Here is a 144,179-nt window from a genome sequence, read left to right as displayed (position 1 = left end):
CATCCAACTATAATTGACGTAATAATAATCTTGATGAACTCAATGACTTGAATGCAACGTCTTTCAAAATATGCCATGAATGACTTCAAGTAATATCCTTAAAATGAGCTAATGCATACCGAAAAATTTCTTTAATACCTGAGAATAAACATGCTTTAAAGTATCAACCAAAAGGTTGGTGAGTTCATAGGTTTATCATAACAATCATTTCAATATATTAATAGACCACAAGATTTCCGTTTATAAATATATGTACACTCGCAAGTGTATAAAAGTATTCTATAAGTTGTAGGCACCTGGTAACAAGCCTTAACGTTCATGTTTTACCCTCTGAAGTACACCAGATCAGGTGTGTTTAAAATAACCTCGAAGTACTAAAGCATCCCATAGTCAGGATGGGGTTTGTCAGGCCTAATAGATCTATCTTTAGGATTCGCGCCTACCGTACATAGACAAGTAGTTTAATGTTACCAAGCTAAGGGTATATTTCTGGTTTAAACCCACGTAGAATTAGTTTTAGTACTTGTGCCTATTTCGTAAAACATTTATAAAAACAGTGCATGTATTCTCAGTCCCAAAAATATATATATAAGGGAGCAAATGAAACTCACCATACTGTATTTCATAGTAAAAAGACATATAACGTTATTTAACAAGTGCAAGGTTGGCCTCGGATTCACGAACCTATATTAATTATATATATTTATATGTTGGTCAATATTTGTCTAACAATTTTTGGTCAAGTCATAGTGTACCACAATCCTAATGCTCGAGACTAATATGCAAACGTCAACAAAAGTCAACTTGACCCAAAATGACTTCTAATCCGTTCATCGAAACCATTCGATATCTAAATGAAAAGTTCTTAATTTTTCGCTAGCTTTCCAATGACATGCATATCATATACCCTATCTCAGTAGCATATGTATCTAATTCAGGATTCAACAAACCTATCTAAGGACAATATCGAATGTACAAGCATGCATAATCCTATATACTCGAGCACTAGTCAGGGATACACTATTGATATATAAAAGTTAAGTTATGAGTGCTCACGTATCAATATTGAGATTCAATATTGCAGGAAAGTACGTAGATGCAACGGAGATGACAAACACTAGATTGACTTCACGAGCATACCCATCACCTCCATAGCTATAACCCATAATTTCCTTAGCTTCGACTCATTCAAAAAACTATTTTGAAATCACTCGGACATCACTCCGTCGTAATATTTTATGTATACTAATAATATCTTGAAATAATACAGAGCAAATATATATATATATATATATATATATATATATATATATATATATATATATATATATATATATATATATATATATATATATAAATCGATTGAGAGAGTTTAGAGAAATATATTTTCGAGTTTCTATGAAATAATGAAACCTATTGAATTCTATTTATAATAGATTTTTAAATTATTAAAGTGAATTATTAAAGTATGAATTATTAAAGTGAATTATTAAAGTATGAATTATTAAAGTGAATTATTAAAATATGAATTATTAAAGTGAATTATTAAAGTATGAATTATTAAAGTGAATTATTAAAGTTTGAATTATTAAAGTGAATTATTAAAGTATGAATTATTAAAGTGAATTATTAAAGTTAAAGTAAAGTAAAAGTAAAGTAAATGTAAAGTTAAAGTATAGTAAAAGTATAAAAACTATGTATGTATAATACGCGTATAAATATATATAATATTAATTTAAATCGTTATATATATTTAATGAAATAAAATATAAATATCGTTATATTTATTATACTGGTTAAGTAATGACTTGTCAAAAGTGATTCTAGATATTTATAAAAGTTATATACGTTTTAATAATAAAGTTCTTTTTAAACTGAAAACGTTTTTGTACGTTTGAAAATAGATTAATAGAATATTATGGAAACCAATTTTCCACTAGCTTTTGTCTAACTTTCGTAAATGACACTTTTTATTTTTATTTATAAATAGCTTTACAAATTATTCCGAATATCGTTAAGAGGAATAGATTTTCTCAAATCATAGTGGACCTCTCAACAGAGACTTGTAATCATAATTCAATATTTCTGATAATTCAATCATTTAATATACATTTTTTAATTTCATCGATAATCATATTGAAACAAATACGTTCATATAAAGTATTATACGTTTAAATACTTTGTTGACATTTTCAATTTATAACATATACACATATACATACATATTCATATATGTTCATTTAATGGTTCGTGAATCATTGGAATTTGGTCGAGGTTTAAATGAATGTATAAACATAGTTTAAAATCCTTGAGATTTAACTTAACAAACATTGCTTATCGTGTCAGAATAATATAAAGATAAAGTTTAAATTTAGTCGAAAATTTCCGGGTCGTCACACATATAAACTTCGTACGTGCATGCTGAAGCACAGCGGTTGTTGTAAGCTGTACCTCTGCTAAGTAAGACCATGGAACCCGGTCAGTGTTGATTAGTACACTGCACCATAACGTAGTCTCAAGCATTTCACCCCGCTTGAGGGATTCTTAGTTAATTAAGGAACTGTTTGTTTAGACACATAAATGATTGGATAGTTAAGATAACCGAACATGTTCATGGAAGTCAACCTGACTTGGCCATGGTGTTCTTTATGGTTGAACTCTTTTTAAGGGCCTAACTATCTTTTAAAACTAATCATTAACAAAAGAATTGAAGCACATCACGTGTCCCTAATATGGTAAACCATGTACTCTATTATGCTTAAGAACGTTTATACCTTTGTGGAATGTTAATACGTCACCCAACCGAGTCGCTCAATTGGATGAGCCGTCTGAACGTGTATGTCTGTAGTCAGACTGCACGAGCGTCGGGGGTAAGGGACATTGCTGTCTATTCAGAATCTTCAAGCCTATCGCATTACCCAGTGACATGTCTTACGACAGGGGAATTTAGGAACAGTGTAATAAATACATGGCCTCTGCCTATTCATGAGCCAGCATTCCATAATCTCGGCAGAATAACTGATGAAATCATAGTATGCACTTGTTTTAACCTTATCTGAATTACGAATTTTATTGCATTTACTTTATCTATCTTATAAACTAGAAAAACCCAAAATTAGGTAACCACTACTCCTTCACAACTATCTTAAGCTTTAATATAGGTTCGATTCTACTGATATCTTAAAAATATGACTCTAGGTCATACTTCCCTTACTCATAATAAGGAGTAGTATGATTTAGGCCCCACTAAATATAAATTTAAAACAGTACCCACTCTTGGTGGCTGATTCTGACGTGTTGCGACCTAACGATGCCGCACAAATAAAACCGTCCATTTTGACCATATTAAGAGGGAAGCTAGTTTTTGGCGCCGCTGCCGGGGACTTGGTATCAGATAATAACTGCTCTCTATCAAACTTTTTCACAAGAATTTAGTGGTGTCTAAGAAAGATAATTATACACGAACTTGGTTGTTGGATTTTCCGAACAGTCTCCAATTATATTGGGACCAAAAGGATCCTGCCTCTCCGTAGTCGGCCTGGCCACTTGGTTTGTTGAATAGTTTGTGCGAAGCTCTGTTATCGAAATACCAGGGAATCAGTAGCCAAAACCAAAAACATATTCAAACTTAGGATAGTTAGCTTATCTTAGACTAAATTAGATTACTTTAAATTAGATTACTACCTTAGATTAAGATTACCTTAGATTACATTAGAATTACTTAGATTACCTTAGAAATTTAGTTATCTGCTTAAAATTAAAAACAAAAAAGCATACCCAGTGTATGACCCAAACCCAATCTAGACCAGGACCGTTGTTATTCGTACCTGATCAAGACGCAATAATCTCTAAAGCACGCAAGGAAGCACGAATCGGAAAACAAATGGCGTTAAGCGTTACTTTAGCAGAAAATACCAAACCCTCGATTGAAGGTCGAGGAGGACCAATCAGATTTCCAGATATTCAAGGGAACTCGTTCGAGTTAAAACATCACATCATCCAGCTCATCCAAAATAGCTGTCAGTTTCATGGATTACCGAATGACAATCCTAATTCTCTCCTTGATAAATTCATATCTCTTTCGAACTCCTACAAACAGCCAGGGATAGGATAGGATATAGTTCGGCTATAATTGTTTCCCTATTCTCTCACTCATCATGCTCAAACATGGTTCGAAGGACCGTAGAAAGATTCCATCACATCATGGACGGAGTTGGCTACTGAAGCGACCCGTCCTAATCCACCTGGACGAACGCTTCAACATTTGGTCTCATTGTGAGGTACTGACCTAAATATGCCATGAATGACTCCAAGTAATATCTTTAAAATGAGCAAATGCACAGCAAAAGATTTCTTTCATACATGAGAATAAACAAGCTTAAAAGTGTCAACCAAAAGGTTGGTGAGTTCATAGGTTTATCATAAACAATAATTTCAATATTTTAATAGACCACCAGATTTCATTTATCCATTTCACATAACCTGTGTATAAAAATCATTCATATGGATTGAACACCTGGTAACCGACCTTAACAAAATGCATCTAGAATATCCCCATCATTCCGGGACTCTCATCGGATATGATAAATCGAAGTACTAAAGCATCCGTAACCCGGATAGGGCTTGTTGGACCCGATAGATCTATCTTTAGGATTCACATCAATTAGGGTGTCTTTTCCCTAATTCTTAGATTACCAGACTAAAAAGGGCGATATTCGGTTTAATAATCCAACCATAGAATGTAGTTTTAAGTACTTGTGTCTATTTCGTCAAACATTTATAAAATCAGCGCATGTATTCTCGGTCCCAAAAATATATATTGCAAAAACATTTAAAAATGGAGCAAATGAAACTCACGATACGATATTTGGTAGTAAAAATATGCATACGACAGAACTGAACAATGCAGGGTTGGCCTCGAATTCACGAACCTATATCAGTTATATATATTAATACATATAATAACAATTAAATAAGTTATATATATATATATATATATATATATATATATATATATATATATATATATATATATATATATATATATATATATATATATATATATATATATATTGTAATGTAGTAAGGTTAATATCCTTGTATATAATAATATTAATGCTTATAATATGTTATAATACTTATTTGATATATAATTTAATTAATGTTATATTATATTAGTTAATATATTAAAAGCATAATATTATATATTATTAGTATACTTATGATATATGTAATAGATATATTTTTATATAAACGTCTTTTGTTTGTAAAAAAATAATAATTATAATAATACCAAAATAATAATAATAATAATAATAATAATAATTAAATTTAATAATGATATTGAGAATAATAATAATAATAATAATAATAATAATAATAATAATTACAATAATAATAATAATCCTATTAATATCAATAAAAATAATAATAATCATATTAATAAAATTAATAATAATAATAATAATAATAATAATAATAATAATAATAATAATAATAATAATAATAATAATAATAATAATAATAATAATAATAAAAATAATAATAATAATAAAAGAGTACAACCTTTGAAGAAAGGGGCTTTAAAACATAAAACACCACTGTCCGGGCTCGAACTCATGACCTCTCGTCTCACAAAGGCCCATCAAACCAATGAACCGTTAATCTGTTCTGGTAATAGCCCGCTCAAATATTTACTTAGTAAGTTTTACTCGGCCCAACTGAAAGCATAAAGTGATTCTCGACCTAACAACACAAAAGGGGATTCGGCCCGAACGGAAATCAGAAACACAGCAGCTTAATAAAATAGCCCAGTTAGCAGCAATTCTTGGCAATGGTTTATACAGTAGCGGATAACAATTTTTAATAAGTAGGGTTTCATTAGTTGAGTTTTTATCCGAACAATAAACAGAAACAACACACGATTATACCCGTTCATCATCATAATTGTATCATAACATTAATCATCATCTTCGTGAGTGTCATCTTCATTCTTACCCGTAACCATAATCAACATCATCATCATCATTTATATATATATCATCATCTTCTCTATCATTATTATCATTAGCACGACATCACCACATTATCAATATCATTATCATAATCAGTTTTCCTCATATTAATACATCTCTATAATCATCATCCTAACCCTCATCATCGTTGCCATCCTATTCTAAATATATATACCGTCATTCACTATTGCAGCGAAACAGAAAAGAATCATAACAGCAAGGAGTACGCGGATCGTGTACATATTTAAGTGGAACCTGTAAAGTTTTAATACTAATTATGCAAAACGTGTAGAGAGTTACATGATTTACGTATTGTTTTGCCAAAGTTACTGTAGCATTATCGTCACTTTCATTTATTATCATTGTAGTTGCAGGTTTTTGAATAAAAACAAGGGTTTCTAGTTTCTGGGTTTGAGGTATTCGTTCGGAATAGGTAACAAACAATAACTTTTGGTGATCGAATGGTAGTAGCATTTTTATTGATTTCCGGTTTGAAACTAAAACATTCGTAGTAGCAGTTACAGGAAGTGAGTGTTGGTGTGTGCTCGATTTAAAACAGGAAAAACGTAAGTAGCAGCAAGATTGCATTGTTTGATAGTGGTGTTTAATGGTGGTCGATGGTTAAGGGTGAAGGTGAAGGATAGTGGCGGGTGTAGTGGTAGAGAGGTGGTTATTCATGGGTTTCAATTTTAGTTCCTTGATGGGGTTAATTAAACAAGAACAAGTTGGTGTGTTCGATTGTGATTACAGCAGAAAAAAAAATAAACGACCAGGTGGTTTCTTGATGGTGGCAGTTGGTTTGAGGGTGAAGAAGAGGGTGTAAGGTTTGATCAAAGATAAAAGAGAATGATAGATTTGAGTTTGATTCATTGAGCATGTGTTAATGTATGTGTTATATAACTATATAATACTTAGACGATGAATCAAATAAAAATAGTAGATTATGATTTGTTTGCTTTCTATAACAATCAGAGAGGACAAGTTGGGTTGGGGGTGGGGTTACGGTAAAACAAAGAAACAAAAGAATTAAAGTAAGAAACAGTACATGATTGATTAATTCAAATTCACGGATTAATTAACTGTTACTCTACCGACACTATAACGCGGACTGGATTTCGTGCTCCATTGTTAATCAGTCACGGATTAATTTAATTCAGAAAAATTCTATATTTTAAAATTAAATCCATTTATTTATTCTGGTCCTTAACTGATTGAAACCTGATGAAAAAGGTTCGTCTAATATTTATTTTTAGTTCCAAGTAATAAGTATGGAGTATTAAAAATTAAACTAATAAGGTAAAAATACTTTTGTCAAACCTATAATCTTCTTAATCGATTTACAGTTCAACTTTTATTTTAAATCTTCATAAACTCGTTTTAGATCTATATGAACACTAACAAAATGGCAACCGAGTATTACAATCATTTACTATTTAAGCTCGAAATCATTTATTTTCAATATACTATATGTATATATAAATACATTTTAATATCAGGTTTTATTATATAAGTAAATATATATTAAATATATATTTTCAAATAAATAAATTTAATATTTAATCTTTTATATTTACGATTAATATTCATATATATATATATATATATATATATAATATTTCTCATTACATCATATATTATTTTATTTTACATATGTATTTCCAACAATTAAATGATATATTAATCTAAATAATATATATATATATATATATATATATATATATATATATATATATATATATATATTTAAATATATATGTATCTATTTACAATTAGTTGTTCGTGAATCGTCGAGAACAGTCGAAGGTCAATTGAATATCTAAAACAGTTCAAAATTTTTGAGACTCAACCTAACAGACTTTGCTTATCGTGTCAAAAATATTAAATCGTATCGAGAGTTTGATTTAAATTTAGTCAAAATTTTCCGGGTCGTCACAGTACCTACCCATTAAAGTAATTTCGTCCCGAAATTTGATCGAGGTGGTTGTGGATAACAATAAGAATGTTTTCATGACGAATATGAGTTGATAAGTAGAGTTTTATCATCATTGAGTAATATGGATAAAACAATTCGATTATTCGAAGAGTATGAATGAAGCTATCACAAAAGAGTGAGATGAAGAAATAAAGATTCGTCTTAACTTTTGATGTAGTCATGGTTATTCTTCCGGGATTCAAGGAATTTTAAAGATAATCCTCAAAATCTATATAAGATCTGGTTCTTCGATAAATAAGTAAATTATGATCTCTTTAATTAAATGGGGTAATCTGCATTGATTGCTTCGTCTGATATTTCACTATAAATTTTACCTCTTCCATTCCATTTTCTTCACCACTTCTATACTTTTCTTCCTCAATTCATACTTTTAAAAATTTAGGAAATGCTCTATCATGTTCTTATTCTTGATATTTTTCTGACTATCGTATCTGTCATTCTTCTTTTTTATCTACCACCAGAGGAATCCGTTTGCTTCTACTATTACCTTGGGGTTATAGTATTCCTAATTCTTCGTTATCTTTATATTGCTATACGCATTGATATACACGGTTTGTAATTTCTGTGCTGTTATCGAGATTTATATTTTCCATAATATTTCGGAGTTCCATGCTTTTGTTTCCTCTTCCGGACTTTAAGTAAAGCGAATAATGATCCAGAATTCGTATGTATGGAGTTTCAATTTATTATAATATATTAAGCAGAAAGGAAAGGTAATAGCATGATTTGATTTATCAAATAGCCAGAATGAATCACTAAGCATAGAACTATTAAGAATATATTTTCTTGATATGTTCGGAGGTTAAGTAGAATGAAAGAGTTATGTAACATGGTACATGATGAGGGTATGATCTGTGAACCATCATCACGTTCCATTAGAAATTTTAGCATGACTTACTGTAATATAATCACGTTGGCCAAGCGCCATTATATTATACTAACTCATGCTTTCCATTCCCAACACTACTCCAGGAATTCATTCATAATTTAAACTCAAATATTGCAGAGGGATGGAAACTAAAACAGTTTCTTTTATGATGTAACATAGATAACACGAGGAGATAGATAATTTCGGACAGGAATAGTTATGAAGATATCCTCAGAAATATCGAGGATATTTATGATGATGTCTTAGAATTTAAAATATCAAGAATCAAAGAATGAAGAATATTTTCCGCAAGAATTTAGAATAAATAAGGAATAAGGTATTCGTTAGAGATTTCATCAGAAACAGAATCATCTGAATTCTTTGGGTATAGGTTTAATCCTTGTGATTTGTCCACAGTCTCCTTCATAGTTTGCTCAATCCATTTTTCAGTTCCAAATCTTAGCTTTTTCAACACACCATTCTTTATTTATTAAGCTTCTGGCCATTAGGACCATCTATAGCTTTTGCTGCTTCATCAGCTAAATCATTGGTTATCAAACCGAGGTGTTTCAAGAGTTTTGAAGGGTTTAAACGCAGATTGTATTCGTCAAGATACAAATGATGTTTAAGATAAAATCAAGTGGCAAACTTGAAGAAATGTTTAACTGTAGAAGATGTAATTTATTAACGATATTTTAAATTAAAATGTGTTATAATTAATATTTCCTACTCTTTTAATACTTTTTAATTGTTCAAGGTTAGTAGTCCAATGTTAGTAGTCCAATAGTCCAATAGTTCAATATATAATCTAGTTAATCAAGGTTTTATTATATTGTCTCGGGATTAACCAAGACTAGTATATTATGACAGTATTTAAATGACGATATTTAAAATTGCAAGTATTAAAATTGCGATAATTAAAATGACAATAAATAAAATGTAATAAGGAAATAGTCATAACGGGTATAAGAACGGTTAGCTAGGATTTGGTTAGTATAGATTTATAATTTTACGTATTTAATTCATTGGTTACTAATCAATTTTTATTTTGTCCATTATTTTCTTCATTATGCCACTTGTCAAATCTTGACTTAGATTCTGATTGGTAAAAATTCATATGTGAAATTGATTTGACTGAAGATGGTTGTTCTTCGGTGAACGAATACATATATCTGTGGATGTAGGTAGGATAGTTCAATGACTGTTGAATCAGATTTGAAGAATGTACAGGATAGCATATGTGAATTTAATTATGATAAAAGCCTTTTAAAGCTTATCTTTCTCGGGTGTTACCTACCCGTTAAAAAAATTCAAACGTCATAGCTGATATGAAAGGAATTTTATTACGATTTTGAGATATACATATATATATATATATATATATATATATATATATATATATATATATATATATATATATATATATATATATATATATATATATATATATATATATATATATATATATATATCTTTAAATTGTTAACTGAAAGTAATGAATTAATATTTCATAATTCATCATTCTCGGTACTCTTCAGTGTCTGTGGTGCTTACGGGGCTTGTGGTGATGGGAATGATGCTGGTGCTGGTGGTGTTGCTGATGCTGTTGGTATTGATGGTGGTACTTGCATAGTAGGTGCGAGCCTAGCTTCCAAAACGAACATCGTCACCTACAGGGTTTCTACTTTACGCTCGAGTCCATGAATTAGTTCTTCCCATTCTTCCGTATGGTTTGTCAATTCTTGATATTTAGTTAGAAGTCTTCTAACTTCTTCTAGTAATACTATCTGATTAGAATTCGGGAGTAAAGGACGAATCCTATCTTTAACTACGTCGAGTCATCCTTCGAGGTGGAAAATCCTTGCGAAAAGAGTGAAAACGGTGTTGCGAACAGGTTCGCCGGTGAGCGTATCGAGTACTCCGATGTTAGGTGGTAAGTTTGGCTCGTGATATGGAGTACCTTCTTCATTTCTCCATAGGGTAAGTATTTCGCTAACCCATCTCCACTTTCTAAAGAAATCATGGTAGCTGATCGGTTGGTGCGCTCCTGTCACGTTGTCTTCGGAGCTGGAGGAACTTGGTCTATTCGAAGAGGCCATCTTACGCGATCATAGAAAGTTATGAAATGATTCGTGATATGAATTGAGGGCTAAATACTGGATGATATCTCCATCTTCTCGAATACATATATATTGCAAAAAGATTCCGTAATTTACGGAGGAAATTTCAGAAAGTGCAAAAATAAGATCCACGGTAATAGATATGATAGCATATGATTCATTTATACACCGTGTATGGAATAAATGCAAAAACACGTGTCAAGACTTAGGAATGATAAGCAGGTAATTTTTCACTAGGAATGATAAACAAAACTTATAATATGCAGCTAAGGTCGAAGTCCAGAATCGCTAATGCATCCTAACGACTATCAGTTAGACACACTAATGCAAGGCTTGGTTTGCTAAGACCACCGCTCTGATACCAACTCAAGCGACCCGTCCTAATCCACCTGGATAAACACTTAAACATTTGGTCCCATTGCGAGGTACTGACCTAAATATGCCATGAACGACTCCAAGTAATATCTTTAAAATGAGCAAATGCACAGCGGAAGATTTCTTTTGTAACATCCCGCGTTTTTCCGTTAAATTTATTTTTAACACCGTCTTTTTTTTAGATAATATCTTTCATTATCTAAATAAGTATCTTTCGTTAACTAACGTTCTTAATATTTCCTTTATTTGATTTAACATCTCTCGTCTACTTTAGCGTTTTTAAAATATTCGTTCGGTTAATTCACGCACCCGCTTTGAAACTTGAGGGACCAAAGTTGCAAAGGGGCCAAACTAGTTGAATAGGTCAACTCGTCAAGCCCCACCACCACCACTCATTCACTTCTTCTTCTACTTCTCTCTTTTCTCTCTAGTTACCAAAACACCATTTTTGACATCATCAAAGAATCATCATCTAAACAATTCAAGCGAGCAAACATCAAAACAAATTACATATTCGTGATCCTCTCATCATCATCTTCATTTTGGTACCAATTTCACTACTTGGGGTAAGGTTTCTAAAAACTCTAGATTTCTCAAATTCGTTTTATAGACTTGAAATGGTGTTAGTTAGTATCTATGGCTCAAGTCTAACATGAATATGTGTTTCATTTGCTCGATTTGTTGTTTTGAGTAACTAGCTTGAATATAAAAAATGGGTGTGCTTAATCTTGAGTTTTGGTTGATTAAATGTTGTTTAAATGTTAAAGTTCGTGTATTAAAAGTGTTACTAGCATCATTAGCTTCGTTTTGGTATGTTGGATGAAATGAAAATCCCACATTAACATGATATTTGATTTTGTGATTCTTGGTTAGGGTTTGATAGATTTAAAAACGAACTTTCGATGCATCAAATGCTTTGCAATGTTGTTGGTAAGTGTTTAGTTGTATTGTATGCGTAATTACCTTCGAAACGGCATATTATATGTGTGTAATAAGTTCCCGAATCATGAAATGCGTTTTACGAACTTGAAACTCTAATGATGAACTTTTAACGAGCATTCAACTTGGATTTGATTATTGTAAATGATATTTTTGGATTATGAAAGGTGTTTAGTTGTATTCCTCATTAAATTACCTTTCCAACGATATAAGATACGTGTTGTAAGTGTTTTCGGTTCGTTATTTTTGCTTAAATGAAGTTGGTTGAGACTTGAACAATTAAAACAGCCCAGGCACCAGGCCACGCCCTTTGTCACGGCGCGGCCACCATATGTCGCGGCGCGACAATTGCCTTGTTCATGGGCTGATCAACTTTGCACTTTTTTGTTTAATTCCAACTATGCTACGCACCTCCGATTAACCTGTAACTTGTTCTAACATGCTCATATATGATTAATTAGCTCAGAAAAATTGTCCAAGACCCGACCCGAACATGTTGACTTTTTCATTGACTTTGACCAAAGTTTGACTTTTAGTCAAACTTAACCAAATACTTATGCAATCGTTCTAATCTTCTTTTATACTTGATTCCTGCATGAAACTTGACAACGTGACTCACATGCTATTTAATCGAGTCGTAACGAGCCATATGACTAATTGAACACATTTCGCCCGACCTTGTGTCGTAATCGGTAATTGATACAACTTACTTGTTTAGGTTAAGGCTAAGCAACTTTTATGCACACGTTTACTTTGTGAAGTACTTTTATACTCGTGCACCCGAGGTGAGATCATAGTCCCACCTTTTCAACAACTTTTATTCTTTTAAATCGTGGGCTGAGAAACATATACTTTGTTATATCTTGTACTACTTACTTTTATGATTTGAACACAAGTACGAAGAAACAAACATTCCACAGCGAGTTTGAACAAAAATCCTCAATTCGATTATCATTAGTTACACTTGCAAGGTGTAAGCGAGAACTTATGTTGTATGGCCATACGGGTTTGACAAATCCTCATTCGGACGGTTCGCTACCGTTGTGCGGATGAAATATATTTTCGAGAAACAGTGTATGTTCTAACACTATTGTGATGGGGTTCTATGGAAGAAAAGTTAAGTCTTGATAATTGGGTGCTCACGAACATACTTTTGGAATGCAAACGATTTGGATAATCAACGTTATGGAAATACAATATCTTGTGTTTCAAAAACAACGTTTACAAATACACCTATGATTTCACCAATGTTTTTCGTTGACAGTTTTCTATATGTTTCTTAGGTTCATATTTGGCTACTTGATACATGCTTCCGCACGCTCTGATTACTTGCTTGGAGTCAAGCATACATGCATACGCTAGCGATAGCACTTTTGGATTCAAACTTAAAGCATACATGCTTACGCTATTTATAGCAACTGTGATTTTCAACTTATATTATGTCGCAAGTTATTTCATTTACACTTTATAACTTTTGTAAACTTAAACTTGTTGTCGAACCGTTTGGTAAACTAAACTTTGCAAGTCTTACACGTTTCAAATGAATGCGACATAATTTTGGTCAAACGCGTCTCATTTAGGGACTATGACCATGTAACGGGACCTAAGTTAACGGCATCGGCAATGACGATTTGGTCGGGTTGTTACAGATGGTATCAGAGCGTTGGTTGTAGGGATCTAGGATGTACATTAGTGTGTCTAACAGAGTCGTTAGGACGCATTAGTGAATCTAAACTACAATCAGAAAGTTAATCATTGCATTCTGACTTGCATTTACTATAGATAGCACTTACTTGACTACTTGTGCATTTATACTTGAATCATTCTTAGGCAAACTTCTTAATGGTGCCAAGCTTTCATCATACGAATCCGTATTCTGCCACTTTCTGGTAACACACATAAATTCAAGATTCATACGCGTAAGGATGACGACAACTTCATTAGTCACCCTAGTTCGGGAACTCTGTCTCCTCGGTTGTTATTCGCACCGTCCTGGCTTACTATCCACAAGTGTTGTAAAGTTACCACCACTACTTTAGATGAGTATCATCATCACTACTTATCACTATGGTTACGTACTACTCATTATCATAATTTGTTACTCTTTTCGTGCCTAAAGATGTTATTGTTTGACTTGAACCGCATTGACGTGAACAATCATTTATACACTTCCCTCGGGAAACGCTTCTTCTGAATTGCACAAATTCTTTTGATTAAATACGAGTCACGTTAGTGATGTCGCTATACTTTGTTCATTTTAAATTTTCACGATTTCACGAACTTGAATTTATGGAGTGATGTGAGAATGGAGGTATGAGTTGGTATAATATAACGACACTCGATCAACGTGGTTATATTATAGTAAGTCATACCAAAGTTCTAATGACTCGTGATGGTGATTCGACTCGATCAACCTAATCACCACCATGTGCCATGTACATGACTGCATTTTTCTTGTTGGATATCCGAAAACTCCGAGAATGTTGATGAAAACCATACCAAGGACACACCTTTGATTATTGCCGAATCATATTTATACTTCCGAATGGATGAAAAATTCCTTCAACTTCAAATATATGTTACACGTGTATACTATCTTATTTTCGCACAGTTTTATCGACAAACTACAATATGCTTGTTATGCTCACATCGAGGCGGTAACTTCTCTCGCATCACACTCGTACTTCCGTTTAAGGAAATCTTTTATCTAAATTCTCAATGGAGATAGAGACTCTTCACATTATACTAGTATTCGCCACGAGGGGGAATAGTCCTAACGAACGTTTTCAGAAACCGATAAGAAACTTGCTCTAACAAACGTTTCCGAAAACCGATAAATCTTCCGCGGCTTAAAATTCTTGAGAAATGAAAACTTGTTTAAATTTATCTTAAAGAAATGTACCTCGTCTCGAATCGATATTCTCGTTTCACTTCTAGATTTTTGGAGTGCCTTACAAAAAGCCTCGGGACCACGTTTAGGCATGAGTACCGCACATCAACCACAACCCGACGGACCGAGCAAACAGACGATTCAAACCTTGGAAACCGTAATACGAATTTGTGTTATCAACTTCAAATTTACTTGAGAAAAGTATTTGCCTTTAGCCGAATTCTAGTACTACAATAATTTTCATTCGAGTATTAACGCCACACCTTTCGAGAACTCATATAGCCCCAATTGACGTTTTCTAAATTGTTGAACCGAAGTAGGTGACATGCAAATCACCGGACTCGAACTCATTCATGAAGTAGCCGTTAAGATCATTCAAATCCAAGAAAGGCTCAAGACGGCCCGTAGTCGCCAAAGGAGCTATGCCGATATTAGACGTAAACCTCTCAAATTCCAAGCGGGTGACCGCATAACGTTAGAAGTCGCACCTTAGAAAGGTGTAATCCATTTCGGGAAATGTAGAAAGGTAAATTCGTGATATTTTGATTCTTTTAAAATTTTGGGGCGTATTGTACCCGTTGCTTACCGTTTCGATCTTCCGACTCAATTGAGCTCCGTTCATCCTACATTCCGTGTATCAAACTTGAAGAAGTGTCTTTCGAAACAAGAACTTGTTATCCTCTTCGACAAGCTTACTATCGATGATAAACTTCACTTCCTAGGAGAACCGATTGAAACTATGAATCGTGAAACCAAACTCTGAAACAACGTAAAACCCCGACTGTCAAAGTTCGTTGAAATGCCCAAGGGAGTACCTTCACTTATTCGTAGAATTTGCAACGCAAAGGTTTCGATGAAGAAACAACAACTACTACTTCCAACTAAATTTCGGGACGAAATTTCTTTTAAGGTATGGGTAATGTAACATACCGCGTTTTTCCTTTAAATTTATTTTTAACACCGTCTTTTTTTTAGATAATATCTTTCGTTATCTAAATTCGTATCTTTCGTTAACTAAAATTCTTAATATTTCCGTTATTTGATTTAACATCTCTCATCTACTCTAGCGTTTTTAAAATATTCGTTCCGTTAATTCACGCACCCGCTTTAAAACTTGAGGGACCAAAGTTGCAAAGGGGCCAAACTAGTTGACTAGGTCAACTAGTCAAACCCCACCACCACCACTCATTCACTTCTTCTTCTACTTCTCTCTTTTCTCTCTAGTTACCAAAACACCATTTTTGACATCATCAAAGAATCATCATCTAAATCAATTCAAGCGAGCAAATATCAAAACAAATTACATATTCGTGATCCTCTCATCATCCTCTTCATTTTGGTACCAATTTCACTACTTGGGGTAACGTTTCTAAAAACTTTAGATTTCTCAAATTCGTTTTATAGACTTGAAATGGTGTTAGTTAGTGTCTATGGCTCAAGTCTAACATGAATATGTGTTTGGTTTGCTTGATTTGTTATTTTGAGTAACTAGCTTGAATATGAAAAATGGGTGTGATTAATCTTGAGTTTTGGTTGATTAAATGTTGTTTAAATGTTAAAGTTCATGTATTAAAAGTGTTACTAGCATCATTAGCTTCGTTTTGGTATGTTGGATGACATGAAAATCCCACATTAACATGATATTTGATTTTATGATTCTTGGTTAGGGTTTGATAGATTTTAAAACGAACTTTCGATGCATCAAATGCTTTATAATGTTGTTGGTAAGTGTTTAGTTGTATTGTATGCATAACTACCTTTGAAACGGCATATTATATGTGTGTAGTAAGTTCCCGAATCATGAAATGCGTTTTACGAACTTGAAACTCTAATGATGAACTTTTAACGAGCATTCAACTTGGATTTGATTATTGTAAATGATGTTTTTGGATTATGAAAGTGTTTAGTTGTATTCCTCGTTAAATTACCTTTCCAACGATATAAGATACGTGTTGTAAGTGTTTTCGGTTCGTTATTTGTGCTTAAATGAAGTTGGTTGAGACTTGAATAATTGAAACAACCCAGGCACCAGGCCACGCCCATTGTCGCGGCGCGGCCACCATATGTCTCGGCGCGACATTTGCCTTGTTCAGGGGCTGATCAACTTTGCACTTTTTCGTTTAATTCCAACTATGCTACGCCTCTCCGATTAACCTGTAACTTGTTCTAACATGCTCATATATGATTAATTAGCTCAGAAAAATTGTCCGAGACCCGACCCGAACATGTTAACTTTTTTGTTGACTTTGACCAAAGTTTGACTTTTAGTCAAACTTAACCAAATACTTATGCAATCGTTCTAATCTTCTTTTATACTTGATTCTTGCATGAAAATTGACAACGTGACTCACATGCTATTTAATCGAGTCATAACGGGTCATAGGACTAATTGAACACATTTCGCCCGACCTTGTATCATAACCGGTAATTGATACAACTTACTTTTTTAGGTCGAGGCTAAGCAACTTTCATGCACACGTTTACTTTGTAAAGTACTTTTATACTCGTGCACCCGAGGTGAGATCATAGTCCCACCTTTTCAACAACTTTTATTATTTTAAATCGTGGGCTGAGAAACATATACTTTGTTATATCTTGTACTACTTACTTTTATGATTTGAACACAAGTACGAAGAAACAAACATTCCACAGCGAGTTTGAACAAAAATCCTCAATTCGATTATCATTAGTTACACTTGCAGGGGGTAAGCGAGAACTTATGTTGTATGGCAATACGGGTTTGACAAACCCTCATTCGGACGGTTCGCTACCGTTGTGCGAATGAAATATATTTTCGAGAAACAGTGTATGTTCTAACACTATTGTGATGGGGTTCTATAGAAGGAAAGTTAAGTCTTGATAATTGGGTGCTCGCGAACATACTTTTGGTTTGCAAACGATTTGGATAATCAACGTTATGGAATTAAAAAACTTGTGGTTCAAAAATAACGTTTTCAAATACACCTATGATTTCACCAATGTTTTTGGTTGACAGTTTTCTATATGTTTCTCAGGGTCATATTTGGCTACTTGATACATGATTCCGTACACTCTGATTACTTACATGGAGTCAAGCATACATACATACGCTAGCGATAGCACTTTTGGATTTAAACTTAAAGCATACATACTTACGCTATTTATAGCAACTGTCATTTTCAACTTATATTATGTCGGAAGTTATTTCATTTACACTTTATAACTTTTGTAAACTAAACTTTGCAATCTTACACGTTTCAAATGAATGCGACATAATTTTGGTCAAACGCGTCTCATTTAGGGACTATGACCACGTAACGAGACCTAAGTTAACGACGCCGACAATGACGATTTAGCCGGGTCATTACATCTTTCATACCTGAGAATAAACATGCTTAAAAGTGTCAGCCAAAAGGTTGGTGAGTTCATAGGTTTATCATAAACAATCATTTCAATATTTTAATAGTCCACAAGATTTCATTTATCCATTTCACATAACCTCTGTATAAAAATCATTCATATGGATTGAACACCTGATAACCGACCTTAACAAAATGCATCTAGAATATCCCCATCATTCTTTGACTCTCATCGGATATGATAAATCGAAGCACTAAACCATCCGTAACCCGGATGGGGCTTTTGGGCCCGATAGATCTATCTTTAGGATTCGCGTCAATTAGGGTGTCTGTTCCCTAATTCTTAGATTACCAGACTAAAAAGGGAGATATTCGGTTTAATAATCCAACCATAGAATGTAGTTTTAAGTGCCTGTGTCTATTTCGTCAAACATTTATAAAATCAGCGCATTTATTCTCAGTCCCAATAATATATATTGCAAAAACATTTAAAAAGGGAGCAAATGAAACTCACGATACGATATTTGGTAGTAAAAATATGCATACGACGGAACTGAACAATGCAGGGTTGGCCTCGGATTCACGAACCTATATCAGTTATATATATTAATACATATAATAACAATTAAATAAGTTTTATATATATATATATATATATATATATATATATATATATATATATATATATATATATATATATATATATATATATATATTTGTAATGTATTAAGGTTAATATCCTTGTATATAATAATATTAATGCTTATAATATGTTATAATACTTATTTGATATATAATTTAATTAATGTTATATTATATTGGTTAATATATTAAAAACATAATATTAAATAATATTAGTATACTTATGATATATGTAATATATATATTTTTATATAAACGTCTTTTGTTTATAAAAAAATAATAATTATAATAATACTAAAATAATGATAATAATAATAATTAAATTTAATAATGATATTGATAATAATAATAATAATACTTATATAATAATAATAATAATAATAATAATAATAATAATAATAATAATAATAATAATAATCATCCTAATAATATCAATAATAATAATAATCATATTAATAAAAGTAATAATAATAATAATAATAATAATAATAATAATAATAATAATAATAATAATAATAATAATAATAATAATAATAATAATAATAATAAAAGAGTACAACCTTTGAAGAAAGGAGCTTTAAAAAATAAAACGCCACTGTCCGGGCTCGAACTCATGACCTCTCGTCTCACAAAGGCCCATCAAACCAATGAACCGTTAATCTGTTTTGGTAATAACCCGCTCATATATTTACTTAGTAAGTTTCATTCGGCCCAACTGAAAACATAAAGTGATTTTCGACCCAACAACACAAAAGGGGATTCGGCCCGAACGGAAATCAGAAATACAGCATCCCAATAAAATAGCCCAGTTAGCAGCAATTCTTGGCAACGGTTTATACAGTAGCGGATAACAATTTTTAATAAGTAGGATTTTTTTAGTTGAGTTTTTATCCGAACATTAAACAGAAACAACACACGATTATACCCGTTCATCATCATAATTGTATCATAAAAGTAATCATCATCTTCATGAGTGTCATCTTCATTCTTACCCGTAACCATAATCAACATCATCATCATTTATATATATCATCATCTTCTCTATCATTATTATCATTAGCACGACATCACCACATTATCAATATCATTATCATAATCGGTTTTCCTCATATTAATACATCTCCATAATCATCATCCTAACCCTCATCTGTAGGTATTTCGTATGCCCGAGAGACATATTAAATTAACGTGGCCACTATGTTATGATCCAAGTCGGGTCATACCCAATAACAAGCTTATCAACACTTTATATGTATTTATTTTAACGATTGGATTGTTAAATGAATACGCGACACTTGAACTTTAGAAAATCGGTTTTCTAAATTATGATCACTTGAGATAAATTATTTGGATAATTTATATATGTTGTGGATTTAATTATTTATAGGTTTAAATAATTATGTTGTATTTTATAAAATGGTTTATGAAATAATTACAAATAACAAATACATGCTTATTTTATACAAGTTTTATAAAATAAATATAAGTTTTATAAAATAAAACTTGTTATAAAATGCACATGTGGTGTGCAGAATTTTGGTCTCCAAGATGCCACACCCATGCTTGTTTTGTTTATTTTAAGACCACACAAGTGCCAAGGGACATGCCTATTAGTTTACCAAGGGCCTTGACTCAAAGTGCACATGTAATACACATAAAAACACCAAGAAAAAACTGCAATTTTGGCTCCTGCTTTGCTGTTTCTGTCGTGATCTTTCAGCAGCAAAAGGGGTTCAATATTTTGGTCTTTCAAGTGGTAATCAAGTGTCATTAAAATCCTAACTATTGTACTAGGTGTTGGTTACAAGTTTGGGGTATAATCTCTTGAGGTTTCATAGTTTTGAGACTCAATACATCATCATCTTTTGATAAGTTGCTGTCCAGAATTTTGAGTGCAATCAAAAGGGTTTCAAGCTTGGTTAATTAGTTAGTTAAGTGTTTAAATCTTAACTAACTCAAAGGGTGGTGTTAGTGCTTCAAAGGATTGGGTTTTACACACTTGATCATCACCTTCTTCATCATACAAAACAGCCCTCAATTTACTTGAGGAGGTATTAATCTTACTTCCTTTGTTCTTGTATGTAAGCATATGTTTCAAGACTTGATAACAATATGGAATTCATTAAAATGGTTTAACATATAAACTTGTTTCTATAAACAAAATGCTTCCGCTTTCTTTAACTATCATAAAATGGCTTTGTGATTAAGTTGACATTAAGAATTTGTTGTTATGTTGAATTCCTTCATTGGTATCTAGAGCCGAAGTCTATGAAATATGCTTCTTATATATGGTCTTTAAAACCCATCAACTTTGCATTCTACTAACATGCATGAAAGTAAAATGCAAAATAAATGGATTTGGGAGGGTTGTATAAGGTTGGCCGAATTTTAAGGGTTCCAAAAGTAGGTTTGGAACTTGAAAATTGGTCATTTTGTTGTATGTTGAAGTTCACAATCAAGCCTTGGCCTTTTGTTTGAATGGTTGCATGTTTGGTTGAATTAATTCATTCATTTGGTATGTAATATTAATTCATTCATGTGGTTGTAATATTCATGCAATTTGGTTTGTAATATTAATACTTTGGTTATGTAATTTATTTTATATTTGGTATGTAAAATAGATTAGGATGTATTTTCATTTTCTAGACAAAATGTATTAGGATATATTTTGTAAAATGATGAAGATGATGAAGACTTGAAGAACATTTGAAGAAGCATTTGGATGCAAGATTAAGTGGGAGTTTTAAAATCTCCTACTTTGTGTTATTACCCTTACCCGGTGGCATTTTGTTTTCGGCTAAACAAAATGCTTACCAAAAATGGCTTGATTGTGAACATATGTTTTGCATGCTTGGTTGTTATTGTATGATTGTGGATTGTATGTTTGTATGCTACAAGTTAATCACACATGTAAATAACAAACAAAACTAAAATTTAATTGGTTAAATTAGACATTATTAACAACATGCAAAACGACAATTTAAATGGTTAAATTGAAATGGTAAAAGGACATAAATAAACGGTTATTAAAAACATGATAAGGATCATACATATAAAATGGTTTATATCATGTAATTAGCTCAATTACAAAACATGAAAAATGGATTTTCAAATAAACCATACACTAAATGCATGTTAGTATATGGTGCAAAAGTTTTCTCAAACTAGAATTAATGAAAACTTAAAATCCCTTATTAACAAGGCAAACAAGTTAAACGCCATCCTATTGTGTGACACTTAAAAGTATTAGGGAACTAATGATGGGATAAAGGTCACCTAACCATTATGAGCAAACTAATATGATTAAGGTAAATTTCGCATGCTTGTGGGATAAAGGTCACCTAACCACATGTATGTTAAATATACAAGTCTATACAAGTAGGACGACTTGATTTGGGAATCATGAACTTAGGGTCACCGAAGCATGAGGAACAAATAGGCGTTGATGGGATAAATATGCCATGCAAAAGGATTGCATGATCCCATACTCTAGAAGTTGCAAATGGATTGCAATTGTCATTTATTGACTACCTAGCTAAATCAAATTGCGGGATAAAGGTCACCTAACCGAAATTTGGCTTACCATTGGATTCTAGAATTTAATAATTCAGTTTGATTTAAAGGGCATTGAATGTTAAATTAAAATCGATACTTAAACGAACTTTGTTAATTTTGTAGATGGCCGCCAATAACAACAACAACATTCCAAACGCACCACTTAACCTAAACCACCTATCATTAAGGTCTCTCTTAGAGAAAGACAAACTCAACCATACCAACTTTATGGATTGGTTCCGCAATCTTCGGATTGTCCTCAAACAAGAGGATAAAGCGTATGTACTTGAGGACCCCATTCCCGATCAACCGGATGAGGATGATGAGGCAATGGCCTTTTACGATAAGTATTGCCGCGACTCCCTTCAAGTCTCATGCCTAATGTAACGACCCGCACTTTTTCGATCATACTATACTTATAAGATTAATATTTACATAAATTAAACCTTGCCAACATGATAAGCAATCCAAATTGTCGAGACTTATATTTCCGAAAAGAGTTTTACACAACGTTTGACCGTCTAGTTTGACCGATGATATCACGAACTATACAATATATGATAATTATACGTTTGTGTATATAAATGTATATATACATATTTAACATGATTAAAAAATGTTTTAATATCTCATTTTATATTAATAACAACAAGTTATATGTGTATTTTGAAACTACTAACTTAAGTTTTCAAAACGATAACTATACTTAACGTTATTTGACATAAATACTTAAGACATATAATGTTTATACATATATTGTATAAGTAATGTATTTAATTACTTTTAAAGACTTAAATACATAAAACCATATAAGTGTATTCACAAAAGATAGCTATATTTGAATCCTCATTCCATTTTTCACAAAATTTCTATACGTATACCTAGAGTATTTATACTCGTATCATACCTAGCTTTTATACGTATTTACTAATAGTAAATACACATCAAATCACCACCAAACCTACTCTTGTTACTGCCCTTAGAGCTAGGTAATTGAACTTGGATGCAAATAAGACTAGATACATAAAATGATAGCTTGAATTTTTGTCTCCATACCCCCCATTCACGTTTTTTTTGGTGTATATATACATGCTCATTTTGATCCATTTTTACTACCATTTTCTTATCAAAAACACACACTCTTTCTTACTCTCTAAACTCCATAACAATCCAGCAAATAACCAAGAAGATCTAGCCATAAAAACCATACTAAAACACCATAAGAAAACTCTTACAACAACACTTCAAGAAAACCCTCCAAGAACACCAACTTACTTCCAAACTTTCATCCACTTCTATCACCCTTTTGATTCTAGCTTCTTACTCCTCTTTTACAGCAAACTTATCCAAGGAACTTGAGGTAGAATCTATGTTCATAACCTTATTCAATTCATATATATATAGCTATCTTATTTTGTGGTACAAAAGTTTAACAACAAGAACATAGTTTGAATGTTTTCAAACTTGTTTGCAAACTAAATAGATCCTTCTAATTTAACTTTTAAAATACTTCAAGACATGTAACATAACTTATTTATATGTTAATTTAACAAGGTAAAACTTGGTTTTTCAAAGTATAAGTATTTTTGGAAAAATGGTCATTAAATGATTTTGTTGTAACAAAAATGTTTAACTTCATATGTTTCACTAAACTTTCACCTATGCCGTATGATTTTGAATACAAACCAAGGTATTTACAGTTCATAGTCTTAAAGAAGAACTCGATCCAAGAAGATGGCAATTTGAATCAACGAAAACGGACTTGTAACGAAGAAACTATGACCGAAACAAAATTGGTTATCCAAGACTTAATTGACTTCGGGATTCATTGGAAAAAATTTACATAAAATCACATCTTTATAAGTTAACATGATATTTTATATATATGTACTTATAATTCAATTTTATATGGTTCAGGATCACCCGTAAACAACACGAGAAGATTAATCATAAGATCCCATGATTGTACGCAACACGTCATTTGACAACACCGGTACTTTATGTACGCAACACGTCATTTGACAACACCGGTACCATGGGTCAAGATTAATCTCGACCAATACATATACGATGGGGTTTTATTTATTTCGTTGGGGGTTTTATTTATTTCATTGCGGGTATATTAAACATCTAAAAATGAACCATTAAAATTGAATTACTAACAACGAACTGCTAACTACGGACTAAGGAAATATACAAAATATTAAAAGTATAACAAGTATATATATATATAACGTTTGTCTTAAAATGAAAACATATTGATATATTATATATGGATAGGTTCGTGATATCAACCGGAAGACCGAGTCAAAATATATATATCATCAAGACAAGAGTGAGTATATAGTCCCACTTTTAAACTCTAAATATTTCGGGATGAGAATACATGTATTTTATGTTTTACGATATGGACACAAGTAACTGAAAAATATGTTCTACGTTGAGTTGTACCACTGGCATACTTCCCTGTAGCTTGGTAACTAATATTTACAGCGGTATTGTAAACGCGAATCCTGTTGATAGATCTATCGGGCCTGACAACCCCAACCGGACTGGACGACCAGTATTCAACGGTTGCACAGTACTTCGTTTTGTGACTACACTTGGTACGGTGTAGTAAGATTTCATATTAAAGGGAATATGCGACGTGAAAATGTTAAGTATGGTTACCAAGTGCTCAACCACTTAGAATACTTTTATTAAACTGTTTATATACGAAATCTTGTGGTCTATATATATATTGCTGCCGGCATTAAACCTATATCTCACCAACTTTATGTTGACCTTTTAAAACATGTCTATTCTCAGGTGATTTCTAAAGCTTCCGCTGCATCATGTTGGATCTAACCAGGATCTTGCGTACGCATGTTTGTGTCAAAAATAAAACTGCATATCCGAGATGTTGTATTGTAAAATATGCTAGAAACCGTGTTGTTGTCATCATTTGTAAAGTTTGTAAGTCGAAGATTATCGCTAAACGTTAATCTTCTTTTTATTGTCTTAAGCTTGTAACAAAAATAATGGTTATGGTTTGTAATGTATAATATATGCAGTTTTCTTTCAAAAATGTCTCATATAGAGGTCAATACCTCGCAATGAAATCATACGTTATCTAACGCGTTCTTATGGTTAAGGACGGGTTATGACATGTGGTATCAGAGCGTTGGTCTTAGCGAACTAGGTTTGCATTAGTGTGTCTAACCGAGAAGTCGTTAGGATACATTAGTAAAGTCTGGACTTTGACCGGGTCTGATTTAAAAAAAAAAAAACCATTGCTTATCACTGTTGGTTAAAATTTATATGTAAATATTATGTAGTACTAATGGGTTAGTTGTTGTGTGATAGATGTCGGGCTCGAAACTTATTATCACATTCAGCGACTCCGAATCAGAACCTTCAGATTGTGTTTCAGTCATTAACATATCCGATGACGAAAGTGGTATTTTTGGGGAAGACTCACAATTTCCGGATGAACCAACTATAGAAATATCGGAAAGTGAACCCGAGGAGGAAAGTGAACCCGAAGAGGAAAGTGAACCCGAAGAAGAAAGTGAACCCGAGGAAGAAATACTAGAAATTACGAAAGAAAAATTCGATCAAGGAAAGAAACGAAAAGCGAATGAATTAGAAAATTCAAATCCCGAACTTAGTGAGAATGACGTAGCACCAATTCCACTCAACACTACCACCCCTATTCCCGCTATTCCTATTAGTGCTATCCCCGCATCTAGTTCTTCGGCTCCTCAGCCAAAACGTAGGCAGACAGCTAGGATAAGCGTTAGGCCATTCATTGGAACTAAACGCCCTAGAAAATAGACCGAACGATGCACTGCCGTATTAAGCCATGGAATCATATAATGTTTTGTATAATATTATTAGTGTGGTTTGCTTAAAGTTTGATGTAAGATAAGCATATGTAAAATAGCGAAGTATGAAATGCAATAATTTTCCATGGTTAAGTATTATTTAGATTGTAGTAATTGATTCTGTACTAAGCTATTAAGTATGAACATTAACGGGTAGGTACTACCCAAGATATAATTATAAAACGCTAATAAGAAGAAAAGGCTTTTATAATAATACCTGGTTCATATTATTAACAAGCTATAAATGTACTATAAATACACACTACATCTATAATATTCCATGTGAATAATTATTTTCTTTCATTAGGAAATGGCGCAATTGAATCGAATGACGGAACAAGAACTCGAGGAACTCATCAACCAGCGAGTGAACGATAGAATGCTATGGGTCGAAGCTGCAAGAGCTGCTGCAGTTAACCCAAATCCTCGTGTAGGATGCTCCTACAAGACGTTTCAAGCTTGCAAGCCATCATCATTCAGTGGAACGGAAGGACCGATCGGTTTAACCCGATGGATAGAAAAGATGGAGACGGTGTTCAAAATCAGTGGTTGTGATGAAAAAGACATGACCAAGTTTGCATCGTGCACTTTACAAGATAGTGCACTCACATGGTGGAAGAATTATGTGAAGGCGGTAGGAGGAGATGTAGCTTATGATACTCCATGGGAAGAATTCAAAGCGATGATAATCACCGAGTATTGTCCAAGGAATGAGGTTATTAAGTTAGAAGATGAGTTACGAAGTTTGAAGGTGGTTGGTACTGAAATCACCAACTACAATCAGCGATTCATGGAATTAGTTTTACTATGTCCTGAATTGGTTCCAACCGAAGCACGGAAGATTGAAATGTACAAAGGTGGTTTGCCCAAAAAGGTCAAGGCAAACGTTACAGCATCGAAACCTAAGACAATTCATGAAGCTATAACCATGGCGAACGAGTTAATGGATCAGGTCATTCTGGATAAGAAAGTATCCAATACTGATGTGAAGGTATCAGGTAACAAAAGAAAGTGGAATGGAAATTATGATCGAGGTAACCAACAACAATCTTTTAAGAAACAAGAAACCATACAAGGTGCAGGTGGTGGTTCAAGCTTTGGTTATAAAGGACAAAGTCCTTTATGCAACCGTTGTCACAAACATCATTTTGGTTACTGTAGTGTGTTGTGCACTAAATGCAATAGACAGGGACATCTTGCTGAAGATTGTAAGGCTCTCGTTACAAATGGTAACAAGACTCCTGCCACCAACGCAAATAGAACTGCTTTGGCTAACATTACTTGTTTTGGGTGTGGAAAACAAGCTCACTATAAGAGCCAGTGCCCGAATCAGAATGGCGGACCTGCACGTGGAAGAGCGTTTGTTATTAATGCTAGAGAGGCACGAGAAGACCCGGAGCTTGTTACGGGTACGTTTACCATTAATAACTTATCAGCATCTATTTTATTTGATACTGGCCCCGATAGAAGTTACGTGTGTATAAATTTTTACACTAAATTGAATTGTTCATCATTACCTCTAGATGCTAAGTACTTGATTGAGTTAGCTAATGGTAAACTAATTAAAGCCGATAAAATTTGTCGTGATTGTGAAATAAATCTAGCCGGAGAAACGTTTAAAATCGACTTAGTACCCGTGGAATTAGGAGGTTTTGATGTAATAGTCGGCATGGACTGGATGTCCAAAATAGGAGCGGAAGTTGTTTGTGCCAAGAAGGCAATTCGTATTCCTGGTAAGGATAAAATACCGGTGATGATTTATGGAGAGAAGGGTAATTCAAAGCTAAAACTCATTAGCTGTTTGAAAGCCAAGAAGTGTTTAGAAAAGGGATGTTACGCTATTTTAGCACATGTTAATAAAGTCGAAAAGAAAGAAAAGTGCATCAACGACGTGCCTGTGGCAAGAGATTTTCCTGAAGTTTTTCCGGAAGAATTGCCGGGATTACCTCCATTTAGATCGGTAGAATTTCAAATAGATTTAGTACCAGGAGCTGCACCAGTGGCTCGTGCGCCATATAGACTTGCACCGTCCGAATTAAAAGAACTTCAAAGTCAGTTAAAAGAATTACTAGACCGTGGATTCATACGACCAAGTACTTCACCGTGGGGAGCTCCGATTCTATTTGTTAAAAAGAAAGATGGATCTTTTAGGATGTGCATAGATTATCGTGAATTAAATAAGTTAACTATCAAAAATCGGTATCCACTACCGAGAATTGACGACTTATTTGATCAACTCCAGGGATCATGTGTTTATTCGAAAATCGACCTAAGATCGGGCTATCATCAACTACGTGTCAAAGAAGAGGACATTCCGAAAACTGCTTTTCGAACACGTTATGGTCATTACGAATTTTTGGTCATGCCGTTTGGGTTGACAAATGCGCCAGCTGTATTCATGGACCTCATGAATCGAGTTTGTAGTCCGTATTTGGATAAGTTTGTTATCGTTTTCATTGATGATATTCTTATCTATTCCAAGAGTGAGCAAGAGCATGAGCAGCATTTAAGGTTGATATTAGAGTTGTTGAGAAAAGAACAGCTATACGCTAAATTTTCTAAGTGTGCTTTCTGGTTGAAAGAAGTGCAATTTCTTGGTCACGTTGTTAATAGCAAAGGAATTCAGGTTGATCCAGCAAAAACTGAAGCTATTGAAAAATGGGAGACTCCTAAGACACCAACACAGATACGCCAATTTTTGGGTTTAGCCGGTTATTATAGAAGGTTTATTCAAGATTTTTCCCGAATAGCTAAGCCGTTGACAGCATTAACACAAAAAGGGAAGAAATACGAATGGACCTCGGAGCAGGAGAACGCATTTCAATTACTGAAGAAGAAGTTAACTACGGCGCCTATTTTATCGTTACCTGAAGGGAACGATGATTTTGAAATATATTGTGACGCTTCGCGACAAGGTTTTGGTTGTGTTCTTATGCAACGGAAGAAAGTTATTGCATTTGCATCCCGACAATTGAAGATTCACGAGCGAAATTATACGACGCATGATCTAGAATTGGGAGCAGTCGTGTTTGCATTGAAGATGTGGAGACACTACTTGTATGGGGTTAAATTCACTGTGTTTACTGATCATAAAAGCCTTCAACATATTTTTGATCAGAAACAATTGAACATGAGGCAACGTAGGTGGGTCGAGTTAATAAACGACTATGATTGTGAAATTCGTTATCATCCCGGAAAGGCGAACGTGGTGGCCGATGCTTTAAGCAGAAAGGAACGAGAACCAATTCGAGTTCGAGCAATGAATATAAAAATTCGCATGAATCTCAACTCACAAATCAAAGAAGTTCAACGAGAAGCACTTACTAAAGAAAATAAAGGAAATGAAATAATGAAGAAGTATGAGAAGCAACTCGTTATGCGGGAAGATGGAATTCGATATTTTGCAAATCGTATTTGGGTACCGAAGTTGGGTGGATTAAGGAAGTTAATATTGAACGAGGCACATAAGACAAGATACTCGATACATCCTGGAGTTGGAAAGATGTATCAAGATCTTAAGACACGTTATTGGTGGCCTAATTTAAAGACCGACGTTGCAACATATGTTGGGGAGTGTTTAACTTGTTCTAAGGTCAAAGCAGAACACCAGAAGCCGTCAGGGTTACTTCAACAACCAGAAATCCCAGAATGGTAATGGGATGGTATTACCATGGATTTCATCACAAAGTTACCAAAGACTGCCTGGGGATACGACACCATTTGGGTGATTGTTGATCGTCTCACCAAGTCTGCACATTTCTTACCTATAAAGGAAACGGATAGAATGGAGAAACTATTACGATTGTATATAAAGGAAGTTGTTTCAAGGCATGGAATACCTATTTCCATTATATCCGATCGTGATAGTAGATTTACCTCAAAATTCTGGCAATCACTACAGGAGGCACTAGGAACTCGGTTGGATATGAGTACCGCATATCATCCACAAACCGATGGACAGAGTGAGAGAACGATTCAGACTCTCGAAGACATGCTCAGGGCATGTGTGATCGATTTTGGAAACGGATGGGATAAATATCTACCGTTAGCAGAATTCTCGTATAATAATAGTTATCATGCGAGCATTGGAGCTGCGCCATTCGAAGCATTGTACGGAAGGAAGTGTAGATCTCCTATCTGTTGGAATGAAGTAGGAGATCGACATTTAACTGGTCCCGAAATCATACACGAAACGACCGAGAAGATAGTACAAATCAAGGAGAGATTGAAAACAGCTCGTAGTCGCCAAAAGAGCTACGCCGATGTTCGAAGGAAACCATTAGAGTTTCAGGTCGGGGACATGGTTATGCTAAAGGTGTCACCTTGGAAAGGTGTGATACGTTTTGGAAAAAGGGGTAAACTGAACCCAAGGTACGTAGGCCCGTTTAAGATCATCGAACGCATTGGACAGGTAGCTTATCGGCTCGAGTTACCGCAACAACTCGCTGGAGTACATAATACCTTTCACGTCTCAAACCTGAAGAAGTGTCTTGCAAAGGAAGACCTCACCATTCCTCTTGAAGAAATCCATGTCGACGAGAAACTACAATTCGTCGAAGAACCAATCGAAATCATGGACCGTGAAGTTAAACAGCTCAAACAGAGCAATATACCGATTGTTAAGGTTCGTTGGAATGCTAGAAGAGGTCCCGAGTTTACGTGGAAACGAGAGGATCAAATGAAACAAAAGTATCCACACTTGTTTCTCGATAACGCAAAATAGGTACAATTTTAAAATTTCGGGACGAAATTTATTTAACGGGGAGGTAATGTAACGACCCGCACTTTTTCGATCATACTATACTTATAAGATTAATATTTACATAAATTAAACCTTGCCAACATGATAAGCAATCCAAATTGTCGAGACTTATATTTCCGAAAAGAGTTTTACACAACGTTTGACCGTCTAGTTTGACCGATGATATCACGAACTATACAATATATGATAATTATACGTTTGTGTATATAAATGTATATATACATATTTAACATGATTAATAAATGTTTTAATATCTCATTTTATATTAATAACAACAAGTTATATGTGTATTTTGAAACTACTAACTTAAGTTTTCAAAACGATAACTATACTTAACGTTATTTGACATAAATACTTAAGACATATAATGTTTATACATATATTGTATAAGTAATGTATTTAATTACTTTTAAAGACTTAAATACATAAAACCATATAAGTGTATTCACAAAAGATAGCTATATTTGAATCCTCATTCCATTTTTCACAAAATTTCTATACGTATACCTAGAGTATTTATACTCGTATCATACCTAGCTTTTATACGTATTTACTAATAGTAAATACACATCAAATCACCACCAAACCTACTCTTGTTACTGCCCTTAGAGCTAGGTAATTGAACTTGGATGCAAATAAGACTAGATACATAAAATGATAGCTTGAATTTTTGTCTCCATACCCCCCATTCACGTTTTTTTTGGTGTATATATACATGCTCATTTTGATCCATTTTTACTACCATTTTCTTATCAAAAACACACACTCTTTCTTACTCTCTAAACTCCATAACAATCCAGCAAATAACCAAGAAGATCTAGCCATAAAAACCATACTAAAACACCATAAGAAAACTCTTACAGCAACACTTCAAGAAAACCCTCCAAGAACACCAACTTACTTCCAAACTTTCATCCACTTCTATCACCCTTTTGATTCTAGCTTCTTACTCCTCTTTTACAGCAAACTTATCCAAGGAACTTGAGGTAGAATCTATGTTCATAACCTTATTCAATTCATATATATATAGCTATCTTATTTTGTGGTACAAAAGTTTAACAACAAGAACATAGTTTGAATGTTTTCAAACTTGTTTGCAAACTAAATAGATCCTTCTAATTTAACTTTTAAAATACTTCAAGACATGTAACATAACTTATTTATATGTTAATTTAACAAGGTAAAACTTGGTTTTTCAAAGTATAAGTATTTTTGGAAAAATGGTCATTAAATGATTTTGTTGTAACAAAAATATTTAACTTCATATGTTTCACTAAACTTTCACCTATGCCGTATGATTTTGAATACAAACCAAGGTATTTACAGTTCATAGTCTTAAAGAAGAACTCGATCCAAGAAGATGGCAATTTGAATCAACGAAAATGGACTTGTAACGAAGAAACTATGACCGAAACAAAATTGGTTATCCAAGACTTAATTGACTTCGGGATTCATTGGAAAAAATTTACATAAAATCACATCTTTATAAGTTAACATGATATTTTATATATATGTACTTATAATTCAATTTTATATGGTTCAGGATCACCCGTAAACAACACGAGAAGATTAATCATAAGATCCCATGATTGTACGCAACACGTCATTTGACAACACCGGTACTTTATGTACGCAACACGTCATTTGACAACACCGGTACCATGGGTCAAGATTAATCTCGACCAATACATATACGATGGGGTTTTATTTATTTCGTTGGGGGTTTTATTTATTTCATTGCGGGTATATTAAACATCTAAAAATGAACCATTAAAATTGAATTACTAACAACGAACTGCTAACTACGGACTAAGGAAATATACAAAATATTAAAAGTATAACAAGTATATATATATATATAACGTTTGTCTTAAAATGAAAACATATTGATATATTATATATGGATAGGTTCGTGATATCAACCGGAAGACCGAGTCAAAATATATATATCATCAAGACAAGAGTGAGTATATAGTCCCACTTTTAAACTCTAAATATTTCGGGATGAGAATACATGTATTTTATGTTTTACGATATGGACACAAGTAACTGAAAAATATGTTCTACGTTGAGTTGTACCACTGGCATACTTCCCTGTAGCTTGGTAACTAATATTTACAGCGGTATTGTAAACACGAATCCTGTTGATAGATCTATCGGGCCTGACAACCCCAACCGGACTGGACGACCAGTATTCAACGGTTGCACAGTACTTCGTTTTGTGACTACACTTGGTACGGTGTAGTAAGATTTCATATTAAAGGGAATATGCGACGTGAAAATGTTAAGTATGGTTACCAAGTGCTAAACCACTTAGAATACTTTTATTAAACTGTTTATATACGAAATCTTGTGGTCTATATATATATTGCTGCCGGCATTAAACCTATATCTCACCAACTTTATGTTGACCTTTTAAAACATGTCTATTCTCAGGTGATTTCTAAAGCTTCCGCTGCATCATGTTGGATCTAACCAGGATCTTGCGTACGCATGTTTGTGTCAAAAATAAAACTGCATATCCGAGATGTTGTATTGTAAAATATGCTAGAAACCGTGTTGTTGTCATCATTTGTAAAGTTTGTAAGTCGAAGATTATCGCTAAACGTTAATCTTCTTTTTATTGTCTTAAGCTTGTAACAAAAATAATGGTTATGGTTTGTAATGTATAATATATGCAGTTTTCTTTCTAAAATGTCTCATATAGAGGTCAATACCTCGCAATGAAATCATACGTTATCTAACGCGTTCTTATGGTTAAGGACGGGTTATGACACCTAATGCTTGGGACTATGATTCCCGAACTCCAAAAGGATTTCGAGCATCATAGTGCATACGACATGATAACGCAATTGAAGGAGATGTTCCTTCAACAAGCGCGTGTCGAGCGCTTCGAAACGGTTCGGGCGCTACATGCTTGTCGTATGGACGATACCCAATCGGTTTCATCTTATGTACTTAAGATGAAAAGCCTTATCGATCGTGCTAACCGTCTTAACCTAAACATTTCCAATGAGTTAGCCACCGATCTTATCCTTAACTCCCTATCAAAAAGGTTTGATCAATTTGTAATTAATTACAATATGAATGGGATGGATAAGAGCATAGGTGAGCTTCACGGTATGCTTAGAACGGCGGAAACTAGCATGGGTAAAAGGTCTTTACCCGTGTTAGCAATCGATCAAGGTGGGTCCAAAGGTAAGACCTCTAAGCCAAAGGTGGCTAAGAGAAAAGGACCCGCCTATCAAGGCAAAGGGAAGGGGAAGATGGTTGCCCCAACCATCAACAAGGCTAAGAAGCAAAAGGTAGCTGAGAAGGCAAACCCCAAGGAAGACCCATGTTTTGGTTGCGGTGAGATGGGTCATTGGAAACGAAACTGTCCGGTCTATCTTAAGGAGTTGAAGGACAAGAGGGATGCAGGGCAAACCTCAGGTAATATATATATGGTATATATAGAGCTTAGTATTACTTCTTCTAATACATGGGTATTAGACACTGGATGTGGAACTCACATTTGCAATTCATTGCAGGGGTTCAAAAGAAGTAGCAAGCAAACGGGAACATCAAGTCTCTACATGGGTAATGGAGCTAAAGTGCAAGTGAAAGCTCAAGGAGACTTTGTGTTAAAACTTCCAAGTGGCTTGGAACTTATTTTGAATGATGTTTTGTATGCACCCGACTTATGTCGAAACATTATTTCTGTTTCCCGTTTGAAACAATGTGGTTTTAATCCTAATTTTGTTAATGATGATATCCACGTTTATTTAGATAGTGTATTCTATTTCAAGGCTTCACCTTCAAATGGAATTTATGAATTGGTTCACGATGACACATTATCTAGTAGCTCAATGTACCATACAAGCACCAAGAAACTCAAAAGGGATTTGAGTGATTCCTACTTATGGCATTGTCGCCTTGGTCACATAAACAAGAACCGAATGCATACACTTCAAAAGAATGGACTTTTGAAATCAAATGAAATGGATTCGTTTGATGTATGTGAATCTTGTTTACAAGGCAAGATGACTAAAGCACCTTTCAAAGGGACCTATGAAAGGGCTAAAGATTTATTGGGATTAATACATTCGGATGTGTGTGGACCCTTTAAACCCATGACTAGGAATGGTGAAAGATACTTTGTTACTTTCATTGATGACTTTAGTCGTTTCGGATATGTCTACTTATTAAGACACAAGGACGAAACGTTTGAAGCATTCAAAGAATATCAAAACGAAGTACAAAATCAACTCAATGAGACAATTAAGGTACTACGTACCGATAGAGGAGGTGAATACCTAAGTGATGCCTTCCAAGATCATCTTAGGAGTTGTGGGATTATCTCACAACTTACTCCACCCGGAACACCCCAACTCAATGGAGTTTCCGAAAGGAGGAACCGAACCCTAATGGATATGGTTCGATCTATGATGGCAAGAAGCTCGTTACCTCTATCATTTTGGGGTTATTGTCTAAGCTCCGCGGCTCGTATTTTAAATATGGCCCCAACCAAGAAAGTGGAACGAACTCCTCACGAGATGTGGTTTGGTAAACCTCCATCTCTATCATACTTAAAGGTATGGGGATGTGAAGCTTATCCTAAGCGTTACGTCCCTAATAAGTTGAATGCTCGATCCACGAAGTGTATCTTCATAGGATATCCCAAGGATGATATGGGATACTATTTCTATGATCCATCCGAGCAGAATGTATTTGTTGCTCGGAAGGCGGAATTCCTTGAAACTAAGTTCCTAATGGAAGGAAATAGTGAAAGGAAGATAGATCTTGAAGAGGTTCAAGATCAAGTAGATGATACACAATTGGTTAACACTAGCACTCCACATGAAAATGTTGATAGTGATCAAATGGATGATCAAAATACACAAGACATTTGTAGATCTGGTAGGATTAGCAATCCTCCTGAGAGATATGGGTTTCTCATAGATGGTTGCTATACGGTTGATTTGGATGAACCAACAAACTACCAAGATGCTTTATCAAGGATTGATAAAGATAAATGGCAGGATGCCATGAACGCCGAGATGCAATCCATGTATGAAAACCAAGTGTGGGAACTTGTTGAGCAACCGCCTAGCTCTAAGCTAGTTGATTGCAAATGGCTTTTCAAGAAGAAAACCGACATACATGGAAACTTGGATACATATAAAGCTAGACTTGTAGCAAAAGGTTTCACTCAAACTCAAGGGGTTGATTATGATGAAACTTTCTCGCCAGTGGCAATGCTAAAGTCTATTAGGATATTATTTGCCATTGCTGCTCACTACGACTATGAAATATGGCAAATGGATGTCAAAACCGCTTTCCTAAATGGATATCTTATGGAAGATGTCTATATGGTCCAGCCTGAAGGTTTTGTTGATCCAAAATATCCTAAAAGGGTATGCAAGTTAAAGAAGTCAATCTACGGATTGAAACAAGCATCTAGAATGTGGAATCATCATTTTAATGAGGAAGCCGAGAAATTTGGCTTTATTAAAAATGGTGATGAAGCTTGTGTATATAAGAAAGCTAGTGGGAGCACTATCATATTCCTTGTACTATATGTGGATGATATATTATTATTTGGGAATGATATTACCACAATGCAAGGAGTCAAAACTTGGCTAAAGAGTTGCTTCTCCATTAAGGATCTTGGAGATGCACAATACATATTGGGGATAGGGATCTATAGGAATAGATCCAAGAGATTGATAGGTTTAAGTCAAAGTACATACATTGATAAAATCTTGAAAAGGTTCAAGATGGAAAACTCTAAGAAAGGTTTGGTACCTATTCAAAGAGGAACTAGTCTCAGTTCATCTCAGTGTCCCACCACGAAAGATGAACAAGAGAAAATGAAGAAAGTCCCATACGCATCTGCTATTGGGTCTATCATGTATGCAATGATATGTACTAGACCGGATGTGTCATGCGCTCTAAGCTTGACAAGTAGATACCAGAATAACCCAGGAAACAGTCATTGGATTGCTGTTAAAAGTATATTGAAATACCTTAGGAGGACTAAGGATATGTTTCTAATATATGGGTCTGGTGAGGAGGAACTCGCTGTAAAAGGTTACGTGGATGCGAGTTTCCAAACTGATCGAGATGACTCTCGATCACAATCTGGTTATGTCTTCATGTTAAATGGTGGTGCGGTCTCTTGGAAGAGTTCGAAACAGGAGGTTGTTGCGTTATCCACTACAGAGTCGGAGTACATTGCCGCCTCACTGGCAGCTCAGGAAGCTGCATGGATGAAGAAATTCATCGACGACTTAGGAGTGGTCCCTTCCATTCAGGACCCTCTTGAGATCTTTTGTGACAACGAGGGTGCGATTGCTCAAATCAAGGAACCTCGTGCCCATCAAAAGACTCGTCACATTGAGCGGAGATTCAACTACATAAGGGATGAAGTTGAAAAAGGTAAGATATGTATTCGCAAAGTTCATACAGATCATAATGTTGCGGATCCACTCACGAAGCTTTTACATGGGCCAAAACATGAGGGACATGTTTGTGCATTAGGGCTTCGATATTCTAGTGATTGGATATGATCTATTTTATGTATTGTACCGGAACGAAATTATTCAAACTCATTAATATAATTATGGTATTAATTTAATTATGAGTCATGTTCCAATTTTGCATATTTTATCCATGAATAAACTATTATTCTAAATTCCATAGTTGATCACATTTGTGGGAACAAGTGTGAGGTCTAGACTATTATGAACTTGGATTGGTTAACATTCAAATGGAGAATGTGGGGCAAGGTTGCAACCAAGGTTCATAGATATTTGTGGGACACAAATATTGGAGGACCCGCTCTCAAGATTTACTGTATGGAGCCTTTGTGGTTGATCACATGTAATCTTGAGTAAAGGAGAATATCATTGTATCCTCTGACCTGAGATACATATTGGGTTCAGATATTCACCGAATATCGTGCCTTGATTCTTTCCTTCGCTATTCTGAAAAGGTAGCTCATAAGGGAGGCTTCAGGTATGGTACAAAGTGTAGTGTCTAGGACGTATGTAGCCAAGATGGAATTTGTCCCTCTTATTCGTTGAGAGTCAGATGTCTAAGGCCTGATAAAGTTAAATCTATAAGAGAGTGATCACTCTATGTCTCTTGGATTTAACATGACATCTAGGACAAAAGGATATATTGAAAGATTCACCTAATCATGTTCGAGATGGGAACTCAAAAGGGATGATGTTATTGAATGGCACAAAGTCATAACATATTGGGGGTGATGGACGGTAGTTAGGTGGTATCCATCACTTGCATTAATTTCTTATGTTTCTCGTGCAAGTGGGAGATTGAAGGTATTTCGTATGCCCGAGAGACATATTAAATTAACGTGGCCACTATGTTATGATCCAAGTCGGGTCATACCCAATAACAAGCTTATCAACACTTTATATGTATTTATTTTAACGATTGGATTGTTAAATGAATACGCGACACTTGAACTTTAGAAAATCGGTTTTCTAAATTATGATCACTTGAGATAAATTATTTGGATAATTTATATATGTTGTGGATTTAATTATTTATAGGTTTAAATAATTATGTTGTATTTTATAAAATGGTTTATGAAATAATTACAAATAACAAATACATGCTTATTTTATACAAGTTTTATAAAATAAATATAAGTTTTATAAAATAAAACTTGTTATAAAATGCACATGTGGTGTGCAGAATTTTGGTCTCCAAGATGCCACACCCATGCTTGTTTTGTTTATTTTAAGACCACACAAGTGCCAATGGACATGCCTATTAGTTTACCAAGGGCCTTGACTCAAAGTGCACATGTAATACACATAAAAACACCAAGAAAAAACTGCAATTTTGGCTCCTGCTTTGCTGTTTCTGTCGTGATCTTTCAGCAGCAAAAGGGGTTCAATATTTTGGTCTTTCAAGTGGTAATCAAGTGTCATTAAAATCCTAACTATTGTACTAGGTGTTGGTTACAAGTTTGGGGTATAATCTCTTGAGGTTTCATAGTTTTGAGACTCAATACATCATCATCTTTTGATAAGTTGCTGTCCAGAATTTTGAGTGCAATCAAAAGGGTTTCAAGCTTGGTTAATTAGTTAGTTAAGTGTTTAAATCTTAACTAACTCAAAGGGTGGTGTTAGTGCTTCAAAGGATTGGGTTTTACACACTTGATCATCACCTTCTTCATCATACAAAACAGCCCTCAATTTACTTGAGGAGGTATTAATCTTACTTCCTTTGTTCTTGTATGTAAGCATATGTTTCAAGACTTGATAACAATATGGAATTCATTAAAATGGTTTAACATATAAACTTGTTTCTATAAACAAAATGCTTCCGCTTTCTTTAACTATCATAAAATGGCTTTGTGATTAAGTTGACATTAAGAACTTGTTGTTATGTTGAATTCCTTCATCATCATCGTTGCAATCCTAATCTAAATATATATACCGTCATTCACTGTTGCAGCGAAATAGAAAAGAATCATAATAGCAAGGAGTACGCGGATCGTATACATATTTAAGCGGAACGCGTGAAGTTTTAATGCTAATTACGAGAAACGTGTAGAGAGTTACGTGATTCACGTATTGTTTTGCCCAAGTTACTGTAACATTATCGTCACTTTCATTTATTATCATCGTAGTTGCAGGTTTTCGAATAACAATGAGGGTTTCTAGTTTCTGATTTTGAGGTATTCATTCGGAACAGGTAACAAACAACAACTTTTCGTAATCGAATGGTAGTAGCATTTTTATTGATTTCCGGTTTGAAATTAAAACAGTCGTAGTAGCAGTGACAGGAAGTGGGTGTTTAAAAGGACCCGTTCATACCGGTTATAAATGATTCACAATAGTTGATTTCATTGCGAGGTATTTGACCTCTAAATGATACATTTTACAAACATTGCATTCGTTTTTAAAAGACAAACTTTCATCACATCGAAAGTTGACGACATGCATACCATTTCATAATATATCCAACTATAAATGACTTAATAATATTCTTGATGAACTCAACGACTCGAATGCAACGTCTTTTGAAATATCCCATGAATGACTCCAAGTAATATCTCTAAAATAAGCAGATGCACAGCGGAAGATTTCTTTCATACCAGAGAATAAACATGCTTTCAAGTGTCAACCAAAAGGTTGGTGAGTTCATAAATTTATCGTAAACAATAAAATTTATCATTTTAATAGACCACAAGATTTAAATACAGTACACCTATCTTGTGTACTAAACCATTTTTCATAATGCTTGGCAGAGTAGGTTCGTATCCTTTTCTCCCCCGTAGGCTGCCTCGCGATTTTTAATAATCGTACACATATCTCGTGCACAAAAATAATACACATAACCTGTGTATAAAAATCATTCTCTCGATACATAACATTCACTTTGTTTTCATAGCTTGGCTTGGTAACCGACCTTAACATATAATGCGCATCAATAATATCCCCAAAAACAGAACATCTCGTCTGTATAATATATAAACTTCGAAGTACTAAACACCACGCCCACTAGCTCTTCCATCTAGTGAACATTCTGGGTGGGGGTGTTAAACCTGGTAGCTACCTTTAGGATTCGCGTGAATTAGGTGAAATGTCCCGTTCTTATTGATTAAAAACGTTCCATATTAATTGATTTCGTTGCGAGGTTTTGACCTCTATATGAGACGTTTTTCAAAGACTGCATTCTTTTCAAAACAAACCATAACCTTTATTTCATCAATAAAGGTTTAAAAAGCTTTACGTAGATTATCAAATAATGATAATCTAAAATATCCTGTTTACACACGACCATTACATAATGGTTTACAATACAAATATGTTACATCGAAATCAGTTTCTTGAATGCAGTTTTTACACAATATCATACAAACATGGACTCCAAATCTTGTCCTTATTTTAGTATGCAACAGCGGAAGCTCTTAATATTCACCTGAGAATAAACATGCTTTAAACGTCAACAAAAATGTTGGTGAGTTATAGGTTTAACCTATATATATCAAATCGTAACAATAGACCACAAGATTTCATATTTCAATACACATCCCATACATAGAGATAAAAATCATTCATATGGTGAACACCTGGTAACCGACATTAACAAGATGCATATATAAGAATATCCCCATCATTCCGGGACACCCTTCGGATATGATATAAATTTCGAAGTACTAAAGCATCCGGTACTTTGGATGGGGCTTGTTGGACTCAATAGATCTATCTTTAGGATTCGCGTCAATTAGGGTGTCTGTTCCCTAATTCTTAGATTACCAGACTTAATAAAAAAGGGGCATATTCGATTTCGATAATTCAACCATAGAATGTAGTTTCACGTACTTGTGTCTATTTTGTAAATCATTTATAAAACCTGCATGTATTCTCATCCCAAAAATATTAGATTTTAAAAGTGGGACTATAACTCACTTTCACAGATTTTTACTTCGTCGAGAAGTAAGACTTGGCCACTGTTGATTCACGAACCTATAACAATATATACATGTATATTAAAGTATGTTCAGAATATATTTACAACACTTTTAATATATTTTGATGTTTTAAGTTTATTAAGTCAGCTGTCCTCGTTAGTAACCTACAACTAGTTGTCCACAGTTAGATGTACAGAAATAAATCGATAAATATTATCTTGAATCAATCCACGACCCAGTGTATACGTATCTCAGTATTGATCATAACTCAAACTATATATATTTTGGAATCAACCTCAACCCTGTATAGCTAACTCCAACATTCACATATAGAGTGTCTATGGTTGTTCCGAAATATATATAGATGTGTCGACATGATAGGTCGAAACATTGTATATGTGTCTATGGTATCTCAAGATTACATAATATACAATACAAGTTTATTAAGTTATGGTTGGAATAGATTTGTTACCAATTTTCACGTAGCTAAAATGAGAAAAATTATCCAATCTTGTTTTACCCATAACTTCTTCATTTTAAATCCGTTTTGAGTGAATCAAATTGCTATGGTTTCATATTGAACTCTATTTTATGAATCTAAAAAGAAAAAGTATAGGTTTCTAGTAGGAAAAATAAGTTACAAGTCGTTTTTGTAAAGGTAGTCATTTCAGTCGAAAGAACGACGTCTAGATGACCATTTTAGAAAACATACTTCCACTTTGAGTTTAACCATAATTTTTGGATATAGTTTCATGTTCATAATAAAAATCATTTTCTCAGAATAACAACTTTTAAATCAAAGTTTATCATAGTTTTTAATTAACTAACCCAAAACAGCCCGCGGTGTTACTACGACGGCGTAAATCCGGTTTTACAGTGTTTTTCGTGTTTCCAGGCTTTAAATCATTAAGTTAGCATATCATATAGATATAGAACATGTGTTTAGTTAATTTTAAAAGTCAAGTTAGATGGATTAACTTTTGTTTGCGAACAAGTTTAGAATTAACTAAACTATGTTCTAGTGATTACGAGTTTAAACCTTCGAATAGGATAGTTTTATATATATGAATCGAATGATTTTATGAACATCATTACTACCTCAAGTTTAGTAGGTAAACCTACTGGAAGTGATAAAAAATGATCTAGCTTCAAAGGATCTTGGATGGCTTGAAAGTTCTTGAAGTAGGATCATGACACAAAAACAAGTTCAAGTAAGATTTTTACTCGAATTAAGATAGTTTATAGTTATAGAAATTGAATCAAAGTTTGAATATGAATATTACCTTGAATAAGAAAGATAACCTACTGTATATAACAAAGGTTTCTTGATCTTAGATGATTACTTGGAATGGATTAGAAAGCTTGGAAGTAAATTAGTAAACTTGAAGGGATTTTTGAAGTGTTCTTGAAGTGTTCTTCCTATAATGATTATAGCTTGATTCTTGAAGTGATTTTTGATGAAGATGATGATTAAATACTGGAAAAATACGTTCATAATAGTGTGTGTGTGTTGAGAGAGAATTAGAAAGAGAATTGGAAGTAAAATGGAGTGAATGATGAGTGGTAATTGGTGAGTGGTGAGTGGGGTTAAAAGGAGTTCTAGTTAGTTGACTAGCTCATGGTAGAAGTTAAAATTGATTAGTCATACATGACATAATCAAGAGTGGAATCCCATGCTAGTTTCTATTGGTATATACCCATAGTAAGTACGTTTTGAAGCTGTGTATAATACGGGTAAGAATACGATTAGAATTCTTGATGAAAGAAAAGAATGGGAAAGTAACTGTAACCATTTTCGTTAAGTATGAGTGTTTTGATATATGTCTTGAAGTCTTCCAAAAGTATTTTAATACATCTAAATACACTACATGTATATACATTTTAACTGAGTCATTAAGTCATCGTTAGTCGTTACATGTAAGTGTTGTTTTGAAACCTTTAAGTTAACGATCTCAATTAATGTTGTTAACCCATTGTTTATTATATCTAATGAGATGTTAAATTATTATATTATCATGATATTATGATATATTAATATATCTTAATATGATATATATACATTTAAATGTCGTTACAACGATAATCATTACATATATGTCTCGTTTCGAAATCCTTAAGTTAGTAGTCTTGTTTATATGTATATAACTCATTGTTAATATACTTATGGAGATACTTACTTATCATAATCTCATGTTAACCATATGTTTATCCATATATATATCGTCATGTCATTTTTACAAGTTTTAACGTTCGTGAATCGCCGGTCAACTTGGGTGGTCAATTGTCTATATGAAACATATTTCAATTAATCAAGTCTTAACAAGTTTGATTGCTTAACATGTTGGAAACATTTAATCATGTAAATATCAATCTCAATTAATATATATAAACATGGAAAAGTTCGGGTCACTACAGTACCTACCCGTTAAATAAATTTCGTCCCGAAATTTTAAGCTGTTGAAGGTGTTGACGAATCTTCTGGAAATAGATGCGGGTATTTCTTCTTCATCTGATCTTCACGCTCCCAGGTTAACTCGGGTCCTCTACGAGCATTCCATCGAACCTTAACAATTGGTATTTTGTTTTGCTTAAGTCTTTTAACCTCACGATACATTTTTTCGACGGGTTCTTCGATGAATTGGAGTTTTTCATTGATTTGGATTTCATCTAACGGAATAGTGAGATCTTCTTTAGCAAAACATTTCTTCAAATTCGAGACGTGGAAAGTGTTATGTACAGCCGCGAGTTGTTGAGGTAACTCAAGTCGGTAAGCTACTGGTCCGACACGATCAATAATCTTGAATGGTCCAATATACCTTGGATTTAATTTCCCTCGTTTACCAAATCAAACAACGCCTTTCCAAGGTGCAACTTTAAGCAAGACCATCTCTCCAATTTCAAATTCTATATCTTTTCTTTTAATGTCAGCGTAGCTCTTTTGTCGACTTTGGGTGGTTTTCAACCGTTGTTGAATTTGGATGATCTTATCGGTAGTTTCTTGTATAATCTCCGGACCCGTAATTTGTCTATCCCCCACTTCACTCCAACAAATCGGAGACCTGCACTTTCTACCATAAAGTGCTTCAAACGGCGCCATCTCAATGCTTGAATGGTAGCTGTTGTTGTAGGAAAATTCTGCTAACGGTAGATGTCGATCCCAACTGTTTCCGAAATCAATAACACATGCTCGTAGCATGTCTTCAAGCATTTGTATCGTCCTTTCACTCTGCCCATCAGTTTGTGGATGATAGGCAGTACTCATGTCTAGACGAGTTCCTAATGCTTGCTGTAATGTCTGCCAGAATCTTGAAATAAATCTGCCATCCCTATCAGAGATAATAGAGATTGGTATTCCATGTCTGGAGACGACTTCTTTCAAATACAGTCGTGCTAACTTCTCCATCTTGTCATCTTCTCTTATTGGCAGGAAGTGTGCTGATTTGGTGAGACGATCAACTATTACCCAAATAGTATCAAAACCACTTGCAGTCCTTGGCAATTTAGTGATGAAATCCATGGTAATGTTTTCCCATTTCCATTCTGGGATTTCGGGTTGTTGAAGTAGACCTGATGGTTTCTGATGCTCAGCTTTGACCTTAGAACACGTCAAACATTCTCCTACGTATTTAGCACCATCGGCTTTCATACCCGGCCACCAAAAATGTTTCTTGAGATCCTTGTACATCTTCCCTGTTCCAGGATGTATTGAGTATCTGGTTTTATGAGCTTCTCTAAGTACCATTTCTCTCATATCTCCAAATTTTGGTACCCAAATCCTTTCAGCCCTATACCGGGTTCCGTCTTCCCGAATATTAAGATGCTTCTCCGATCCTTTGGGTATTTCATCCTTTAAATTTCCCTTTTTTAAAACTCCTTGTTGCGCCTCCTTTATTTGAGTAGTAAGGTTATTATGAATCATTATATTCATAGATTTTACTCGAATGGGTTCTCTGTCCTTCCTGCTCAAGGCATCGGCTACCACATTTGCCTTCCCCGGGTGGTAACGAATCTCAAAGTCGTAATCATTCAATAATTCAATCCACCTACGCTGCCTCATATTCAGTTGTTTCTGATTAAATATGTGTTGAAGACTTTTGTGGTCGGTATATATAATACTTTTGACCCCATATAAGTAGTGCCTCCAAGTCTTTAATGCAAAAACAACCGCGCCTAATTCCAAATCATGCGTCGTATAATTTTGTTCGTGAATCTTCAATTGTCTAGACGCATAAGCAATCACCTTCATTCGTTGCATTAATACACAACCGAGACCTTGCTTTGATGCATCACAATAAATCACAAAATCATCATTCCCTTCAGGTAATGACAATATAGGTGCCGTAGTTAGCTTTTTCTTCAATAACTTAAACGCTTCCTCTTGTTCATCATTCCATTCAAATTTCTTCCCTTTATGCGTTAATGCAGTCAAGGGTTTTGCTATTTTGGAAAATTCTTGGATGAACCTTCTGTAGTAACCAGCTAGTCCTAAAAACTGGCGTATGTGTTTCGGAGTTTTCGGGGTTTCCCACTTTTCAACAGTTTCTATCTTTGCCAGATACACCTTAATACCTTCTTTGTTCACTATGTGACCGAGGAATTGAACTTCTTCCAACCAAAATGCACACTTTGAAAACTTAGCGTACAATTCTTCCTTCCTCAATACTTCTAACACCTTTCTCAAATGTTCACCGTGTTCTTGGTCATTCTTTGAGTAAATAAGTATGTCATCAATGAAAACAATGACAAACTTGTCAAGGTATGGTCCACACACTCGGTTCATAAGGTCTATGAACACAGCTGGTGCATTAGTTAAACCAAACGGCATGACCATAAACTCGTAATGACCGTAACGTGTTCTGAAAGCAGTCTTTGGAATATCATCTTCTTTCACCCGCATTTGATGATACCCGAAACGTAAGTCAATCTTTGAATAAACAGACGAGCCTTGTAGTTGATTAAATAAGTTGTCGATTCTCGGTAGTGGGTAGCGGTTCTTGATGGTAAGTTTGTTCAACTCTCGGTAGTCGATACACAACCTGAATGTACCATCTTTCTTCTTGACAAACAAAACAGGAGCTCCCCACGGTGATGTGCTTGGTCGAATGAAACCACGCTTTAAAAGTTCTTGTAATTGGCTTTGCAGTTCTTTCATCTCGCTGGGTGCGAGTCTGTAAGGAGCACGAGCTATTGGTGCAGCTCCAGGTACAAGATCTATTTGAAATTCAACGGATCGATGTAGGGGTAATCCCTGTAATTCTTTCGGAAATACATCGAGAAATTCTTTTGCAATGGGAACATCATTGATGCTCTTTTCTTCAGTTTGTACTTTCTCGACGTGTGCTAGAACAGCATAGCAACCTTTTCTTATTAGTTTTTGTGCCTTCAAATTACTAATAAGATGTAGCTTCATGTTGCCCTTTTCTCCGTACACCATTAAGGGTTTTCCTTTTTCTCGTATAATGCGAATTGCATTTTTGTAACAAACGATCTCTGCTTTCACTTCTTTCAACCAGTCCATACCGATTATCACATCAACACTCCCTAACTCTACTGGTATCAAATCAATCTTAAATGTTTCGCTAACCAGTTTAATTTCTCGATTCTGACATATATTATCTGCTGAAATTAATTTACCATTTGCTAATTCGAGTAAAAATTTACTATCCAAAGGCGTCAATGGACAACTTAATTTAGCATAAAAATCTCTACTCATATAGCTTCTATCCGCACCCGAATCAAATAAAACGTAAGCAGATTTATTGTCAATAAGAAACGTACCCGTAACAAGCTCCGAGTCTTCCTGTGCCTCTGCCGCATTAATATTGAAAACTCTTCCACGGCCTTGTCCATTCGTGTTCTCCTGGTTTGGGCAATTTCTAATAATGTGGCCCGGTTTTCCAAATTTATAACAAACTACATTGGCATAACTTGCTCCGACACTACTTGCTCCGCCATTACTCGTTCCGACACCATTTGTTCCTTTCGTTCTATTAACCCCTGGTCCGTAGACCTCACACTTCGCCGCGCTATGACCATTTCTTTTACACTTGTTGCAAAATTTGGTGCAGAACCCCGAGTGATACTTTTCACACCTTTGGCATAGATGCTTCTGATTGTTGTTGTTGTTGTTGCGGTTATTATTGTTGTTGGGATGATTGTTGTAGTTGCTGCTGTTGTTGTTGTTGTTGTTGTTGTTGTTGTTGTTGTTATTGTTGTTGTTGTTGGGCCGTTTGTTGTAGTTGCAATTGATGTTGCGATTGTTGGGATAATTGTTACGATTATTGTTGTAATTGCTGTTGTTGTTGTATTGGTGATTCTTATCACCATTTTCCTCCCACTTTCTTTTGACTTGCTTCACATTGGCCTCTTCAGCAGTCTGTTCTTTAATTCTTTCTTCAATCTGGTTCACTAGTTTGTGAGCCATTCTACATGCCTGTTGTATGGAGGTGGGCTCGTGTGAACTTATATCTTCTTGGATTCTTTCCGGTAATCCTTTCACAAACGCGTCGATCTTCTCTTCCTCATCTTCGAATGCTCCCGGACACAATAGGCACAATTTTGTGAATCGTCTTTCGTACGTGGTAATATCAAATCCTTGGGTTCGTAACCCTCTAAGTTCTGTCTTGAGCTTATTGACCTCGGTTCTGGGACGGTACTTCTCGTTCATCAAGTGCTTGAATGCTGACCACGGTAGTGCATACGCATCGTCTTGTCCCACTTGCTCTAGATAGGTATTCCACCATGTTAACGCAGAACCTGTGAAGGTATGCGTAGCATACTTCACTTTGTCCTCTTCAGTACACTTACTTATGGCAAACACCGATTCGACCTTCTCGGTCCACCGTTTCAATCTGATTGGTCCTTCGGTTCCATCAAATTCTAAAGGTTTGCAGGCAGTGAATTCTTTGTAGGTGCATCCTACATGATTTCCTGTACTGCTAGATCCAAGGTTATTGTTGGTATGTAGCGCAGCCTGTACTGCGGCTATGTTTGAAGCTAGAAAAGTACGAAATTCCTCTTCATTCATATTCACGGTGTGTCGAGTAGTCGGTGCCATTTCCTTCAAAATAGTCAAATGGAACAAGTTAATCATACAGAATATTAAGAGTAGTTAATAGTATTTCGTAGCATAATATGAACTCATTTATAAAAGCTTTTTCTTCATATTAGCGTTTTATAAGTTTAAATTCGGGTAGTACCTACCCGTTAAGTTCATACTTAGTAGATAATATACAATTCAACTACTACAATTCTATATGAAAAACTGATTATAATAATATTTCGCGTTCAAACATTTACACAATATTTTACAAACTTACAATACCGCTTATTTTACATATAGCATGAAATATAGCACATAATAAATTTGATACAAGATGGTTGTGAAGATAATTCTAGCTAGTACACAAGTCGTTCAGCAAAGGCAATAAAGACACGTAATTCATACGTCCAGAAACAAGTCATGCATTCTGGTTTTACTAGGACTACTTCCCATCCTTGGTCTTGTGGAACATAACCGTTATGGCCGTTGATAAGACAGCGTGTTGTAACGTCGTCAAAGGGACGAGGGTTACGTAATGTCCAACAGTCCCGTAACAATCTAAAAACCTCATTTCTTACCCCAATTACCGACTCCGTCACTTGTGGGAACGTTTTGTATAATAGTTGTAGCCCGATGTTCTTGTTCTCACTTTGGTGAGAAGCGAACATTACTAATCCGTAAGCATAACATGCTTCTTTATGTTGCATGTTAGCCGCTTTTTCTAATCACGAAGTCCAATATTCGGATATATTGAGTCAAAATAATTTCTTAACCCATTGCGTAAAATAGCATTTGGGTTCCCTGCAATATATGCATCAAAGTAAACACATCGTAACTTATGGATTTCCCAATGTGATATCCCCTATCTTTCGAACGAAAGCCTTTTATAAACCAAGGCATTCTTGGAACGTTCTTCGAATGTCTTACAAACTGATCTCGCCTTAAATAGTTATGCCGAAGAATTCTGACCGACTCTAGACAAGATTTCATCAATCATGTCTCCGGGTAGGTCTCTTAAAATATTGGGTTGTCTATCCATTTTGTGTTTTTATACTGTAAAAAATAGACAAGAGTTAGATTCATAAAAAAAAAATACTTATTAATACAAGCAATTTTTACATATATCATAAATCATAAGCACACTATATTACATATATTACACCACACGAATACAACTATCTTATTTCGACTCGCTTGTTTCTTCTTCTTTGGTTTTGGTTCGTTTTGCCAAGTTTCTAGGGATATATGATGTTCCCCTAATACGAGCCGTCGTTTTCCACATTGGTTTAGAAAAACCTGGTGGTTTAGAGGTTCCGGGGTCATTGTTACAACTTAAGGACTTCGGGGGTTGACGATACATATAAAGTTCATCGGGGTTGGAATTAGATTTCTCTATTTTTATGCCCTTTCCCTTATTATTTTCTTTTGCCTTTTTAAATTCAGTTGGGGTAATTTCTATAACATCATCGGAATTCTCGTCAGAATCCGATTCATCGGAGAATTGGTAATCCTCCAAATATTTTGCTTCCTTAGCGGAAACACCATTGACCATAATTAACCTTGGTCGGTTGGTTGGGGATTTTCTTTTACTTAACCGTTTTATTATTTCCCCCACCGGTTCTATTTCTTCATCCGGTTCCGATTCTTCTTCCGGTTCCGATTCTTCTTCTGGTTCCGACTCTTCTTCCGGTTCCTCTTCGGGAACTTGTGAATCAGTCCACGAATCATTCCAATTTACATTTGACTCTTCATTATTATTAGGTGAGTCAATGGGACTTGTTCTAGAGGTAGACATCTATCACATAATATCAAATGCGTTAAGAGATTAATATATCACATAATATTCACATGTTAAAAATATATAGTTTCCAACAAAATTTGTTAAGCAATCATTTTTCAAGTAAACACGGTCGAAGTCCAGACTCACTATTGCATCCTAACAAACTCGATAAGACACACTAATGCAAAATTCTGGTTCTCTAAGACCAACGCTCGGATACCAACTGAAATGTCCCGTTCTTATTGATTAAAAACGTTCCATATTAATTGATTTCGTTGCGAGGTTTTGACCTCTATATGAGACGTTTTTCAAAGACTGCATTCTTTTTAAAACAAACCATAACCTTTATTTCATCAATAAAGGTTTAAAAAGCTTTACGTAGATTATCAAATAATGATAATCTAAAATATCCTGTTTACACACGACCATTACATAATGGTTTACAATACAAATATGTTACATCGAAATCAGTTTCTTGAATGCAGTTTTTACACAATATCATACAAACATGGACTCCAAATCTTGTCCTTATTTTAGTATGCAACAGCGGAAGCTCTTAATATTCACCTGAGAATAAACATGCTTTGAACGTCAACAAAAATGTTGGTGAGTTATAGGTTTAACCTATATATATATCAAATCGTAACAATAGACCACAAGATTTCATATTTCAATACACATCCCATACATAGAGATAAAAATCATTCATATGGTGAACACCTGGTAACCAACATTAACAAGATGCATATATAAGAATATCCCCATCATTCCGGGACACCCTTCGGATATGATATAAATTTCAAAGTACTAAAGCATCTGGTACTTTGGATGGGGCTTGTTGGGCCCAATAGATCTATCTTTAGGATTCGCGTCAATTAGGGTGTCTGTTCCCTAAATCTTAGATTACCAGACTTAATAAAAAAGGGGCATATTCGATTTCGATAATTCAACCATAGAATGTAGTTTCACGTACTTGTGTCTATTTTGTAAATCATTTATAAAACCTGCATGTATTCTCATCCCAAAAATATTAGATTTTAAAAGTGGGACTATAATTCACTTTCACAGATTTTTACTTCGTCGAGAAGTAAGACTTGGCCACTGTTGATTCACGAACCTATAACAATATATACATGTATATTAAAGTAGGTTCAGAATATATTTACAACACTTTTAATATATTTTGATGTTTTAAGTTTATTAAGTCAGCTGTCCTCGTTAGTAACCTACAACTAGTTGTCCACAGTTAGATGTACAGAAATAAATCGATAAATATTATCTTGAATCAATCCACGACCCAGTGTATACGTATCTCAGTATTGATCACAACTCAAACTATATATATTTTGGAATCAACCTCAACCCTGTATAGCTAACTCCAACATTCACATATAGAGTGTCTATGGTTGTTCCGAAATATATATAGATGTGTCGACATGATAGGTCGAAACATTGTATACGTGTCTATGGTATCTCAAGATTACATAATATACAATACAAGTTTATTAAGTTATGGTTGGAATAGATTTGTTACCAATTTTCACGTAGCTAAAATGAGAAAAATTATCCAATCTTGTTTTACCCATAACTTCTTCATTTTAAATCCGTTTTGAGTGAATCAAATTGCTATGGTTTCATATTGAACTCTATTTTATGAATCTAAACAAAAAAAGTATAGGTTTATAGTCGGAAAAATAAGTTACAAGTCGTTTTTGTAAAGGTAGTCATTTCAGTCGAAAGAACGACGTCTAGATGACCATTTTAGAAAACATACTTCCACTTTGAGTTTAACCATAATTTTTGGATATAGTTTCATGTTCATAATAAAAATCATTTTCTCAGAATAACAACTTTTAAATCAAAGTTTATCATAGTTTTTAATTAACTAACCCAAAATAGCCCGCGGTGTTACTACGACGGCGTAAATCCGGTTTTACGGTGTTTTTCGTGTTTCCAGGTTTTAAATCATTAAGTTAGCATATCATATAGATATAGAACATGTGTTTAGTTAATTTTAAAAGTCAAGTTAGAAGGATTAACTTTTGTTTGCGAACAAGTTTAGAATTAACTAAACTATGTTCTAGTGATTACGAGTTTAAACCTTCGAATAAGATAGTTTTATATATATGAGTCGAATGATTTTATGAACATCATTACTACCTCAAGTTTAGTAGGTAAACCTACTGGAAGTGACAAGAAATGATCTAGCTTCAAAGGATCTTGGATGGCTTGAAAGTTCTTGAAGTAGGATCATGACACAAAAACAAGTTCTAGTAAGATTTTTACTCGAATTAAGATAGTTTATAGTTATAGAAATTGAATCAAAGTTTGAATATGAATATTACCTTTAATAAGAAAGATAACCTACTGTATATAACAAAGGTTTCTTGATCTTAGATGATTACTTGGAATGGATTAGAAAGCTTGGAAGTAAATTAGTAAACTTGAAGGGATTTTTGAAGTGTTCTTGAAGTGTTCTTCCTATGATGATTATAGCTTGATTCTTGAAGTGATTTTTGATGAAGATGATGATTAACTACTGGAAAAATACATTCATAATAGTGTGTGTGTGTGTTGAGAGAGAATTAGAAAGAGAATTGGAAGTGAAATGGAGTGAATGATGAGTGGTAATTGGTGAGTGGTGAGTGGGGTTAAAAGGAGTTCTAGTTAGTTGACTAGCTCATGGTAGAAGTTAAAATTGATTAGTCATACATGACATAATCAAGAGTGGAATCCCATGCTAGTTCCTATTGGTATATACCCATAGTAAGTACATTTTGAAGCTGTGTATAATACGGGTAAGAATACGACTAGAATTCTTGATGAAAGAAAAGAATGGGAAAGTAACTGTAACCATTTTCGTTAAGTATGAGTGTTTTGATATATGTCTTGAAGTCTTCCAAAAGTATTTTAATACATCTAAATACACTACATGTATATACATTTTAACTGAGTCGTTAAGTCATCGTTAGTCGTTACATGTAAGTGTTGTTTTGAAACCTTTAAGTTAACGATCTCAATTAATGTTGTTAACCCATTGTTTATTATATCTAATGAGATGTTAAATTATTATATTGTCATGATATTATGATAAATTAATATATCTTAATATGATATATATACATTTAAATGTCGTTACAACGATAATCATTACATATATGTCTCGTTTCGAAATCCTTTAGTTAGTAGTCTTGTTTATATGTATATAACTCATTGTTAATATACTTATGGAGATACTTACTTATCATAATCTCATGTTAACCATATGTATATCCATATATATATCGTCATGTCGTTTTTACAAGTTTTAACGTTCGTGAATCGCCGGTCAACTTGGGTGGACAATTGTCTATATGAAACATATTTCAATTAATCAAGTCTTAACAAGTTTGATTGCTTAACATGTTGGAAACATTTAATCATGTAAATATCAATCTCAATTAATATATATAAACATGGAAAAGTTCGGGTCACTACATTAGGGCCATACCCGTTTTCTAATTCTTAGGTTACCAAGCAATAATAATCAGGGAAATATTCACAACAATTAGTGGCAATTATAACGTCCAACTAATTCAATAATAATCTACAGAACTTCTGTCTGCATAATAATTCATTCGAGGAATGTTTTGCTTGTGTCTATCTCGTCAAACATTTATAAAAGCATCTCAGTCCAAAAATATAGATTTCAAAGGCATTTAATAAAGCAGTTGTAAAACAGTTATAAAGCAGCGCATGTATTCTCAGTCCCAAAAATGTAAAGAGTAAAAGAGAATCAAATGAACTCACCATACTGTATTTTGTAGTAAAAATACATGTGACGACATTGAACAAGTGTGGGGTTGTCCTTAGATTCACGAACCTATATCATTTGTATAAGTATTACAACATATTCTTGTAATCGAATAAGTATATATTTATATATATAATTTATTAATTATATCATTTTTATATTAATAATATTTATATGTCTCATATATTCTTTTTGTATATATATAAAAAATTTAATTTTGTTATCTCATAGTTATTAAATATATATTTATATATATATATATATATATATATATATATATATATATATATATATATATATATATATATATATATTTTGTTAAAAACTATAATAATTATAATGATACTAAAATTATATTAATATTAGTAAAAATGATAATATTTATAATACTTAATATTATTAATAAAGGTAATAATGTTAATAATTATATTAATGATAATGGTATTAATAACAATAACTGTAAAAAAAATTATTTTACTATTATTGATATTTATAATAATGATTTTAGTAATTATATAATAATAATACTCATGATAACATTAGTAATAATATTTATAATGATTTGATAATATTATTAATAATAATAACACATAATGATAATACTAATAATTTTCTTAATGATAATAATAATGATAAAAATGATTATATTAGTAATGATAATAATAATGATAATAATATTAATATTAATGATAATAACATTAATATTAATGATGATATCATAATATTTATAATAATCTTAAATAATAATAATGTTAATGATAAAAGTAATAATAATAATGATAAAAATAATAATATTAATAATTACTACTACTTTAATTGTAACAATAATAATCATAATTATATATATATATTAACAATTAATCATATTATATAATTAATCTTAACCATAATAACAATAGAATTAATCATAATATTAATATAGATAATAATAACAATAACAATACCTAATAATAATAATAATAATAATAATAATAATAATAATAATAATAATAATAATAATAATAATAATAATAATAATAATAATAACAATAATAATAATAATAATAATAATAATAATAATAATAATAATAATAATAATAATAAAAATATCAAATAATACCTTAGAAGCATTAAAAAGATATAAACTATCTGGGATGGGACTCGAACCCGCGACCTCCCGCTCACCCACAACACCCTCAATCCATTCCTCTACCTCATATTTTCTGATTTATTACCCACATCTAATTATATAACCCGTATTCGAAATATCATCATCTTCTTCAACCCAAATCGACATATAAATATGATCTTTAATTCCTCTACCTCATATTTTCTGATTTATTACCAACTCACTTTCTAACCTCCATTATTATTTGATGTAGTATTAAAACAGAAACAACATATAAATATGATCTTTAATTTGGCAGACACGAAATAAATAATAATAATAAATACTGAACGAATAACGGTAGCTGTATCCCCTTTTTTTTAAAGAAAAAAAAATAAACTCAAACTTGAATCTTGAATTAAAGATCGTTTTAGTTCATACTTACAATATGAAAAAAGTTTAAAATCCTTCCTAGAAACTTCCTCAATCCTCAATTGAACTTGAAATAATAACAGGAAGTCAAATTTTAGGATGAACCGAATGTTTGACATTTTTAAATTAAACGTTTGACTAAAAAATTTAGATTCAATATGAAGAATTAGATCGTGAAACTTTGCAGGTAGCTTGAGTAGAAGATTTAAAACACAACTGCATTTATAGTTTTTGAAATTCGATTCCAAATTGAGCTGTTAATAAAAGTGGACACGAACAGGGACAGAGTTTTTATTTTCTTGAGTTTTTGATTTTCCCTTTTTTGAATTGCAGTGAGATAACATATATAATGTTATAGAGTACATGATTTAACAGTTATATTGGATCCTAATTGATTTATGAAGTTGACTGGTAACAAGAATCAGACATTATAGTCACGAATTTCTTCAATCAAACAATAAAATAAGAAATAGAAATAACAAGTGGAATTCGATTCTTTGTTTGTTTTAGTAACCTGATTTCGACTCTTATAAAGATTAGAGATAGGAAAAATAAATTTTGTACAAATTAATAGCTACTTGTAACTGAATGGTACGAATTTTGTTTGATATATATAGTTTATATATATAATAAATACTAATAATTAATAAATCTATCATTAATAATAATAATTATATTAATAACAATAAATAATAGTGATACTAATAATCATAAACTTTAAAATAATTATATTATTACTGATAATAATAATATATTGTATTAATTTTTAATAATAATAACTATAATAATAATGATGATATTAAAAATAATAATAATATTGATAAATAATAATAATTAATCATTAATAATAACTAAAATTGTAATCTTACTACTAATTATGATATGAATAATGATAACAATGATAATAATAATATAATAATAATAATAATAATAATAATAATAATAATAATAATAATAATAATAATAATAATAATAATAATAAAATTCAATTGTATCAAATTTCATATTTATGTATTTTACATAATAATAATAATAACACTGATATTAATATTAAACATTTATTCTAATAATAGTAATAAAGATAATAATAATGATATTAGTAAAGGTAACAAATTAAATGCATTAAATTTCATATCTATATATTATCTATAATAATATAACTAATACTGATATTAATTATTAATAATAATAATGAAAGTAATAATAATATTACTATAATAACTATATTTTAACTTGTTAATAATATATTATTAATTATGTAATATTTAATGATCATATTATATAATAACTTTTATTAATTATTTATTATTTATAAATTATATATATATATATATATATATATATATATATATATATATATATATATATTATAATATACATATAATAATTATACATAGAAATCATATATATTTATATATATAGATTCATTTTAAACTGCACTTAATTATTTTGTATCTTATTTTACATATATAATTCTAATGTTTAAATTATATTTTATAAATTTCAAATTATTATATATACTTACACTTATATATATATATATACACTTTTATTTACAAGCAATTGTTCGCGAATCGTCGGGAATAGTCAAAGGGTAATTGATTACATGAACATAGTTCTAAAATTTTTGAGACTCAACATTACAGACTTTGCTTATCGTGTCAAAATCATATACGAATAAAGTTTAAATTTGGTCGGAAATTTCTGGGTCGTCACAGTACCTACCCGTTAAAGAAATTTCGTCCCCTAAATTTGATCGAGATTGTCATGGCTAACAGTAAGAATGTTTTCCTGACGAATATGAGTTGATAAAATAGAATTTTTATTACCATTTTGTAATATGGATAAAATGATCCCATTACTCGATTCGTATGAGTGAAGCTATCACAAAAGACTGAAATGAGATACTAAAGATTTGTCTTATCCTCTCACGTAGTCAAGGCTGATTTCCAGAATTCCAGGGATTTAAAGCTAATCTTTGAAATCTATATGAGATTTGATTCTTCGGTAGTTAAGGAAATTAAGATCTCTCTAATTAAATGCAGAAATCTGCCTTGATTTCTTTATCAGATATTTCACTATAAAATAACTTCTTCCGTTCCATTACTTTTACCACTCCTATACTAATTTGTCAAATTCAAAAAATTGTGAAAATGCTTAATCCAGTTCTAATCCTTGATATTTTTTTAATTATCATTTCTGTCATCCTTCTGTTCAATCTTCCACCAGAAAAATCTATTTACTTCTATTATTACCTTGGGGTGATACTATTCTTAATTATACCGTATCTTTATATTGTTATTCGTATTAATATCCACAGTTTGTAACATCTGTGTTGTTATTGGGCTTTATATTTTCTCTTATATTTTGGAGCTCTTTGGCTTTTTATTATCTTCTCGACCTCTAGTAAAGCGAGTAACGGTCCAGAATTCGTAAGTATGGAATTTCGAATGAACTTAATGTTCTAAATAAGAAAGAACGTAATCGCACGATTTGATTTGTCAAATTACCTGACTCACTGAGAATAGAACTATCAAGAATACTTTCTTGATATATTCAGAAGTTAAGCAGAATGAAAGAGTTATGTAACATGGCACGTGATGATGTTATAGTATGTGAATCATTACGTTTCATTAGAAACTCAGCATGACTTATTGTAATATAATCACGTTAATCAAGTGTCATTATATTATACTAACTCATGCTTCAATTCCCAACACTACTTCAAAAACATTCATATTTAAACTCGAAAGTTTACAGAATATAGAAACTAAACAGTTCCTTTATGATGTAATACAGATAGCGCGAAGAGACAAATGATTTCAGATAAGAATAGTTATGAAAATATCTTCAAAAAATATCGAGGATATTTATAAGGAAAGATACGATGATATCTTAGAGTTTCTAATATCGATGGATGATGAAGAAAATTTGTCCGCAAGAGTTTAGAGTCAGGAGCAAGGTATTCGTTAATGACTTCAGTAGATACTGAATCATTGGGATTCTTTGAAGGTAGGTTTTGTCTTTGTGATTTGTCCACAGCCTCCTTCATGGTTTGCTCAATCCGTTTTCCAGTTCCAAATCTTCTCTTTTTCAACACACTATTCTTTATCGTCAAACTTTTGACTGTTACGGTTGTCTACAGTTTCTGTTGCTTCATTCAGCTATTTCAAAATTCAGTGTATTGGTTCGTAGACTGGGCGATTTTCAGAATTTCAGAATGGAAGGTCATAATTCTAAGAGATAAATGTTATATGTAGACATGCTGCGAGATTTCAAAATACTGATTGCTAAATCCCGATAACTGGTATGGCAATTCTCGTTACAAGATGCGAATGAGTATATGATAGGGTTTTAATGAATAAATATAACGGTTCTTTAGAGAGACTTAAGCCATTGAGTAATGAAGTTGCTGGTAAGTTTACTGCTAATGTGGTGGGATATAAACGGTTCCCCAGTAACGATGATGAAAGGCAAACTTATATGTCAAGGTTATAATAAGGCTAATCCGAATGAAAGTCGAATTTGATTTGCTGGAGCTGTGACAAAATTGGCTACTTTGGAAAGGGATTGCAAAGTTATTTTTGGTATTAATAACGCTAAAGCAATTAGCACAGCTATGTGTTAAACGTTTACTCAGGTTTCGAGTGTTTTTCAGGTACATAACTATATGCATCAATCTTTTCTTCCATAGATGAAGTGCAGTTGGTTCATTCTCTCGATTGAGGTGTTTTCAAGAATCATGAAAGGTTTGAATGCAGATTGTAATCGTCAAGATACAAATGAGGTTTAAGATGAAATCAAGTGGCAAACTTGAAGAAATATTTAGTTTCATATGTTATAATCAATATTTTAATTCTTTTTAATTGTCCAATGTTGGTAGTCCACAGTTAGTAGTCCACATTTAGTAATTCAATAATTCATATATATAATATTCGAATTAATTAATACGTATCGTGACCCATTGTATACATGTCTCAGACTCGATCACAACTCAAAGTATATATATTATTTTAGAATCAACCTCAGCCCTGTATAGCTAACTCGATCATTACCGCATATAGAGTGTCTATGGTTATTCCAAATAATATATATAGATGACGTCGATATGTATACGTGTCCCGATATTTAAATTGCGTAAAGTAAATACAGAAATTAAATGACGATAAATAAAATTGCGATAAATAAAATGTAATCAGTTAGCTAGGAACAGTTAGCTAGAAACGTTTAGCTTTTCTCATTGTTAATTTGTTTGTTTCTAACAAATTTTATTTTGTCCAATGTTTTCTTCATTATGCCACTTGTTGGATTCTGATAAGTCAAAATCCAAATATAAATTGAATGAAAATGATTATTCTGTGGTGAACGGATTCGTATATGTGTGGATGTAAGTAGGATAGTAAATGACCGTTGAATCAAATTCGAAGAATGTACAGTGTAACTTATTAATGTGAAATCTAAATATTCCTCGGGTATTACCTACCCGTTAAAATATTTTCACCATTAACATTTTGTACGAAAGAACTTTTAATTACAATCTTTATGAAAATATATATACATATATATTTTCTTCGAATGTAATCATGGATTTAATGAGGTAATATGATATTAATCTCATTTGCTTTTCGGGTTGAGGTAAAATAAGTAATCTCTAAAACTTTTAGAAACCACATATTCTTCGCAGAATATTTTTTCACTGAAGTTATGGATCAATACTTCATCGATTATTGTTGTTAGTACTCCATGGTATCTATGGTGCGTATGATGTTGATGTTCGTGGGACAGATTGTGATGTTGAGGTATGGGATGCGGATGATGCTGTTGGTGGTACTGTTGGTGCCAGTGATGTTGTTGAAGCTGGTACGTTTTGCACCATATTTTTCAATTTGATTACTCGAGCGTGAAGTTCGTTGACCTCTTCTATTATTCCGGGATGATTGTCGGTCGGAACGAGCGGATGAATAATGTTCAGAATTTGGGATATCATATAATTCTTGTGAAATATCCTGGCAATGAGGGTGAATATGGTGTTTCGAACAAGTTCGCCGGTAAGTGCTTCAGGTTCTTCACCAAGAGGTGAATTCGGTTGGTGGAAAGGATCGCCCTCTTCTCGTCTCCATTGATTAAGTCGATTACGAACCCATCCCAAATTCATCCAGAATTGATGATGGCTGATTGGTTGATTCATTCCGGTGATGCTGGTTTCAGAGCTTGAGTGAAACTCCATATCGGAATTCGAGGGACTTGAACTAGTTGCGAGTTCCATCTTGTACGGTCAGGTAAAGGGTTTTCGATATGAAATGATTCTCAGATATCGGATGGTATTCTAATTACATAGAATATCTAATACCTATATATAGTACAGAAGATCCCGTAAATTACGGAGGAATTTTCGAAAGCTGTCAGGCAAAGTTTACATTAACAGATGCGCTAAGATATGAATTAGCAGATACGCTAAAATATGAATTTTTTCTATACGCTATTCATGCAATCAATGCAGTAATATGTGTCTAGACTTTAAGAATGATAAGCAAATAATTTTTGACACGAAATGATAAGCAAAACTTTTGACATGCAGACACAGTAGAAGTTCAGACCCACTAATGCATCTAAACAACTATCAGTTAGACACACTAATGCAAGACCTGGTTCGCTAAGACCACCGCTCTGATACCAACTGAAAGGACCCGTTCATACCGATTATAAACGATTCACAAAAGTTGATTTCATTGCAAGGTATTTGACCTCTAAATGATACATTTTACAAACATTGCATTCGTTTTTAAAAGACAAACTTTCATCACATCGAAAGTTAACGGCATGCATACCATTTCATAATATCCAACTATAAATGACTTAATAATATTCTTGATGAACTCAACGACTCGAATGCAACGTCTTTTGAAATATGCCATGAATGACTCCAAGTAATATCTCTAAAATAAGCAGATGCACAACGGAAGATTTCTTTCATACCTGAGAATAAACATGCTTTCAAGTGTCAACTAAAAGGTTGGTGAGTTCATAAGTTTATCGTAAACAATAAAATTTATCATTTTGATAGACCACGAGATTTAAATACAGTACACCTATCTCGTGTGCTAAACCATTTTTCATAATGCTTGGCAGAGTAGGTTCGTATCCTTTTCTCCCCCGTAGGTTGTCTCGCGATTTTTAATAATCGTATACATATCTCGTGCACAAAACTAATACACATAACCTGTGTATAAAAATCATTCTCTCGATACATAACATTCACTTTGCTTTCATAGCTTGGCTTGGTAACCGAAATTAACATATAATGCGCATTAATAATATCCCTAAAAATAGAACATCTCGTCTGTATAATATATAAACTTCGAAGTACTAAACACCACGCCCACTAGCTCTTCCATCTAGTGAACATTCTGGGTGGGGTTGTTAAACCCGGTAGCTACCTTTAGGATTCGCGTGAATTAGGGCCATACCCGTTTTCTAATTCTTAGGTTACCAAGCAATAATAATCAGGGGAACTATTCACAACAATTAGTGGCAATTATAACGTCCAACTAATTTAATAATAATTCACAGAACTTCTGTCTGCATAATAATTCATTCGAGGAATGTTTTGCTTGTGTCTATCTCGTCAAACATTTATAAAAGCATCTCAGTCCAAAAATATAGATTTCAAAGGCATTTAATAAAGTAGTTGTAAAACAGTTATAAAGCAGCGCATGTATTCTCAGTCCCAAAAATGTAAAGAGTAAAAGGGAATCAAATGAACTCACCATACTGTATTTTGTAGTAAAAATACATGTGACGACATTGAACAAGTGTGGGGTTGGCCTTAGATTCACGAACCTATATCATTTGTATAAGTATTACAACATATTCTTGTAATCGAATAAGTATATATTTATATAAATAATTTAAATTATATCATTTTTATATTAATAATATTTATATGTCTCATATATTCTTTTTGTATATATATAAAAAATTTAATTTTGTTATCTTATAGTTATTAAATATATATATATATATATATATATATATATATATATATATATATATATATATATATATATATATATATACATATATTTTGTTTGTTAAAAACTATAATAATTATAATGATACTAAAATTATATTAATATTAGTAAAAATGATAATATTTATAATACTTAATATTATTAATAAAGGTAATAATGTTAATAATTATAGTAATGATAATGGTATTAATACCAATAACTGTAAAATTTTATTTTACTATTATTGATATTTATAATAATGATTTTAGTAATTATATAATAATAATACTCATGATAACATTAGTAATAATATTTATAATGATTTGATAATATTATTAATAATAATAACACTTAATGATAATGCTAATAATTTTCTTAATAATAATAATAATGATAAAAATGATAATATTAGTAATGATAATAATAATGATAATAATATTAATATTAATGATGATATCCTAATATTTATAATAATCTTAAATAATAATAATGTTAATGATAAAAGTAATAATAATAATGATAAAAATAATAATATTAATAATTACTACTACTTTAATTGTAACAATAATAATCATACTTATATATTAACAATTAACATCCTATATAATTAATCTTAACCATAATAACAATAGAATTAATCATTATATTAATAAAGATAATAATAATAATAAAAATAACAATACCTAATAATAATAATAATAATAAAAATAATAATAATAATAATAATAATAATAATAATAATAATAATAATAATAATAATAATAATAATAATAATAATAATAATAATAATAATAATAATAATAATAATATCAAATAATACCTTAGAAGCATTAAAAAGATATAAACTATCCTGGATGGGACTCGAACCCGCGACCTCCGGCTCACCCACAACACCCTCAATCCATTCCTCTACCTCCTATTTTCTGATTTATTACCCACATATAACTATATAACCCGTATTCGAAATATCATCATCTTCTTCAACCCAAATCGACAGGGACTAACTCACTTTCTAACCTCCATTATTATTTAATGTAGTATTAAAACAGAAACAACATATAAATATGATCTTTAATTTGGAAGACACGAAATAAATAATAAAAAAATAATGAGCGAATAACAGTAGTTGTATCCCCTTTTTTTAAAAAGAAAAAAATAAAATAAACTCAAACTTGAATCTTGAATTAAAGATCGTTTTAGTTCATACTTACAACATTAAAAAAGTTTAAAATCCTTCCTAGAAACTTCCTCAATCCTCAATTGAACTTGAAATAATAACAGGAAGTCAAATTTTGGGATGAACCGAATGTTTGACATTTTTAAATAAAACATTTGACTCAAAAATTTATATTCAATATGAAGAATTAGATCGTGAAACTTTGCAGGTAGCTTGAGTAGAAGATTTAAAACACAAATGCATTTATAGTTTTTGAAATTCGATTCCAAATTGAGCTGTTAATAAAAGTAGACACGAATAGGGACATAGTTTTTATTTTCTTGAGTTTTAGATTTTCCCTTTTTTGAATGGCAGTGAGATAACGTATATAATGTTATAGAGTACATGATTTAACAGTTGTATTGGATCCTAATTGATTTATGAAGTTGACTGGTAACATGAATCAGACATTATAGTCACGAATTTCTAAAATCAGACAATAAAATAAGAAAAAGAAATAACAAGTGGAATTCGATTCTTTGTTTGTTTTAGTAACCTGATTTCGACACTTATAAAGATTAGAGACAGGAAAAATAAATTTTGTACAAATTGATAGCTACTTGTAACTGAATGGTACGAATTTTGTTTGATATATATAGTTTATATATATATATAATAAATACTAATAATTAATAAATCTATCATTAATAATAATAATTATATTAATAATAATAAATAATAGTGATACTAATAATCATAAACTTTATAATAATTATATTATTACTGATAATAATAATATATTGTATTGATTTATAATAATAATAACTATAATAATAATGATATTAATAATAATAATAATAATAATATAGATAAATAATAATAATTAATCATTAATAATAACTAAAATTGTAATCTTACTACTAATTATGATATAAATAATGATAACAATAATAATAATAATAATAATAATACTAATAATAATAATAATAATAATAATAATAATAATAATAATAATATAACAATTCAATTGTATCAAATTTCATATTTATGTATTTTACATAATAATAATGATAACACTGATATTAATATTAAACATTTATTCTAATAATAGTAATAAAGATAATAATAATAATGATATTAGTAAAGGTAACAAATTAAATGCATTAAATTTCATATCTATATATTATCTATAATAATATAACTAATACTGATATTAATTATTAATAATAATAATGAAAGTAATAATAATATTACTATAATAACTATATTTTAACTTGTTAATAATATATTATTAATTATGTAATATTTAATGATCATATTATATAATAACTTTTATTGATTATTTATTATTTATAAATTATATATATATTATAAATTATACATAGAAATCATATATATTTATATATATAGATTCATTTTAAACTGCACTTAATTATTTTGTATCTTATTTTACATATATAATTCTAATATTTAAATAATATTTTATACATTTCAAATTATTATATATACTTACACTTATATATATATATATATATATATATATATATATATATATATATATATATATATATATATATATATATATATATATATATATATATATATATATATATATATACACTTTTATTTACAAGTCATTGTTCGCGAATCGTCGGGAATAGTCAAAGGGTAATTGATTACATGAACATAATTTTCGAGACTCAACATTATAGACTTTGCTTATCGTGTCGAAATCATATACGAATAAAGTTTAAATTTGGTCGGAAATTTCCGGTCGTCACAATGTTGGTGTGTGCTCGATTTGAAACAGGAAAAACGTAAGTAGCAGCAGGATTGCAGTGTTTGATGGTGGTATTTAATGGTGGTCGATGGTTAAGGGTGAAAGTGAAGGATAGTGGCGGGTGTAGTGGTGGAGAGGTGGTTGTTCATGGGTTTCAATTTTAGTTCCTTGATGGGGTTAATTAAACAAGAACAAGTTGGTGTGTTCGATTGTGATTACAACAGAAAAAAAATAAACGAGCAGGTGGTTTCTTGATGGTGGCAGTTGGTTTGAGGGTGAAGAACAGGGTGTAAGGTTTGATCAAAGAGAATAGAAAATGATGGATTTGAGTTTAATTCATTGAGCATGTGTTAATGTATGTGTTATATAACTATATAATACATAGATGATGAATCAAATAAAAACAGTAGATTATGATGTGTTTGCTTTCTATAACAATAAGAGAGGACAAGTTGGGTTGGGGGTGGGGTTATGGTAAAACAAAGAAACAAAAGAATTAAAGTAAGAAATAGTACATGATTGATTAATTCAAATTCACGGATTAATTGACTGTTACTCTACCGACACTATAACGCGGACTGCATTTCGTGCTCCAGTGTTAATCAGTCAAGGATAAATTAATTCAGAAAACATTAACTGATTGAAACCTCATCAAAAAGGTTCGTCTAATATTTATTTTTAGTTCCAAGTAATATGTACGGAGTATTAAAATTTAAATTAAAAAGGTAAAAATATTTTTGTCAGACCTATAATCTTCGTAATCAATTTACATTTCAACTTTTATTTTAAATCTTCATAAACTCGTTTTAGATCTATATGAACACTAACTAAATGACAACCGAGTATTACAATCGTTTACTATTTAAGCTCGAAATCATTTATTTTCAATATACTATATGTATATGCAAATACATTTTAATATCAGGTTTTATTATATAAGTAAATATATATTTTCAAATAAATAAATTTAATATTTTATATTTTATATTTACGATTAATATTCATGTATATATATATATATATATATATATATATATATATATATATATATATATATATATATATATATATATATATATATATATATATATATATATATATATATATATGATGTGGTAGCGTGGGGGTACGAAATAGTATTAAATTTTACAACGAAAATACTATTAAATACGATACAATTTTACACAAGATATTTATTTATTTATAGAATGGATATACTTAAACCTTGCTACAACACTTATAGGCAGTGTACCTAATCGTACAGTAGTGTAGTTTTTAGTAAGTCCGGTTCGTTCCACAGGGAATCTTTTTTAAACGAAGCTCAACGCTATATTAGTTTACTTTTATAAAAATACAAATATATATATAAGTAATATTATTATTATAAAGGGGGGTTTTTACCGTTTAATGACCGGTTTGTCGATTTTAAAACTTTAGTCGCAGTTAAAACCAAATGTAAAATATTAAAAATAAATACAAGACTTAAATTAAAGCATGAAGTAAATAACGATAAATGAAATTACGAATAATAAAAGTGCGATAAAATAAACTTGCGATAATTAAAAAGTACGATAATTAAAAGTGCGATTAAATACAATAATAATAAAAATGCGATAATTAGAAGTGCAATTAAATATAAAATAAAGGAAATTAAATATGAAATAAAAGAATTATGCTTATTTAAACTTCCGTAATCATGATGTTTGACGTGTTGATTTTAGTTTTATGCCCATGGGTTAATTGTCCTTTGTCCTGGATTATTTAATATGTCCGTCTGGTTTTTGTCCATAACAGTCCATCAGTCATAAATATAAAGTGCGAGTGTCCTCGTCAAATTATCCTTATACCCGAAGTTAAATATTCCAACTAATTGGGGATTTAAACTGTAACAAGATTTTAATACTTTGTTTAATAATTACACCAGGATGTCGACTGAGTGTAACCCAAGGTTTTAATATTTTGTTATCAATTATACCAAGTGTCCTTTGTACATAATTTCACCCTTGTTTTAATTATTCTAGTGGCTATTAATCCATTCCCGTGTCCGGTTAAATGAACGATTATTCGTACATATAAATACCCCGCCCATCGTGTCCGATTGAGTGTATATGGTAATTTATAGGGACGCCCAATTGTAAATCTTTATAGTAACATTAACAAACTATCATTTAGTTAAACAAATATAAAGCCCATTAATAACCCATAGTCTAATTTCCACAAGTGTCGTTCTTTTGTCCAAACCCCAATTATGGTACAAAGCCCAATTACCCAATTTTAGTAATTAGCCCAACATCATGATTACTTCGGATTAAATAAGCATAATAATAACTTAGCTACGAGACATTAATGTAAAAAGGTTGAACATAACTTACAATGATTAAAAATAGCGTAGCGTTACACGGACAGAATTTCGACTTACACCCTTACAATATTCGCTAACATACCTTTATTATTAGAATTATAATTAAAATTAAAATATAAATTATAAATATATATATATATATATTTTACGTATGAGAAGAAGAAGAAAAAGATGATTATTTGCGATCAGATTTCGGTTGGCTTTATAGGCAGTTTTTCATTTTGGGGCTCCGCGACTCGCGGCCAATTTTGCCTTCAAACTCCGCGAGTCGCGGAGATTACTTTTACAGCTCAGAGGAGTTTGACTCTTTGTTTACCGACGGTTTAAATATAAATATAATATATTAAATAATTATAAGAATTATTTAAATATTATATTATATTTATGTGCATAGTTGACTTGTAATTTTTAGTCCGTTGCGTTGAGCGTTGAGAGTTGACTCATGTCCCGGTTCCGGATTTTCGAACGTCCTTGCGTACAATTTAATATCTTGTACTTTGCGTTTTGAATCTTGTACTTTTGTAATTTCGAGACGTTTCTTATCAATAATTGGAACCTCTTTGATTGTCTTTTGTACTTTTGAGCTTTTTGGTCGTTTGCGTCTTCAGTTCGTCGAATCTGTCTTTTGTCTTCACCTTTTATTATTTAAACGAATATCACTTGTAAATAGAACAATTGCAACTAAAAGCTTGTCTTTCTTGAGGAATAATGCTATGAAATATATGTTCGTTTTTAGCATTATCAAATATTCCCACACTTGAGCGTTGCTTGTCCTCAAGCAATATTGTCTTGAAATACTAGAATCACTTCTTTATTCGTCACACTTTGTACATCAGTGATTTCTATACGACGGTATAAACAATGGTAGTAACGATATGGTTTACAGTCCCACATGACTATAAAAATTTAGATCCATTAAGGAAATTGGATCTTTATGAAAACATTTGATCTTTTGAAAATTAAATCTAGTTTTTACCCTAGATAAGTTTTCCGGAATAACCCTTTACCGGTGTTTGCAAAATATTTTTGTGGGTTGGGTGGGTTTCAGATTTGAAAATTTTAGCTCAAAACTTGCGGTTTTGTGTCACCCACTTGCTAACCTTGTATTTGGAAAGCAACACGTCCAGTTCACTTGTCCCGTATATTACCTTTCGGTAAACTACCGTCCGGTTGTAAAGGAAAGCGTTGAACAAGCAACTGTTAAGGCAATGTCCCCTGACATGCTTTTAATTATGGTCTATAACGTGTCGGACGCAATTACTATCCTTTGTAGGAGCAATAGTAAAGCTCACCCTTATGATTTTTCGGTATGGCACAAGGTCCTGTCTTTGACCACTATGCAACCACCGTTCTTACGGTTGACACCCGATTTAGTTCAGGTGACCTAATGAATTCCAGGTGAATTCCTAGGATTTTACGTTCAATGGTAATGAACGCATTGAAAATAGGGTTTTCAGAAAACAAATCGGTTTGTAATTTTGATCAAAATATTTTCTCGTTCAAGCTCGAGTTTAGATATCATTGAATTCCATGAGTTTGTAATTCTCAATCTTTAAGGTCAATCTCAAGGATTAAGTAATATCAGTCTTAAAAGCTGATTTTTAATCTTTAAGGAGATTATCCTTTCTGGGGATCTGATTTATTAGTCTTATCCAGCTAATTTGCATGGTGCCCCCCCATTTTACGAGATAAATCCTTCTCATGGTTAGGATAAATCTGACCACTTGGCGACCCTGTTTAATGCTGAGGTCCGTGGATTTCCTGCTGATTTTAGTGATGACTTTTCTGGATTTTTCGTCAACCTACAGCTGGCCTGGACGACAACTTCATGACCTAGATCAAGAAGCGCGTTTCTTTTTCGGAAGACTTTACTTCCTTTTAATGATGGAATTGATTCATCGTGTAGATCCATCTTTTCTTTTCTTTCATTTGGTAAAACAGTTTAGTTTAGTCCAAAGCAAAAGTATTTTCAGTTATTTGTTACAGATATATGTGACATATGTTTAAGATAACTTTGTAAATTTTCCCACACTTGGCTTTTATTTTCCTTTTTATCGTCCTCTATTCCATTTTAAATGAATTTTAACATTTTGGTTTGTTTCTCAATTTATGTCCTTTTTGAGGTAACAATAATTTCGGTGTTAAAACCTAGTTTTATCGTTCATAAATATATATAAACATGAATTTGAGTTCATTTAGTTGAAAATTTTTAAAATTTTTACTAGAATTGGGTAGTCAGTATATAAGACTAGGGCTGTTCTTTATTATCAGAGAGCACTAGATTCTAATACAACTACTGCTTTACTAGTATTTTTAATGGTAACCAAGTGTATAAAGTAAAAAATTTTAAAATCCGAAAGAATTTAACCCCTTCCCACACTTAAGATCTTGCAATGCCCTCATTTGCAAGAAATCAGGAATAATTTAAATTATTGAGGGTGATTTGTGTGAAAATGATTAAATTTTTACCAAAGTTTCCAAATATATTGGCGTTTGTTTGCTGAATGATAAATGGTGCACATCATTTGTTCATTCCGTCTTGTTGTTATTTCACATATATTTTGCATCTTGTCGTCAAAATTAGTTGCTTTTGCTGAACTTAATGCCAGTCTTTGAAAATGCGTTGTTTTACCCTGTTGTGTACATTAGATAAACTGCAAACATATATACATATTTTTGAAGTTTGGTATATTACCCCACATTCAAAAATTATTAAAATCTAAGAATAAAAGTTAGATAATTATAAAAATGATTACAATATTAACAAAAACATTAAACGTATCAATAATTACAAATTACAAAAAAAATAAAACTAAGTATACTAGGGATGATACTAGTACCAATAGGGGTTCCAGGCATAACCATAGGTGCTATAGAATGCTTCGGCAGGGTTATACGTAGGATATGGTGGCTGCAACTCTATAGACCAGGGAGGGAAGATGGGTTTCGGTGTAGGAATATAGTTTCTACCTATATGTTGGCAATGAGCTATGATTTGGTTCTGATGAACTTGCCAATCTTCAAATGCTCTCTGTCTAGCATTTTCGTATTCCTGAGAAGCTATAAACCTTTGCATTTCTTGCATCTCATTCCCCCCTCCTACATTACCTTGCTGTTGGTTTCTCTCCACCTGTGGATGTCTACCATGGTATTGTACTGCGGCGTTATTTCGCCTCTTCAAAACTTTCGCACCATGGTATACATTTAAACCTATAGTATCGCGGGGTTCTGGTTCTTCTAATAATAATCCCCCCCGACTTATATCCACACCGAGATATTCACCAATCAAAGTAATAAAAATACCACCTCCTATTATGCTATGCGGTCGCATCCCCCGAACCATAGCTGATAAATAATAACCCACACAATACGGTATACTTACAGCGCTTTGTGGGTCTCGAATACACATATGGTAAAACAAATCCTGTTCATTTACTTTTTCCTTGTTCTTACCCCTTTGTGTAATCGAATTAGCTAAAAACCTATGAATCACTCTTAATTCGGCTCTATCTATATCCAAATAAGAGTAATTTCCCCCTTTGAAACGGTGATGGCTTGTCATTTGACTCCACACACCGTGTGTATCAAAATTTTCATCTATCTTTCTACCGTTTAGTATCAACCCTCTACAATCGGCAGATGCTAACTCCTCAGGCGTATATATACGTAAAGCCTGAGCCATGTCCAGTAAAGACATGTGGCGCATCGAACCGCCTAACAAAAATCTAATAAAAGAACGATCGGTTAAACTAGCTACCCGATCATTCAACTCTATACTACATAACAATTCTTCACACCATACTTTATATACAGGTCTACGCATGGTGAATAAACGTACCCAGTCATTAAAAGTAGAATTACCATACCTCTGTACAAGTAATTCCCTAATTGGTTCGGCCAATTCTACAGCTTCTAAGGGTCCCCATTCTATGACCCACGGTACCTCAACAACCTTAGAATGAAGAGTATGCAAACCCCTTTGATATTTTGGATAATCTATCCAAAGTCTGTCAAATCTCAGGTTCGGGTGCAACTCTTCCAAGTGCATATCAGAAAAGGTCATGACTGGATGAGGTATATCCTGCTTGTAGTAGTTATCCACCTCCTGTTGTTCCGCATTCTCAGCAGGAGCATTGCGGGCTTGGGATGAAGATTCACCCCTTTCAGTCTGCAAAACACATCAAACACAAATTTTGTGCATCCAAATATGCATTAGTGTCAGCAAAATCATCAATCAAAATAATTATAATGACATTATCAATTTATATCAAACTTAAGCTCATTTTCATATTTTCATCAAATCTACACTTTTTCAAATAAGCATGTACGAAAATGTTCGCCAAGTTCATAAGCATTCAACTCAAATAACATGTCAAAATAATCATTACTAGCAATTAAACAAGTCTCAAATGACATTATCTTTCAAAAATCAAGTTCATGAATTTTAGACTTGAAAAAGTCCACTTTAATTCTCAAAATCATGTTTAGGCTCAAAGTTTGGATCATTTAACTACCTAGACATGTTACACTACTCAATTTAGCAACAATTCATGACAAAAATCGGCCATAACCTGTTTATATCAAAAACCCCCAAATTTGCTCAAGAACATAAACCCTATATTACTCAATATTTGAAGTTTAAGGCTTCTAATCATGTTAAACAGCATCAATCTAGGTTATACAAGCATAATACATAAACAATTTAATCATAATTACACTAAAAAGCATCAAAATCAAATTGGGGAAAAAATTGCTCAAGAACACCAAATTTTGGATTAAATGGTGTTTAGGTGTAGAAATTTACCGTTTTTCTTGAGTAATTCCTAGATAGCATCCTTCTAAACATGATTTTAGTAAAAAATTTGGTGATTAACGGTTAAAAATTGTGAATTTTGGGGTGTTTTTGGGTGGTTTTTCGGAGTCTTTTTTCGCTGTGTTTTTCGGTTTTGAGGTTGTGGACTGATCAGTTTGGGTGTTTATATTTTTTTTCTGATTTTTCGACCCCTCCGCGAGTCGCGGAGATTAAAGCTCCAAACTCCGCGAGTCGCGGAGTTTGGTATTTTTTTTTTTTTTTTTAATAATCTTCAACTTATAAAACAATTAAGTAAATAATTTTTAAAATTTTGTTTTCCTTATTATTGAGGACGATGTCGTTTCGGATCGATGTCCTAGTCTGTCCCTCGACAAAATTTTAAAATTTGTCTTTTTGTAGCGATTGTTTTTAAAAGCTAAGATTTTTGGTTTTTTTTTTATAATGTTTTTGGCATACTTTAATTCAATAAGATTAAAAATAATGATAATAAAAGTTCTCGTCCCTCCCTCGGGTAAAGCAATTTCGGTTCAAAGACCTAGTCTTCAACTTACGACGAATTTTAAAAATCATTTTTTTAACTTAATGAGATAAAGTAAATTTTTGTTTTTAAATTCACACAACTTAAATATAAAATTCAAAATTAATATTAAAAATTCACACCAAACTTAAAATTTGAAATGCATAAAATTAAAAATTCATATTTTTTAAAAATTAAAAATTCACACCAAACTTAAATTTAAAATTTATAAATTCATACCAAACTTATATTAATTTTTCAAATATTTACAACTTTAAATATATTGTTTTTACAAAGTTTACAATATTAATTTAAGATTTAAATATTAATTTTAAAAATATGATAAAAATAAAATTAAAAATCTTTTTGGCTTTTTATCCTACTTTAATCAATCAAATATTATCAAAAATATGCGCCCCTCTTTTTGTTAAAGTAATTTCGGTTCCAAGACCTAATTTAACTCATGACGAATTTTTGAAATATTTTGTGTTGATTGATTAAAGATATTTATACCTTAAGAATAAACGTTAAATTTCGCAGTGATGTAATAAATTTTTGAATGATATCAATAATTTCGGTCGCCAAACCTAATTTTATTCAATACCAATTTAATACTTTTTAGCGAACAAATTAGCGTTTATTATCAAAAGGTTAAAAATAAAAACTGTACAGACATACCTGTGAAATACATTTCTTAGTTATATGATCTATCCCATTCATAAGATAGTCGGTTTAATTGGTTTTCCATGGCTACATAGGCGTAACCTCGAGCATTCAGTGTCTTTTCTTCTAAACATATGAACGGTCCGTCTCTGCATAAAGTAACAAATTCGGTATTTGAATAGGTTTGATTATTTGAACATTTACCTCCATGTGACCATTTTCCGCATTTGTGACATCTTTCTAGGTGTCGTGCTCTTCTTTTTGCTGCGGATTTTGATTTTCCTTTACCAAATTGTAACTTATTATCTTCGCATCTGGATTCTTTTCTAACTCCGTCCATTCTTTCTCTGATTACTGATACTAATTCACTCGGTAGTATGTCATTATTACGTTTAGTGATCAAAGCGTGTAGCATTAGACCATGGTTTAGTTCACAGGCAGTCTTCATTTCGTAAAAACCTAAAAAAAATAAAAATTCAGAATGGGGGGAGAAGACTAGTTCTTTAGGGTCTGCTAGGGAAAGACCATTCGGGTTCCATTTTCGAGAACTACACGAAAACAGACAATCTAACTCTAACAGAAATACATATTATCCTTTAAAGACTTGATTCTCCCCACACTTAGTTAGCTGTGGTGTCGAAATTGTGATTAACTTCGTTGTCGACTTCCATCGGACCATGTATGTAATGTTTAACTCTGTGACCATTAACTTTAAATTCAATCCCATTTGAATTTATTAATTCTATCGTTCCGTATGGGAAAACTCTTTTGACTATGAATGGTCCAGACCATCTTGATTTCAATTTTCCAGGAAATAGCTTGAATCGTGAATTGAAAAGAAGAACTCTGTCTCCTTCTTTAAATTCTTTTGAACTTCTGATTCTTTTATCATGCCATTTCTTCGTTCTTTCTTTATAGATTAACGAATTATCGTATGCTTCATGTCTTAATTCTTCTAATTCGTTTAGTTGACTTAATCGTAGACGTCCGGCTTCATGTAAATCAAGATTACATGTCTTCAAAGCCCAAAATGCTTTGTGTTCAATTTCTACCAGAAGATGACATGCTTTTCCATAAACAAGTCTAAAAGGTGTGGTTCCAATTGGAGTTTTGTAGGCTGTTCTAAAAGCCCAGAGTGCATCCTCCAATTTAATGGACCATTCCTTCGGATTTGATCCTACGGTTTTCTCTAGAATACGTTTTAAAGCTCTGTTGGTATTTTCAACTTGTCCACTTGTTTGTGGATGATATGCGGTGGAGATTTTATGAGTTACTCCATATCTTTTAAGAACTTTCTCAAGTTGATTATTACAGAAATGAGTACCCCGATCACTTATTAAAGCTTTCGGTGTTCCAAACCTTGCAAAAAGACGTTTTAAAAAGTTGACTACAACTCGTGCATCGTTAGTTGGGAGAGCTTGTGCTTCCGCCCATTTAGATACATAATCAATGGCTACGAGTATATATAGATTATTATGAGATTTTGGAAATGGACCCATAAAGTCAATACCCCAAATGTCAAATACTTCACATACTTGGATGACATTTTGTGGCATTTCATCACGTTGACTTATTTTTCCGGCCCTTTGACATGCATCACAGGATTTGCAAAGAAGGTGTGCGTCTTTGTAAATTGTAGGCCAATAGAATCCAGCTTCATAAACTTTTCTTGCTGTTAGTTGAGGCCCATAATGCCCTCCTGTTGGTCCTGTGTGACAATGGTTTAATATTTTACTAGCTTCATCTCCAAATACACATCGGCATATTATTCCATCGGGACAACTTTTAAACAGATGTGGATCTTCCCAGAAATAGTGTTTTATATCACTGAAGAATTTCTTTCGTCTTTGGTATGATAATCCTTTTTCAAGGAATCCACATACTAAGTAGTTTGCATAGTCTGCAAACCATGGGATTTCATTATAATCTATCTTCAATAGATATTCATCAGGAAAGTTGTCTTGTATGGCTGATTCATTTAGAACTTCTAATTCAGGATTTTCAAGACGAGAAAGATGATCAGCGGCGAGATTTTCTGCTCCTCTGTTATCTCGGATTTCAATATCAAACTCTTGTAAGAGTAAGATCCAATGGATTAATCTTGGTTTAGCATCTTGTTTTGAAAATAAGTATCTAAGAGCAGAATGGTCGGTATAGACCACCGTTTTTGCTAGAACGAGATATGATCGAAATTTGTCAAAAGCAAAGACAATAGCAAGGAGTTCTTTTTTCAGTAGTTGTATAGTTCGTTTGTGCTCCTTGTAACGTCTTACTAGCATAATATATAGGTTGAAATCGTTTTTCAATCCTTTGTCCTAAAACGGCTCCCATTGCAAAATCACTTGCATCGCACATTAGTTCAAATGGTAGATTCCAATTTGGTGTTATCATGATCGGTGCATTAGTGAGTTTCTCTTTAAGAATATTAAAAGATTTGATACACTCATCTGAAAAGATGAATGGAGCATCCTTTTCTAGGAGTTTATTCATAGGAGTGGCAATTTTAGAAAAATCTTTTATGAAACGTCGGTAAAAACTGGCATGCCCTAGAAAACTCCTAATTCCTCTAACATTGGTGGGATGTGGAAGTTTAGCAATTACATCTACTTTAGCTCTATCCACTTCAATTCCTTCTTTTAAAATTTTATGTCCAAGAACGATGCCTTCTTTAACCATGAAATGGCATTTCTCCCAATTAAGTACTACATTTGATTGTTCGCATCTAAGAAGCATTCGTTCAAGATTAGCTAGACATGATTCAAATGTATCACCGAAGACTGAAAAGTCATCCATGAAAACTTCCATGCATTCTTCTATCATGTCGTGAAAAATCGCCATCATGCACCTTTGAAAGGTTGCAGGGGCGTTGCAAAGTCCAAATGGCATGCGTTTGTAAGCAAAAGTACCATAAGGGCACGTGAATGTGGTTTTCTCTTGATCCTCGGGTGCTATTGGAATTTAAAAATATCCGGAAAATCCATCTAGAAAACAATAGTAACTATTTCCGGCTAATCTTTCCAACATTTGATCTATGAAAGGTAAGGGAAAGTGATCTTTTTTGGTGGCGTCATTTAATTTTCTATAATCAATACACACACGCCATCCTGTTACAGTCCTAGTAGGAATAAGCTCATTTTTCTCATTTGTAATGACAGTCATGCCACCCTTCTTAGGCACGCATTGAACTGGGCTTACCCATGGACTATCAGAGATTGGATAAATTAAACCTGCATCTAGCAGTTTAATAATCTCTTTCTTAACTACATCTTGCATATTAGGATTTAGTCTTCGTTGGCGTTGCACATACGTTTTATGACCTTCTTCCATAAGGATTTTATGTGTGCAATACGAAGGACTTATTCCTTTAATATCATGAATCTTCCATGCAATGGCTGGTTTATGAGCTTTCAACACAGAAATGAGTTGTGATTTCTCATTTTCAGTAAGAGAAGACGATATTATTACAGGTAATTCAGATTCACCATGTAAATAAGCATATTCCAAATGGTTTGGAAGTGGCTTTAACTCTAATTTCGAAGGTTCTTCTATCGATGATTTGTATCGATATCTGTCTTCTTCTTTTAGCATTTGAATTTCTTCTGTTGTTGGTTCATATCCATTAGCTATAAGTGTAGCTAACATTTCAGCTTCATCAATTGGTTCATTACCTTCTCCTAAAGAACATTCTCCCGTTCCTTGTAATTCTGGAAATTCTTCTAATAATTCTGCATGTGCATCTATAGTTTGAATATAATAACATGTATCATCTGCAGATTGTGGTTGTTGCATTGCTCTATCAACTGAAAAGGTAACACTCTCATCCTCTATACTTAGGGTCAGTTTCTTACCGAACACGTCTATCATTGCTTTAGCCGTGTTTAAGAATGGTCTTCCTAATATGAGAGGAACTTGAGAATCTTCTTCCATGTCCAAAACAACAAAATCTACTGGAAATACTAAATTACCAACTTTAACTAGCATGTTCTCCATTATCCCTCTAGGATATTTTATTGATCTATCGGCTAGTTGTATGCTTATTCTGGTTGGTTTCAATTCTCCAAGGTCTAGTTTAGCGTATAGTGAATACGGCATTAGATTTATACTAGCACCTAAGTCTGCCAATGCTTCTATTGAACTAAGACTACCCAGAAAACATGGAATTGTGAAACTTCCTGGATCAGATAGTTTTTCTGGTATCTTATTCAACAGCACTGCTGAACAATTAGCATTCATAGTAACAGCCGAGAGTTCTTCCATTTTCTTTCTATTTGAGATTAGATCTTTCAAGAATTTAGCATATCTAGGCATTCCTGAAATCACATCAATGAAAGGAAGATTTACATTTATCTGTTTAAACATATCCAAGAATTTGGATTGCTCGGCTTCAAGTTTTTCTTTCTTCATTTTACTCGGGTAAGGAAGTGGTGGTTAGTATGGTTTAACATAAGGTTTAGCCTTAGCTGTGTTATCTTCATTAATCTTTTCAACTACCGGTTCTTTTTCCTTATCTTGATCAGGTTGTGGTTCTTGTGGAGTAGGAATAGCTTCATCAGAAGTTACAGGTATTTCAGGTGGTTTAAGTGTTGTACCACTTCTTGTGGTAATGGCTTTAGCTGTTTCATTCCGGGGGTTAGCGTTTGTATCACTAGGTAGACTTCCCGGTTTTCTTTCACCTATTAACCTTGCTAGGTTACTTACTTCTTGTTCCAGATTTTGAATAGAAGCTTGTTGATTTCTAAATGCTTGAGCATTTTGTTCATTGGTTTGTTTCTGAGATGTGAAAAACTGTGTTTGAGTTTCAACTAGCTTTGTCATCATATCTTCTAAATTCGGCTTTTTATCATCGGTTTGTTGTGGTGGTTTGTTTTGAAAATTTGGTTTTTGCTGATTTTAATTATTATTGGATACTTGTTGATTGCTAGGACCTTGTTGGTTGTTGTATGGAATATTTCGGTTATAATTCTGGTTTTGATTGTAAATCGGTCTTGGCGGTTGATAATTATTCTGATAATTATTTCCAGGCCTTTGGTTTATGTATGAAATATTCTCTCTTTGTTCCATTGTTAATTCAATACTGAGACAATCTTTTGTCAAATGTGGTCCTCCACACTGCTCACAACTAATTCGTATTGAGTGAATATCCTTAGTCATCTTTTCCATTCGTCTCTCCACAGCATCTATCTTTGCGGAAATGGAATCTAAGTCATGGCTAGAATCGGCTCTAGCTGCTTCAGATGATCTAATGATATCTTTTTCTTGGTGCCACTCATGTGAGTGGGAAGCAGTGTTATCAATAATTTTGTAAGCATCAGTTTCGGTTTTCTTCATAATAGAACCACCAGCTGCTATATCTATGTCTTTCCTTATAGTGATGTCGCATCTTTGGTAGAATATTTGTACTATTTGACAGGTGTCTAAACCATGTTGCGGACATCCTCTTAACAACTTTCCATATCTTGTCCATGCCTCATATAGAGTTTCATTCGGCTTCTGTGTAAACGTAACAATTTCTGCTTGAAGTCTTACGGCCTTAGATGCAGGAAAGAATTGTTTAAGAAAATTTTCAACTAAAACATCCCATGTATCAATTGCCCCTTCAGGTAACGATTCTAACCAATCTTTGGCTTCTCCCTTTAAAGTCCAGGGAAATAACATGAGATATATCTGTTCATCCTCAACTTCTCGGATTTTAAATAGTGTGCATATCCTATTAAAGGTACGTAGATGTTCAGTTGGATCTTCCTTCGGCGCACCACTAAATTGGCATTGATTAGTCACCATGTGTAGAATTTGTCCTTTGATTTCATAATCTGGCGCATTAATGTCTGGATGAGTAATTGCGTGACCTTGGCCAGTGCGTTTAGCTCTCATTCGGTCTTCCATACTTAAAGGTTCCAGATTCTCCATAATTGAATTTGTTGAATCGGTGTCACTAGATGATTCTGATTTAATGGTTCGTTCCTCAACAATCTCTGTTTGAATGATTGGTGGTTCCGGAGGAAAGTTTAGTGGTTCAGGATCTACGAACCGTTCCTGAATATTCTCCGGATTCTCAATTGTGAGGTCGGGTTCAAAAAATGGATTATCGGAAATTTGAACTGAAGTACTTGGTCGACTGGATGACGATTCTAAAGAAAAATCAACGGCGGTTATATTTGCTAAATGTCTTGATCTAGTTACAGGTGGTGAACGTACAAAAGGTGGTGAACGTCTTGCTCGGTGCATTCACTGAATATCCTATTAGTTTTAAAAAGGAAGAAAAATTATAATAAGTTATCCAATCAATAGACTTTTCTGATTTTGCCCACGTTTCGAATAGCCAACAGATGCAGCAGAGGGGCAGGATTCGTTTAGTCTCAATATAATTGAGGACTGTTTGGCTCCAATAACCCGGTCCACGTACAAATCCAACTATTACTACGAACCAGAAAATTTTGATGTCTATTAATTTAACCACTTAAAATAAATTTTCGTAATTTTAAGAAATTTAGATAAGAAGTAGAATAAAAATCTATGTCCTAAAACTAGAATAGCGAGAAATAAGAAAGAAAAAGAGTTCGTCGGAAAAAGGTTGAAAAAGAAAAAAAATTGGTTGAAAAATAAAAGGTGACGGGAAAATAAAAGAAACTTATAAAAACTTAAAAATACTTGACTAACCTAACCTTATTACTACAACTAACTTAAAATTATAATCGCAAATTGAAATTACTAATTGGAATGATAATTGATACATAGGTAAAAAGTCGTCTAAAAATATTAAAGCTTACAAGAAAAACTAAATCCCAAATGGAAATAACTTAAAAAGAAACTAAAACTTAAAAAGGCGTCGCAAAATTCTAAAGCACCTAAATCTTAGTCTAAAGAAAAAGTACTTAAGGAATTCTACGGCAAAGCCTAAAAATCTAGGAGTAAAAATAACTATAGCAAAAACTAAGTTTAAAACTAAATATGAGCTAAAAATACAAAAGTTACGCTAAAACGATTAAAAAGGGACAAAATATACAAAAAGTTGTAAAAATTACAATTTTTATAAAAATATTATTTTTATATTAATAATTTATTAAACTATTAATTTTACAATTTAATTAAACTTAATTTAACTAAAATATAAATTAAATAAAACTTAAATTAAAAATAAACTTAATTATAATAATAATAATAATTAGGGTTAATAATAATAATAATAATTAATAATCCGTAATAAATACAGAATTAGGGTTTTGTCGCCTGTCAGAAAATCTCCGCGAGTCGCGGTAATCAATGCAGCAAACCCCGCGAGTCGCGGGGTTCAGAAATTCAGATCTGAAACAGTTTAAAATTTACGCGTTTTTTTTTTCTGTTTTTTATATTTTCTGTTTATATTATATTATTAAAATATTTATGTAATCTAAATAAAACTTATCTTTAATAACTAAGATAAAAATAAAATACTTTATAACAATAAAAAAAAATTAGATTTATATATATATTTTTTTTTCTTTTTTTTTCGGTTTTTTATATTTATAAAATATATTTATAAAATAAATTAAATAAAACTCATATTTTTACAAAATAAAACTTATATTTATCAAACTCCTAAAAATACATAAATTTTTGTTTTTCTTTTTATATTTTCGAATAATTAAAACGTATTTTTACAAAAACGAATTTTAATAAAAGTTAACTAAAAATCTCTTCTTTTTTTTTTTATTAGCGTTGCGCTTCCGGCTTTTAAGAGAATTCCCCGGCAGCGGCGCCAAAAATACTTGATGTGGTAGCGTGGGGGTACGAAATAGTATTAAATTTTACAACGAAAATACTATTAAATACGATACAATTTTACACAAGATATTTATTTATTTATAGAATGGATATACTTAAAGCTTGCTACAACACTTATAGGCAGTGTACCTAATCGTACAGTAGTGTAGTTTTTAGTAATTCCGGTTCGTTCCACAGGGAATCTTTTTTAAACAAAGCTCAACGCTATATTAGTTTACTTTTATAAAAATACAAATATATATATATGTAATATTATTATTATAAAGGGGGGTTTTTACCGTTTAATGACCGGTTTGTCGATTTTAAAACTTTAGTCGCAGTTAAAACCAAATGTAAAATATTAAAAATAAATACAAGACTTAAATTAAAGCATGAAGTAAATAACGATAAATGAAATTACGAATAATAAAAGTGCGATAAAATAAACTTGCGATAATTAAAAAGTACGATAATTAAAAGTGCGATTAAATACAATAATAATAAAAATGCGATAATTAGAAGTGCAATTAAATATAAAATAAAGGAAATTAAATATGAAATAAAAGAATTATGCTTATTTAAACTTCCGTAATCATGATGTTTGACGTGTTGATTTTAGTTTTATGCCCATGGGTTAATTGTCCTTTGTCCTGGATTATTTAATATGTCCGTCTGGTTTTTGTCCATAACAGTCCATCAGTCATAAATATAAAGTGCGAGTGTCCTCGTCAAATTATCCTTATACCCGAAGTTAAATATTCCAACTAATTGGGGATTTAAACTGTAACAAGATTTTAATACTTTGTTTAATAATTACACCAGGATGTCGACTGAGTGTAACCCAAGGTTTTAATATTTTGTTATCAATTATACCAAGTGTCCTTTGTACATAATTTCACCCTTGTTTTAATTATTCTAGTGGCTATTAATCCATTCCCGTGTCCGGTTAAATGAACGATTATTCGTACATATAAATACCCCGCCCATCGTGTCCGATTGAGTGTATATGGTAATTTATAGGGACGCCCAATTGTAAATCTTTATAGTAACATTAACAAACTATCATTTAGTTAAACAAATATAAAGCCCATTAATAACCCATAGTCTAATTTCCACAAGTGTCGTTCTTTTGTCCAAACCCCAATTATGGTACAAAGCCCAATTACCCAATTTTAGTAATTAGCCCAACATCATGATTACTTCGGATTAAATAAGCATAATAATAACTTAGCTACGAGACATTAATGTAAAAAGGTTGAACATAACTTACAATGATTAAAAATAGCGTAGCGTTACACGGACAGAATTTCGACTTACACCCTTACAATATTCGCTAACATACCCTTATTATTAGAATTATAATTAAAATTAAAATATAAATTATAAATATATATATATATATTTTACGTATGAGAAGAAGAAGAAAAAGATGATTATTTGCGATCAGATTTCGGTTGGCTTTATAGGCAGTTTTTCATTTTGGGGCTCCGCGACTCGCGGCCAATTTTGCCTTCAAACTCCGCGAGTCGCGGAGATTACTTTTACAGCTCAGAGGAGTTTGGCTCTTTGTTTACCGACGGTTTAAATATAAATATAATATATTAAATAATTATAAGAATTATTTAAATATTATATTATATTTATGTGCATAGTTGACTTGTTATTTTTAGTCCGTTGCGTCGAGCATTGAGAGTTGACTCATGTCCCGGTTCCGGATTTTCGAACGTCCTTGCGTACAATTTAATATCTTGTACTTTGCGTTTTGAATCTTGTACTTTTGTAATTTCGAGACGTTTCTTATCAATAATTGGAACCTCTTTGATTGTCTTTTGTACTTTTGAGCTTTTTGGTCGTTTGCGTCTTCAATTCGTCGAATCTGTCTTTTGTCTTCACCTTTTATTATTTAAACGAATATCACTTGTAAATAGAACAATTGCAACTAAAAGCTTGTCTTTCTTGAGGAATAATGCTATGAAATATATGTTCGTTTTTAGCATTATCAATATATATATATATATATATATATATATATATATATATATATATATATATATATATATATATATATATATATATATAATATTTCTCATTACATCATATATTATTTTATTTTACATATTTATTTCCAACAATTAAATCATATATTAATCCAAATAATATTTCAAATTATATATATATATATATATATATATATGTATGTATGTATCTATTTACAATTAGTTATTCGTGAATCGTCGAGAACAGTCGAAGGTCAATTGAATATCTAAAACAGTTTAAAAATTTTGAGACTCAATCTAACAGACTTTGCTTATCGTGTCAAAAATATTAAATCGTATCGAGAGTTTGATTTAAATTTAGTCGAAATTTTCTGGGTCGTCACAGCTACTAAATTCCTAACCAAATATTTCCCTCCTTCCAACCAAATCAAACTAAAGAATGACATCATTAACTTCAAACGAAGTTATGATGAATCTTTTTGAAACTACATGGGAGCAATTCAAAACGCTGCTGAAGAAGTGCCCTAATCTCCAGCTAGAATGGTCAGCTCAAATCTGTAACTCCTACAATGGTCTTACGGTAAATCATAGGACGACGATCGATGTAGCAGCTCAAGGAAATGTGATGAACCAAACCGCAGACGAAGCATGGGGATTGCTCGAGAACATGACAATGCATCATCATGACTGGAACAGTGGTCAAACAACTTCATCATCTGCCCCACTCTCTACACTTAACAATCAAACGGAGGCCATCAAATCCCTTACGGATAAGATGGAATCTCTCGCTAAACAACTTAGAGAATTGAAGACGCATTCGCAGTAGGTCAACCAGGCTCAGGCCTGTGTTAACTGTACCAACCCATAACCCACTGAAGAATATCAAGTTTAGTACGAAAACCCTGACGGTTCAGTCTGTTATGTTCAATACCCATCTCGTCAACCAAATCCCGGATTCAATCAACAAACTAGGGTTAATCAATTTCAAAGAAGCAACCAGCCTTTTCGCTATCGCTACCCACCTTATCCAACCCAACAGTTTCAATTGTCCTACGATCAACCACTTCCACTCACTGGGCCAACAGTCGAGAAAAATTCCCCTACCACCCAGATTACAAAAGTAACCAACCCCACTCTCGGAGCTGATGATCAGTTGACTCAGTTCATTCAAGGACAACAACAGCTAAATCAGAGAACTGCATCTAGACAAGACCAGACAGAGATACTAATGAGAAATCAATTAGCTCAGCTCAAAAGTCTAGAGACGCAGCTTGGACAGTTATCACAACGCCTTGTAACCCGACCACAGGGAAGGTTACCCACTAATACTATCCAAAATCCCCACATAGAGGAAGCTAAGCAATGGATTCCGTAATCCCAGAGGGAGAACCACGGAGAAGGTCAGCTAGGCTCAAGAACAAATCAACATATACTCAGAAGGTGACCCCTGCAACTCCAGTTCATGTACCCTATCCTGGAAGGCTATAGGAGGAACCATCCAAGCTTGATTCCTTCAAACTAGATGGAAGATTCCTAGACACCATGTCCAAAGTACCCAACCAAAAGAGATATATCTGAAGGCTTGTTTCTATATAGAAGAGGATACCAGATTCTAACAAAATTCCACTGAGTAAAGAATGCTCAGCATTACTCAGAAACTCTCTACCGCCAAAGCTAGGAGATACGGGCCGATTCATTTTCCCGTGTTCGATCTACCAATCTAGAACCATTCTTGCGCTAGTAAATTTAAGAACAAGTATCACCCTAATCCCTACTCTCTCTTCAAGAGATTAGAGTTAGGAAACTTTTCACCAACTAAAATGACAATCCAACTTGCCAATCACACAATTCGATATTCTAAGGGCATACTTGAGAACGTCTTGGTGAAAGTCGAAAAATTCTTGTATCCTACGGATTTCGTAGTAATGGACATTAAGGAAGACCTACACACACCAGTAGTGTTAGAAAGACATTTCATGAATACGGCTAGGACTGTCATTGATGTGTACAATCAAACCTTGATCCTGCGATCACATGAGGAGAGCGTTACCTTCAAAATTGACCGGCCTACCGATCTTTCTGGACAGGCATAGATGTTTGCTATTTCCACCAGACAGATCACTTCCGATGATGATCTTCACCACCAGCCAATGATATCGAAATAGGTGTCGAATCACAGTCTGCAGATGACCCAGAAATGGAAGAAGAGGATCCCATCGAAGAAATAGAGGAAGAGGAGGAATCTGAAGAGGAAGAGGAAATGGAAGACATAAAAGAAACTGCGATAATACCCTCTCTAAGAATTAAGCATCATGAAGAATTAATGTGGCTTGAGACGGAAGATCGCAGTTTAATCATTCGTTTCAAGAGAAGACTGACAAGGTTGAGGTTAAAGATATAGAAATTGACCCTGCAAGTGTCAAAGTAGAGAACCAGAATACTGAAGAAACCCATTCATCAGAAGCATCCTCAGAAGAACATTATACTGATGATGACGAGGAAGAGCAACATGAAGACATTATGGATAATTCACACTCTCTAACCGAACCAAATCTAGGGGAGCCGGAATCTTCGTCATATGGGATTCCGATCATATCTACACACGCAGACATGATAACCTTCATCAATGATACTGATGAATTTGAAGATATTCTCGAATCCATCCGTAAATCAACAATTGAATTCACGCTACGCTTAACGGAACAAATTATGGATATCCAAGAAGAATACAACTTCTATCTCCAAAGAGAAGACAATGATGTTGAAATCCTAGAAGCACTCATTCAAGACTTTATCAACACTCTTCACTATCATATCTACTAAGAAGAAAGACAACGAGGGCGTAATTCAGTGGTTCGCACTATTCTTGAGACAAGATTCTGTCGAGATCAGAAGAGCATTTACTCTAAGGTTTACAACGCCTTAGCCGGATCTACACTTTCGTTCTCAGCAAACCAACGAGCACTACTGACTCTCATCCGAAAGCACATAGATCTTTCCACCGGATGCCATACTTCTCACTCTGATTTGCAAATGATCGAGGATATTCACAGCTTTTTCGCTTTCTTGGAAAGAGATAATTTCGAAAGCACACCAGACATGCTAGTGATTTACGTAACAATTGATCACCATGCTGACCTGATTATCAAAGAGTTACGAGATGCAGTTACAGAGGAAGTAAGGCGCAACAATCCGTTCTCTTATCTTGAACCAGATCGAATCAACATTGCCACCTGCGTTACGAAGTAGATAACACGTATCTTCCACGAATCCATAGATCCAAGTTTCACATTCAAAGCCGGATGTCGGGAGATATACTCAAAAACGGTGACGTTGATGCTCGGGTCAAGATTGCTGTTCACTTCTTTTCAGCTTCGCCTTTTGACTAATCTGTGCAAAGCTACAGACTCTTACTATGGAGATCACCATTCTGAAGATTTTGAGATACTAAAGATACAGTTTTTAACATTGTTTGAAGACCTCCGAAATGAGCATCACATCAGAGAAATAATCACCACCAGCACTGCCTCTATGATTGACATTCATGGGTTAACCAGCAGAGCTGTGGATCATATTCTCATTGGACTTCAGGATTTATCACAAGCCGAAACTGCACACTACTTATCTTTCAGAAGATCTTCAAGAGAAGTACCGGATCTTCTACCACTTTGGTCCGACACTTTCTCAGGATTTACCCACCAAGACTTACATTCCCTCGAGAAGACCAAGATTACAACTATCAGCGAGGAATGTTTGCTTTCTAAAGCATCACTACGGTCGAGCCAACGACCTTAAACAAAAGCGCTTCTCGGGAGGCAACCCGTGCAATAAAGTAGAGTAGAAGAATAAAGGATGACAAATGAGCCGATCAATAAAGGATGCAAGGATTGAAAGCCAGCTAGTATCAAGTAACATCCGCTAGGGGTACTTCTTTATTCCCCGTACTAGCTCAAAATCTAAATTATGCTGCATCCTAGCTTATCACTAAGTGTTGGATCCCAACCCAATTAAACACTAGACAAATACTCCCAAATCATCAACTATAACTCCTAAGTGTGGGATACACTAGGAACATTGAGGACAATATTCATCTAAGTGTGGGATGTTGGTATAATCTTTTTATGCTGTATTAAAATAACCCATTACGAAGATTCCAAGTTCTTAAGTCAAATTTCAAAATTTTTAACAAGAGAAAGCCTTTCCGAAAAAGTATTTTTGAAAACCTAAAACGTTTGTAAATAAAAGTAAGGCTTAAGAAAGGTGGATATCTTGTTAGAATGAACCAAATCTCTAATAGAACATTGCATGACTAAGCCATTATCGACCTAAATTAATTATGGTGAGGCACCCAAATAAGACCAGCATTCATCTTTAATGCTTCACTTTTTTTCGTTGAGAGTGCCAATGTCTGTGCTCGGAATCAAAACTTGCTTTAGATCTACATTTCCAAAGTAGCGAAACGTGATTCGGTTATAATCAGAAGAGCTAGCCATTTATCAAAAATAAACCTTTCGCACCTTCACAACTTCTACTTCACCACCACACTCACATCATCTTTACTATCACCCGAAAAACCAGAAAATGAGATCCCTTCCCAAAACCTGATGTTATAAACCTCTCAAGTATCATGGCAAAGATTTTGAAAAAGTTTACCGGTAAAAAGTTTCTCGAGATGAAATCTCTAATATATATATATATATATATATATATATATATATATATATATATATTTCAAAGTTCTGAAAAAGGAGCAGAACTTATAAAGAGAAACGCCGAAGAAGAACTTGACCGAAAATGATTATAAAATGAAAAAAATTCAAAAGTTCTTCTCAAAAATTCAGCACTCCTATCTATCCGAATAAAATTATGCATAAGGACTATATCACCCTTTTTCTTACCCCTCAAAAACAACTTCGCTACCACTCTAAAATTCCTTTCCATCATTGACAACTGACCTAGAAGCTATGGTTACTACCATTCTCACATTAGTAGCAAGGATTTGAGTCTTTATCAAGCCTATGACGATGAGTGCAGCATGACTGGCTATGAGTGAATTCATTTCTTAGATCTATAGGGAACCCTAAACAATTGTGTGATTTGAGTGACCCGTGAAAGTTAGCCTAAGTCATGTAACCTCCTCGCATGCTTGCAGAGATAGTTTCAAAGCTAACATATATGACTCACCTTATCTTTCGCTCTTATAATAAAAAGCTAACCGCTTAGGCTATTAGAAAAGAAACTCCGGAAATATTTCTTAAGGTAAAATGAGAGTTTGCTTGAGGACAAGCAAAGTCTAAGTGTGGGATATTTGATATCGGCTAAAAAGTCACGTTTTTACCCCGGTATTAAGGCCCAAAAAACAAAGAAAGATTCGAACTTTATCAGCAAAATACCCACTTCGTTGGTTAGAATTGAAGAACAAGTAATTACGAAGATGGTGCAAAAAGAATCAAGATAATTGGAGCTAAAACGAAGATTCTAGAGCGAAAACGGTGAAAGACAAGAAATCAAGTTACGATCCAGGGAATCAGCAAGCCAAACGGCCTACCAAAAGGCCTACCAAATGGCTTGCCTGTCTCACAAACGGCCTGCCACATGCCCAATTTAAATGGCCCCTGTAAATGGCTTGATGTGGCAAACGGCCCCTGCAAACGGCCTGCCAAATGGCCTGCCAGCCATTTGTAGGCAAATTTCTTGCTTATTTAAAGGGTCTTTGTCATTCATTCTGTAGTGACCCGAACTTTTACATGTTTATATATATATATATAATGAAATTGGTATATTTACATGATTAAATATTTTCAACATGTTAAGCAATCAAACTTGTTAAGACTTGATTATTTGAAATGAGTTTCATGTAGACAATTGACCACCCAAGTTGACCGGCGATTCACGAACGTTAAAACTTTTAAAAACTATATGGTGATATATATATATGGACATATATATAGTTAACATGATATTATGATAAGAAAGTATCTCACTAGGTACATTAACAATGAGTTATATACATAAAATGAGACTATTGAATTAAGAAACTCGAAATGATATATATAACGATTATCGTTATGACAACGTCTTACTAAGTACATATGTATCATATTAAGATATTGTTACACTATATTTAACATGATAAAATGATAATTATTTATATCATTAAGTATGTTAACAATGAACTACATATGTAAAACAAAACTAGTAACTTAAGGATTTCAAAACGAGACATATATGTAACGATTATCGTCGTAACGACACTTTAATGTATATATATCATATTAAGATATATTCATACATCATAATATCATGATAATGTAATAATTTAACATTTCTTTTGATATAATAAACAATGGGTTAACAATATTTAATGTGATCGTTAACTTAAAGGTTTCAAAACAACACTTACACGTAACGACTAACGATGACTTAACGACTCAGTTAAAAGGTATATACATGTAGTATTTTAAGATTTATTCATACACTTTTGAAAGAATTCAAGACACATATCAAAGTACTTCTACTTAACAAAAATGCTTACAATTACGTCCTCATTCATTTTCATCAACAATTCTACTCGTATGCACCCGTATTCGTACTTGTACAATAACCAGCTTCTAAATGTATTTACTATTAGTATATACATTTCAATGATCAGCTCTTAGCAGCCCTTTATTGTAGTGACCCGAACTTTTCCATGTTTATATATATTAATTGAGATTGATATTTACATGATTAAATGTTTCCAACATGTTAAGCAATCAAACTTGTTAAGACTTGATTAATTGAAATATGTTTCATATAGACAATTGACCACCCAAGTTGACCGGCGATTCACGAACGTTAAAACTTGTAAAAACGACATGACGATATATATATGGATATACATATGGTTAACATGAGATTATGATAAGTAAGTATCTCCATAAGTATATTAACAATGAGTTATATACATATAAACAAGACTACTAACTTAAGGATTTCGAAACGAGACATATATGTAACGATTATCGTTGTAACGACATTTAAATGTATATATATCATATTAAGATATATTAATATATCATAAAATCATGATAATATAATAATTTAACATCTCATTAGATATAATAAATAATGGGTTAACAGCATTAATTGAGATCGTTAACTTAAAGGTTTCAAAACAACACTTACATGTAACGACTAACGATGACTTAACGACTCAGTTAAAATGTATATACATGTAGTGTATTTAGATGTATTAAAATACTTTTGGAAGACTTCAAGACATATATCAAAACACTCATACTTAACGAAAATGGTTAAAGTTACTTTCACATTCTTTTCTTTCATCAAGAATTCTAGTCGTATTTTTACCCGTATTATACACAGCTTCAAAACGTACTTACTATGGGTATATACCAATAGGAACTAGCATGGGATTCCACTCTTGATTATGTCATGTATGACTAATCAATTTTAACTTCTACCATGAGCTAGTCAACTAACTAGAACTCCTTTTAACCCCACTCACCACTCACCAATTACCACTCATCATTCACTCCATTTCACTTCCAATTCTCTTTCTAATTCTCTCTCAACACACCCACACTATTATGAACGTATTTTTCCAGTAATTAATCATCATCTTCATCAAAAATCACTTCAAGAATCAAGTTATAATCATCATAGGAAGAACACTTCAAGAACACTTCAAAAATCCCTTCAAGTTTACTAATTTACTTCCAAGCTTTCTAATCCATTCCAAGTAATCATATAAGATCAAGAAACCTTTGTTATATACAGTAGGTTATCTTTCTTATTTAAGGTAATATTCATATTCAAACTTTGATTCAATTTCTATAACTATAAACTATCTTAATTCGAGTAAAAATCTTACTTGAACTTGTTTTTGTGTCATGATCCTACTTCAAGAACTTTCAAGCCATCCAAGATCCTTTGAAGCTAGATCATTTCTTGTCACTTCCAGTAGGTTTACCTACTAAACTTGAGGTAGTAATGATGTTCATAACATCATTCGATTCATATATATAAAACTATCTTATTCGAAGGTTTAAACTCGTAATCACTAGAACATAGTTTAGTTAATTCTAAACTTGTTCGCAAACAAAAGTTAATCCTTCTAACTTGACTTTTAAAATTAACTAAACACATGTTCTATATCTATATGATATGCTAACTTAATGATTTAAAACCTGGAAACACGAAAAACACCGTAAAACCGGATTTACGCCGTCGTAGTAACACCGCGGGCTGTTTTGGGTTAGTTAATTAAAAACTATGATAAACTTTGATTTAAAAGTTGTTATTCTGAGAAAATGATTTTTATTATGAACATGAAACTATATCTAAAAATTATAGTTAAACTCAAAGTGGAAGTATGTTTTCTAAAATGGTCATCTAGACGTCGTTCTTTCGACTGAAATGACTACCTTTACAAAAACGACTTGTAACTTATTTTTTCGACTATAAACCTATACTTTTTCTGTTTAGATTCATAAAATAGAGTTCAATATGAAACCATAGCAATTTGATTCACTCAAAACGGATTTAAAATGAAGAAGTTATGGGTAAAACAAGATTGGATAATTTTTCTCATTTTAGCTACGTGAAAATTGGTAACAAATATATTCCAACCATAACGAGGACAGCTGACTTAATAAACTTAAAACATCAAAATATATTAAAAGTGTTGTAAATATATTTTGAACATACTTTGATATATATGTATATATTGTTATAGGTTCGTGAATCAACCAGTGGCCAAGTCTTACTTCCCGACGAAGTAAAAATCTGTGAAAGTGAGTTATAGTCCCACTTTTAAAATCTAATATTTTTGGGATGAGAATACATGCAGGATTTATAAATGATTTACAAAATAGACACAAGTACGTGAAACTACATTCTATGGTTGAATTATCGAAATCGAATATGCCCCTTTTTATTAAGTCTGGTAATCTAAGAATTAGGGAACAGACACCCTAATTGACGCGAATCCTAAAGATAGATCTATTGGGCCTAACAAACCCCATCCAAAGTACCGGATGCTTTAGTACTTCGAAATTTATATCATATCCGAAGGGTGTCCCGGAATGATGGGGATATTCTTATATATGCATCTTGTTAATGTCGGTTACCAGGTGTTCACCATATGAATGATTTTTATCTCTATGTATGGGATGTGTATTGAAATATGAAATCTTGTGGTCTATTGTTACGATTTGATATATATAGGTTAAACCTATAACTCACCAACATTTTTGTTGACGTTTTAAGCATGTCTATACTCAGGTGATTATTAAGAGCTTCCGCTGTCGCATACTTAAATAAGGACGAGATTTGGAGTCCATGCTTGTATGATATTGTGTAAAAACTGCATTCAAGAAACTTATTTTGTTTTAACATATTTGTATTGTAAACCATTATGTAATGGTCGTGTGTAAACAGGATATTTTAGATTATCATTATTTGATAATCTACATAAAGCTTTTTAAACCTTTATTGATGAAATAAAGGTTATGGTTTGTTTTAAAATGAATGCAATCTTTGAAAAACGTCTCATATAGAGGTCAAAACCTCGCAACGAAATCAATTAATATGGAACGTTTTTAATCAATAAGAACGGGACATTTCAGTTGGTATCAGAGCGTTGGTCTTAGAGAACCAGAATTTTGCATTAGTGTGTCTTATCAAGTTTGTTAGGATGCATTAGTGAGTCTGGACTTCGACCGTGTTTACTTGAAGAATGATTGCTTAACAAATTATGTTGGAAACTATATATTTTTAACATGTGAATATTATGTGATATATTAATCTCTTAACGCGTTTGATATTATGTGATAGATGTCTACCTCTAGAACAAGTCCCATTGACTCACCTAATAATAATGAAGAGTCAAATGTAAATTGGAATGATTCGTGGACTGATTCACAAGTTCCCGAAGAGGAACCGGAAGAAGAGTCGGAACCGGAAGAAGAATCGGAACCGGAAGAAGAATCGGAACCGGATGAAGAAATAGAACCGGTGGGGGAAATAATAAAACGGTTAAGTAAAAGAAAATCCTCAACCAACCGACCAAGGTTAATTATGGTCAATGGTGTTTCCGCCAAGGAAGCAAAATATTGGGAGGATTACCAATTCTCTGATGAATCGGATTCTGACGAGAATTCCGATGATGTTATAGAAATTACCCCAACTGAATTTAAAAAGGCAAAAGAAAATAATAAGGGAAAGGGCATAAAAATAGAGAAATCTAATTCCAACCCCGATGAACTTTATATGTATCGTCAACCCCCGAAGTCCTTAAGTTGTAACAATGACCCGGGAACCTCTAAACCACCAGGTTTTTCTAAACCAATGTGGAAAATAACAGCTAGTATTAGGGGAACATCATATATCCCTAGAAACTTGGCAAAACGAACCAAAACCGAAGAAGAAGAAACAAGCGAGTCGGAATAAGATAGTTGTATTCGTGTGGTGTAATATATGTAATATAGTGTGCTTATGCTTTATGATATATGTAAAAATTGCTTGTATTAATAAGTATTTTTTTATGAATCTAACTCTTGTCTATTTTACAGTATAAAAACACAAAATGGATAGACAACCCAATATTTTAAGAGACCTACCCGGAGACATGATTGATGAAATCTTGTCTAGAGTCGGTCAGAATTCTTCGGCACAACTATTTAAGGCGAGATCAGTTTGTAAGACATTCGAAGAACGTTCCAAGAATGCCTTGGTTTATAAAAGGCTTTCGTTCGAAAGATGGGGGATATCACATTGGGAAATCCATAAGTTATGATGTGTTTACTTTGACGCATATATTGCGGGGAACCCAAATGCTATTTTACGCAATGGGTTAAGAAATTATTTTGACTCAATATATCCGAATATTGGACTTCGTGATTTAGAAAAAACGGCTAACATGCAACATAAAGAAGCATGTTATGCTTACGGATTAGTAATGTTCGCTTCTCACCAAAGTGAGAACAAGAACATCGGCCTACAACTATTAAACAAAACGTTCCCACAAGTGACGGAGTCGGTAATTGGGGTAAGAAATGAGGTTTTTAGATTGTTACGGGACTGTTGGACATTACGTAACCCTCGTCCCTTTAACGACGTTACAACACGCTGTCTTATCAACGGCCATAACGGTTATGTTCCACAAGACCAAGGATGGGAAGTAATCCTAGTAAAACCAGAATGCATGACTTGTTTCTGGACGTATGAATTACGTGTCTTTATTGCCTTTGCTGAACGACTTGTGTACTAGCTAGAATTATCTTCACAACCATCTTGTATCAAATTTATTGTGTGCTATATTTCATGCTATATGTAAAATAAGCGGTATTGTAAGTTTGTAAAATATTGTGTAAAAGTTTGAACGCGAAATATTATTATAATCAGTTTTTCATATAGAATTGTAGTAGTTGAATTGTATATTAGCTACTAAGTATGAACTTAACGGGTAGGTACTACCCGAATTTAAACTTATAAAACGCTAATATGAAGAAAAAGCTTTTATAAATGAGTTCATATTATGCTACGAAATACTATTAACTACTCTTAATATTCTGTATGATTAACTTGTTCCATTTAACTATTTTGAAGGAAATGGCACCGACTACTCGACACACCGTGAATATGAATGAAGAGGAATTCCGTACTTTTCTAGCTTCAAACATAGCAGCAGTACAGGCTGCGCTACATACCAACAATAACCTTGGATCTAGCAGTACAGGAAATCGTGTAGGATGCACCTACAAAGAATTCACTGCCTGTAAACCTTTAGAATTTGATGGAACCGAAGGACCAATCGGATTGAAACGGTGGACCGAGAAGGTCGAATCGGTGTTTGCCATAAGTAAGTGTACTGAAGAGGAAAAAGTGAAGTACGCTACGCATACCTTCACAGGTTCTGCGTTAACATGGTGGAATACCTATCTAGAGCAAGTGGGACAAGACGATGCGTACGCACTACCGTGGTCAGCATTCAAGCACTTGATGAACGAAAAGTACCGTCCCAGAACCGAGGTCAATAAGCTCAAGACAGAACTTAGAGGGTTACGAACCCAAGGATTTGATATTACCACGTATGAAAGACGATTCACAGAATTGTGCCTATTGTGTCCGGGAGCATTCGAAGATGAGGAAGAGAAGATCGATGCGTTTGTGAAAGGATTACCAGAAAGAATCCAAGAAGATATAAGTTCACACGAGCCCGCCTCCATACAACAGGCATGTAGAATGGCTCACAAACTAGTGAACCAGATTGAAGAAAGAATTAAAGAACAGACTGCTGAAGAGGCCAATGTGAAGCAAGTCAAAAGAAAGAGGGAGGAAAACGATGATAAGAATCACCAATACAATAACAACAACAATTATAACAATAATCGCAACAACTATCCTAACAATCGCAACATCAATCGCAACTACAACAAACGGCCCAACAACAACAACAACAACAACAGCAACCACAACAATCATCTTAACAACAATAATAACCGCAACAACAACAACAATCAGAAGCAGCTATGCCAAAGGTGTGAAAAGTATCACTCGGGGTTCTGCACCAAATTTTGCAACAAGTGTAAAAGAAATGGTCATAGCGCGGCGAAGTGTAATGTCTACGGACCAGGGGTTAACAGAACGAAAGGAACAAATGGTGTCGGAACGAGTAATGGTGGAGCAAGTAGTGTCGGAGCAAGTTATGCCAATGTAGTTTGTTATAAATGTGGAAAACCGGGCCACATTATTAGAAATTGCCCGAACCAGGAGAACACGAATGGACAAGGCCGCAGAAGGGTTTTCAATATTAATGCGGCAGAGGCACAGGAAGACCCGGAGCTTGTTACGGGTACGTTTCTTATTGACAATAAATCTGCTTACGTTTTATTTGATTCGGGTGCGGATAGAAGCTATATGAGTAGAGATTTTTGTGCTAAATTAAGTTGTCCATTGACGCCTTTGGATAGTAAATTTTTACTCGAATTAGCAAATGGTAAATTAATTTCAGCAGATAATATATGTCGGAATCGAGAAATTAAACTGGTTAGCGAAACATTTAAGATTGATTTGATACCAGTAGAGTTAGGGAGTTTTGATGTGATAATCGGTATGGACTGGTTGAAAGACGTGAAAGCAGAGATCGTTTGTTACAAAAATGCAATTCGCATTATACGAGAAAAAGGAAAACCCTTAATGGTGTACGGAGAAATGGGCAACACGAAGCTACATCTTATTAGTAATTTGAAGGCACAAAAACTAATAAGAAAAGGTTGCTATGCTGTTCTAGCACACATCGATAAAGTACAAACTGAAGAAAAGAGCATCAATGATGTTCCCATCGCAAAAGAATTTCCCGATGTATTTCCGAAAGAATTACCGGGATTACCCCCACATCGATCCGTTGAATTTCAAATAGATCTTGTACCAGGACCTGCACCAATAGCTCGTGCTCCTTACAGACTCGCACCCAGCGAGATGAAAGAACTGCAAAGCCAATTACAAGAACTTTTAGAGCGTGGTTTCATTCGACCAAGCACATCACCGTGGGGAGCTCCTGTTTTGTTTGTCAAGAAGAAAGATGGTACATTCAGGTTGTGTATCGACTACCGAGAGTTGAACAAACTTACCATCAAGAACCGCTACCCACTACCGAGAATCGACGACTTATTTGATCAACTACAAGGCTCGTCTGTTTATTCAAAGATTGACTTACGTTCCGGGTATCATCAAATGCGGGTGAAAGAAGATGATATTCCAAAGACTGCTTTTAGAACACGTTACGGTCATTACGAGTTTATGGTCATGCCGTTTGGTTTAACTAATGCACCAGCTGTGTTCATGGACCTTATGAACCGAGTGTGTGGACCATACCTTGACAAGTTTGTCATTGTTTTCATTGATGACATACTTATTTACTCAAAGAATGACCAAGAACACGGTGAACATTTGAGAAAAGTGTTAGAAGTATTGAGGAAGGAAGAATTGTACGCTGAGTTTTCAAAGTGTGCATTTTGGTTGGAAGAAGTTCAATTCCTCGGTCACATAGTGAACAAAGAAGGTATTAAGGTGGATCCGGCAAAGATAGAAACTGTTGAAAAGTGGGAAACCCCGAAAACTCCGAAACACATACGCCAATTTTTAGGACTAGCTGGTTACTACAGAAGGTTCATCCAAGACTTTTCCAGAATAGCAAAACCCTTGACTGCATTAACGCATAAAGGGAAGAAATTTGAATGGAATGATGAACAAGAGAAAGCGTTTTAGTTATTGAAGAAAAAGCTAACTACGGCACCTATATTGTCATTGCCTGAAGGGAATGATGATTTTGTGATTTATTGTGACGCATCAAAGCAAGGTCTTGGTTGTGTATTAATGCAACGAACGAAGGTGATTGCTTATGCGTCTAGACAATTGAAGATTCACGAACAAAATTATACGACGCATGATTTGGAATTAGGCGCGGTTGTTTTTGCATTAAAGACTTGGAGGCACTACTTATATGGGGTCAAAAGTATTATATATACCGACCACAAAAGTCTTCAACACATATTTAATCAGAAACAACTGAATATGAGGCAGCGTAGGTGGATTGAATTATTGAATGATTCAGACTTTGAGATTCGTTACCACCCGGGGAAGGCAAATGTGGTAGCCGATGCCTTGAGCAGGAAGGACAGAGAACCCATTCGAGTGAAATCTATGAATATAATAATTCATAATAACATTACTACTCAAATAAAGGAGGCACAACAAGGAGTTTTAAAAGAGGGAAATTTAAAGGATGAAATACCCAAAGGATCGGAGAAGCATCTTAATATTCGGGAAGACGGAACCCGGTATAGGGCTGAAAGGATTTGGGTACCAAAATTTGGAGATATGAGAGAAATGGTACTTAGAGAAGCTCATAAAACCAGATACTCAATACATCCTGGAACGGGGAAGATGTACAAGGATCTCAAAAAACATTTTTGGTGGCCGGGTATGAAAGCTGATGTTGCTAAATACGTAGGAGAATGTTTGACGTGTTCTAAGGTCAAAGCTGAGCATCAGAAGCCATCAGGTCTACTTCAACAACCCGAAATCCCGGAATGGAAATGGGATAACATTACCATGGATTTCATCACTAAATTGCCAAGTACTGCAAGTGGTTTTAATACTATTTGGGTAATAGTTGATCGTCTCACCAAATCCGCACACTTCCTACCAATAAGAGAAGATGAAAAGATGGAGAAGTTAGCACGACTGTATTTGAAGGAAGTCGTCTCCAGACATGGAATACCAATCTCTATTATCTCTGATAGGGATGGCAGATTTATTTCAAGATTCTGGCAGACATTACAGCAAGCATTAGGAACTCGTCTAGACATGAGTACTGCCTATCATCCACAAACTGATGGGCAGAGCGAAAGGACGATACAAACCCTTGAAGACATGCTACGAGCATGTGTTATTGATTTCGGAAACAGTTGGGATCGACATCTACCGTTAGCAGAATTTTCCTACAACAACAGCTACCATTCAAGCATTGAGATGGCGCCTTTTGAAGCACTTTATGGTAGAAAGTGCAGGTCTCCGATTTGTTGGAGTGAAGTGGGGGATAGACAGATTACGGGTCCGGAGATTATACAAGAAACTACCGAGAAGATCATCCAAATTCAACAACGGTTGAAAACCGCCCAAAGTCGACAAAAGAGCTACGCTGATATTAAAAGAAAAGATATAGAATTTGAAATTGGAGAGATGGTCATGCTTAAAGTTGCACCTTGGAAAGGCGTTGTTCGATTTGGTAAACGAGGGAAATTAAATCCAAGGTATATTGGACCATTCAAGATTATTGATCGTGTCGGACCAGTAGCTTACCGACTTGAGTTACCTCAACAACTCGCGGCTGTACATAACACTTTCCACGTCTCAAATTTGAAGAAATGTTTTGCTAAAGAAGATCTCACTATTCCGTTAGATGAAATCCAAATCAACAAAAAACTTCAATTCATCGAAGAACCCGTCGAAATAATGGATCGTGAGGTTAAAAGACTTAAGCAAAACAAGATACCAATTGTTAAGGTTCGATGGAATGTTCGTAGAGGACCCGAGTTCACCTGGGAGCGTGAAGATCAGATGAAGAAGAAATACCCGCATCTATTTCCAGAAGATTCGTCAACACCTTCAACAGCTTAAAATTTCGGGACGAAATTTATTTAACGGGTAGGTACTGTAGTGACCCGAACTTTTCCATGTTTATATATATTAATTGAGATTGATATTTACATGATTAAATGTTTCCAACTTGTTAAGCAATCAAACTTGTTAAGACTTGATTAATTGAAATATGTTTCATATAGACAATTGACCACCCAAGTTGACCGGCGATTCACGAACGTTAAAACTTGTAAAAACGACATGACGATATATATATGGATATACATATGGTTAACATGAGATTATGATAAGTAAGTATCTCCATAAGTATATTAACAATGAGTTATATACATATAAACAAGACTACTAACTTAAGGATTTCGAAACGAGACATATATGTAACGATTATCATTGTAACGACATTTAAATGTATATATATCATATTAAGATATATTAATATATCATAAAATCATGATAATATAATAATTTAACATCTCATTAGATATAATAAATAATGGGTTAACAGCATTAATTGAGATCGTTAATTTAAAGGTTTCAAAACAACACTTACATGTAACGACTAACGATGACTTAACGACTCAGTTAAAATGTATATACATGTAGTGTATTTAGATGTATTAAAATACTTTTGGAAGACTTCAAGACATATATCAAAACACTCATACTTAACGAAAATGGTTAAAGTTACTTTCACATTCTTTTCTTTCATCAAGAATTCTAGTCGTATTTTTACCCGTATTATACACAGCTTCAAAACGTACTTACTATGGGTATATACCAATAGGAACTAGCATGGGATTCCACTCTTGATTATGTCATGTATGACTAATCAATTTTAACTTCTACCATGAGCTAGTCAACTAACTAGAACTCCTTTTAACCCCACTCACCACTCACCAATTACCACTCATCATTCACTCCATTTCACTTCCAACTCTCTTTCTAATTCTCTCTCAACACACCCACACTATTATGAACGTATTTTTCCAGTAATTAATCATCATCTTCATCAAAAATCACTTAAAGAATCAAGCTATAATCATCATAGGAAGAACACTTCAAGAACACTTCAAAAATCCCTTCAAGTTTACTAATTTACTTCCAAGCTTTCTAATCCATTCCAAGTAATCATCTAAGATCAAGAAACCTTTGTTATATACAGTAGGTTATCTTTCTTATTTAAGGTAATATTCATATTCAAACTTTGATTCAATTTATATAACTATAAACTATCTTAATTCGAGTAAAAATCTTACTTGAACTTGTTTTTGTGTCATGATCCTACTTCAAGAACTTTCAAGCCATCCAAGATCCTTTGAAGCTAGATCATTTCTTGTCACTTCCAGTAGGTTTACCTACTAAACTTGAGGTAGTAATGATGTTCATAACATCATTCGATTCATATATATAAAACTATCTTATTCGAAGGTTTAAACTCGTAATCACTAGAACATAGTTTAGTTAATTCTAAACTTGTTCGCAAACAAAAGTTAATCCTTCTAACTTGACTTTTAAAATTAACTAAACACATGTTCTATATCTATATGATATGCTAACTTAATGATTTAAAACCTGGAAACACGAAAAACACCGTAAAACCGGATTTACGCCGTCGTAGTAACACCGCGGGCTGTTTTGGGTTAGTTAATTAAAAACTATGATAAACTTTGATTTAAAAGTTGTTATTCTGAGAAAATGATTTTTATTATGAACATGAAACTATATCCAATAATTATAGTTAAACTCAAAGTGGAAGTATGTTTTCTAAAATGGTCATCTAGACGTCGTTCTTTCGACTGAAATGACTACCTTTACAAAAACGACTTGTAACTTATTTTTCCGACTATAAACCTATACTTTTTCTGTTTAGATTCATAAAATAGAGTTCAATATGAAACCATAGCAATTTGATTCACTCAAAACGGATTTAAAATGAAGAAGTTATGGGTAAAACAAGATTGGATAATTTTTCTCATTTTAGCTACGTGAAAATTGGTAACAAATATATTCCAACCATAACTTAATCAACTTGTATTGTATATTATGTAATCTTGAGATACCATAGACACGTATACAATGTTTCGACCTATCATGTCGACACATCTATATATATTTCGGAACAACCATAGACACTCTATATGTGAATGTTGGAGTTAGCTATACAGGGTTGAGGTTGATTCCAAAATATGTATAGTTTGAGTTGTGATCAATACTGAGATACGTATACACTGGGTCGTGGATTGATTCAAGATAATATTTATCGATTTATTTCTGTATATCTAACTGTGGACAACTAGTTGTAGGTTACTAACGAGGACAGCTGACTTAATAAACTTAAAACATCAAAATATATTAAAAGTGTTGTAAATATATTTTGAACATACTTTGATATATATGTATATATTGTTATAGGTTCGTGAATCAACCAGTGGCCAAGTCTTACTTCCCGACGAAGTAAAAATCTGTGAAAGTGAGTTATAGTCCCACTTTTAAAATCTAATATTTTTGGGATGAGAATACATGCAGGATTTATAAATGATTTACAAAATAGACACAAGTACGTGAAACTACATTCTATGGTTGAATTATCGAAATCGAATATGCCCCTTTTTATTAAGTCTGGTAATCTAAGAATTAGGGAACAGACACCCTAATTGACGCGAATCCTAAAGATAGATCTATTGGGCCTAACAAACCCCATCCAAAGTACCGGATGCTTTAGTACTTCGAAATTTATATCATATCCGAAGGGTGTCTCGGAATGATGGGGATATTCTTATATATGCATCTTGTTAATGTCGGTTACCAGGTGTTCACCATATGAATGATTTTTATCTCTATGTATGGGATGTGTATTGAAATATGAAATCTTGTGGTCTATTGTTACGATTTGATATATATAGGTTAAACCTATAACTCACCAACATTTTTGTTGACGTTTTAAGCATGTCTATACTCAGGTGATTATTAAGAGCTTCCGCTGTCGCATACTTAAATAAGGACGAGATTTGGAGTCCATGCTTGTATGATATTGTGTAAAAACTGCATTCAAGAAACTTATTTTGTTGTAACATATTTGTATTGTAAACCATTATGTAATGGTCGTGTGTAAACATGATATTTTAGATTATCATTATTTGATAATCTACATAAAGCTTTTTAAACCTTTATTGATGAAATAAAGGTTATGGTTTGTTTTAAAATGAATGCAATCTTTGAAAAACGTCTCATATAGAGGTCAAAACCTCGCAACGAAATCAATTAATATGGAACGTTTTTAATCAATAAGAACGGGACATTTCATTTATGAGTCAAAAAACATATGGAACCAACCATTAGACAACTAGCATAACTTATGAGCAAGAAAACAAAATAAGAACTCCTTTTAACCCCACTCATCACTCACCACTCATCATTCACTCCATTTCACTTCCAATTCTCTTTCTAATTCTCTCTCAACACACACACACACACACACACACACACACTTATGAACGAATTTTTTCAGTAACTAATCATCATCTTCATCAAAAATTACTTCAAGAATCAAGCTATAATCATCTTAGGAAGAACACTTCAAGAACACTTCAAAAATCCTTTCAAGTTTACTAGTTTACTTCCAAGCTTCCTAATCCATTCCAAGTAATCATATAAGATTAAGAAACCTTTGTTATTTATAGTAGGTTATCTTTCTTATTCAAGGTAATATTCATATTCAAACTTTGATTCAATTTCTATAACTATAAACTATCTTAATTCGAGTAAAAATCTTACTTGAACTTGTTTTTGTGTCATGATCCTACTTCAAGAACTTTCAAGCCATCCAAGATCCTTTAAAGCTAGATCATTTCTTGTCACTTCCAGTAGGTTTACCTACTAAACTTGAGGTAGTAATGATGTTCATAGCATCATTCGATTCATACATATAAAGCTATCTTATTCGAAGGTTTAAACTCGTAATCACTAGAACATAGTTTAGTTAATTCTAAACTTGTTCGCAAACAAAAGTTAATCCTTCTAACTTGACTTTTAAAATCAACTAGACACATATTCTATATCTATATGATATGTTAACTTAATGATTTTAAACCTGAAAACACGAAAAACACCGTAAAACCGGACATACGCCGTCGTAGTAACACCGCGGGTTGTTTTGGGTTAGTTAATTAAAAATTATGATAAACTTTGATTTAAAAGTTGTTCTTCTAGGAAACTGATTTTTCTTATGAACATGAAACTATATCCAAAAATCATGTTTAAACTCAAAGTGGAAGTATGTTTTTCAAAATGGTCATCAAGACGTCGTTCTTTCAACTGAAATGACTACCTCTTATAATATTGACCTGTATCCTATATTTCTGACTATAAACTTATACTTTTTCTGTTTAGATTCATAAACTTAAGTTCAATATGAAACCATAGCAACTTGAATCACTTAAAAAGGATTTAAAACGAAGAAGTTATGGGTAAAACAAGATTGAAAAATTTTGCTTGTTGTAGCTACGTGAAAATTGTAACAAATCTATATTAATCATATCCTAGCTAACTTATATTGTATTATACATGTATCCTAACATATATTATGTAATCTTGGGATACCATAGACACGAATACAATGTTTTGACATATAATATCGACCCATATATATATATATATATATATTTCGAAACAACCATAGACACTCTATATGCAGTAATGCTGGAGTTAGCTATACAGGGTTGAGGTTGATTCCAAAATAATATATATACTTTGAGTTGTGATCTAGCCTGAGACTTGTATACACTGGGTCGTGGATTGATTCGAGATATTATATATTGATTTATTTCTGTACATCTAACTGTGGACAACTAGTTGTAGGTTACTAACGAGGACTGCTGACTTAACAAACTCAAATCATTAAAACATAATAAAAATGTTGTAAATATATTTTGATCATACTTTGATACATATATGTACATATTTGTTATAGGTTCGTGAATCAACCCGTGGCCAAGTCTTACTTCCCGACGAAGTAAAAATCTGTGAAAGTGAGTTATAGTCCCAATTTTAAAAATCTAATATTTTTGGGATGAGAATACATGCAATTTTATAAATGTTTTACAAAATAGACACAAGTACGTGAAACTACTTTCTATGATTGAATGATCGAAGCCGAATATGCCCTTTTTGCTTGGTAACCTAAGAATTAGTAAACCAGTCTACTAATTGACGCGAATCCTAAAGATAGATCTATTGGGCCCAACAAACCCCATCCGTTGTATCGGATGCTTTAGTACTTCGAGTTTTTATATCATGTCCGATGGATGTCCCGGAATGATGGGGATATTCTTATATGCATCTTGTTAATGTCGGTTACCAGGTGTTCACCATATGAATGATTTTTATCTCTATGTATGGGATGATGTTTATGAAAAATGAAAAAATGAAATCTTGTGGTCTATTATTACGATTGATAAATATATAGGTTAAACCTATAACTCACCAACATTTTTGTTGACGTTTTAAGCATGTTTATTCTCAGGTAATTGTTAAGAGCTTCCGCTGTTGCATACTAAATTAAGGACAAGATTTGGAGTCCATGTTTGTATAATATTGTTTGAAAACTGCATTCGAAGACATATATTGTTGTGTAATATTATTGTAAACCATTATGTAATGGTCGTGTGAAAACGCTATATTTTTTATTATCATTTTAAACCTTTATCGATAAATTAAAGGTTATGGTTTGTTTTAAAATCGAATGCAATCTTTGAAAAACGTCTCATATAGAGGTCAAAATCTCGCAACGAAATCATTTAATATGGAACGTTTAGAATCAATATGAACGGGACATTTTACATTCCAACACACACTTCAATTCACTTCTTTTTCTCTCTTATACAATATTAGTCATACTTTCAAGGTCTTCGACTCCGTGCGAGAAACCTAGTACCCGAAGAAGAACGCCGAAGATTGTATTACGAGCGGTCAGGAGTTTGAAGTTGTCACTTTTATATTCGGTACTCGTTTAACCTACTGGTACTTCTATCCTTTATCTTTATATAATGTCTTCTATCATTATGTTCTGTGATGTTGTTACCATGATTAGCGAGTAGTTATCTTTAGTGTATGCTATGATGTAACCAGTTATAATGCCGAAATAATGTTATGGTTTGTGTATGTTGTTAAAATGCTTTCCGATTATGCTTGAAACTCAATCGCTTTTCCAGCTAATAGAACGTAGTTATTGGCTCTGTTATTGGGAAGTCGCGAACCCCAATTCAGAGTACACTATCTGTGTCACCCCTTGGTAAGAGAAGTCTATTGGATACAACGCAAGATCGACTGAGGCACACCGGTTGTAGTAAGTCTATCGAGCTTTGGATTCCGACTGAGGACTCTTTCGTAGTGAAACATCTGACTAGACCCTTAGTACATTATCGGTCTCAGACCATGCTAGTGTAGTCACCAAGCATATAAATTTCGTACGTGCATACTGAAGCACAACGGTTGTTGTAAGCTATACCTCTGCTAAATAAGGCCATGGAACTCGGTCAGTGTTGATTAGTACACTGCACTATAGCGCGGTCTCAAGCATTGCATCCCGCTTAAGGGATTATTAGTTAAATAAGGAACTTTTTGTTTAGACACATAAAGGATTGGACCGTTAGGATAACCGAACGTGTTCATGGAAGTCAACCTGACTTTGCCATGGTGTTCTTGATGGTTGAACTCTTTTTAAGGGCCTAACTATCTTTTAAAACCAATCATAACGAAAGCATTGAAACACATCACGTCTCTCAGATATGGTAAACCTTGTACTCCTTATGCTTAAGAATGTTTAGACCTTTGTGAAATGTTAATACGTCACCCAACAGAGTCGCTCAATTGGATGAGCCATCTGAACGTGTATGCCTGTAGTCAGACTGCACGGGCGTCGAGGGTAAGGGACGTTCCTGTCTATTCAGAATCTTCAAGCCTATCGCATTACCCAGTAACATGTCTTACGACAGGGGCGTTTAGGACTGATGTTATGCGAGGTGTATATAAAATAGCTTTATATTTTAGCAGGAAATACTATTAAATATGATACAATTTTACACAAGATATTTATTTATTTAGAGAATGGATATACTTAAACCTTGCTACAACACTTATAGGCAGTGTACCTAATCGTACAGTAGTGTAGTTTTTAGTAAGTCCGGTTCGTTCCACAGGGAAAATCTTTAAACAAAGCTTAACGCTATATTAGTTTACTTTTATAAAAATAAAATATATATATAAGTAATATTATTATTATTATAAAGGGGGGTTTTTACCGTTTAATGACTGGTTTGTCGATTTTAAAACTTTAGTCGCAGTTAAAACCAAATGTAAAATAATAAATAAATACAAGACTTAATTTAAAGCGTAAAGTAAATAACGATAATGAAATTGCGAATAATAAAAGTGCAATAAAATAAACTTGCGATAATTAAAAAGTACGATAATTAAAAGTGCAATTAAATACAATAACAATAAAAATGCGCTAATTAGAAGTGCAATTAAATATAAAATAAAGGAAATTAAATATGAAATAAAAGAATTATGCTTATTTAAACTTCCAAAACCATGATGTTTGACGTGTTGATTTTAGTTTTATGCCCATGGGTTAATTGTCCTTTGTCCTGGATTATTTAATATGTCCGTCTGGTTTTTGTCCATAACAGTCCATCAGTCATAAATATAAAGTGCGAGTGTCCTCGTCAAATTATCCTTATACCCGAAGTTATATATTCCAACTAATTGGGGACTTAAACCGTAACAAGATTTTAATACTTTGTTTAATAATTACACCAGGATGTCGACTGAGTGTAACCCAAGGTTTTAATATTTTGTTATCAATTATACCAAGTGTCCTTGTACATAATTTCACCCCTGTTTTAATTATTCTAGTGGCTATTAATCCATTCCCGTGTCCGGTTAAATGAACGATTATTCGTACATATAAATACCCAGCCCATCGTGTCAGATCGAGTGTATATGGTAATTTATAGGGACGCCCAATTGTAAATCTTTATATTAACATTAACAAACTATCATTTAGTTAAACAAATATAAAGCCCATTAATAGCTCATAGTCTCTTTTCCACAAGTGTCGTTCTTTTGTCCAAACCCCAATTATGGTACAAAGCCCAATTACCCAATTTTAGTAATTAGCCCAACATCATGATTACTTCGGATTAAATAAGCATAATAATAACTTAGCTACGAGACATTAAATTAAAAAGGTTGAACATAACTTACAATGATTAAAAATAGCGTAGCGTTACACGGACAGAATTTCGACTTACACCCTTACAACATTTGCTAACATACCCTTATTATTAGGATTAAAATTAAAATTAAAATTAAAATATAAATTATAAATATAAATATTACGTATATAGATAGAGAGATTGATGGATATTGGATGAAAAATTGATCAGAATTCGTTGGGCTTTATAGGGAGTTTCAGTTTTTGGGGCTCCGGGACTCGTGGCCCATTCCTTCTTCAAACTCCGCGAGTCGCGGAGTTTGTAATTACAGCTCACTCCATTTTGGCTCTTTGTTTACCGACGGTTTATTATATAAATATAATATATATATAATTTATATAATTAATTAATTATATATTATATTATATTTATATACATAGTTAACTTGTAATTTTTAGTCCGTTGCATCGAGCGTTGAGAGTTGACTCTGGTCCCGGTTCCGGATTTTCGAACGTCCTTGCGTACAATTTAATATCTTGTACTTTGCGTTTTGAATCTTGTACTCTTGTAATTTCGAGACGTTTCTTATCAATAATTGGAACCTCTTTGATTTTCTTTTGTACTTTTGAGCTTTTTGGTCGTTTGCGTCTTCAATTCGTCGAATCTGTCTTTTGTCTTCACCTTTTATTATTTAAACGAATATCACTTTTAAATAGAACAATTGCAACTAAAAGCTTGTCTTTCTTGAGGAATAATGCTATGAAATATATGTTCGTTTTTAGCATTATCAAATATTCCCACACTTGAGCGTTGCTTGTCCTCAAGCAATATAATCTTGAAATACTAGAATCACTTCTTTATTCTTCACACTTTGTACATCAGTGATTTCTATACGGCGGTATAAATAATGGTAGTAACGATATGGTTTACAGTCCCACATGACTATAAAAATTAAGATCCATTAAGGAAATTGGATCTTTATGAAAACATTTGATCTTTTGAAAATTAAATCTAGTTTTTACCCTAGATAAGTTTTTCGGAATAACCCTTCACCGGTGTTTGCAAAATATTTTTGTGGGTTTGGTGGGTTTCAGATTTGAAAATTTTAGCTCAAAACTTATGGTTTTGTGTCACCCACTTGCTAACCTTGTATTTGGAAAGCAACACGTCCAGTTTACTTGTCCCGTATATTACCTTTCGGTAAACTACCGTCCGGTTGTAAAGGAAAGCGTTGAATAAGCAACTGTTAAGGCAATGTCCCCTGACATGCTTTTAATTATGGTCTATAACGTGTCAGACGCAATTACTATCATTGGTAGGAGCAATAGTAAAGCTCACCCTTATAATTTGTAGGTTTGGCACAAGGTCCTGTCTTTGACCACTATGCAACCACCGTTCTTACGGTTGACACCCGATTTGGTTCAGGTGACCTAATGAATTCCAGGTGAATTCCTAGGATTTTACGTTCAATGGTAATGAACGCATTGAAAATGGGTTTTTAGAAAACAAATCGGTTTGTAATTTTGATTAAAATATTTTCTCGTTCAGGCTCGAGTTTAGATATCATTGAATTCCATGAGTTTGTAATTCTCAATCTTTAAGGTCAATCTCAAGGATTGAGTAATATCAGGCTTAAAAGCTGATTTTTGATCTTTTAAGGAGATTATCCTTTCTGGGGATTTGATTATTAGTCTTATTCAGCTAATTTGCATGGTGCCCCCCCATTGTACGAGATAAATCCTTCTCATGGTTAGGATAAATCTGACCACTTGGCGACCCTGTTTAATGCTGAGGTCCGTGGATTTCCTGCTGATTTTAGTGATGACTTTTCTAGGTTTTTCGTCAACCTACAGTTGGTCTGGACGACAACTTCCTAACCTAAATCAAGAAGCGCGTTTCTTTTTCGGAAGACTTTACTTCCTTTTAATGATGGAATTGATTCATCCTGTAGATCCATCTCTTCTTTTCTTTCATCGGGTAAAACATTTTAGTTTGGTCCAAAGCAAAAGTATTTTCAGTTATTTGTACAAAAATATGTGACATATGTTTTGAATAACTTGGAGAATTTTCCCACACTTGGCTTTTATTTTTCTTTTTATTGTCCTCTATTCCATTTTAAATGAATTTTAACATTTTGGTTTGTTTATCAATTTATGTCCTTTCCGAGGTAACAATAATTTCGGTGTTAAAACCTAGTTTTATCATTCATAAATATGTATAAACATGATTTTGAGTTCATTTAATTGAAAATTTTGAAAATTTTTACTAGAATTGGGTAGTCAGTATATAAGACTAGGGCTGTTCTTTATTATCAGAGAGCACTAGATTCTAATACAACTACTACTTTACTAGTATTTCTAATGGTAACCAAGTGTATAAAGTAAAAATTTTAAAATCTGAAAGAATTTAACCCCTTCCCACACTTAAGATCTTGCAATGCCCTCATTTGCAAGAAATCAGTAACAATTTAAATTATTGAGGGTGATTTGTGTGAAAATGATTAAATTTTACCAAAGTTTCCAAACATATTTGTGTTTGCTTGCTGAATGATAAATGGTGCATATCATTTGTTCATTCTGTCTTGTTGTTATTTCACATATATTTTGCATCTTGTCGTCAAAATTAGTTGCTTTTGCTGAACTTAATGCCAGTCTTTGAAAATGCGTTGTTTTACCCTGTTGTGTACATAAGATAAACTGCAAACATATATACATATTTTTGAAGTTTGGTATATTACCCCACATTCAAAAATTATTAAAATCTAAGAATAAAAGTTAGAAAATTATAAAAACTATTACAATATTAACATAAGTATTAAACGTATCAACATTACAAATTACAAAATAAATAAAACTAAGTAGACTAGGGATGATACTGATACCAGTAGGGGTTCCATGCATAACCATAGGTGCTATAAAATGCTTCGGCTGGGTTATACGTAGGATACGGTGGTTGAATCTCTATAGACCAGGGAGGGAATATGGGCTTTGGAGTAGGAATATAGTTTCTACCTATATGTTGGCAATAAGCTATGATTTGGTTTTGATGAACTTGCCAATCTTCAAATGCTCTATGTCTAGCATTTTCGTACTCCTGTGAAGCTATAAACCTTTGCATTTCTTGCATTTCATTTCGCCCTCCTACATTACCTTGCTGTTGGTTTCTCTCAACTTGTGGATGTCTACCATGGTATTGTACTGCGGCGTTATTTCGCCTCTTCAAAACTTTCGCACCATGGTATACATTTAAACCTCTTTTATCGCGGGGTTCTGGTTCTTCGACTAATAATCCCCCCCGACTTATATCCACACCGAGATATTCAGCAATCAAAGTAATAAATATACCACCTCCTATTATGCTATGCGGTCTCATCCCCCTAACCATAGCTGATAAATAATAACCCACACAATAAGGTATACTTACAGCGCTTTGTGGGTCTCGAATACACATATGGTAAAACAAATCCTGTTCATTTACCTTTTCCTTGTTCTTACCTCTTTGTGTAATCGAATTAGCTAAAAACCTATGAATTACTCTTAATTCAGCTCTATCTATATCCAAATAAGAGTAATTTCCCCCTTTGAATCGGTGATGGCTTGTCATTTGACTCCATACACCATGTGTATCAAAATTTTCATCTATCTTTCTACCATTTAGTATCAACCCTCTACAATCGACAGATGCTAACTCCTCAGGCGTATATATACGTAAAGCCTGAGCCATGTCTAGTAAAGACATGTGGCGCATCGAACCTCCTAACAAAAATCTAATAAAAGATCGATCGGTTAAACTAGCTACCCGATAATTTAATTCTATACTACACAACAATTCTTCACACCATACTTTATATACAGGTCTACGCATGGTGAATAAACGTACCCAGTCGTTAAAAGTAGAATTACCATACCTCTGTGCAAGTAATTCCCTAATTGGCCCGGCCAATTCTACAGCTTCTAATGGTCCCCATTCTATGACTCTAGGTACCTCAACAACTTTAGAATGAAGAGTATGCAAACCCCTTTGGTATTTTGGATAATCTATCCAAAGTCTGTCAAATCTCAGGTTCGGGTGTAAATCTTCCAAGTCCATATCAGAAAATGTCATGACTGGATGAGGTATATCTTGTTTGTAGTAGTTATCCACCTCCTGTTGTTCCGCATTTTCAGCAGGAGCATTGCAAGCTTGGGATGAAGATTCACCCCTTTCAGTCTGCAAAACACATCAAACACAATTTTGTGTGCATCCAAATATGCATTAGTGTCAGCAAAATCATCAATCAAAATAATTACAATGACATGATCAATTTATATCAAACTTAAGCTCATTTTCATATTTTCATCAAATCTACACTTTTTCAAATAAGCATATACGAAAATGTTCGCCAAGTTCATAAGCATTCAACTCAATTAACATGTCAAAATAATCATTACTAGCAATTAAACAAGTTTCAAATGGCATTATATCTCAAAAATCAAGTTCATGAATTTTAGACTTGAAAAAGTCCACTTTAATTCTCTATTTAACTACCTAAACATGTTACACTACTTAATTTAGCAATAATTCATGACAAAAATCGGCCATAACCTGTTTATATCAAAAAGCCCCAAATTGCTCAAGAACACAAACCCTAGATTACTCAAAATTTGAAGTTTAAGGCTTCTAATCATGTTAAATAGCATCAATCTAGGTTATACAAGCATAATACATAAGCAATTTAAGCATAATTACACTAAAAAGCATCAAAATCGAATTGGGTATAAAATTGCTCAAGAACACTAATTTTCGGATTAAATGGTGTTTAGGTGTAGAAATTTACCGTTTTTCTTGAGTAATTCCTTGATAGCATCCTTCTCAACATGATTTTAGTAAAAGATTTGATGATTAACGGTTAAAAATTGTGATTTTGGGGGTGCTTTCTCGGGTTTTTGCGCAGTATTTTCGGGTTTTATTTGTGTTGTGGTGTGCAAATGAACTGCTCTTTACGTTTTATTTTTTTCTGGGTTTTGGTCCCTCCGCGAGTCGCGGTGTTTGAACCTTCAAACTCCGCGAGTCGCGGAGTTTGTATATATTTTTTTTTAACATCTTATACTAATTAAAACAATTAAGTAATTAATTTTAAAATTTTGTTTCCCTTGTTATTTAGGACGAGGTCGTTTCGGATCGATGTCCTAGTCCGTCCTTCGACAAAATTTTAAAATTTGTCTTTTTGTAGCGATTGTTTTAAAAGCTAAGATTTTTGGGGTTTTTTAATGTTTTTGGCATACTTTAATGCAATAAGATTAAAAATAATGATAATAAAAGTTCTCGTCCCTCCCTCGGGTAAAGCAATTTCGGTTCAAAGACCTAGTCTTCAACTTACGACGAATTTTAAAAATCATATTTTTAACTTAGCGAGATAAAGTAAATTTTTGTTTTTAAATTCACACAACTTAAATATAAAATTCAAAATTAATATTAAAAATTCACACCAAACTTAAAATTTGAAATGCATAAAATTAAAAATTAATATTTTAAAAATTAAAAATTTACACCAAATTTAATTTAAAAATTCATATTATAAATTCACACCAAACTTATATTATATTTTTCAAATATTTACAATTTTAAATATATTGATTTTACAAAGTTTACAATATTAATTTAAGATTTATATATTAATTTTAAAAATATGGTAAAAATAAAATTAAAAATCTTTTTGGCTTTTTATCCCACTTTAATCAATCAAATATTATCAAAAATATGCGCCCCTCTTTTCGGTAAAGTAATTTCGGTTCCAAGACCTAATTTAACTCATGACGAATTTTTGAAATATTTTGGGTTGATTGATTAAAGATATTTATACCTTAAGAATAAATGTTAAATTTCGCAGTGATGTAATAAATTTTTGAATGATATCAATAATTTCGGTCGCCAAACCTAATTTTATTCAATACCAATTTAATACTTTATAGCGAACAAATTAGCGTTTATTATCAAAAGGTTAAAAAAAAAAATAAAAAAAAGTAAAAACTGTACAAACATACCTGTGAAATAGATTTCTTAGTTATATGATCTATCCCATTCATAAGATAGTTGGTTTAATTGGTTTTCCATGGCTACATAGGCGTAACCTCGAGCATTCAGTGTTTTTTCTTCTAAACATATGAACGGTCCGTCTCAGCATAAAGTAACAAATTCGGTGTTTGAATAGGTTTGATTATTTGAACATTTACCTCCATGTGACCATTTTTCGCATTTGTGACATCTTTCTAGGTGTCGTGCTCTTGTTTGTGGATGATATGCGGTGGAGATTTTATGAGTTACTCCATATCTTTTAAGAACTTTTTCAAGTTGATTATTACAGAAATGAGTACCCCGATCACTTATTAAAGCTTTCGGTGTTCCAAACCTTGCAAAAAGACGTTTTAAAAAATTGACTACAACTCGTGCATCGTTAGTTGGGAGAGCTTGTGCTTCCGCCCATTTAGATACATAATCAATGGCTACGAGTATATATAGATTATTATGAGATTTTGGAAATGGACCCATAAAGTCAATACCCCAAATGTCAAATACTTCACATACTTGGATGACATTTTGTGGCATTTCATCACGTTGACTTATTTTTCCAGCCCTTTGACAAGCATCACATGATTTGCAAAGAAGGTGTGCGTCTTTGTAAATTGTAGGCCAATAGAATCCAACATCATAAACTTTTCTTGCTGTTAGTTGAGGCCCATAATGCCCTCCTGTTGGTCCTGTGTGACAATGGTTTAATATTTTACTGGCTTCATCTCCGAATACACATCGGCGTATTATTCCATCTGGACAACTTTTAAACAAATGTGGATCTTCCCAAAAATAGTGTTTTATATCACTGAAGAATTTCTTTCGTCTTTGGTACGATAATCCTTTTTCAAGGAATCCACAAACTAAGTAGTTTGCATAGTCTGCAAACCATGGAATTTCATTATAATCTATCTTCAATAGATATTCATCAGGAAAGTTGTCTTGTATGGCCGATTCATTTAGAACTTCTAATTCGGGATTTTCAAGACGAGAAAGATGATCAGCGGCGAGATTTTCTGCTCCTCTTTTATCTCGGATTTCAATATCAAACTCTCGTAAGAGTAAGATCCAATGGATTAATCTTGGTTTAGCATCTTGTTTTGAAAATAGGTATCTAAGAGCAGAATGGTCGGTATAGACCACCGTTTTTGCTAGAACGAGATATGATCGAAATTTGTCAAAAGCAAAGACAATAGCAATGAGTTCTTTTTCAGTAGTTGTATAGTTCGTTTGTGCTCCTTGTAACGTCTTACTGGCATAATATATAGGTTGAAATCGTTTTTCAATCCTTTGTCCTAAAACGGCTCCCATTGCAAAATCACTTGCATCGCACATTAGTTCAAATGGTAGATTCCAATTTGGTGTTATCATGATCTGCGCATTAGTGAGTTTCTCTTTAAGAATATTAAAAGATTTGATACACTCATCTGAAAAGATGAATGGAGCATCCTTTTCTAGAAGTTTATTCATAGGAGTGGCAATTTTAGAAAAATATTTTATGAAACGTCGGTAAAAACCGGCATGCCCTAGAAAACTCCTAACTCCTCTAACATTGGTGGGATGTGGAAGTTTAGCAATTACATCTACTTTAGCTCTATCCACTTTAATTCCTTCTTTTGAAATTTTATGTCCAAGAACGATGCCCTCTTTAACCATGAAATGGCATTTCTCCCAATTAAGTACTAGATTTGATTGTTCGCATCTAATAAGCATTCGTTCAAGATTAGCTAGACATGTTTCAAATGTATCACCGAAGACTGAAAAGTCATCCGTGAAAACTTCCATGCATTCTTCTATCATGTCATGAAAAATCGCCATCATACACCTTTGAAAAGTTGCAGGGGCGTTGCAAAGTCCAAATGGCATGCGTTTGTAAGCAAAAGTACCATAAGGGCACGTGAATGTGGTTTTCTCTTGATCTTCGGGTGCTATTGGAATTTGAAAATATCCGGAAAACCCATCTAGAAAACAATAGTAACTATTTTCGGCTAATCTTTCCAACATTTGATCAATGAAAGGTAAGGGAAAGTGATCTTTTCTGGTGGCGTCATTTAATTTTCTATAATCAATACACACACGCCATCCTGTTACAGTATTAGTAGGAATAAGCTCATTTTTCTCATTTGTAATGACAGTCATGCCACCCTTCTTAGGCACGCATTGAACTGGGCTTACCCATGGACTATCAGAAATTGGATATATCAAACCTGCATCTAGCAGTTTAATAATCTCTTTCTTAACTACATCTTGCATATTAGGATTTAGTCTTCGTTGGCGTTGCACATACGTTTTATGACCTTCTTCCATAAGGATTTTATGTGTGCAATACGAAGGACTTATTCCTTTAATATCATGAATCTTCCATGCAATAGCTGGTTTATGAGCTTTCAACACCGAAATGAGTTGTGATTTCTCATTTTCAGTAAGAGAAGACGATATTATTATAGGTAATTCAGATTCACCATGTAAATAAGCGTATTCCAAATGGTTTGGAAGTGGCTTTAATTCTAATTTCGGTGGTTCTTCTATCGATGATTTATATCGATATCTGTCTTCTTCTTTTAGCATTTGAATTTCTTCTGTTGTTGGTTCATATCCATTAGCTATAAGTGTAGCTAACATTTCAACTTCATCAATTGGTTCATTACCTTCTCCTAAAGAACATTCTCCTGTTCCTTGTAATTCTGGAAATTCTTCTAATAATTCTGCATGTGCATCTATAGTTTGAATATAATAACATGTATCATCTGCAGATTGTGGTTGTTGCATTGCTCTATCAACTGAAAAGGTAACACTCTCGTCCTCTATACTTAGGGTCAGTTTCTTACCGAATACGTCTATCATTGCTTTAGCCGTGTTTAAGAATGGTCTTCCTAATATGAGAGGAACTTGAGAATCTTCTTCCATGTCCAGAACAACAAAATCTACTGGAAATACTAAAGTACCAACTTTAACTAGCATGTTCTCCATTATCCCTCTAGGATATTTTATTGATCTATCGGCTAGTTGTATGCTTATTCTGGTTGGTTTCAATTCTCCAAGGTCTAGTTTAGCGTATAGTGAATATGGCATTAGATTTATACTAGCACCTAAGTCTGCCAATGCTTCTATTGAACTAAGACTACCCAGAAAACATGGAATTGTGAAACTTCCTGGATCAGATAGTTTTTCTCGTATCTTATTCAACAGTACTGCTGAATAATTAGCATTCATGGTAACGGCCGAGAGTTCTTCCATTTTCTTTCTATTTGAGATTAGATCTTTCAAGAATTTAGCATATCTAGGCATTCCTGAAATCACATCAATGAAAGGAAGATTTACATTTATCTGTTTAAACATATCCAAGAATTTGGATTGCTCGGCTTCAAGTTTCTCTTTCTTCATTTTACTCGGGTAAGGAAGTGGTGGTTGGTATGGTTTAACATAAGGTTTAGCCTTAACTGTGTTATCTTCATTAACCTTTTCAACTACCGGTTCTTTTTCCTTATCTTGATTAGGTTGTGGTTATTGTGGAGTAGGAATAGCTTCATCAGAAGTTACAGGTATTTCAGGTGGTTTAAGTGTTGTACCACTTCTTGTGGTAATGGCTTTAGCTGTTTCATTCCGGGGGTTAGTATTTGTATCACTAGGTAGACTTCCCGGTTTTCTTTCACCTATTAACCTTGCTAGGTTACTTACTTCTTGTTCCAGATTTTGAATAGAAGCTTGTTGATTTCTAAATGCTTGAGCATTTTGTTCATTAGTTTGTTTCTGAGATGTGAAAAACTGCGTTTGAGTTTCAACTAGCTTCGTCATCATATCTTCTAAATTTAGCTTTTTATCATCGGTTTGTTGTGGTGGTTTGTTTTGAAAATTAGGTCTTTGCTGATTGTAAGTATTGTTGGATACTTGTTGATTGCTAGGACCTTGTTGGTTGTTGTATGGAATATTTCGGTTATAATTCTGGTTTTGATTGTAAATCGGTCTTGGCGGTTGATAATTATTCTGATAATTATTTCCAGGCCTTTGGTTTATGTATGAAATATTCTCTCTTTGTTCCATTGTTAATTCAATACTGAGACAATCTTTTGTCAAATGTGGTCCTCCACACTGTTCACAACTAATTCGTATTGAGTGAATATCCTTAGTCATCTTTTCCATTCGTCTCTCGACATCATCTATCTTTGCGGAAATGGAATCTAAGTCATGGCTAGAATCGGCTCTAGCTGCTTTAGATGATCTAACGATATCTTTTTCTTGGTGCCACTCGTGTGAGTGGGAAGCAGTGTTATCAATAATTTTATAAGCATCAGTTTCGGTTTTCTTCATAATAGAACCACCAGCTGCTATATCTATGTCTTTCCTTGTAGTGATGTCGCATCCTTGGTAGAATATTTGTACTATTTGACAGGTATCTAAACCATGTTGCAGACATCCTCTTAATAACTTTCCAAATCTTGTCCACGCCTCATATAGAGTTTCATTTGGCTTCTGTGTGAATGTAACAATTTCTCCTTGAAGTCTTACGGATTTAGATGCAGGAAAGAATTGTTTAAGAAATTTTTCAACTAAAACATCCCATGTATCAATCGCCCCTTCAGGTAACGATTCCAACCAATCTTTGGCTTCTCCCTTTAAAGTCCAGGGAAATAACATGAGATATATCTGTTCATCCTCCACTTCTCGGATTTTAAATAGTGTGCAGATCCTATTAAAGGTACGTAGATGTTCATTTGGATCTTCCTTCGGCGCACCACTAAATTGGCATTGATTAGTCACCATGTGTAGAATTTGTCCTTTGATTTCATAATCTGGCGCATTAATGTCTGGATGAGTAATTGCGTGACCTTGGCCAGTGCGTTTAGCTCTCATTCGGTCTTCCATACTTAAAGGTTCCAGATTCTCCATAATTGAATTTGTTGAATCGGAATCACTAGAGGATTCTGATTTAATGGTTCGTTCCTCAACAATCTCTGTTTGAATGATTGGTGGTTCCGAAGGAAAGTTTAGTGGTTCAGGATCTACGAATCGTCCCTGAATATTCTCCGGATTCTCAATTGTGAGGTCGGGTTCAAAAAATGGATTATCGGAAATTTGAACTGGAGAACTTGGTCGACTGGATGACGATTCTAAAGAAAAATCAACGGCAGTAATATTTGCTAAATGTCTTAATCTAGTTACATGTGGTGAACGTACAAAAGGTGATGAACGTCTTGCTCGGTGCATTCACTGAATATCCTATTAGTTTTTAAAAGGAAAGAAAAATTATAATAAGTTATCCAATCAATAGACTTTTCTGATTTTGCCCACGTTTCGAATAGCCAAAAGATGCAGCAGAGGGGCAGGATTCGTTTGGTCTCAATATAATTGAGGACTGTTTGGCTCCAATAACCCGGTCCACGTACAAATCCAACTATTACTACGAACCAGAAAATTTTGATGTCTATTAATTTAACCACTTAAAATAAATTTTCGTAATTTTAAGAAATTTAGATAAGAAGTCGATTAAAAATCTATGTCCTAAAAACTAGAATGACGAGAAATAAGAAAGAAAAAGAGTTCGACGGAAAAAGATCGAAAAAGAAAAATAAGAAAGAAAAATAAAAGGCGACGGAAAAATAAAAGAAACTTATAAAACTTAAAAACACTTGACTAACACAACCTTATCACTACAACTAACTTAAAATTATAATCGCAAATTGAGATTACTAATTGGAATGATAATTGATACATAGGTAAAAGTCGTCTAAAAATATTAAAGCTTACAGGAAAAACTAAATCCCAAATGGAAATAACTTAAAAAGAAACTAAAACTTAAAAAGGCGTCGCAAAATTCTAAAGTACCTAAATCTTAGTCTAAAGAAAAAGCACTTAAGGAATTCTACGGCAAAGCCTAAAAATCTTGAAGTAAAAATAACTATGTCAAAAACTATGAATTAAAACTAAATACGAGCGAAAAATACAAAAGTTACGCTAAAACAATTAAAAAGGGACAAAATATAAAAATATATAAAAAGTTGTAAAAATTACAATTTTTATAAAAATATTATTTTTATATTATTTATTTTATAAAACTATTAATTTTACAATTTAATTAACTAAATAAACTAAATATACAAAATAATAATAAAAACTAAAAACTAATTAAAAACTATAAACCTAATTAGGGTTTTAATTAAAAATTAATAATAATAATTACTCCGTAATAAATGCTGATTAGGGTTCTGTCAGGCGCGTCAGAGAGAACTCCGCGAGTTGCGGTATTCCAAGAAGCAAACTCTGCGAGTCGCGGGGTTCCAAATTTCAACTCAGGTACAGTTTAAAATTCGACGCGTTTTTTTTTATATTTTATTTTATATTTTTTTCTGTTTCCTGTTTTAAAATCTAAAATATTTATATAATAAAAACTTATATTTTTATAAAATAAAAATTAAGAAACTTTATAAAACTTAAATATTTAACAAAATCTTAAAAATATATAAATTTTTGTTTTTCTTTTTATATTTTCGAATATTTAAAACGTATTTTTACAAAAGTGAATTTTAATAAAAGTAAACTAAAAATAAAAATCTTTTTTTTTTGTAGCGTTGCGCTTCCGGCTTTTAAGCTAGATTGTTCCCCGGCAGCGGCGCCAAAAATAACTTGATGTTATGCGAGGTGTATATAAAATAGCTTTATATTTTTGCAGGAAATACTATTAAATATGATACAATTTTACACAAGATATTTATTTATTTAGAGAATGGATATACTTAAACCTTGCTACAACACTTATAGGCAGTGTACCTAATCGTACAGTAGTGTAGTTTTTAGTAAGTCCGGTTCGTTCCACAGGGAAAATCTTTAAACAAAGCTTAACGCTATATTAGTTTACTTTTATAAAAATACAAATATATATATAAGTAATATTATTATTATAAAGGGGGGTTTTTACCGTTTAATGACCGGTTTGTCGATTTTAAAACTTTAGTCGCAGTTAAAACCAAATGTAAAATAATAAATAAATACAAGACTTAATTTAAAGCGTAAAGTAAATAACGATAATGAAATTGCGAATAATAAAAGTGCGATAAAATAAACTTGCGATAATTAAAAAGTACGATAATTAAAAGTGCAATTAAATACAATAACAATAAAAATGCGATAATTAGAAGTGCAATTAAATATAAAATAAAGGAAATTAAATATGAAATAAAAGAATTATGCTTATTTAAACTTCCGTAACCATGATGTTTGACGTGTTGATTTTAGTTTTATGCCCATGGGTTAATTGTCCTTTGTCCTGGATTATTTAATATGTCCGTCTGGTTTTTGTCCATAACAGTCCATAAGTCATAAATATAAAGTGCGAGTGTCCTCGTCAAATTATCCTTATACCCGAAGTTAAATATTCCAACTAATTGGGGACTTAAACTGTAACAAGATTTTAATACTTTGTTTAATAATTACACCAGGATGTCGACTGAGTGTAACCCAAGGTTTTAATATTTTGTTATCAATTATACCAAGTGTCCTTGTACATAATTTCACCTCTGTTTTAATTATTCTAGTGGCTATTAATCCATTCCCGTGTCCGGTTAAATGAACGATTATTCGTACATATAAATACCCCGCCCATCGTATCCGATCGAGTGTATGTGGTAATTTATAGGGACGCCCAATTGTAAATCTTTATATTAACATTAACAAACTATCATTTAGTTAAACAAATATAAAGCCCATTAATAGCCCATAGTCTAATTTCCACAAGTGTCGTTCTTTTGTCCAAACCCCAATTATGGTACAAAGCCCAATTACCCAATTTTAGTAATTAGCCCAACATCATGATTACTTCGGATTAAATAAGCATAATAATAACTTCGCTACGAGACATTAAATTAAAAAGGTTGAACATAACTTACAATGATTAAAAATAGCGTAGCGTTACATGGACAGAATTTCGACTTACACCCTTACAACATTTGCTAACATACCCTTATTATTAGGATTAAAATTAAAATTAAAATTAAAATATAAATTATAAATATAAATATTACGTATATAGATAGAGAGATTGATGGATATTAGATGAAAAATTGATCAGAATTCGTTGGGCTTTATAAGGAGTTTCAGTTTTTGGGGCTCCGCGACTCGCGGCCCATTCCTTCTTCAAACTCCGTGAGTCGCGGAGTTTGTAATTACAGCTCACTCCATTTTGGCTCTTTGTTTACCGACGGTTTATTATATAAATATAATATAAATATAATTTATATAATTAATTATATATTATATTATATTTATATACATAGTTAACTTGTAATTTTTAGTCCGTTGCGTCGAGCGTTGAGAGTTGACTCTGGTCCCGGTTTCGGATTTTCGAATGTCCTTGTGTACAATTTAATATCTTGTACTTTGCGTTTTGAATCTTGTACTCTTGTAATTTCGAGACGTTTCTTATCAATAATTGGAACCTCTTTGATTGTCTTTTGTACTTTTGAGCTTTTTGGTCGTTTGCGTCTTCAATTCGTCGAATCTGTCTTTTGTCTTCACCTTTTATTATTTAAACGAATATCACTTTTAAATTGAACAATTACAACTAAAAGCTTGTCTTTCTTGAGGAATAATGCTATGAAATATATGTTCGTTTTTAGCATTATCAAGGACCAGTGTAATGAATACATGGCCTCGGCCTATTCATGAGCCAGCATTCCATAATCTCGGCAGAATAACTGATGAAATCATAGTATGCACTTGTTTTAACCTTATCTGAATTACGAATTTTATTGCATTTACTTTATCTATCTTATAAACTAGAAAAACCCAAAATTAGGTAACCACTACTCCTTCATAATTATCTTAAACTTTAATATATGTTCGATTCTACTGATATACTAAAAATACGACTCTAGGTCATACTTTCCTTACTCATAATAAGGAGTAGTACGATTTAGGCCACGCTAAATATAAATTTAAAATAGTACCCCCCCCCCTTTTCTTGGTGGCTGATTCTTACGTGTTGCGACCTAATGACACCGCACAAATAAAACCGTCCGTTTCGACTATATCAAGAAGCATACCAACATGTAAAGAGCTCATAATAATAATATGCATAGAAAACTATGAAAAATTGCTATTAGTTTTGACAAAATTGATGATTTGAGTAATGAGTCGTAATGTTAACTGTATTTGAAACAGTTTGAGTTCACTTAACCACTATCACTTTTTTGTACACTTTTTGTACACTTTTATGAATTTTAGTGGCGTTTGATGCAGTCTAATGACTGGCTATTTTATTTGAGAGGGATGTGGTGACCATTTCATGCAAGTAACCACGAGAACAAAATTTATTTGTGCAACTAATGTGATGCTTCTTTCAATCGGAAAAATAAAGCCAAAAACAAAAGAAATGATAAAGATCTACAAAATCACTATATGAAAGACATTTGAAAATTATGATTTTCTTTTTCATCAATCTCAAGTTGATTCCGTTCCCCGTAACTAAATAAAATATACATATTGTGTTTTAGATGTATTACTTCACTACAACAAATATTCTTATAAAATCTCGTGAATTCGCGAGTCTTAACTCAAATTAATTTTTTTTAACGACAAAAAATTTTATTACATCAAAAGCGCAAGGCCATAGAAGAGGATTACAAAGGATATAAAAGTCATAGATTTCAATTAGGAACTATGTTACTTCTATGTTTAAGCCACGAAAAAACATACAACCGAATTAAATCAAATAAAGCACATTTCTTTCAAAGAAGAATCACCATGAACTACTCCATTCCTGTATCGCCAAATTGTAACAACCAAACCCGTTAACCAACTGAATACGCAAAAAAAAATTCATATCAGCAGGGTGCGCGGCACGCAGCCCTTGTGTGCGCGGCGTGCACAAGGCCTGGCAGCCCGCTCTCCAAAATGTCCAATTTTCGTTTAAAGATCTCCCACTTCCCGACACTTTTAGACAAAACGCTTTTCACAACACATTATAATATGTAAAACTAACATGTTTCAATAATAAAACAAGTTTTACGAAACTGGGCCCACATATGCCGAAATACGAGTTTTGTACAAAATATAAGTTTTGACCACACTAGTTTAAATTCCAAACGACACTTTGAGCATGGTGTTTGCGGGTTAAACTACCCAAATCTTGGTTAAACTTCTAAAAGCTATACTCCCAAAAGCTTCTCCTATCATAACAAAGCGGGATGATGTTAAAGCGAAGGGGTATAAAATACTATTAATTTTTACAAGGAAATACTATTAAATACGATACAATTTTACACAAGATATTTATTTATTTATAGAATGGATATACCTAAATCTTGCTACAACACTATAGGCACTGTACCTAATCGTAGAGTAGTATAGTTTTTAGTAAGTCCGGTTCGTTCCACAAGGAGACGGTTACACTATATTTTTATATAACTATATTTGTACAAATATATATATTTATATATAATAATATTTATTATTATAAAAGGGGGTTTACCGTTTAATGACTGGTTTGTCGGTTTTATATCTTAAGTCACAATTAAAACCTAATGCAAAATATAATTGACGATAATTAAAGGTACGATGAAATATAAAATAAAATAATTATGCTTATTTAAACTTCTGTAATCATGATGTTTGACGTTTTGATTTTTTATTATTACCCTGGGTTATTTGTCCTTTGTCCTGGATGTAATTGAAACCTATCTGGTTTTTGTCCATAATAGTTCATCGGTCATAATTATAAAATGCTTGGCAAATTTAACCTTATACCCGAAGTCAAATATTACAACTAATTGGGGATTCGAACTGTAACAAGGTCTTAATACTTTGTTTAATGAATATACCAGGTTATCGACTGTGTGTAATCCAAGTTTTTAATACTTTGTTAACAATTACACCAATTACCTTTGAATGTAATCCACCCCTATTTTAATTGAAATGTCCCGTTCTTATTGATTAAAAACGTTCCATATTAATTGATTTCGTTGCGAGGTTTTGACCTCTATATGAGACGTTTTTCAAAGACTGCATTCATTTTTAAAACGAACCATAACCTTTATTTCATAAATAAAGGTTTAAAAAGCTTTACGTAGATTATCAAATAATGATAATCTAAAATATCCTGTTTACACACGACCATTACATAATGGTTTACAATACAAATATGTTACATCGAAATCAGTTTCTTGAATGCAGTTTTTACACAATATCATACAAACATGGACTCCAAATCTTGTCCTTATTTTAGTATGCAACAGCGGAAGCTCTTAATATTCACCTGAGAATAAACATGCTTTAAACGTCAACAAAAATGTTGGTGAGTTATAGGTTTAACCTATATATATCAAATCATAATAATAGACCACAAGATTTCATATTTCAATACACATCCCATACATAGAGATAAAAATCATTCATATGGTGAACACCTGGTAACCGACATTAACAAGATGCATATTTAAGAATATCCCCATCATTCCGGGACACCCTTCGGATATGATATAAATTTCGAAGTACTAAAGCATCCGGTACTTTGGATGGGGTTTGTTAGGCCCAATAGATCTATCTTTAGGATTCGCGTCAATTAGGGTGTCTGTTCCCTAATTCTTAGATTACCAGACTTAATAAAAAGGGGCATATTCGATTTCGATAATTCAACCATAGAATGTAGTTTCACGTACTTGTGTCTATTTTGTAAATCATTTATAAAACCTGCATGTATTCTCATCCCAAAAATATTAGATTTTAAAAGTGGGACTATAACTCACTTTCACAGATTTTTACTTCGTCGGGAAGTAAGACTTGGCCACTGGTTGATTCACGAACCTATAACAATATATACATATATATCAAAGTATGTTCAAAATATATTTACAACACTTTTAATATATTTTGATGTTTTAAGTTTATTAAGTCAGCTGTCCTCGTTAGTAACCTACAACTAGTTGTTCACAGTTAGATGTACAGAAATAAATCGATAAATATTATCTTGAATCAATCCACGACCCAGTGTATACGTATCTCAGTATTGATCAGAACTCAAACTATATATATTTTGGAATCAACCTCAACCCTGTATAGCTAACTCCAACATTCACATATAGAGTGTCTATGGTTGTTCCGAAATATATATAGATGTGTCGACATGATAGGTCGAAACATTGTATACGTGTCTATGGTATCTCAAGATTACATAATATACAATACAAGTTGATTAAGTTATGGTTGGAATAGATTTGTTACCAATTTTCACGTAGCTAAAATGAGAAAAATTATCCAATCTTGTTTTACCCATAACTTCTTCATTTTAAATCCGTTTTGAGTGAATCAAATTGCTATGGTTTCATATTGAACTCTATTTTATGAATCTAAACAGAAAAGTATAGGTTTATAGTCGGAAAAATAAGTTACAAGTCGTTTTTGTAAAGGTAGTCATTTCAGTCGAAAGAACGACGTCTAGATGACCATTTTAGAAAACATACTTCCACTTTGAGTTTAACCATAATTTTTGGATATAGTTTCATGTTCATAATAAAAATCATTTTCTCAGAATAACAACTTTTAAATCAAAGTTTATCATAGTTTTTGATTAACTAACCCAAAACATCCCGCGGTGTTACTACGACGGCGTAAATCCGGTTTTACGGTGTTTTTCGTGTTTCCAGGTTTTAAATCATTAAGTTAGCATATCATATAGATATAGAACATGTGTTTAGTTGATTTTAAAAGTCAAGTTAGAAGGATTAACTTTTGTTTGCGAACAAGTTTAGAATTAACTAAACTATGTTCTAGTGATTACAAGTTTAAACCTTCGAATAAGATAGCTTTATATGTATGAATTGAATGATTTTATGAACATCATTACTACCTTAAGTTCCTTGGATAAACCTACTGGAAAAGAGAAAAATGGATCTAGCTTCAATGGATCCTTGGATGGCTCGAAGTTCTTGAAACAGAATCATGACACGAAAACAAGTTCAAGTAAGATCATCACTTGAAATAAGATTGTTATAGTTATAGAAATTGAACCAAAGTTTGAATATGATTATTACCTTGTATTAGAATGATAACCTACTGTAAGAAACAAAGATTTCTTGAGGTTGGATGATCACCTTACAAGATTGGAAGTGAGCTAGCAAACTTGAAAGTATTCTTGATTTTATGAAACTAGAACTTTTGGAATTTATGAAGAACACTTAGAACTTGAAGATAGAACTTGAGAGAGATCAATTAGATGAAGAAAATTGAAGAATGAAAGTGTTTGTAGGTGTTTTTGGTCGTTGGTGTATGGATTAGATATAAAGGATGTGTAATTTTGTTTTCATGTAAATAAGTCATGAATGATTACTCATATTTTTGTAATTTTATGAGATATTTCATGCTAGTTGCCAAATGATGGTTCCCACATGTGTTAGGTGACTCACATGGGCTGCTAAGAGCTGATCATTGGATTGTATATACCAATAGTACATACATCTAAAAGCTGTGTATTGTACGAGTACGAATACGGGTGCATACGAGTAGAATTGTTGATGAAACTGAACGAGGATGTAATTGTAAGCATTTTTGTTAAGTAGAAGTATTTTGATAAGTGTATTGAAGTCTTTCAAAAGTGTATAAATACATATTAAAACACTACATGTATATACATTTTAACTGAGTCGTTAAGTCATCGTTAGTCGTTACATGTAAGTGTTGTTTTGAAACCTTTAGGTTAACGATCTTGTTAAATGTTGTTAACCCAATGTTTATAATATCAAATGAGATTTTAAATTATTATATTATCATGATATTATCATGTATGAATATCTCTTAATATGATATATATACATTAAATGTCTTTACAACGATAATCGTTACATATATGTCTCGTTTAAAAATCATTAAGTTAGTAGTCTTGTTTTTACATATGTAGTTCATTGTTAATATACTTAATGATATGTTTACTTATAATAGTATCATGTTAACTATATATATATCCATATATATGTCATCATATAGTTTTTACAAGTTTTAACGTTCGTGAATCACCGGTCAACTTGGGTGGTCAATTGTCTATATGAAACATATTTCAAATAATCAAGTCTTAACAAGTTTGATTGCTTAACATGTTGGAAACATTTAATCATGTAAATATCAATCTCAATTAATATATATAAACATGGAAAAGTTCGGGTCACTACAGTACCTACCCGTTAAATAAATTTCGTCCCGAAATTTTAAGCTGTTGAAGGTGTTGACGAATCTTCTGGAAATAGATGCGGGTATTTCTTCTTCATCTGATCTTCACGCTCCCAGGTGAACTCGGGTCCTCTACGAGCATTCCATCGAACCTTAACAATTGGTATCTTGTTTTGCTTAAGTCTTTTAACCTCACGATCCATTATTTCGACGGGTTCTTCGATGAATTGAAGTTTTTCGTTGATTTGGATTTCATCTAACGAAATAGTGAGATCTTCTTTAGCAAAACATTTCTTTAAATTCGAGACGTGGAAAGTGTTATGTACAGCCGCGAGTTGTTGAGGTAACTCTAGTCGGTAAGCTACTGGTCCGACACGATCAATAATCTTGAATGGTCCAATATACCTTGGATTTAATTTCCCTCGTTTACCAAATCGAACAACGCCTTTCCAAGGTGCAACTTTAAGCATGACCATCTCTCCAATTTCAAATTCTATATCTTTTCTTTTAATGTCAGCGTAGCTCTTTTGTCGACTTTGGGCAGTTTTCAACCGTTGTTGAATTTGGATGATCTTCTCGGTAGTTTCTTGTATAATCTCCGGACCCGTAATCTGTCTATCCCCCACTTCACTCCAACAAATCGGAGACCTACACTTTCTACCATAAAGTGCTTCAAACGGCGCCATCTCAATGCTTGAATGGTAGCTGTTGTTGTAGGAAAATTCTGCTAACGGTAGATGTCGATCCCAACTGTTTCCGAAATCAATAACACATGCTCGTAGCATGTCTTCAAGCGTTTGTATCGTCCTTTCGCTCTGCCCATCAGTTTGTGGATGATAGGCAGTACTCATGTCTAGACGAGTTCCTAATGCTTGCTGTAATGTCTGCTAGAATCTTGAAATAAATCTGCCATCCCTATCAGAGATAATAGAGATTGGTATTCCATGTCTGGAGATGACTTCCTTCAAATACAGTCATGCTAACTTCTCCATCTTGTCATCTTCTCTGATTGGCAAGAAGTGTGCTGATTTGGTGAGACGGTCAACTATTACCCAAATAGTATCAAAACCACTTGCAGTCCTTGGCAATTTAGTGATGAAATCCATGGTAATGTTTTCCCATTTCCATTCCGGGATTTCGGGTTGTTGAAGTAGACCTAATGGTTTCTGATGCTCAGCTTTGACCTTAGAACACGTCAAACATTCTCCTACGTATTTAGCAACATCGGCTTTCATACCCGGCCACCAAAAATGTTTCTTGAGATCCTTGTACATCTTCCCCGTTCCAGGATGTATTGAGTATCTGGTTTTATGAGCTTCTCTAAGTACCATTTCTCTCATATCTCCAAATTTTGGTACCCAAATCCTTTCAGCCCTATACCGGGTTCCGTCTTCCAGAATATTAAGATGCTTCTCCGATCCTTTGGGTATTTCATCCTTTAAATTTCCCTCTTTTAAAACTCCTTGTTGCGCCTCCTTTATTTGAGTAGTAATGTTATTATGAATCATTATATTCATAGATTTTACTCGAATGGGTTCTCTGTCCTTCCTGCTCAAGGCATCGGCTACCACATTTGCCTTCCCCGGGTGGTAACGAATCTCAAAGTTGTAATCATTCAATAATTCAATCCACCTACGCTGCCTCATATTCAGTTGTTTCTGATTAAATATGTGTTGAAGACTTTTGTGGTCGGTATATATAATACTTTTGACCCCATATAAGTAGTGCCTCCAAGTCTTTAATGCAAAAACAACCGCGCCTAATTCCAAATCATGTGTCGTATAATTTTGTTCGTGAATCTTCAATTGTCTAGACGCATAAGCAATCACCTTCGTTCGTTGCATTAATACACAACCGAGACCTTGCTTTGATGCATCACAATAAATCACAAAATCGTCATTCCCTTCAGGCAATGACAATATAGGTGCCGTAGTTAGCTTTTTCTTCAATAACTGAAAAGCTTTCTCTTGTTCATCATTCCATTCAAATTTCTTCCCTTTATGCGTTAATGCAGTCAAGGGTTTTGCTATTCTGGAAAAGTCTTGGATGAACCTTCTGTAGTAACCAGCTAGTCCTAAAAACTGGCGTATGTGTTTCGGAGTTTTCGGGGTTTCCCACTTGTCAACAGTTTCTATCTTTGCCGGATCCACCTTAATACCTTCTTTGTTCACTATGTGACCGAGGAATTGAACTTCTTCCAACCAAAATGCACACTTTGAAAACTTAGCGTACAATTCTTCCTTCCTCAATACTTCTAACACCTTTCTCAAATGTTCACCGTGTTCTTGGTCATTCTTTGAGTAAATAAGTATGTCATCAATGAAAACAATGACAAACTTGTCAAGGTATGGTCCACACACTCGGTTCATAAGGTCCATGAACACAGCTGGTGCATTAGTTAAACTAAACGGCATGACCATAAACTCGTAATGACCGTAACGTGTTCTGAAAGCAGTCTTTGGAATATCATCTTCTTTCACCCGCATTTGATGATACCCGGAACGTAAGTCAATCTTTGAATAAACAGACGAGCCTTGTAGTTGATCAAATAAGTCATCGATTCTCGGTATTGGGTAGCGGTTCTTGATGGTAAGTTTGTTCAACTCTCGGTAGTCGATACACAACCTGAATGTACCATCTTTCTTCTTGACAAACAAAACAGGAGCTCCCCACGGTGATGTGCTTGGTCGAATGAAACCACGCTCTAAAAGTTCTTGTAATTGGCTTTGTAGTTCTTTCATCTCGCTGGGTGCGAGTCTGTAAGGAGCACGAGCTATTGGTGCAGCTCCTGGTACAAGATCTATTTGAAATTCAACGGATCGATGTGGGGGTAATCCCGGTAATTCTTTCGGAAATACATCAGGAAATTCTTTTGCGACGGGAACATCATTGATGCTCTTTTCTTCAGTTTGTACTTTCTCGACGTGTGCTAGAACAGCATAGCAACCTTTTCTTATTAGTTTTTGTGCCTTCAAATTACTAATAAGATGTAGCTTCGTGTTGCCCTTTTCTCCGTACACCATTAAGGGTTTTCCTTTTTCTCGTATAATGCGAATTGCATTTTTGTAACAAACGATCTCCGCTTTCACTTCTTTCAACCAGTCCATACCGATTATCACATCAAAACTCCCTAACTCTACTGGTATCAAATCAATCTTAAATGTTTCGCTAACCAGTTTAATTTCTCGATTCCGACATATATTATCTGCTGAAATTAATTTACCATTTGCTAATTCGAGTAAAAATTTACTATCCAAAGGCGTCAATGGACAACTTAATTTAGCACAAAAATCTCTACTCATATAGCATCTATCCGCACCCGAATCAAATAAAACGTAAGCAGATTTATTGTCAATAAGAAACGTACCCGTAACAAGCTCCGGGTCTTCCTGTGCCTCTGCCGCATTAATATTGAAAACTCTTCCACGGCCTTGTCCATTCGTGTTCTCCTGGTTCGGGCAATTTCTAATAATGTGGCCCGGTTTTCCACATTTATAACAAACTACATTGGCATAACTTGCTCCGACACTACTTGCTCCGCCATTACTCGTTCCGACACCATTTGTTCCTTTCGTTCTATTAACCCCTGGTCCGTAGACCTCACACTTCGCCGCGCTATGACCATTTCTTTTACACTTGTTGCAAAATTTGGTGCAGAACCCCGAGTGATTCTTTTCACACCTTTGGCATAGCTGCTTCTGATTGTTGTTGTTGTTGCGGTTATTATTGTTGTTGGGATGATTGTTGTAGTTGCTGCTGTTGTTGTTGTTGTTGGGCCGTTTGTTGTAGTTGCGATTGATGTTGTGATTGTTGGGATAATTGTTGCGATTATTGTTGTAATTGCTGTTGTTGTTGTATTGGTAATTCTTATCACCGTTTTCCTCCCACTTTCTTTTGACTTGCTTCACATTGGCCTCTTCAGCAGTCTGTTCTTTAATTCTTTCTTCAATTTGGTTCACGAGTTTGTGAGCCATTCTACATGCCTGTTGTATGGAGGCGGGCTCGTGTGAACTTATATCTTCTTGGATTCTTTCCGGTAATCCTTTCACAAACGCGTCGATCTTCTCTTCCTCATCTTCGAATGCTCCCGGACACAATAGGCACAATTCTGTGAATCGTCTTTCGTACGTGGTAATATCAAATCCTTGGGTTCGTAACCCTCTAAGTTCTGTCTTGAGCTTATTGACCTCGGTTCTGGGACGGTACTTCTCGTTCATCAAGTGCTTGAATGCTGACCACGGTAGTGCGTACACATCGTCTTGTCCCACTTGCTCTAGATAGGTATTCCACCATGTTAACGCAGAACCTGTGAAGGTATGTGTAGCGTACTTTACTTTGTCCTCTTCAGTACACTTACTTATGGCAAACACCGATTCGACCTTCTCGGTCCACCGTTTCAATCCGATCGGTCCTTCGGTTCCATCAAATTCTAAAGGTTTGCAGGCAGTGAATTCTTTGTAGGTGCATCCTACACGATTTCCTGTACTGCTAGATCCAAGGTTATTGTTGGTATGTAGCGCAGCCTGTACTGCGGCTATGTTTGAAGCTAGAAAAGTACGGAATTCCTCTTCATTCATATTCACGGTGTGTCGAGTAGTCGGTGCCATTTCCTTCAAAATAGTTAAATGGAACAAGTTAATCATACAGAATATTAAGAGTAGTTAATAGTATTTCGTAGCATAATATGAACTCATTTATAAAAGCTTTTTCTTCATATTAGCGTTTTATAAGTTTAAATTCGGGTAGTACCTACCCGTTAAGTTCATACTTTGTAGCTAATATACAATTCAACTACTACAATTCTATATGAAAAACTGATTATAATAATATTTCGCGTTCAAACTTTTATACAATATTTTACAAACTTACAATACCGCTTATTTTACATAAAGCATGAAATATAGCACACAATAACTTTGATACAAGATAGTTGTGAAGATAATTCTAGCTAGTACACAAGTCGTTCAGCAAAGGCAATAAAGACATGTAATTCATACGTCCAGAAACAAGTCATGCATTCTGGTTTTACTAGGACTACTTCCCATCCTTGGTCTTGTGCAACATAACCGTTATGGTCGTTGATAAGACAGCGTGTTGTAACGTCGTCAAAGGGACGAGGGTTACGTAATGTCCAACAGTCCCGTAACAATCTAAAAACCTCATTTCTTACCCCAATTACCGACTCCGTCACTTGTGGAAACGTTTTGTTTAATAGTTGTAGCCCGATGTTCTTGTTCTCACTTTGGTGAGAAGCGAACATTACTAATCCGTAAGCATAACATGCTTCTTTATGTTGCATGTTAGCCACTTTTTCTAAATCACGAAGTCCAATATTCGGATATATTGAGTCAAAATAATTTCTTAACCCGTTGCGTAAAATAGCATTTGGGTTCCCCGCAATATATGCGTCAAAGTAAACACATGGTAACTTATGGGTTTCCCAATGTGATATCCCCCATCTTTCAAACGAAAGTCTCTTATAAACCAAGACATTCTTGGAACGTTCTTCGAATGTCTTACAAACTGATCTCGCCTTAAATAGTTGTGCCGAGGAATTCTGGCCGACTCTAGACAAGATTTCATCAATCATGTCTCCGGGTAGGTCTCTTAAAATATTGGGTTGTCTATCCATTTTGTGTTTTTAAACTGTAAAATAGACAAGAGTTAGATTCATAAAAAAATACTTATTAATACAAGCAATTTTTACATATATCATAAAGCATACGAACACTATATTACATATATTACACCACACGAATACAACTATCTTATTCTGACTCGCTCGTTTCTTCTTCTTCGGTTTTGGTTCGTTTTGCAAAGTTTCTAGGGATATATGATGTTCCCCTAATACGAGCCGTCGTTGTCCACATTGGTTTAGAAAAACCTGGTGGTTTAGAGGTTCCCGGGTCATTGTTACAACTTAAGGACTTCGGGCGTTGACGATACATATAAAGTTCATCGGGGTTGGAATTAGATTTCTCTATTTTTATGCCCTTTCCCTTATTATTTTCTTTTGCCTTTTTAAATTCAGTTGGGGTAATTTCTATAACATCATCGGAATTCTCGTCGGAATCCGATTCATCGGAGAATTGGTAATCCTCCCAATATTTTGCTTCCTTGGCGGAAACACCATTGACCATAATTAACCTTGGTCGGTTGGTTGAGGATTTTCTTTTACTTAACCGTTTTATTATTTCCCCCACCGGTTCTATTTCTTCATCCGGTTCCGATTCTTCTTCCGGTTCCGATTCTTCTTCCGGTTCCGACTCTTCTTCCGGTTCCTCTTCGGGAACTTGTGAATCAGTCCACGAATCATTCCAATTTACATTTGACTCTTCATTATTATTAGATGAGTCAATGGGACTTGTTCTAGAGGTAGACATCTATCACATAATATCAAACGCGTTAAGAGATTAATATATCACATAATATTCACATGTTAAAAATATATAGTTTCCAACAAAATTTGTTAAGCAATCATTTTTCAAGTAAACACGGTCGAAGTCCAGACTCACTAATGCATCCTAACAAACTCGATAAGACACACTAATGAAAAATTCTGGTTCTCTAAGACCAACACTCGGATACCAACTGAAATGTCCCGTTCTTATTGATTAAAAATGTTCCATATTAATTGATTTCGTTGCGAGGTTTTGACCTCTATATGAGACGTTTTTCAAAGACTGCATTCATTTTTAAAACAAACCATAACCTTTATTTCATAAATAAAGGTTTAAAAAGCTTTACGTAGATTATCAAATAATGATAATCTAAAATATCCTGTTTACACACGACCATTACATAATGGTTTACAATACAAATATGTTACATCGAAATCAGTTTCTTGAATGCAGTTTTTACACAATATCATACAAACATGGACTCCAAATCTTGTCCTTATTTTAGTATGCAACAGCGGAAGCTCTTAATATTCACCTGAGAATAAACATGCTTTAAACGTCAACAAAAATGTTGGTGAGTTATAGGTTTAACCTATATATATCAAATCATAATAATAGACCACAAGATTTCATATTTCAATACACATCCCATACATAGAGATAAAAATCATTCATATGGTGAACACCTGGTAACCGACATTAACAAGATGCATATTTAAGAATATCCCCATCATTCCGGGACACCCTTCGGATATGATATAAATTTCGAAGTACTAAAGCATCCGGTACTTTGGATGGGGTTTGTTAGGCCCAATAGATCTATCTTTAGGATTCGCGTCAATTAGGGTGTCTGTTCCCTAATTCTTAGATTACCAGACTTAATAAAAAGGGGCATATTCGATTTCGATAATTCAACCATAGAATGTAGTTTCACGTACTTGTGTCTATTTTGTAAATCATTTATAAAACCTGCATGTATTCTCATTCCAAAAATATTAGATTTTAAAAGTGGGACTATAACTCACTTTCACAGATTTTTACTTCGTCGGGAAGTAAGACTTGGCCACTGGTTGATTCACGAACCTATAACAATATATACATATATATCAAAGTATGTTCAAAATATATTTACAACACTTTTAATATATTTTGATGTTTTAAGTTTATTAAGTCAGCTGTCCTCGTTAGTAACCTACAACTAGTTGTTCACAGTTAGATGTACAGAAATAAATCGATAAATATTATCTTGAATCAATCCACGACCCAGTGTATACGTATCTCAGTATTGATCAGAACTCAAACTATATATATTTTGGAATCAACCTCAACCCTGTATAGCTAACTCCAACATTCACATATAGAGTGTCTATGGTTGTTCCGAAATATATATAGATGTGTCGACATGATAGGTTGAAACATTGTATACGTGTCTATGGTATCTTAAGATTACATAATATACAATACAAGTTGATTAAGTTATGGTTGGAATAGATTTGTTACCAATTTTCACGTAGCTAAAATGAGAAAAATTATCCAATCTTGTTTTACCCATAACTTCTTCATTTTAAATCCGTTTTGAGTGAATCAAATTGCTATGGTTTCATATTGAACTCTATTTTATGAATCTAAACAGAAAAGTATAGGTTTATAGTCGGAAAAATAAGTTACAAGTCGTTTTTGTAAAGGTAGTCATTTCAGTCGAAAGAACGACGTCTAGATGACCATTTTAGAAAACATACTTCCACTTTGAGTTTAACCATAATTTTTGGATATAGTTTCATGTTCATAATAAAAATCATTTTCTCAGAATAACAACTTTTAAATCAAAGTTTATCATAGTTTTTGATTAACTAACCCAAAACATCCCGCGGTGTTACTACGACGGCGTAAATCCGGTTTTACGGTGTTTTTCGTGTTTCCAGGTTTTAAATCATTAAGTTAGCATATCATATAGATATAGAACATGTGTTTAGTTGATTTTAAAAGTCAAGTTAGAAGGATTAACTTTTGTTTGCGAACAAGTTTAGAATTAACTAAACTATGTTCTAGTGATTACAAGTTTAAACCTTCGAATAAGATAGCTTTATATGTATGAATTGAATGATTTTATGAACATCATTACTACCTTAAGTTCCTTGGATAAACCTACTGGAAAAGAGAAAAATGGATCTAGCTTCAATGGATCCTTGGATGGCTCGAAGTTCTTGAAACAGAATCATGACACGAAAACAAGTTCAAGTAAGATCATCACTTGAAATAAGATTGTTATAGTTATAGAAATTGAACCAAAGTTTGAATATGATTATTACCTTGTATTAGAATGATAACCTACTGTAAGAAACAAAGATTTCTTGAGGTTGGATGATCACCTTACAAGATTGGAAGTGAGCTAGCAAACTTGAAAGTATTCTTGATTTTATGAAACTAGAACTTTTGGAATTTATGAAGAACACTTAGAACTTGAAGATAGAACTTGAGAGAGATCAATTAGATGAAGAAAATTGAAGAATGAAAGTGTTTGTAGGTGTTTTTGGTCGTTGGTGTATGGATTAGATATAAAGGATATGTAATTTTGTTTTCATGTAAATAAGTCATGAATGATTACTCATATTTTTGTAATTTTATGAGATATTTCATGCTAGTTGCCAAATGATGGTTCCCACATGTGTTAGGTGACTCACATGGGCTGCTAAGAGCTGATCATTGGATTGTATATACCAATAGTACATACATCTAAAAGCTGTGTATTGTACGAGTACGAATACGGGTGCATACGAGTAGAATTGTTGATGAAACTGAACGAGGATGTAATTGTAAGCATTTTTTTTAAGTAGAAGTATTTTGATAAGTGTATTGAAGTCTTTCAAAAGTGTATAAATACATATTAAAACACTACATGTATATACATTTTAACTGAGTCGTTAAGTCATCGTTAGTCGTTACATGTAAGTGTTGTTTTGAAACCTTTAGGTTAACGATCTTGTTAAATGTTGTTAACCCAATGTTTATAATATCAAATGAGATTTTAAATTATTATATTATCATGATATTATCATGTATGAATATCTCTTAATATGATATATATACATTAAATGTCTTTACAACGATAATCGTTACATATATGTCTCGTTTAAAAATCATTAAGTTAGTAGTCTTGTTTTTACATATGTAGTTCATTGTTAATATACTTAATGATATGTTTACTTATAATAGTATCATGTTAACTATATATATATCCATATATATGTCATCATATAGTTTTTACAAGTTTTAACGTTCGTGAATCACCGGTCAACTTGGGTGGTCAATTGTCTATATGAAACATATTTCAATTAATCAAGTCTTAACAAGTTTGATTGCTTAACATGTTGGAAACATTTAATCATGTAAATATCAATCTCAATTAATATATATAAACATGGAAAAGTTCGGGTCACTACATTAATGAGTCCATTGACTATTAATACATCCCCGTGTTCGGTCAAATGAACAATAATTCGTATTTATAAATATCCCGCTCATCGTATCCGATTAAGCGTATGTGGTTATATATAGATACGTCAAATTGTAACCTTTATATTAAATTAACGAGGTATCGTTAATTTAATATAAAGCCCATTAATAGCCCATAGTCTAATTTCCACAAGTGTCGTTCTTTTGTCCAAACCCCAATTATGGTACAAAGCCCAATTACCCCATCTTAATATTTAGCCCAACATCACGATTACTTTGATTTAAATAAGCATAATAATAACTTAAGTACGAGACATTAATTTAAAAAGGAGAACATAGCTTACATTGATTATTTATCGCGTAGTGTTACATGGATAGAGCTTCGACTTCAAAACCCGTAAAATAACCTTTACATAACCCAAACTAATCTAATATAAAACTAACCTATACTATATATATATATATATATATATATATATATATATATATATATATATATATATATATATATATATATATATATATATATATATATATATATATTATATATTATACTTAAACAGAGGGAGTAATATATTTTTTTTTTTGTGTGTTTAACTCGTCGAATAAGCTGGCTATTTATAGGACCTGGCCTGACTTTTCATGCCATGCGATCGCATGAGTTATAGGCATCCAGGCCATGCGATCGCATGGCCACTGGATCCAGCTCACATTTGTTTGGCCACTTGCTTGTCGACATAATTAATAAATATATATAATATATAATTTATATAATTATATATATATATATATATATATTATATTCTTGTGCATAGTAGACTTGTAATTTTTGGTCCGTTGAGTCGGGCGTTGATAGTTGGCTCGGGTACCGGTTCCGGATTTTCGAACGTCCTTTCGTATAATTTAATATCTTGTACTTTGCGTTCCGCAACTTGTACTTTTGTCATTTTTAGACGTTTCTCATCAATAAATTGAACCACTAGGATTGTATCTTGTACACTTGAGCTTTTTGGTCATTTGCGTCTTCAAATCATCGTTTTCGCCTTTTGTCTTCGCACTTATTTAATATAAACGATTACAACTTAAAATAGGACAATTACAACTAAATAATTTACATATTGGGAGGATATTGCTACTAAATATATGTTCATTTGGAGCACTATCAAATATCCCCACACTTGAACGTTGCTTGTCCTCAAGCAATACATAACTTGAAATAAAATCACACTTCACTCGAATCACTTTTTTATTCTCACACTTTATACATTAGTGATTTTGATACGGCGGTATAAACAATGATAGTAACGATGTGGTCTACAGTCCCACATGACTATAAAAATTTAGATCCTTAAGGAAATTGGATCTTTATGAAAACATTTGATCTTTTGAAAATTCATTCTAACTTTTACCCTAGATAAGTTTTCCGAAATAACCCTTCACCGGTGTTTGCAAAATATTTTTGTGGGTTTTGTGGATTTCAGATTTGGAAATTTTAGCACAAAACTTATGGTTTTGTGTCACCCACTTGCTAACCTTGTATTAGGAAAGCAACACGTCCAGTATACTTGCTCCGTATATTACCTTTCAGTAAACTACCATCCGGTTGTAAAGGAAAGCGTTGAACAAGCAACTGTTGAGGCGATGTCTAATGACATGCAGATGTTCATGGTCTAAAACGTGTCGGATGCAATTACTATCCTTTGTAGGAGCAATAGTAAAGATCACCCTATAGTTTTTTGGTCTGACACAAGGTCCTGTCTTCGAGCATGCTATGCAACCACCGTTCTTACGGTTGACACCCGATTTAGTTCAGGTGACCTAATGAATTCCAGGTGAATTCTTAGGATTTTACGTTCAATGGTAATGAACGCATTGAAAATAGGTTTTCAGAAAACAAATCGGTTTTAATTTGATCAAAATATTTTCTCGTTCAAGCTCGAGTTTAGATATCATCGAATTCCTTGAGTTTGTAATTCTCAATCTTTAAGGTCAATCTCAAGGATTGAGTAATATCAGGCTTAAAAGCTGATTTTTAATCTTTAAGGAGATTATCCTTTCTGGGGGTCTGATTCATTAGTCTTATCAAGCTAATTTGCACGGCGCCCTCCCCATTTTACGAGACAGATCCTCTCATGGTTAGGATAAGTCTGACCACATGGTTACCCTGTTTGATGCTGAGGTCCGTGGATTTCCTGCTGATTTTCGAGAAAACTTTTCAAGGTTTTTCGTAGACTCTACAACTGGTCTGGACGACAACTTCCTGACCTAAATCAAGAAGCACGTTTCTTTTTTGGAAGACTTTACTTCCTTTTAATGATGGAATTGATTCATCATGTAGATCCATCTTTTCTTTTATCTTTATTATAATATTGCGGGTAAAACAGTCAATTTAGTCCAAAACAAAAGCACCTGCAATAACTTTACAGAAACATGTGATAGATAGTTTTTTAATTGAATAACTTGGTACATTTTCCCCACACTTAGTTTCTTTCTTTGCCTTTTTATTCTCCTTTATTCCATTTTAAATGAACTCAAGTGTTTTAGGGTGTTTCTCAATTTATGTCCTTTCCGAGGTAACAATAATTTCGGCATTAACACCTAGTTTTATCGTTCATAAATATGTATAAACATGATTTTGAATTCATTTAGTTGAAAATTTTTCAAATTTTCACAAAATTTGGCAATTAAACTAAGTGTAAACCCGAGAGAATTTATAACCCTTCCACACACTTGAGATCATGCAATGCCCTCACTTGCATGAAATCAGACTATAATTATAAATTCACGAGGGTGATAAGTGTAGAAAAGTGATTAAAAATACCCAGTTTGTAATTACAAAGCTCGTCGAATGATAGATGGCGCGCCTCATCATTCATTCCTTCTTGTTTTATCACACATGTTTTTCTTCAAAAACGGTTGCTTTTCTGAACTGTTTGCTAATCTTTGAAAATGCGTCTTTTACCCTAACTTATTATGCATGTTTATTAACGAGTTATGTACTAACCCGAACCCCGAATTTAACGTTAAGTGGGGTTAGACTTCCCCAGACTTAGCTGACGACATGTGAAGTCGGTAGAATAAGTTCCACGAATTAAAATAGTGAGCCAGTTATTTACATGTCGGGTGGTATAAAATATATCAATGGGTTTAAAGTTTAGAACCACCCGATCGTCACTACTTAATTCTTTTTTAATTGTAGCTTTTAGTAAATGGATACGTCTCTTTTCTGGTTCTTGGTTAAATGGATCGATATACACCGACATACATATTTCTATAGGGTGGACAATTCCTAACATTTCCTTCCGTTTATTCTCGGGATCAAAGTTTTTACCTCTATTACCCAATTGGGTAAAATCTGAGGTGTCATTATCTATTACAGCTCGTAGTTCATCTGAAAGGACCCGTCCTAATCTACCTGGATGAAGTCATCAACATTTGGTCCCAGTGCGATGATCGGCTCCAAGTAATGTCCTTATATTGAGCAAATGCACAGCGGAAGACTTGATTCATACCTGAGAATAAACATACTTTAAAGTGTCAACCAAAAGGTTGGTGAGTTCATAGGTTTATCATAACAATCATTTCAATATGTTAATAGACCACAAGATTTCATAATCATAAACATAATACACTCGCAAGTGTATGTAAAGCATTCTAAGTGGTTGAGCACTTGGTAACCATACTTAACATTTAATCAACGTCGCATATTCCCTTTATTATGAAATCTCACTACACCGTACCAAGTGTAGTCACCAAAACGAAGTACTGTGCAACCGTTGAATACTGGTCGTCCAGTCCGGTTGGGGTTGTCAGGCCCGATAGATCTATCAACTGGATTCGCGTTTACAATACCCATGTAAATAGTAGTTACCAAGCTACAGGGAAATATGCCAGTGGTACAACTCAACGTAGAATATATTTTTAAGTGAAAGGACCCGTTCAAATACATTATAAACGATTCACAATAGTTGATTACATCGCGAGGTATTTGACCTCTATATGATACATTTTACAAACATTGCATTCGTTTTTAAAAGATAAACTTTCTTTACAACGAAAGTTGACGGCATGCACACTATTTCATAATACATCCAACAATAATTGGCTTAATAATAATCTTGATGAACTCAATGACTCGAATGCAACGTCTTTCAAAATATGCCATGAATGACTCCAAGTAATATCCTTAAAATGAGCTAATGCACAGCGGAAGATTTCTTTAATACCTGAGAATAAACATGCTTTAAATTGTCAACCAAAAGGTTGGTGAGTTCATAGGTTTATCATAACAATCATTTCAATATATTAATAGACCACAAGATTTCCGTTTATAAATATATGTACACTCGCAAGTGTATAAAAGTATTCTATAAGTTGTAGGCACCCGGTAACAAGCCTTAACGTTCATATTTTACCCTCTGAAGTACACCAGATCAGGTGTGTTTAAAATAACATCGAAAGTACTAAAGCATCCCATAGTCAGGATGGGGTTTTTCAGGCCCAATAGATCTATCTTTAGGATTCGCGCCTACCGTACATAGACAAGTAGTTTAATGTTACCAAGCTAAGGGTATATTTCTGGTTTAAACCCACGTAGAATTAGTTTTAGTACTTGTGCCTATTTCGTAAACCATTTATAAAACAACGCATGTATTCTCAGCCCAAAAATATATATAAAAAGGGAGTAATGAAGCTCACCATACTGTATTTCATAGTAAAAATACATATAACGTCATTTAACAAGTGCAAGGTTGGCCTTGGATTCACGAACGTATCAATATTGAGATTCAATATTGCAGGAAAGTACGTAGACGCAACGGAGATGATAAACACTAGATTGACCTCACGAGCATACCCATGAACCATACCCATCACCTCCATAGCTATAACCCATAATTTCCTTAGCTTCGACTCATTCAAAAAAAACTATTTTGAAATCACTCGGACAGCACTCCGTCGTAATATCTTATGTATACTAATAATATCTTGAAATAATACAGAGCAAATATATATATATATATATATATATAAATCGATTGAGAGAGTTTAGAGAAATATATTTTCAAGTTTCTATGAAATAATGAAACCTATTGAATTCTATTTATAATAGATTTTTGAATTATTAAAGTGAATTATTAAAGTATGAATTATTAAAGTGAATTATTAAAGTATAAATTATTAAAGTGAATTATTAAAGTATGAATTATTAAAGTGAATTATTAAAGTATGAATTATTAAAGTGAATTATTAAAGTATGAATTATTAAAGTGAATTATTAAAGTATGAATTATTAAAGTGAATTATTTAAGTGAATTATTAAAGTTAAAGTAAAGTAAAAGTAAAGTAAAAGTAAAGTTAAAGTATAGTAAAAGTATAAAAACTATGTATGTATAATACGCGTATAAATATATATAATATTAATTTAAATCGTTATATATATTTAATGAAATAAAATATAAATATCGTTATATTTATTATACTGGTTAAGTAATGAGTTGTCAAAAGTGATTCTAGATATTTATAAAAGTTATATACGTTTTAATAATAAAGTTCTTTTTAAACTGAAAACGTCTTTGTACGTTTAAAAATAGATTAATAGAATATTATGGAAACCAATTCTCCACTAACTTTTGTCTAACTTTCATAAATGACACTTTTTGTTTTTATTTATAAATAGTTTTACAAATTATTCTGAATATCGTTAAGAGGAATAGATTTTCTCAAATCATAGTGAACCTTTCAACAGAGACTTGTAATCATAATTCAATGTTTCTGAT

Source organism: Rutidosis leptorrhynchoides, chromosome 8, assembly GCF_046630445.1.
Source record: "Rutidosis leptorrhynchoides isolate AG116_Rl617_1_P2 chromosome 8, CSIRO_AGI_Rlap_v1, whole genome shotgun sequence".
NCBI lineage: Eukaryota > Viridiplantae > Streptophyta > Magnoliopsida > Asterales > Asteraceae > Rutidosis > Rutidosis leptorrhynchoides.
The sequence above is the reverse complement of the archived record's forward strand: the minus strand, read 5'-3'. Positions refer to the sequence as shown.